The 144,179-nt window shown below is 24.8% G+C and overlaps 3 protein-coding genes and 1 pseudogene across 3 annotated transcripts; all 4 read right to left on the reverse strand.

Annotated features, from left to right (window-relative positions):
- Positions 1-14,478: 14,478 nt before the first annotated feature.
- Positions 14,479-15,888, reverse strand: LOC145828843 (E3 ubiquitin-protein ligase ariadne-1-like). Its single transcript, XM_082936591.1, has 2 exons — positions 15,327-15,888; positions 14,479-15,245 (listed from the first exon to the last, which is right to left on the reverse strand). Exons 1-2 carry the CDS (start codon positions 15,886-15,888, stop codon positions 14,479-14,481), a joined length of 1,329 nt encoding a protein of 442 aa, XP_082792717.1.
- An 18,854-nt stretch (positions 15,889-34,742) lies between these two features.
- LOC145828844 (polyubiquitin-B-like) lies at positions 34,743-67,913 on the reverse strand. The gene is made up of 7 exons (XM_082936592.1): positions 67,793-67,913; positions 53,890-54,065; positions 49,920-50,004; positions 48,624-48,845; positions 37,325-37,540; positions 34,991-35,212; positions 34,743-34,846 (listed from the first exon to the last, which is right to left on the reverse strand). Exons 1-7 carry the CDS (start codon positions 67,911-67,913, stop codon positions 34,743-34,745), a joined length of 1,146 nt encoding a protein of 381 aa, XP_082792718.1.
- A 22,794-nt stretch (positions 67,914-90,707) lies between these two features.
- On the reverse strand, positions 90,708-95,312 carry LOC145828848 (polyubiquitin-B-like). Its single transcript, XM_082936595.1, has 4 exons — positions 95,204-95,312; positions 92,738-92,953; positions 90,979-91,200; positions 90,708-90,832 (listed from the first exon to the last, which is right to left on the reverse strand). The coding sequence occupies exons 1-4, from the start codon at positions 95,310-95,312 to the stop codon at positions 90,708-90,710; spliced, it is 672 nt and encodes a 223-aa protein (XP_082792721.1).
- Positions 95,313-120,929: 25,617 nt separating this feature from the next.
- LOC145828850 (ATP-dependent RNA helicase DDX18 pseudogene) lies at positions 120,930-122,267 on the reverse strand (annotated as a pseudogene).
- Between the last annotated feature and the right edge of the window lie 21,912 nt (positions 122,268-144,179).

Genomic DNA, 144,179 nt, shown 5'->3' on the forward strand with positions numbered 1-144,179 from the left:
AGTTAATGGGTTGTCTAAACGGTTTTTAACGTGTTTAGTTATAAAAAACAAAAACTCACTCTTTAGGGTTGTAAAACTCTTCTTCCAAAAGCAAATTTACTTTCATAGAAGCGTTTTTGGACGCTTCCCTTTTTGGCCTACGATGTTTTGCTTCCATTTATGTGAATAATTTTCTAAAATAAGCAGAGAAATCATAGTAAAGCTTAAACAAATAGTTCAACACAAAATGAAAATGCAAATAAAAACTGAAATAAAAGATTTAACAAAGTTACTTAAAAGTATGTACCATAACACATTTTACTATTGTTTTAATTAAACTTTTGAAACAGTCTTAGTCGTTTATTACATTTCAAAGACTATACATAATGTTTTTGTTTTTCAATAAGTATAGAAGTTCAAATAGTGGAAAATTAAAAACAAAACACTCATTAAAAATACAATGAAAAATTTATAAATATTAAGATTAAAGTAATTTTTTTATAATTAGTACAAATAAATAAAACTATATCTTTTTTTTGTTTTATAAACTTAATCTAAGAACACAAACTGCTTAAAGAAACATAAAATTTTCTGAAAAATACATATAAATTTAATTAAAAAGTGTAGAAATAGTTTAGTTAGTTGTAATTATACTACGTACTAGAAATAAAATCAAAAATTTTAAACTGTATATTTTAATTAAGCTCAGTCAATGAACAAAATATTATACAAATGAGAAATTGTTTTTCACTTTAAATAATTACTTAGAATTATAGGCTAAGTGTTTTTAATTTCATTCAACAATTAAAACATTTCAACGGTTTAAAATACTAATTAGACTGTTTATAAACTTACATACTTAATAGCTTAACTTTATTATATAATTTTAAATCACATAAATTAGTTTCTAACTAATTTTTCTTTAGCAAAATAAACTAAATATATTTAAAAAAAAATTCTTTTTTTTTTATTATAAATCAATTTATTTAAAGTCAATAATCAAAATAAATAAATATATTCAAATTCAATTTTATAAATTCTTTTTATTTACTACCATTTTACACATAAAGAATAAAACGTAACTAAAATAGCTGTTTAAAACTATTTATCTTGTCTTTTTTTTTTTCACTTTAAGCAAAACATTAAAGTGAAATTTATGGCATGGTATCGTTAAACATAATATAAACAATTACAATTAATGTTAAGGTAATTAAACACAACTAAAAGTTTTGTTTACATTTAAACTTATATGTTTATACATAAAACAACTAGTATTTTCAACACAAACACATATACTTTTTGACTATGGTTATCAAAAAACAAAAAAATATTCGCTTTCTAACAAAAGTACTTGCAACAAATAGAATAATACATGAACAAGTTGCTTAGTATTTTCGATCAAAAATTTCTAATATAGTCTACGAACTACAACAGTTTTTAGCTAAAAAGATTTTGTAAACTAGGCACATTATTTTTAACAGTTGTATATTATAAATTGATAAACATATATAGGTTCAGTAAGTTGTCTTTCTAATTTTTTTTTGAAACAAATATGTAGTATATACTATAACAAATATTATTAATTCACTAAAAATAACTGACAGGAATAAATAAAAACATGTACACGCATCATACAAGAAAAAAACTCTATATAAACTTTTATCATCCATATAAAGTTTTATAATTGTACTTCTAAAATTACTTCAAGCTTATCACAAGTTTTGCGGTTTATAACTATTTTCATCAAAACATATGTTGATAACAAAAACGTTCAAAAAAGCTATAAACTTTTACAAAACATTTAATAACAGATGTGTGAGATAGTTTAATAGTTTAATGAGACTACTTTAAATGCCTTAAATATTGTTTTATTTTATTTTAAAATATATACACCTATTAAAAATATAAATTTAGAATATTCGAATATATCAAAATTTATATTTAAAAAACATAAATATATTCAAAAGAATTTATGAAAATAAATATTTAAACTATTTATTAACCTATGAACACAGCTAACATCTAAGTTTTGTGTTGAAAATAACATGCGCTTTAATTCCTTTCTAACTTTTAATTTTTTTCTATTCTTTATAGCAAAGCAGTGTCGAAATCTCTTCTTTTTTTTTGTTAATAGTTCTCTTCTCTTTTATATTCTCAAAACTTTATCTAAAACATAAATTCAATTTGCAAAATGTTTATTTATTTAAGCTAAATTGAAATAAAGTTAGATATAAAATCAAAAAACGTAGCTAAGATTTAAAAAAGTAAACTTACTACTTTAAAGTTTAATAGTTATTAAGTTAAAATATTTTCATTATATATAAAACTTCGAATTCAAGTTTTTGAATGTTGCTCAAACTGATAATATTTATTTTTTCTTAGATTAAAACAAAAATTAAACATAAACATGCAATTCTTTTTTAGTTATTTTTTTTAATTAACTTATTGTTTTAGTTTTATATATCAGCGGAATTTTTTAGAAGTCTATCTTTTACTGTTTATTAGTAATTCATGGTAATTAGCTAATTTAAACTTTTATATAGTATTGTTTTTAAGTTTTCAAAGTCATATGTTTATTCTAAACGTAATAAACATATTACTTTGGTTTTAAAATTAAACTTAACAACTTATAACTTTCATTTGTAAGATCTCTACTGTCTATTTCGTCTTAGTACCTAATAAAACGTGTATTTTTTAGAAAAACTTATACAATTTAATATATCTGGTAAAAACGAAAATACTAAAGTTTCATATAAAACTAAAAAAAGCTTTTGTGAAACCATTTTTATACTTTGAATAACATTTCTTTATAAAACTTACTTTAGTAATTTTATTCAGTTCAAAGTGCTTCAAAACAAAACTTTATTTAGAAATAAAAGGCACTAACTACTCAATAATAAAATTGTTTTTTATTTTAAATTACGATTTTTGTAGCATACAATTTGTATGTTTATACTAAAAAACTTTTTTGCTTCAACTAAAAAAAAGTAATAACTATTTGTAGCTACATTCAAAAACTGAATTCACAGTAGAATAAAATATTCACACACTAATGGTTAAAACTATTGTGTTTTTAATGAAATCGACTTAAAATGAAACAAAATCTCTACCAACAATATTTTATTATAACATTTAAAGTTCACGATTTTGCTTATTATGCTTTATTTTAGAGTACAAATAGAATAATAGTTACTAAAAAATTGTGTAATACAAACTTGTAATAGACAAGTGTCACAGCTTTTGTTGTAAACATAGAAATCAAAAAGTATAGGACATTTTTTAAAGTTTAAAAAATATCTCATTTGTCCTAATACGGTAGTAAAGTAAGCACTATGTGTTTAATACTTAGCGCTTGTACCGTATTTAAGACAAACAGTAAATAAAAAACTTTAAAAAAATGTTTATACCTTTTCATTTTAAATTAATAAATTTAAGCCTGTTGCTTCACTGTTTATAAGCTCTTTGAACATTTTAAAACACTTAAATGTTTTTTCTGATTATATTGCTTAAAAGCTTGAAACATAAGATTTAAACTTTTAATTTAGTACTGCATAATCTATAAAAGTTATAATAGCTAAACTTTATTGTTCTTTTAATTGAAGTAAAACGATGTAAGTTTTAAAATGGTATATGTATGATAAGTACTACTTTTTCATTTTATAAAATTTATTATAAATATTTAAACTACATTTTGTGATCTAATTGCATAACTTATCTACTTATAATATTGCACGACGTATTTTATTATAAAACAAACAACTAGCAAGTTTTCTAGAATCTAAGTACTTAGTTATATACAGCTAACAACATAAACAACTTACCATCTAATTATCTTTATTTAATATATAAAGTTTGTTAATATTAGACCAAACACTAACAACATTGTTAGAAAACCTAACGAATTTTCAACAACAAATAAGGGTTAACTTTACTTTTAAAAGTTCTAAAAGCAAAGATAAATGTACTAAAAAGTTTAACAATACCCATACCTTTAATGAACAGCTGTATTAGACTAAAAATTGTCACAAAAGTTAATAGGTAAATTATTAATTATCTAGAATACTTTTAACTTTATCACAAAATTTCATATATTTTTGCTTTATTTAGGAACTCCTCTTATTAAAAATAAAATTAGGTTGAAAAAATTTATTTCTGTTTAAATATGCTTTTAACTCAATAAAATTAATAAGGTAATGGGTCAGTATTTTTAGCTGTTTGTTATAAAAATATCATACAGCTAGAAAATTGTTCACTAACAAATTTAAAAAGTTTGTGTCAAGTAAAGTAAAATATTAATTATATATTGTGCATTTTAGTTTTAATAGAGTAGTAAGTAAAAAGGTGGAAATTAAAATTTAAAGTCTTTAATTTATAAAATAACGACATAGAATTATTTTAAGCAGACTAAATTAAACTTGAATTCAAGTTGTGTCGTAGAATATAGATTTTTTTAAACTTGGTAAAACAGTATTGCGCCAGGTGCAAAATAAAATTTAATAACTTAAATGAAAACGCTATGTCGTATTTATTTAAGTAACCGACAAAAGTAGTTAATTTAAACTTAATTAAAACTTTTATTTAAGACTTATTTTCTTTTAAGGTTTTTTGCGTAACTTTAATATGAGTATGAAGTTTTTATTGAATCAAACTTTGTTACAAAGTTATCAACAACGCTTGACTACAATCGAATGCAAATTTTTTCATCAATCCAAATTGAATTTATTTTTGTATTCTTGCAGTCTTGTCATTATTTGTGTTTAACAATACGCAATCGTTTAATTTTATAAATTTGACGTCATCAATATTATCTGAACTATTTGGTTGATTGCCAGATAACATGTCTGTTGTTTTTTTTTTTGTAATTTGTTTATTAAACGAAAAAAAAGCGCTCAGATACTTGGTCCAAGGACCTAGTGTACGAAAAAGTCTTTCGGTTATGGAGTCATACACCAGGATACAGTTTAAAGTCAGGTCCAAAACTATTGTTGGTACTTATCATCTTCCTTAAATACTAGTATAAATTAAAACTTTAATAATAGATTCATTAAGATGCATACTTTACTTTATATCAATCGAAACAAAGAAAGTTGGCTGCATGCTTTTCCTAAAACAATACAATTGTTAGTTCTATCAAGTAGATGTTTTTTTGATTCTGGTTTCTACTTAATGTCTAAACTATTAAACGTAACTTTTTCCTATTGGTGTTCAAAAGTTTACTCTCCTTATAATAGATATGTTGTTTACTATCAGTAGTCTAATAAATGTATACATAGAAGTAGTGAATGATTTAGTACATACTATTGTTTACTTTAAAAAGTTTATAGTCTAATACTGTTGCTTAAATGTTACTACTTACAGTTATTATCAGTAGTGTGCTCGCTTTAGAGTAATTTAATACATTTTTTTAAATATACTCTACTGACCTCTTAAGTTTTAAAAGTCATATCAACCAATTTATTTTTTACTTAATGTTTTTTTTTCGTTTTTACAAAGTAATTAAAATTATATTCTATTACCCTATTTAGTCAATAACTTAAACAAAACACTTACTTTGTAGTTTTGTGAACCACTTTTTACTTGTTCACTGCTTTGTAAATTTGCTTTTAAATAGTTTATAGTACGCATCTGTTTTATATTAAAAAAGTTTTTATTTAACGTTTAACTATTTTTTTTTAGCCAGACTATTAAATCGGTAAAACAAAGCAATTAAGTTATTTATTTTTTTTTATCTTTAGCTATAAGTCTATGTATTTAAAAAGTTAACAACTAGCTAGAAAACTCAATAGGGACAAATGTTAAAATTTTTTTTATCAAAAAAATTTGTTAACCATATTTTTTGTTGAATAAATACTTAAAAATTTTATATTTTAGCTCTTGATATATTTGCAAAATAATTAATAAGTAAAGTAAATTAGTAGAACTTTTCATTAACGCGTAAACTATACTTTTGTTTTTATCGCAAACATTGTTTTGTTTTATAAATTTTAGTTTTTAATAAGTTTTGTTTTTGTTTATTTTCGTGTTCAGTAAACAGCTCATTAAATTTTGAAGTTTGATCTTTTTGTTTGTGAGTATTTAATTAAATACGTAATTAAGCAAAACTTTTTTATGAAGTATAAGTTGTTTTTTAGTTTATTTTAACTTAAACACTTAATAAAACATCAATACTATTAAAATTCAATACCTATTTACACGTAATATCAAACTAATATGAGATGCTAAAAATATGATTCAAAAAGTTTAAAGTTTAAAGTAATCTACCGAATCCAAGTTTCAAAATAAGACTATAAGACTTAGACTCGGATTCGACCGAATCCGAAACTTTGGATTCAGTAGGATACTTTAACATTTTTTATTTTACAAAAGTTAAAAAAATAGTTTTTCACACAATATAAAAACTATGATATATTTAGACTGTCAAAAAAAATTAAACACATAGTTAAGTCATTTAGTCTCAGCATTTTGGATGACCGTTCTTTTCTTTATGTTCGCCCGTTGTAATGAACTGCTGCAAGCACGTATACTTATGTGCAAAAAAAAACTTGCTTTTATTACAGCTTAAAAAGACTCCACATTATACATTTAGCGCATTAAACATTTAATTTGTCGAAAATAGATTCTGATGGGAGCTGTAGCTTTTTCTTCAAAATTCAAACATACAGTTTTATGTATTTGCATAATTGATTTCATACTTCAACATTCCATTTTGAAGTATTTACATAACTGCATATAAAATATTTGTAATTTATTAGAAAATGTATTAAAAAAACTTGATCAACATACAATAGAAAAACTACAATTAAACTTAAAATTAAATTCTAAACTATTTTATAAAAAACATAAGGACAACAAAATTATGTTAACCAGAGTTTATATTGTAACACCACTAAATTAAGATATTTTTGACAATTATTTCAAAAATTAAATAAAAAATCGTTCTATTATCTTTAGATTTTTGAACATAGCTTACAAACTTGAGTTTATACTACTATTAGTTTTTTTTCAAAGTCTAAAATAAGTTTAGTTCAAACAGCTTCAAGGAAATTTATGAATTATTACGTAAAATAGTACGTTTTAGCTTAACTATATACAATAAAAAATTTAAATAAATGATTATATTAAAACCCTGTTAAACAAATACTTATGATGTTTAAATAACTTTATTGACGACGTTTCGACTTTACATTAATCATGTTTAACTTAAGTTACTTTATACTTACTTAATTTATTCAGTAAAATTAAAAACAAGTCTGATGTTTAAATTCTTGTAATTTTATTCTACAATAATTTATATTAAGTAGAGTAAATAAAAACACTAGCTAGATCTAACATGCTCATTTATATAACTTTTTTAGCTAGCATGTGTTTTTATCTTTAAATCTTAAACCTAATTTTTCTTTACGATAATGATAAGTATGTAAACATTTTAAAATGTGATGTACAATTTTCAAAAACAACGATATTTTGAAAAATAATTTAAAACTAATCTGAATATATTCTACATAATTTATGTTGTGCTAGAATTTGTTTGTTTTAACCGATTTCAAACATAATCGTTTATATCAGGAGTCGCCAAACTACGGATCGCAGGCCAATTGCTGCCCTCAATGGGTAAATCTGCGGCTCGCAAACAAGTTCTTTTTTTTTTGAATGAAAGCGGCTTGTGAAAAACATTCTGCGGCCTGCGAGCATGTAAATGTGGCCCGCTGAGCCAAAATATTATTTTTTCTGTAGTTTGGTTTATTTTGATTAACTCCCGTTTAAGTCCCTATTAACGTTTTAAAACAATTAAAAGACTTTACTGTTTTGACTGAAAAGTGTGAAAAGAACAGATTAGCGTTCAAGCAGTATTTTAAATTTCAGTTTTACAATATCTTTCATTTTACAATAGCAATTTATGATCTGAAAAATAGAGTAAGTAAAATATAGAGTATTAAAAAAGGTACTTGGATTCCGTTTGTTATCTATATAATACTTACTTAGTAAATAAACTTAATGCAAATGTTTTACGTTGTGTACAAATGTAATGCACAGTAATTGACTAAAATGTCATATTTTTAGAACTTAGGTATTTTGTTTAACATGTAATTTGTACCTGAGTCTTATAGATATTCTTCCACTATATCTGAGAGTATAAAAAATCATTTAAAAATCATTCTTGAAGATCTAAACAAAAAACTAAAACTAGAATGTTACGTATTCGAGTATGTAAAATTTTAGTTCTAATTCTTTGTTTAGACTTTCATGCATGAATAAGTTATTAATAAACATAGATAGCATTATAGATAATTTCAGAAGTATAATCTTAATTTAAAGCACAACACTCATCTTTTTGATAACTTAATGGTAATTCAAATACTTAATATATTTAATTTTAACATTAATATAAATTTTATCACATATAACTAAAAAATTGTAAAATTTAATTCAGGTAATTAATCATCTATAAACTATAAAATGCATTTTTTAATTTGGTATTCTAAAAAAACTAATTTCAGTAACATTCAGAATATGCTGTGAGCTGTTTTATATCCACATAATTATATATATGTCTAGTTTTTTTACAAAAATAAATAGGACGTGTGTTTTCAACTAATTTAACTGCTTTTAAATAATCTTTTTATTTTTCGTTACGTGATCTTTGCTAAATTCAAGTAATGAAAATCAGCTATTAGAATTTTCTATTGAATGAGATTGTTTCAATGCAAACGAATTTTCAAACTGTTACCTACTCAAATTTATAAAATATTACGAATTTTTTCAACTTTCAAGTTATTTGAAGCTTGGAATATAGAAATATTTATTTTATCACAATCAAGTTAAACTACGTTGATATGAATCACAAATAACTTACAAAACATATATATTTATATATACATATTACAAACTAACCAAAGTAAAAGGTCACTTTGCTGTTTGTAGACTGAGTCTACAATGTTTATAAGTTAAGACTATTACTATAAAAATTCAAATTATTAAAATACATAAAAATTAAACAAAATAGCAGGTGCGATATTTATTACAGTGATTGAAAACGAATTAAGTTTTATAATCGTAACAAAGTTTTTACATCAATAAACGCATTTTGAATACAACAGTAAAAGTACAACAAAAGTTTTAAACTTCACAAAATAAGAGAAGTAATTCACTCAAACTTAAGCTGAAGTGTACTTAATAAAACTTGAACGAGTCATATTACTGACAATGTCAATCTTCTTTCCGCCCAGCAGTCGTTAATAACATCATAAACAAATACTTTTGTTTCTTCAATTGATTTCCAGTTATAATAAATAGCCTTTAAAAAAACTATAATTTTATCACCAAGGCACAAAGCTACAGGGTTTAATTGACAACGAGTTTTTGTTGTAGCAGAACTAATACTAGTAAATTTTCTGGAAAAACATTCAAACACCTCACAACCTTCTCTGTCACTATAACTTCCAAAACTAATAACATACATTTTGTTACCCATACTAACTGAAGAATGATAACATCTCTTTTTAATCATATCAGGTAAAGAAGTCCATTTGTTTTCATAGTAATCATATGATTTTACTGATTTTAATTTATACCAGTTATCTCTACCTCCAGTAACAATAATTTTTCCTTCAAAAACTGTACAAGCTGCAAAATATCTAGTTTGATTCATTTTAGCCTTTTGAATCCAATAGTTAGTTTTCAAGTTGTATAAGTTAATACTTGTTCCAGTAATAACGAACAAGTTTTTTTTAAAGGAACACAAACAAAATTTATTGTCGTTTGAATCCATTTGTGTATTGCACGACCAAGTTTTATTTTTATCACAGAATTTTATAAAAGATTTGTCGTACGTGCGGTTTTCTGAACACCCACCTAAAACAAATAGTTCAGAATCAATAATTGCAGTTTTAAATTCTTTACGTCAATTTGGCATTATAGCATAATGTTTATATTCAAGTTTAAAACCATTAAGTTTGAAAACAATTTTCCAAATTTTATAGAGTTTATTCATTCTTCCACAAACTAATACACTGAAAAAACCTTGGTTGCAATACCTGTTTTCATACAGAACTTTTGGTGGAAAATCAAAGCTTTTTCTTTCTTGCATCATTTTTTATTCTTTTTAACTTGAAGAAAACCACTACATTTAACTTCAAATGTTTTTGGAAGTTTCAAAAGATTTGTTTGATAGTCAAATGTAAAAATAATATCTTAAAAATGTTTATTGATAGTTTGCAATGTTAAACTTACAAAACTGTATACTGATAAACAATATTATTACACAAAATATTTACTATTTAAGCTTAGTTTAGAACACACTAAATATTACAGGCTTTAATTATTTTTTTCTGATCAAAACTTAAAAACCTTTTGAAGACAGTAATATTATTAGTAGTATTACCTCAAAAACTAAAGTTTATTGGTCCTTTTAATTTTTTTAAAAATAATTCAATAATTTTTCTAATTTTATTGTTTTACAGGTTTGATTTATAAATTCAATAACATTTTGATATAGTTTTAAAGCATGGTGAGTTTATTATTATTTTAGTATTCAATTTTGTTTTATAACTATTTTAGAACACTAAAAATATAAATTAAAACTTTGAACGTTACAACTATAAATAACAATTTTTTCTCATCTTTTCATAACTATGTAAAAAATCAAATTTTCCCAGAAAAAGGAAACCTCAAAAAGAAGCTTCTTTAAGATACAAAGAAACGGTAAGCTATCTAAAACTAAGCTTTAGATTGGTTTACACTAAACTGCTAAATGTTTTTACAAATTCTAAGAAATAAAATAATTTGATTTTGCTATTTGTATTAAAATTTACACTATTAACTTTGTTTTTATTAAAAAGCAAAAAATTATAGTAGTAGAAGTAAAAATAAACAGCTGTAGACTATTTTTCTTAAATATTTGAATATTTATAGTTTGAAATTATTCACACTATATTTTATCGATGATTTTAAATAAATTAAACTGTATACAGTAAACTAATGTATCATATTGCATATGTACTAACTTAAATTTATTTTTATGTTTAAAGTTTAGCCTATAAGCTCTTATTTTTTAAACAACTGTTGAATAAGCTAAACTACTTTTGACTGTGTTATTAAGGTTTTCTTTTAATTTTTTTAAAATAAAAATATTACAAATGTTTTAAGTCAAATAACACATAAAAAAAAATTCCTAAATAACTGTATAGAGTACGTTTGCTAAAAGTTTGTTTTACATAAAAAAAACGAAAATTTAAAATAGATAATTTAACGAACTTAACGTTTGTAGCCAAGTATAAATTTTACTCGACGAAACCTTAAATAACAAAAGTTACGAAATAAAAATAAAAAACTTGCCTATAAAAGCAGTTTATTAAATAACATAATTTAATAACCATTTATATAATTAAAAGATAAGATTTAACAAATATCTTTAAATAATAAAAATGATTATCAGACAGTATTAAACTATATTTACTCGTTTTCATCTATATTAGCACAGAAGACGTTAATTTTATTACTTGAACAAAAGTAAAACCAAATAACAATTTGTAAAAATAAAATTGACAGCATCAAATTTTTCGGTTTGTTTATTTGTAGTTAAGAAAGCTATGAGCAAAAGCTAAGCATGTAAACATAAAATTAGTTTTATAAAAATCAAGTATATTCAAAGCTTCTTAGTAAATAATTGATAATTCTTAACATTTATGTTCTGTTTTTGTAAGTATGTTAAAGAACGTTAATTGAACAGTTCTACTATTTTTCTTTATATTTCAATTGTAACTTCAATTTACCTACCTTCTTAGGTGCTAAAAAAAAAACGTTTAAGAACCCAAATTCTAACTAACTCTGTATTACTCAAAATCAGCCAATATTCGTTGGCCCGTTATGTATTAATTGACTTTACTAATGATATATCTACAGTAATAAACTTGGTTTGTATTGCTGTAAAATATTTGAATTTCAAAATATTTGACAATTACCGAATGAGATTCGAAATTTGCAGTTTGAAAATTTTATCAGGTGTGACTGGTTTATCATTTGTCTCTAAATTTACAGCAAGAAATTAATAGTGGTTGTGCTTTTTTACTGCAATTTTGACTTAATGAGTTTATCAGTACAATTTTTTTTTTAATTATGGTACGTGGAATTCTTTTAAGTAAAAAGGGGTCCGATTTTTATTTTGATAGGCAAATAATTTTTGAATTATTTTTTTATGTTTTGAATACTTGTCTAAAATTGTAATAACATTAAGCAAACAACAATTTCGAAGAGAAAAAAAAAATCTTTGATTTCCCCAAAAAAAGAGATTTTTTAACATAAGTTTGCTTGAAACAGTTATTCCAGTTTACTATTTAAATACTTAATTATCTGCTAAAATATAGACATCTATAACTTTTTTTTTTACGTTTGCATGCTAAAAAAAGTTTGTAAGTCTTCTGAACTTATTTAAAATGTAATCTTGTAAAACCATATCTAAAGAATAACTAGATAGAAAATGCTACAAAATGGACTAAACCACTGCTATTGTAAACTAACAAGTCATATTCGAATTAAGATTAATAATAGTTGAAAGTAGGTAAAAACTTTGGGTAAAAATGACAAGTATTTACTTCTCCTTAAATTAATACTATTAACTCCTTAAACAAAAGTAAATATACGATTAGCAATAATCACTAATAACCTTAGGAATCACTATTTAAAAGATAACTTTAAAGCTCATCCTAGAACTTTCCAAAATGGCTTATGTTTTTTAAACATAATGGTAGCTTAATAAGTAATTTAAATCCTTGGTAAGATAGCGATTTATGACCTAATTTGCTGTTGAATCTAGGTAGGAAAAGGTTGTTCCCGAAGACCTCGTATAATAATTATAGACAGTTTTTACACTCTTACATTAATTTTTAAAGTTATTTGATAACAAACTAGTTATAATGTACTTAAAAAGAGCTAATATTAATATAAGCTTTGTGTAATAATAATAATAATAAAAATAATTGCTTAATAATAAGGTTTTTTCTTGTTAAATATTTGTTAAAAGAAGAAAAACAGCATTAAATTTTTATAAAAGACATTAAATTTTTGCTTGTTTATTTTTTAACTATCTCAATAGCAATTAGTTTAAAAGAACTTTGGTCTACTTTAAAAACCAGAATGCAAGTTAGACTGCATATACACGAAAATTAAAATAGGGTTTTAGAGAAAATGTTCATTAAGTAATTTTTAAATTTAACTTGTTGAGTGTTAAAAACTGAATTAAAATATTCTAATATGGCATTTCAATTAATTGATATAAACATTTTTTAAATTAATTTAGAAAATCTAAGGCAGATATACTATTTATTAGGATTTAATATACCTTTTTAAAGTTTATAATTCAATCTTTTAACACTAACCCTTGGTCTGTAAAAGATTAGCATGGATGGAAAATGATCGCGGTTTACAACTAAACCGTTCCCTTAAAAGTTGTATTACTAGTTTGAAATACTTTTATTTTGGTTAAAATTTAAAAAAAAAAAAATATTTCTTCAAGTTATATTAAAACTATTAAGTTTTGTACGAAAGGCAAAAATTAATAATGGTCTAAGTTTAATTTGATAGTGTTCTGAAAGAAATTTTTATAACCAAAAAGTTTTACTTGTTAAAAACTAATTCTTACGATCAAATATAAAACATTCCTTGTAAAATAGTGTACTAGCGTCAATATAAAACTAAAGTATGCTGTAAAACACCGAGAACGTAATAAAATATGAGGTAAAATCTGTTTCTAATCTTGAATTTTAATCAAAAAGTTGATTTTTATTCTGTCAACTTGCTATAGAATGAGGTTGAAATACGTACGGCTTGTTGCAAGTAAGCAAGACCAGGATTTCCTTACATACGCAATTTTGCGCGGTATTAAACTTCAAATACTTAATTTTTTTGTACTTAAAACGGTTTCTGCAAAATACAAAACTAATAGTTCAACTACGTTTTTTTTTTTGGATTCATTTAATAAAAATCTATATTGAAAATAGTGTATTGTCGAAATAAAATGAATAAAAAAACATTTTTTGCTTATCAACAGTTTTACAATTACATATTCTAATAGAAAAAGAATAAATTATAGCTTTTATGAAAAATTTTTGTGCTTCCAGAAATATATTATACAATAAATGCAAACAAAAGTATAATTTTTAATTAAAAAAATTAAAATTTACGAATACCAATACACTAAGAAACATACTAGAAATATTTTAAATACTAAAAAATTATTTACAAACAGTAAAACAAGGCGTCGTATTTGTAAAAATTCTTTATTTCGGTTACGAAGCAAATTTCAAAATAAAAAGTTCAAATATCTACATAATGCCACATGTTTTCAGCTTTCTGCTTCCTGACGTAACAAACCAGTTTCTTCGAATGACTCTCGCAAAACTTGATTTTAGCATTCATCTCCACCCAAAATTTATAATCGTTTAGTTTGTGAACCTCCCATTTCAAAGCAGCGCTCAGCCTTTCAACTTTAGCCTTCAAATATCCCTAAATGAGTTCGAAGATCATTTTGTTAGTTGTGTTGTCCTTGAGGTAGTAGGCGAACACGTATGAGTACATAAGAGTGTTACGACATTCACACATCACTTCACACGCTTTCTTTATGATATTTTTCTGGAAGAAGTGTGCGAGTTTATCATTGGCCTTTGGAACTTCTTTTTCGTCGTCTTCTTCAGTATCCTTTTCTACTTTTTTAATATTTTTCATTTTGCTTTTAATACCATTTTTCAACTGTTGCGGAGTTTGGTATCTGTCATATACCCTGTCTGTGTTAGTTTTGCTCTCAATTTCAAGGCTTTTTTTGTGTCTGCGGTAGAACTTGTGGTATTCCATGTAGCGTTTAGTTTCTTTCCCATTTTCCTGTACATTGTTACCTTCTATCTTTTGCTCGCAATTGTTATGCGATCCTGCCCATCCTTTCATGCACTTCCAGCACATCTCATACTTGCACTTGGAACAAATCATGTGGTTGCATCCGCCGTTCTTTTCAATTTTAGCGTGACACTTTGGGCACTCTTTTGTATTTGATGAAATCCAGTTACCGTTTTCTGTGTCTTCGAATTTCTTAAGCCATTTTTTAAGCATGTCGCAATCTAATGGGTCGTGCCAAGCCTCTTGGCAATTGAAGCAGCTTTTGTGTCCCTTGGAGCATTCTACGTTGTAGGTGTTGTGAAATTCTTTACACCTTAGTATTGTATTACAGTCGGTTCCGGGACACCAAACAGTGTCTTTGTTGTTGTCCACGTACGACTGACCTAACAAACGCAAAAACTTTGATTTAAGTTTTTCTTCTGCCAAGGTATCTAAGATAGTTTCTAAATCTACAAAATGTTAACAATTTTCTCCAGGGCATTCGATATCAACAATCCTGTTGTTTATGTTTTCATGGATGTGATCCTTCAAGCACTCTTTACAAAACACATGGCTGCATTCAAGGTTTGCTACATCACCTTGGCAGAGATCATCCATGCAAACTTCGCATTCGAAAGCGGAACAGCTTGTTTCAACACATTTGTGTTTAACCGAAGCCATTTTGTTTGTACTTTTTCGTTCTCTTTTCACTTCGTTATTCAGAGCAATAAGTGCTTTATCAACATTCCATTGGTTGTTTTGGAGCCGGCGCCTGGCATATGGCTCACTGAGATCACTTACAGTTGACTGGAGGATTTTAATTTTTGAACTAGCGCTTTCTAGAACGTCGCGTTGAGATATCTCTTCGAAGACTGAATCTAGAGGCTTCCTTTCAACAACTTGCATTTCATCTTCACTGTCACTGTAGTTGTTGTCAGAATCACTCGTTTCAAAGTATAACATTTCTGAATCTGAATCCATTTTGCGTTTCTTGCGGGGAGCTTCTCCTCCAGTTGATTTGCGGACTGTTTCTTTTGTGCGGGTCATGTTGTAATATATTAGGAAATGAAAAAATTAGGCTTTTTATACACTTTTCACGGTAACGAACTTAGGCGAAGTAAGTAGAACACTTGAGGAAGCAAAGCGTTTTTGTGAAATTTTAAACATTTTTTTACAAACTTATTTAGTTTTTTTAAATTGTACCTAAAAAATGTTTAAATGGTAACTTTAAAAAAATTTTAAGTTGTAAATTTAGAAAAAAAAGTAACTTAAACTTTTAATTTATGCTTTTTTCATCTCAATAATTAAAATTTAAACATTTGTAAAACAATTTATGTAACTAATTTATTTTTAACTTTAATTTTTATTATTTATCATAATTATAATTTTTGTTATTGTTTGAAAAGTGTTTTACTATTTAATTTTTTTTTCCTTAAAAATATTTGAGGTAAGTTAAACATTTAGTCTAACATAAAGGTGTTTTGAAAGCATACAAAAGTTTTAATGTAGTTTTTTATAATAAAGCTTATAGTTTTTATAATAATACCAATTAATTTTTACCACTTTAAATTTATACTATATTGATAAAAACAGTGTTTATTTAACTCTTTTCTAAAAATCAAATATTTTATGAAAACAACAAAAATCAAAACTAGAAATAACTTAAATAATTAAAAAAATACTATTTTTAATTACAGTCAATCTTTGCTTGTTAACTAAAGGTAATAATAGCATTAAATGACTGTATATTAACAAAAAAAAATTTTTAACTTATATGTTGAATAATAAAGTTATAATTCTTATAAATAAACAGTTATAACAATCTTTTTTTTTTTTTTGGTAAGTTTTGGATTGAAATCTAGTTCTATCACAACGTTAAGTTTATAAAGTATGTTTCATATCTTCTTCCTTTTAAATATATTTTATGTTTTAGAACGAGACAAAGCATTGCTACAAAACGTAACATAAAAAAAAAGGAAATGAGAGAATTCTAAAAATTCCACTAGTTGGCGTTATAATCAACCATTAGACGAGGTTCGTAACGATGCAATACAAATTAAAACTCTCTAGACAATTAACCAAGAACCTGGTAAAAATTTAAACCATGCCCTTTTAACAGCCACCCATATTTTAGATTTTTGTTATACTAAAGATTAATTAAGTTGTACCAAATAGTATGTAAAAACACGGAGTTATATAGTGAATTGTTTTTGAAATTAATTAAATAATACAGAAAATTATAGGTTAGTTCATAATTTGTATTTTTTTAAATTGCGCTTCATTGCAATATATAATTAAAACAAAATGTGTTTTAAAAAATCACTTGAGATTTAAAGTTGTTAGAAGCTCACAAACACAGTTTGATCACTTGTGGGCGATAAGCAATTGCATTAGCCGAAGTTCGTTACCACTAGTACATATAATCATATTTTAAAGTTTCTACAAATTTGTTTATAAGTATCAGTAGTTACGAACTTCGGCTAGTGTTCAATCAATCTATCATTTATCCTATCTAATTATTAATTTTATCAATCATCATAACATCATGTTAGGACGCGAAAAGAGATTAAAATCTAAATCGTTGTATAGGCATTGAACAGTCAAGGACGTACTTTGTTCGGATTCAGAGATTTATTTCTTTATATATTTTGGCTCTTTTAGAGCCTCTATAACTATGAATCTTAACAGAATAGAATGTTTAACGTAAAACACAATTTCAGATTAAAAAACTTTATCATCTATTTATTATCAATATTTATCTTTTATTTACATTTTTAGTTTATACTTCCTTAATTCATACATTTTTTTAATATTTTAAGAAAACTATAGTCATACTTAGTTGCCCAAAAGCCGAAAATTACTGTTTTTATGTCCTATAAATAGTTACATGATGCCTTTCGATTAAATTTAGTTTCATCAAACATAAAATGCTTAACTTAATTTAGTAAGTTTGTTCTCAAGACTATTTAAGACTATTTTATACAAATTAGGCAAGATAGTTTCAGTGATGTATTTAGTATACAAAATAACCAAACAACAATATTACAAAATTTTTTACTCAAGAAATATAAGCTGCTTTTAAAACTTTTATAAATCACTAGGCAAAAGTTTTTTGATGAAATGTTGCATCATAGATTTTAACCCTTATTTCTCATAACTCCAGCAAGCTCTAAATATTCTCCTAATGTTTAGAGTCCAATGATAAACAATGCAAGTATTTATAGCAATTATTTACAAATTTTTTAAAGTTTTGTTAATTTTTCAACTTTTTCCGCTATTTTTTTATAAGGAATATTTAGCTTTAAATTTTATAAGAAATATTGTAACACTTGAAAAGTGAACAACCGCTGTTTAAACTGTTTTTAAGCAAACTATATACATCTCCTTAATAACACATCTCTACTACAACGTAATTTTAACAGATTTCTAACAGTGCTCTAAAACTCGCTTCATAACAAATACATTTATTAGTTAATGCATTTGTTTGAAACTCAATATGAACTTGCTAATCTTAACGTTATCTTAACGAAACTTACCAGTCGAGCGGAACGAAATAAAGAAACTACTCAAGTAAAACGAACACTTTTTGAGTTTCATGAGATCAATCATACTAAAATTTATTAAAATAAAGGCGTTGATTTCTTTATGTTTTTTTAAACAGAAACAATAGATTATCAAAATTTGTTATGTAAAAACTTTTATGTTAATTAATTGATTAAAATTTAGTTTAGCGCCTTTTAATAGTTATAAAAGATTTCATTACAAGTTTTTTTAGTATTAAAAGCTAATGTTTAGTTTTATTCGTGAGCGTAAAAAAGATCGCATGTTTCAACCAAATAAAAAAAAAACTTAGTAGTATAAAAACACTTATTTAAATGTATTTTTTGATAGACTCTTCAGTTATTTCGACAAAGTTTCCATCAACAACAAGTTTTTCTTTAGCCTAAATAAATGGGGTTTCAAATGTCAAATTAAAGGAAAAGTATACTACTATATATAATAATTTTGGACCGGTGATACTTTTAAAACAATCATCGTCATCGCTTTTAACTAAAAAAACTAAACTTATCGTATACATTTGTGTTTTTCTAAGAACTTTTCTAAAAAATGTAGTGATATTTTAAAAATTACTCTTAGTATTTTATACAAAATTGTTAATTTTAGGTAAATGTTTAAGACTTTAACTAAAACTTAATGTAATTATCTTTTAATAACTCTTAAACTAATTTCGCAACGCTTACAATTAAAAAACTTTACAGTAATTAAAAACTTACATGTAAAACTAATTTTTCTGTTGCAAAAAAACCAATGAAGCAATGAAAAATTTTAAGGGCAAAGCTTGAGTGGGAAACATTTATATAAATAGTACAAATGTAATTATGACGTCATATACGTCATATAAATCTTGTACGTATGTGTTTACGATACATGTTGATTCAAATGCAAAAAAGTTGTTCCGGATAACTTGAACAACCTCTCTTATTGTTTTCGGAAGTTGAATAAAACTTTAAGTATTAGTTTTTATCAAAGTAATATTTTAGCTTCCAATTCGTTTTTCAATTACGTGATTGATAAAAAGGAGCTTTTTTTAACGGGCAAAAAAAAACCACAAGTTGAAAGCCAACTTGTCGTGTGAGTCAGGAATCATCAGCTGTTTATAAGGACTGTCTATAGATGACGTACAAGATTTTTAGAACTAATTAATTAGTATCTTTAAAGTTATATGATAGAAATCAGTCAGCAGTAACTTTTTAACAAAGAACAAGTTATAAAATAAATTCTTATACTATAAAATAAATAAAAATTAAAATATTTACTTTAAAAAATCGTGAATATTTACTGTTTCATATAGATTATTTATAAAATAAAACTACGCTTCCGGCCAGAAGCTTAAGATTTAATTTTATAGTTTGCTGATACTTGGTGTATTTCCTATCAAACTGGCATATAGATCTTTAATTTTTTTTCTAAATACTAAATGTGTAAAGACAATTGATTGATACTTTTAATAGGAGTTTTACCTATACTAAAAGTAAAAATGTAAAGCTTTAAATTTAATTCGAAATTACCTCTACCAAGAAACAAAAAAAAAACACTTATAAACTTCTTCTTATCTAAACTTTAATATGTTTAAAGACGTTAAAATTAAAAGTATATTGCTTCACGAGTGAATATCTAGTGTTAAAAGTTAGCTGGAAATTTCAAATGTATTTATTTTGCTAGAATAAACCTCACATTAAAATTTTTAGTTAACTGTCGTAAGTAAGAAATTAAACTTTACTGTTTACTGAAGTACTAAAGATCACTGAATATAGATTGTATTATACACTAAGTTTGCTTTTTGTCATAATCCTATAAAACATAGTTAAATATTTAAGATATAAGCTTTTGTATCTAATTCAGTTAAATGTGTAGTGTAAAAACGACAATTATTGATTTTCATATAACTTATGTAGTTTAATTTTTAAAATCAGAAAAAAAAACTTGAACTTTTAAAGTGGCAACAATTTACTAACGATAAAAATATAAAAACATAAATAACAATAAATTGTATACTTTTCGCAAAACCCTTTTTTAAAATTACACAAAATACACTTTTAAGTAATTAAAGAAAAAAAAATCTTTAAAATTGGAATAATTTTTTCTTAAGTAATGAAAACGAGCTGTAGTAAAAAAATAATAAAAAGTAGTAAAATAAAGTGTTTTTTTAGAATTGCGTTGAAAGCTTGATAGTGGATAATTTTAAACATGATGCAAACTATAAGTCTAATTGATTTAAAACAACTTATGTATTTTAAAAATGATGGTTTAAAAACTGAATAAAAATATAATTTAATATTTTAAATATATCAAACGATTAATATAATAATGATGTTTTTTATTTTGACTAATTTGGTAAGAAATTAACAATATGTAAACTTAATATCTTGTACATTGGTTTCAAGATATAGAGTGTTGTTGTTTTACATTATTACTACAATTTTCAAAAATATTCTAGAAATAAGCTTTTTCCCTTGTTACATCTAAATTCAGTATACAATACAACTACTTAAAGTAAATTGTGTTTTAAAATATATTTTATTTAAAAATCTGCTAAAACAAACTAGTATAAAAACTAAAGCAGAAAATTTAAAAATATAAACCGTACTTAAACTTCTAAAAGCTTCATTAATAATATATTTTTTAATCAAAATCTGCAAAATAGAATGTGATCCTTAATTGATAGGAAAAAAAAACTGTGAAATTAATTTTGCATTTAAATTAAGTTTTATATTACTGTTTAAAGTGAGTGAAAAACATTTTTTATTTGAGTTTATGTATCTTTTTATACAAAATAACGTACTAATTACGACTAAGAATTTAGATCTCAAATGAAATAAAGTATAAGAGTAGCTAATGAGTAGTTCACAAATCGCTAAAAATGTTATCGATGTTAGAAACACTTAAAGTAGTTACCTAATTATATGTAGAGCCACAAAATAAAAGCATAACATGTCTACATTGCATGGTTCAGTTCCAGATGCATTTTCAAATTCATTTCAGTGCCGAAATGTTGTAAAAGATTCACACACATTTGTTGGACTTGTCATGCCTCGCTCTTCTATGATAGGAAAGTCAACCGTGGGTCATGAATGTTTGGCAACAAATTTTACATTCAAACATTTTTTCATCCGAATTTTTTGTAGTTCCAAAACCTGGAAAAACAGTTTTGTTTTAAAAAGTAATTTAACTTTACGTGGTTATTATATCTTGAAAACGAGGCATTTTGAGAGTATTTTTTATCTAAATAGGTATGTAATTAAAAAACTTTTTATTTATTATAACACAAAATTTAATAAACTCTTTGTAATAAAAAAAAACCTGTACTTACCTACAACATTGTTATTTGAAACTTTTTATTTTAAAATCTTATAAAACTATGTTAAAACAATATTTTAACTATATTCAATACTATTCTATTTTACAACCATGAATAACTATTTTATTTTGTATGTTCTAACCACTTTCCTTTTAATTTTAATAACATTTAAGAGACATTCTAATCAAGATTAACTTAAAATAAGTAAAACTCTAAAGAAACTTAAAAAAGAGCTTAGTTTGATAAAACTATTTGTAAAACTTTTTGTATAACTTAAACATCAACTTTATAAAAATTTTAAATAAGACCAAAAGTTTAAGTAACAATATACTGACTTGCTTATATTGAAAGATATTAACTTTAAGTGTATCAGGTTTGCAACTTTTTCAAATAAAAACCATTTTAAGTAACTAAAAACTAGTCTGAATTTTTCAAAAACGTCATGAGTTTATGAGAATCTACTATGAGCCATAAAAATGTTAGCAAAGCTTAAATATACAAAAATACTGAAATTGTAAAAAAAAGAGTTGATAATTAAAAACCTAACTCCAAGAAAAAAAAATAATGTGAAAGGAGTAGCATAAACTTTAAGAAAAACGTGAAAGAAACGTAATTTTTGCCAAACAAGCCAAAGTGTGTTTATTCAAAATTTAAAGTAGACCAGAGTGTGCTGCTACCCGCTTAATTTACAAATGAATTTATAGTGAAAACAATATATATAACTATTATTCAACTAAATATAGTTAGAAGTAAACAAAGGCATTCAACTTACAAAAGGTGTTGCTATCAGACTTTTCCTTAGGAATTAAATTTTCATCAAACTTGTATTTTACTGTAGGGACTTTGTTGTCCTCATTAGTTTTCACTGCATTAAAATTATTGTTTCTTCTGTCATCTACTGAAATATATTTGTTATCAGCGAAACTTTCTTTTGGCAAAAGTTTGTTGTCTGTCTTATTCTTAACTTGAGTGAAATTGATGTCTTTATCATATTCCATTGAAATAAGAATGTTGTTACTGCTTCTATGTGAATCAATTGTATTCTTGTCATTACCATTTTTCATTGGAGTATCACTGACGTCTTTTGTGCTTGAGAATAATTGAGAATGAAACATTTCAACATGCGCTTTTAAACTCCATGCAGTGGCGAAAGGTTTGGAACAAACCACGCAATATTTCGCATTGACGTCTTTAAAATTTTTCACTGTTTTAATATTACTGTCATTAATTTTATTTGATGTTTTATAATTAATTTCCCTATTACTCTTCATAATATTGAGAATATTGCTACTTTCTTTTACTACTGCACTGACATTGTTGTTTTTTCTGCCTATAATTCTATCGTTGCTGTTGTCTCTTATTTTAAGGTCGTTGTCTGCGTTGTCAATTTCCGATGGAAAATCATAGATGTCTTTACTACTTTGTGTTGGATTTAAGTCGCTGTTATTGTTATTTTGTAAAGCAATAATATCCTTATCTCTAATATTTTCTGATGGTGCATCCTTGATGTCTCTTGTATTAACCACTGCACTCAAGCTATCACCTCCACCACTACTATGACAATGTGTTAGATGTTTACTCAAGCTGTAGAAAGTACGAAATGTATTGTGACACGTTTTGCATTGGTGTGTTTTGTGAACCTTATTTATATGCTGTTTCAAGTTTCCTTTAGTGCTGAAGTGTTTACTACAAATCTCACATACGTTTTTATTGGGCTTGTGCTTTATCATGCGATGGTAGTGAAGCTTATGTATGGTGTTAAATGTTTGGGAACAAAGTTTACACTTAAACTCTTCTGGCTTTGTCTTTTTTGTAGTCTGGAGACCTAGAAGCATGGTGTTATTAAAAAAAATATTTCAATTAAGTAGACTATATATATAAAAATAACAACAATTATATTTAAAGTTACTTTTATCTAAAATTTTACTTAAACATAACAAAATTGCTATAAATAAACTAATATAAAACATAAGATTTAATATAAAAAATAAAATTACTATAAACTAACACTTACTATACTTTAATTTTAACAAAAACATTATTGTTTATCTTTAACCTCGTTATCCAATATTAAGTATTTTCAAGGCTAAAAATTGTTATGTCTTTAACATAATTTTTTATGGCTAACTACATTAAACTTACTTTACCCTTACACTAGATATACTAGAAATGATGATGAAGAGCAAAAAAAAAGTAAAATAATAAGTAAAAAAGGTCTTAGGCGATTTTAATTAAGGGTAGGGAGTACAGCACATTTTTTTTGGTCATAATGTAATATTTATTCAAGTCATTAGGTTTTGGATGTGTTTTTGTTCCATTAAAAAGAATATGAAAAAAAATTAAAAAATTAAAAAAATAATAATTGCTGCCCAAAAATTAATTTCAACCCCAAAAATCACATACTTTTTGATTTTTTCACTCAAACAGTAATAAAATAACTTCTACATGTCCTAAACTTATAATTTATGTCTTAAATGAAAGCTTATAATTATTGACATATACTTAAAGACATATTAACTGCTTTTGATGTATTATAAAGTCATAATCACCCCTTAATTTGCAATTTCTGTCCATAAAATGTAGGGGTAGGGAGTACAGCAAATTCTTTAGTCATATTGTTAAACTAAAACAGGTATGATTCGGATGTGTTTTTGCTTTATTAAAAAGAGTTACTGCCCAAAAAACTGATTTCAACTAGTGATGTACCGGACCCGGATCCAGACTTTTTTTTCAAATTAGGATCCGGCCGGACCCAGTTCCAGACTTTTATTTTAAAATTAGGATCCGGCCGAAACCGGATCCGGACTTTTTTTTTCAAATTAGAATCCGGCTGGAACCGGATCCAGACTTTTTTTATATAAAGATCCGGCCGGATCCGGATTTCAGACAAAAATGGCAATATCCAGCCGGATGCGGACCCGGATAGTGAATCCGGTACATCACTAGTTTTCACATAAATAGTAGAGCTTACATCTGTAGTTTTAAAATTTCATTTCTTTAAAAGCTAAAAAAAAAACTATGAATAACTTTAAATTTAGCATAAGGAAAATTGTTAGTAAGATAAAGTACATTACAGAAACAATATCTGGTAGCTTAAATAAAAATCTATTAAATAAGATCAACTTGTAAAAATCAAGGAGGACCCCCCTATAGCCTTACCAATCTATAATCAATAAAAATCAAGTTTTCAACAAAGTTAACTAGAAAATCACAAAATATTGAAAACTGGATCAGCTTAAACTCATTCAAAATATAAAAGAAAACTAGTGCGAGTTTTTCAAAAAATCTTAAAACTAGCCTAACAATTTGGTAGTAAAGTTTTTAATTTTACAACATAGGTAAAGAGTTGCATTTCTGAAATGCTTATTTCATAGTTTAAACGTAAACAAATGTAAATTAGTCATGTGTTCAAAACGAGCCAATCACGGTAGGTGTTTAATTTTAACTGACGAAAATGACTCTTTTTAATTTAAAAAAGGTTTGTAATTGAAAAAATACTTTTCTGTATGTTCTTTTTTACTAACTAGATCCGAATCGGCAGGATCTCTATTAGGATCCGGCCGGAACCAGATCCAGACTTTTTTTTTCAAATTAGGATCCAGCCGAACCCGGATCCGGACTTTTTTTTCAAATTAGAATCTGGCCGGAACCGGATTTTTCTTTTCATATCAAGATCCGACCGGATCCGAATATCAGACAAAAATGGCAATATCCGGCCGGATAGTGATTCCGGTACATCACTAATTTCAACCCTAAAATCACAAATTTTTCAGATTTTTTGACTTGAACAGTAACAAAATTACTTATACATCACCTAGACTTATAATTAATATCTTAAATGAAGCTTATAATTATAGGCACAAATTAAAGATATTTCAACTGCTTTTGTTGTACTATGACGTCATTATTACTCAAATATGCAGATTTTGTCTGTAAAATTGTATTTTATTTTCTAATATAAAAAGCAAGTTCTTCTGCCATTTTATTTTAGTTTTTTGATTTCGAATATGAAATGTGTCAAGTCAGCTATGCATAAAGATATTACTGATGTTATGTCATTTCAATTACATGTTAATATATATATAAATACATTTTAAATCACTTCCCGTTATTAAAAAATTATGATCATTGAGAGCACCTGTCTAAGAATAAAATATCTAAACTTATATATCATAGAAAAATCATGTAAATTTATTAAAATTAGTGTAATTTTATAGTTTAAATTTAAGAATTTTTATTCATTTAAACAATAAATGTTTATCTGTATTATTTTTTCATTATCTTTGAGTATGTTATTGTTTAAAAAATATAAAGTATTGTACATCTATATAAAGAAAAATTTAAGTTGTTAGTATGTTTAAACGTTATAATTATCTATTTTTAAAGTTTTTATCAAATATTTTTTTGTTTTAAACTCATTGCAGTTAATTGTTATTGTATTTACTAATATAAAATGCTCGCAATAATCATAATTTCTAATAAACAATTATTTTAAACAAGAAAGTGATTTAAAATGTATTTTATGTATATAAATATATATAAACATGCAATTGAAATGACTTTACATCAATAACATCTTCCTGCCTAGCTGACTTGATACATTTTATACTCTACATCAAAACACTAAAAGTAAACAGCAGAAGAATTTGCTTTTTATATTAGAAAATAAAGTACAATTTTACAGACAAAATTTGAATATTTAGTGTATTAATGATGCCACAATACAACAAAAGCAGTTTCAATGTTTTTAATATATGCTTGTAATTAATTATTAGCTTTTAATTAAGATATTAATTATAATTTTATGACATTTATAAGTAATTTTATTACTCTTTATATCGAAAAATCTGAAAATCTGTGATTTTGGAGTTGAAATCAGTTTTTTGAGTAGCAATTGTTTTTTAATTTTTTTTTTCTAATTCTTTTTTTTAAAGAAAAAAAAAACACATCCAAATCATAATGACTCATAATTCCAGCAAACATCACCCAAGTACTCCTTACCCCTAATTTAATAGTAGTTTTGAATTTTTGATACTTATACAAGATATTCTAGAAAAATTTAGAAAATTTAGGGGGCCACAAGCCAAGGAGGAACCACAAAGCCCTAATTTGAAACTTACACTAGATATTCTAGAGTTGATGATAAAAAAAAATCTCAGGCTATTTTAATGGTAGTTTTTTGAGAAAACTAGTTAGAGGTGGCCATAACTTTTTATTATTTTTTGTAAGTTAACTGATTTTAGTTCAGTCTTTTAAAGTACAAACTTTCTTGTATCTTTTTCATCAAGATTTAAGAAATTGAAATGTTCATTTATAAGTTTATTAGGATGTTTTGTAAAAGTTGCAACGCGTAGAAAAATTACAATACTAGTGGAAAATATGTATTTAATACGTATATAGCAATGCTATATCAATTTATTTTATATTTGTTTAATATAAAGTTTCTAACTTGAAATAAAGTAAAAGCTTTGGCATTTATATGAAGTTTAGAATGATGTTAAAAAAAATATTTCTTTTATATATATACTTAATTTCTTAGTAATCAATTATGTATCAAGATTAGTTAACAATGTTTGACAAAAAAAAAATAAGGCAAATATTTCAGAATTAAAATTTTTTAATAAAATGTCAAAAGCTGAAGAGTTTTCCATATTTTGTGCAAATAAAAATAAATAAAAAATTGTTCATGCTATTTGTTTTTAAAATAAATTAAATTTCTATTTAGTTTTTTTTATAGCACCTTATCACAAACTTATAAAAACTTGAGTACTTTAATAATTTAAACTTTAAAACTGTAAAAGTTGTCAGATGTAAAAAAAAATAATAATAACTTTTTCAAATATACAAAAATAAAAAACTACTTATTATGGAAGAAAAACAACAAAATATAATTTATAAGTAAACAATACCAGAGTTGCTACTCTTTGAGACAAGAAACAACTGACTTGAACAAAAAAAAAGTATTAAAGCTTGTGCGTATCAAGCTAACAAAATAATAACAAAAAGAGCCGTTATTTTGACAAAGTTTAGTAGATGAAAATTCAGAGTGGCTTAGCCTGAGGTTTAGGAGGTATTTCTAAAAACTAACCAGAATTTAAAAAAACATAATAAAAACTTGAGTTTTTTCAATTATATTAAACTAGCCTTAGTGAGTGGAATCACTGGTGAAGGAGATCTTAAAATTATTTTATTAATTAGCTTTTAATAAAATGATATGGACAAATAACTACTATTTGACAAAATAAGGTTAAAAAAGTAGATAAGTCACTTACAAACAGTGTTGCTTTCAGAAATTTCCTCTGGTTTTGCATCTTTAGTGGGTTTTCCATCTACTATCATGGAAATGCTGTTCTCACTTGTTGCAAGTTGTATTGTATTGATGGAGCAACTGCTTTCAATTCTTTTGAAACTAGAGTTTGTTGTTATATCTCCACTACCTTTTATTGTGGTAGAAGTGTTGTCTTTTTTGTTTTTAAATGGAATGAAACTATTACAGACATTGTTTTGCGTGGGATTAAATTTATTTCCTAAATTAGTTTTCAATGGACTATAATCACTACCTACATAATTTTTTATTGGAATTAAAGAATTGCCTAGATTATTTTCCAATGGATTAAGAATGTTGCCTACAGCATCATTTACTAGACTTGATTTATTGCCTACATTATTTTTTATTTGAATAAGATTATTGTTTTTGTTATTCCTGATTGAATTTAAACTATTGCCTACACTGTTGCTTAAATTACTTCTCAACATGTTTAAATTATTGCCTGGAATATTTTCCATTGCAATGAGGTTACTGCTTACATTATTTTTGATAGGAATGAAATTATTGTCTTTATTATTTTGAACTGGATAAATATCACAGCATACATTACTTTTTTTTGGAGTAAAACAATTTCCTATATCATTTTGTACTAAATTAGAATTAGTGCCAAAATTATTTTCTGATGAAGTGATATAATTTTCTACAGTATTTTGTGTAAGGACAATATTTGTGTCTCTACAATCTTCCACTGAAAGTTGATTCTTGTCATCAATACCTTGTTCTAGAAAAAAAAATATTTTTCAAACTTTACTATACTTTGTTTTATAAACTTACAAATAGTTTGAAATAATAAATATTAAGTTACGTACTGTACATGTGTATTTCTTAAAAGATATATTTTTATTTTTGTAACATTTAAACTTACACATATATATGCTATATACTTATATTATACATATACAAAAGATGTTAAGTTCTAAAATTTATACATAAGATTGAAATGTATTACACTACCTTTTGATACAAAATCATTATAAAGTGAACTTATAGCTTCTAACAATGATGGATCCATGAATTCCTCTGATCCTGCTGTGCTTAATATAAAATCTCTTGCCACAGAAAATCCATCAGAATTATCCATGTTTTACACCTGTTGAGATCAACTTCATTTAAATATATATTTTAATTCAAACACTAAAGAATAATAAAATATATAAAAACTCTATAGATTATAGATGCGTAAGTATTAACTAAATGAAAATCTAAAACAAGCAAATAAAATATTTTTTACCTATGGTGAAGTGCAGTCTTTTGTTAATTGCTCAGGCTGTTCAAATAAACAAAGTAACACTAAGTAATCTAGTATAAAACTGTTTGTTAGTAAAGTTACAATTTGTATAATAAATTTATTTAAAGATAACAGTTATGTTCAAGCGAAAGGTTTAATTTCTTATTTTATAGATAATAATGCTGAATAACAACTTTATTTAGACAAAACAATTATGTATATACTTTCTTTTAACAATTTTTATGTATAAAATTTGTTAAAAGAAAGTATAAACATAATTGTTTTATATATTTATATATATATATATGTACAAATATACATATATATAAACAATACATATGTGCATATAAATATATATATATATATATATATTTATAATAAGGTTATTATTCAAACTTGAACACCTTCTACTGAGCCTACTTAAAGGGCTTTTAAATAATTTATTGGAATATACAATTTTAAAAATACTGGAACATATGTTTCATAAAGACAAAAAGATTGTCTTTATACTTCAGCCAGTTCAAATTTAAAATAAAAAGCACTTTGGGAAAAAAAGATGCAAAATTTTACAAAAAACAAAAACAATATGACGTAAGAATTGAACATTGTACATTACAAATATTTAGTACAAAATCGATCTACCATCCTACTAATTAGACAACTAAAATTTACAAAAACAACAGTTAAGTGACTATGCAATGCTTCAAAATTTGTTGTATTTTAAGAGGCACTTTTTCATATGTCGACAAGACGATATGAATTCACTCCTCTTATTTAAACAACCTTCCTTTTTTAAAGCATACATAACGGCTGTTGATTCTTTCAAGCACAGCCTACAAACAGGGTTGTTACCATTTGCTATTGGCTGTGCTCTTTTTATCACCTCGCAAATTAATTTAAAATCATACTTCGGCCGCAAACATACTTCGAAAGCTCAGTTTCATGTTCGTATACACCACTTTTAAAGGATTAAGTTTAGAAGAAAGTAAAATAAAATAACTTTATTAAAGTTAATCAAACCATTAAATACATTAAAAAAGTGCATTAGAACTTTCTTTTGATTAGTGTTACAGCCATGAGTTTTGATCTTGCACAACTAAGCCGTTTCTGAAGCCGTCAACCCCACACATATGCCAACAGATTACACTATTAGTATAAAAAATTGTTTGTTTAACAAGTTAAATGCAAACAAAAATGTGGAAACAGGTCAGTTTTGCACAAAAAAACTTTAAAAAAAAGATATCTTTTGCACTAAGGGTTGTTTTGTTTAAAGGATCAAATTTTGCAATATTGTAAATATTGCTTGAGATTAAAAACAATAAATAATTAACAGCCAAGGTAAGGGTATGGGGTGAAAATTGTAGTAAAAAAAAAGAAAATAAAAAAAATGGTAATATAACAATAAAAAGAAAAAAAAAACATTTTGACAAAGGGTTAAAGGTATAAATGATAGTCTACAAAAATAAATAAAAAAAAAGTTAATAAAATTTAAGCCTGGGAAAAAGTGTCTTGTGCAAAAGTGACCCTTAGACAATAGTGTTTTTAGTATTTTGGCACTTATCTCAAAAATATACATAATTTATTAAATGATCTGAAACATATTTTGCAAACTTATTTAGTTTTTAAAAGTATAACACTTTTAAAGAATAATGCAGCTCAATTATTATAATTTAAATTTTCACTTTAATTAACCTCCTACAAGAATTAATCACTAAAAATAATTATACAATACTTGGACACTATTAAAATGTATAAAACTACATCTATTTATTTTTAATAGTCTTTAAATACTCTTTTAGTCATTAATTGTAGCAACCACTGTTTACCATGCTTTATTTTTATGAATAAAATTTTATTTGGTTTCTAAAAGGGGGATTGTTTTTTTAAAAGTTTCAAAAACAAAAATAAAGCAATGTTGGTTCCAAGAAATCGGTTCGGCTGCAGTTATAAGGTTTTGTTTTCATTCATGACATTATGCAAGTGGGATAAAGTGGTAAAACAGCAGAATAATAAGAACAATCATACTAGTATTCCTTACCCACCTTAGCGAAATATATTAAAAATATACTGAGAAAAGGTTTTTTTGCTCAAAAATTATAAGTAAAATAAAAGCCAATCAGACGCGACCTAACATCAGCAGCCGAGGCCAATTAGGTCGCACGCAGGTTAAGGATGTTGGTTAAAATGTTTAAACTGCTGTAGTATTACTTAATCTCATTTTCGAAACAATATAATTTTAAAAGAATCGAAAGATTATTACTGCAGGTAACTAAATATAAATTAAAGTTTTTGTTCTTCTTGCATTTAAATTATTTTTATTGACTTAACTAACAAAGTTTTATAAATTTTTATTAAAATACTCAATACATAAGTAAAATTCTTTGATTATTAACGATTCAAAAATTATTGAGCTACATTTTTTGTTTTCTTCCTCTTACATCAACAACTAACAGAAAATTTTCAAAACTATCACTACTTATTTAACAGAAAATCATTTGTTTATAAAATAATAAAATTTATAAAATAATATTAAATAAGATATAATATAAAATAACATACAATAGATTATACAAAAATAATAAAATTGCGTATATTATATTTATCATAGTAAATACTCGTAGCATTTCAAAAAGATTAAGTGTACTTGATTTATGTGAAAAAATGCTTAGAGACAGTTTAAACCATTTTTAACGTTTTATTTTTGTTACCATAAAAATTAAAATAATTGCGCCCCTTAAAGCAAATATATGCTTATCGCAGTTTAATTTTTAGCTAAAAACATTATTTTAAATGCTTTAAAAAAAATTCTTTTGGTAGAAATTTAAATTAATGCAGTTAATCTAACAATCAACAATTATTAGTACATTATATATCGAAATTTACCAAACTTTTGGTTTAAATAGTGCTAATATTTTGATAATGATATTTTGTTTAATAATTAAGGCCCACGACCACAGTGCGGTCTGCGAGTAGTTTTGTCTAGAAAAAATTGTCCTAGACTTATAAAAGACGGAGCAACCCATTAATAAAAATATGAAAGTTTGTTTGAATAAAAATACTTGTAGTCATTTTGAAAACTTATCCTAGATTTCTAATAACAATAGTAACACTGGCTACATATAACAACTGTTTTTTTTTGGGTTAAAATTGAACGCTGTGAATTAAAAAATAATTAAAAGCTGAGTTCTAAGTCACGATATAACTAAGTCAACTGTTTAATAGTCAAACTGAAAAACAACGGTTCCTTTAGTACTCATTTTTTTGAGACATGCGACTTAATGATAAAAAAATAATTGTGTTTTAATTTTCCAATTGTTAAATTAATAAATAAAGTTAAAAAAAATATTTTTGAAGAATTCTATTATTAATAAAAAATCTGAAACCATTAGTTTTGTACATCATTTTTAAATTATCTAGAAAAATAAATAAAAGACTACTTCTATAAAGCTATTTCATAGAAACATTTAACTAATGTTTTAATTAAAAATACTTTATAATATTAAAAAATAATTGTTTTATAGTTTTAATATAAAACATGTTTTTAGTTTATGTGTTAATAATTATCAAATATTGTTGAATATCAGGGCAAATTATTTTTTATTGGTCTAAATGTACAAAAACTGTTTAATTATACTATTTTTGTCATTTTGTGTACGCTTGTAATTGATATTTCAAGCAAAAACGAAACTCGTTAATTTCTAAGATATTTGATCTATTTGTAAAAAAAATGTTTTATTCTTTTTAAATATTCAAATGAAAAAATTGTTTATTAACAAATATAGTTCTTAAAAGTTTTAACTTAGTACGATGATTTTGGAAGATTTTTGTCTGTTCAAAACTAATTTCAGTTTAGCAAGAAAATTTCCCTGCAAAATAAAATCATTTTACTATTTAAGTACTACAATTCTGAATTATTGTGATGTATATATAGACAATTTGATTTGTTTTTTTATCATTTTATAAATGTTTGTAATATATAAAAGTATTGTATGTACAAATACAAATATATGTATATATTGACTAGTTTAAGTATTTACTTTGACTGTTTAGCAGTATCAGAATTTAAATTTTTTTTTTAAAACATTAACAATTTTTTTTTTTTAGTTGCTTCATTTTGCAAAATAAGATTCAAAAATTATAACTCATTCTAGTAAAAAAAATCAAAAGTTACAACGCTGGAATAATTAATTTATTTCAAAACATTCTCATAAGTTTTCGTATAGTATAATCAAGTTATATACAACAAAATATTCATAGTTATCAGTTTTTTATTAAGAATCAAAAGTAGATACAGTGTTAAAATTCTAATGAATTGTCTAATAAAAAAAGATCATAAATAAATATCAGTACAAAAAAGACCAACTTTGTACTGTTGTATTTAAAAAATCTTTTAATTATGCAGAATAAATGATTTTCTTAAGTAAAAAAAGTTAAATTTTTAAACAACAAGACATTTAGAACAAGTTAGTTTTATGACAACGTTGATCTTTTTGATGAATTTTTGTTTAAAAACTCAAAGTATCGATTTTTATATACCAATGCTTTTGAATAAATTTTAAACTAATATACGATATTTGTTACTAAAACTTCATATGTATAAATATACAAAAAGTTATAAAAACAAATGTTTAGTAGTACTTACTTTTCTGTTGAGTAGTTACAATATGATTCAAGTTTATATGAATATTATTTAACTAGTCTTTTTTAATTACTCTTTTTAAAACATTTGTTCAGGTGTCCTTTGCAAAACTTTGTACTAAATTTATATATTTTTTTTTTAATTGTAACATGTCAATTTAATTACCTTTAGCTTTATTGTGTGTACTTGCTGTAAAAGTTCATTTTAATTATACAACAAAAAGTAACATAAAAATTTTTTAACTCTGTTACAAATTTAATATAAGAATGAAAACTTTACAAAATTTATATTGATACATCACAACAATCTCAAAAGTGTAGAAGTTTTTTAACTTATAAAACATTCAAAGCGTATACTTGTATATAGGGAGAAAAAGAACAATAACAATAATAATGCTAAACTTTATCAAAAACGCGCATCTTTTTCACAATTATTTAATATAAATTTCAAACAAATTTATATTGCTTTTTCGTAAAGAATTTACTAGTTTACATAAGATTAAGGTGTTTTAGCTAGAAATATTGAAGAAATGTTCTATTATTTTCTTAGTAACATAAAATAGAAACAAATAAAAGCATTTATATGATACATGCAAAAAAAAAACAGATGGTTAATACAAAAAAACATAACTTATGGATTTTAGCTTTTTATAAATATGGGGCTTATAGTTTTTAATATATTTTTGTTTATGATTGTATAACAAATTTTGTTTGAAATTAAACGTTTAGCATAACATAGTAAGAAATATTAAGCACACTTTAACACCTAACTTTATTGTTTTACTACAAATTACTTTTATAAACCTTGTTTTTCTCAATTTTAGTCATCACGCCCTTAGCGATAAAAATTAATCAATTGTTTCTTCATCTTCAATTTCGTAATCAGAAAAAGTCTTTTGATCTTCCATAAGTTTTCCATAGAAAATCATTTTCACATCCCCAGATATGAAACCTAAGATTAGAAGTTTATATTTTACTTTTTTTTTATTTAGAAAAATGCATATTAATTTATTTAAACTACATTGTTGAATTTTAATAGATTATCATACTTGATTGGAATAACAAAGTTTATAAGAAAGCAATAAAATGTTGGAACCTTCTGAATCTTTGATGAGGTCTTTTAGCCTTTCAATTCTCGTAGAAGCTTTAACAATAAATGTAGTAGTTTTTCCAGTATCTGAATTTACATATATTTTTAATTCCCCATGAAGCCTCATACATATAACTGATTCATTAACAATTTTGTAATCCTTTAGTGTTTTTCTACCATCCAACATTTTATTTTTGAAAGTCAAAGTTTGCCTTTCAAAAGCAACACCTGAAAAATTAAAATGTTTTTAAAACATAGATAATAAAAATCACTTTATTTTATAATTTTAATATTATGTCCTTAAAATAAAATTTTTTTATTTATTGAATTTGTAGTAACTTTGTAAATTTTATCAGTTTGCTTTTTTACAAAAAGTAAAACTTACTAAACATTTTCATACTCACTAAATAACAGGCAAACAGAAGTTAAACAAACAGAAAAATTTGGAAATAATAAATAAACTAAAACATTGTTTTTTGTAATGTAAAACATAGTTAAACTAAAGTAGTAATATATTAGTAAATAAAGTTTTAACAGTGGATTTTAAAGCAGTTATTAATTTAAAAGTTGTAGTTAAGTTCTTCACAGTTTTGCAGGTGGTGGTTATTTGTCATACATTATTTCATTTTATTTTTTTTTAATTTCAGTTCAGTCACTCGTTATTTCTAAATTTTTTCCAGGTTTTCCAAATTTCTTTCAGTTTTTTTAAAGTACACATTTTTATATATATTTTTAGTTTTAAGTAAAAAACTGTGTTAAGTAGTATAAAAACTTGGAAAATATACTGTAAAGCTACTCTAAATGTGTGTTTTAATAAAAAAATGTTTGATGATGTTTTTTTTTTATTTACATGATAGATTTTTTGAACAAAATCGAAGATTTACTACTAAAAATGTGAAAATTTTTAAAATTCCAATTTTTCTAGATTTTTTTTTGCTTAAATTGTCAAACTTTAGGTTTTTCAAGGTTTTTCCAGGTTTTCAGGTAAAGTGGCAACCCTGCTATTTATAAATAATAAAGATTCATCTACTTGCAAAAAGTAAAGAAGACGTTATAAGATCTTCACAGCAATTACCATAATTTTACTGCAAGATTGTATGTTGAATAGAAAAATGCAGTTGTGCTTAAACTGAGAGGAATATTGAATATGAAAATAAATACAAATGGAAATGTTTTCTCCTCTTTTTAGGTAATCCTCGCGTGTAACATATATATTTTGAAGATAAATTGTTAAAATAAGAAATTCAAATAAATACAAAAAAAAATCAAAATTTTAATAAAACTACAATATATTTTAAGTTATGAATGACCTAAATACAAACTTAACAACAGCTATAAATTAATAGTTTTAAAAAGTTGTAAACTGTATAAAGTAAAAATATTTTCAAAATCCTTAGTCAAAAAAAATTCAAACTTAAGCAAATAGCTCTCTTTCTTGAAACAAGAATTGTTAAAAAGAATCTAACAATAAATTTCTACTTACTTTTTGAATTTTTTCAAAGTTTTAGGAAAGAAATTTGTACTATTGTAAAACAATGTTTTAAATCTCATGTATGGTTAAATATCTAACAAATATTAATATTCAGAAACCAAAATTAATTAAATTTTATTAAAACAGGGCTGCCAAATTTTTTTAGCAAAGTTTCTCCTGGTTTTTTAAAGTACATATTTTTAGGTCTATTTTTAGTTTAAAGTAAAAATCTATTTAAATAGTATATAAACATTGAAAAGATACTGTTAAGCTACTTTAAATGTGTTTTTTAATAATAATAATTTTGACTTCGAAAAAATTTTATTTATAGGATATATCGTTTGTGTCAAAATGAAATTTTTTGACATGTTAAAATTGTTAAAAATTCCAAGTTTTTTAGTAATTTTTGTTCATAATTCCAGGTTTTTCCAGGTTTAAAAAGTTTTTGGTAACCCTGTTAAAAGATAAGTTGTTTCTATTTCAGAGAATTTATTACTTTTTGCTTCAAAATAAATTACAGGCTTCAAGATTTATATTTTGGCTATAGGTTTTCCAATAGTATGTCAATTCCTAATTATATATTGATACAGTAATTACTATCATAAACTGTTATAATTTTTAAACGTACGATAGAAAAATATTTAATACAGGAATCAACTAAAACTGAAATTTCTAATAATAAAGAGAATAATTATTACATTTCAATATTCTATTTGAATAAGATTTTCAGTTTAATAGTTTGTTAAGCAGTGAAGTTCAGTACTTTCTGATTTTGTAATAAATATTTTTTTTCAATATTGTAATTTGAGATATATGAACACAAACTTAGGTACTTTTTAAACTAAAACTTATATAATATATACACTTACCTTCTTGATCTTGAATTCTGGCTTTAAGAACTGAAATAGGATCCGAAGGGTCAACTTCAATTGTTAATTTTTCACCATTTAATCTTTCAACAAACACTTTTATTCTGAGTACTAGTTGAACAGTTAATTCATTTTGGATGTTGTTTTCAGACAAAGTTTTTCCATCTTCTAGTTGTTTTCCATTAAAGAATAAGTTCTGCATGTCAAAAGGTACACCTAAAATTTAAGTTATAAATGTTTTTATTGTTAAAAAAATAAATAAATTATTTTAACCTTATTTGTAATTTGTTAATTTTTGTACACTACAGTGTAACTTAATTTGAAAAGCCATTTGAAAATTGTATTTAAAACTGTTTTCATTGTTTTATTACAGTCCACAGTTTTTTTACTTCAAAAAGAAAAGGTTCATTGATAGAAGCTTTTGCAAGGTAAATGTAGCAAAGATACTTAAAGTTGTAATGAAACTAACATTTCATTTTAATATTTTAAAGCTCGTGAATAAATATATAATTTTTTGTAATAATAAAAATATTTTTCATTATTCTCAAAACAAGCTTTTCCAAATTTACTTAAAAGCGGATGTTGTAAACTGTTTTACGCAGATTTCGTGACGTACTTCCAGTATTGAAAACAAAAACATTTTTTATTGTTAGGAGTTACATTTGTTTCAGTTCTTATAAAACGGAATTTTACTTGCAGTAGCAGTTTCGGCAGAGAATTCGGCAAGTGTGCTTTAAGTTAAGATGCATTTTAAGCACGTTAGATTTAAGAACTAATGTTTTCTTGTGTGTTTAACTTTAGTTCTCGTATAGAGTGATGTAATTGTATCTTTGTGTTGTTTAGTTTATGTAAATAAAATATAAGTGTTGTTTTGATTGTTGTATTAATATAATATAATAATCTCTATTACCCCTTAAACATATCTGTGTATCGAGACATTGGAGACCATGTGTGGCCTGTATTTTAGGAATCTTCTGATTAGGAATTAGGTGCCTTATCAATTAAAAAACGCAGCGAAAAAAAAAAAACTTTAGTTTATTACTAAACAATTTTTTAACGAGTTTAAAGTTTTGACAGTATAATTTGCGATAATACTTTCTTTACTTTGCGACATTTCACTATGATAATAGTAAGAAAAATTGTGTGAATAAATTTCTACTTTGAAACGGCAAGTCTACAATTATAATACAAGTGTGTGGTAGTGGTTTATTTAGTTTTGTTAAAAGTGAGGCTTGATGTCAAGGATTTTTTGCTGGAAGGACTATATAATTTTTGCGGTTATTTCTTTGTATAGTTTTATATATGCTTTTTTAGTGCTTAGGTGCACATTTTATCTGCTAACGAGCATAATATTTCTTCTTCTTAGTGCACAATATATGTTGCAACTAACATAAGTCGCATGGGTGCGCAGTATTTCGATTCTAAAAAGCTTAATCTTTTTAGCTAAGGGCACAATATAAGTTGCAACTAACATAAGTCGCATGGGGGCGCAGTATTTCGATTATAAAAAGCACAGTGTTTTTACTCTAATGCACAATGTTCTTTTTAAGATGTTGCAATTTACATAAGTCGTCAAGGGACGCAGTATTTTAGTGCAAAATTGCATTTTATTAGTTGCCAAGAGAGCGCAGTTATTATATTTTTCTAAGCATAGAAATGCAAAGTAAGAACCGCAATAAAAATTAGAATTACAACAGCAGAATAGTTGTTCTTAATGAAGTCTGAGTTTTAGCTGATAAAACAAATTTTCCTATGTGTTTACTACTACTAGTTTATTGTTTCGATCTGCTGATTGATTGTTCTAAAGTATATATTATATTTATTTTAAATCAGAATGTTTCTTAAGTTTTAAAATATGTTTGAATGAGTTTTCATCTTTTTTAGTCGTAAAAAGGTTTGCCACATTTTATTACTCGTTTCAAGTTCAAGTATAAAGTTGTGTTAAATTTTTCCCTTTGAAAGAAATCAAAAATAAACTCCCCTTAAATTTAGCAGTGGTCGCTTGTTAAATAAATTGTTGCGTTTGTATCTTTTAAACGTTGTTTGAAGCAAATTGTCGTTTGATAACCACAGCTTTAAGCACACCTAACACCTTGCTACTGCATGAATCTTTAAAAGTTTTTTTTTGTTTATAAGTATGACATTAGACAAAATATAGAATGAAGATTTTGTGTTTATTCTATGAAGTCACGATCAAAATTCCTACTGTCATTGTTTCCAGGCCAATCGATGTGGTGTTTTGCTGATTCAACAAACCAGCTAGAAGACAGAAAGTCAAATGTTTCCTAAAAGAAACAAGACGTTGTCAATGATCCAATTGATGTTTCATAAGCCTCTATTAACCACCAGTGAAGTAAAAGCCCAAGGACAACAAGCCCGAGGATGACAAGCCCGAGGACAACAAGCCCAAGGACAGCAAGCCTGAGGACACAAGCCCAAGGACAAGAACCCCGAGGACAACAAGCCAGGAGCCAACTAAATGACTATCATTGTTACTTTGTTATGTTTTATCTAAGTTTTTGTAAATTGTGTAATTTTTGAGATAATAAGAAATACAGTTTCTTTTTCTTACTTTTTTTTAAACCGGACTTTTGATACTGTATAAAAAGTTTAAAGGATTTTAAGGATTTAAATTATTTAAAACCAGGCTTTTAATACTAATTTAAAAAAAAGTAATACAAGTAATGTAATGAAACTAACATTTCATTTTAATATTTTAAAGCTCGTGAATAAATATGTGATTTTTCGTAATAATAAAAATATTTTTCATTATTCTCAAAACAAGCTTTTCCAAATTTATTTAAAAGCGGATGTTGTAAACGATTTTACGCAGATTTCGTGACGTACTTCCAGTATTGAAAACAAAAACATTTTTTATTGTTAGGAGTTACATTTGTTTCAGTGCTTATAAAACGGAATTTTACTTGCAGTAGCAGTTTCGGCAGAGAATTCGGCAAGTGTGCTTTAAGTTAAGATGCATTTTAAGCACGTTAGATTTAAGAACTAATGTTTTCTTGTGTGTTTAACTTTAGTTCTCGTATAGAGTGATGTAATTGTATCTTTGTGTTGTTTAGTTTATGTAAATAAAATATAAGTGTTGTTTTGATTGTTGTACTAATCTACTTTACTAACCCTATTACCCCTTAAACAGCTGTAACGAGATAAAGTGATAAAATAGTAAAATACTTGAATATGATATAGTTTTATGGCATATAAGGTTAACAGTTTTTTTAATAGTTTTATGTTTTACATAACTGATTAAGCTACCAGTAAATTTTTACGGCCAAAGGGGGGGGGGTCCATCATTTTATTTTTATAAAAATTAACTTTGGCTTTTATATGAAAGCTTCAAGTACAAACTACAAGCCAGTTTTTATAGAATTCGAAAATATCATTTAACTTTTGAGATATTTATTTTTTTGTAAAAAATTTCCGATATAAACGTATGGACAGCAAATTTTTAAAGGTGAATTTTTTTAGAAATTTTAAATTTCACTAAAAATCTATCTTCATTTTTCAAATAATCTTCTTCAAATTTACAGGAAACGTTCCTTATAACAAAAAGAAAAAAACTTTACTTTAGAATTTTAGTAACTTAAAAAAATAAAAATTTTATCACAAAACTAAAAAAAAAAAAGTGTTTTTTTTTTCAAATAAAAATGTTTTTATAAATTTTTTTTTTATTCTAAAGTGACGTTTTTTTTGATTTTATATAAAGATTAGACTGTAAAAGTTTAAAGGGGATTGCTTAAAAAATGTAGGAGGATATAGATTTTAAATGAAATAGCTATTTTTTGCTGTTTTAGTTTTCCCTTTCCATAGGGATCCTATTATGCAGCCCGATTTTGACTGGTCATATCTCAAAAAATAATTCGAATTTTGAAAAACAATAAAAAGCATCTTGAAGCTTAGAAAAATGTTAAAGCTTGTATTTAAAAAATAGTAAAATAGTTTATTAATTATTAATACAATAAAAATAATTAGTTACTTAAATTTGTTGTGATAAGAAGAAATACACTTGGTAGATTAAAATATACTTATAAACATAACTGTAAAACATAACAACATAAATTGCATCAACTAAAAAAATACTTAAAATAAAATAAAATGTACTTTAATTATTTTAATAAGTTTCAATAAAAGGTAGTTTTTAACAGCAATCAAATTTAATATAAATTCTACCAACATTGTTTAAAAAGTTTATCTTTATTATATTTAAAAATTAAATCATACTTAAATAGTTTTATACTCTTTGAATTGCTAATATTTTAACATATTATACAACTAAACCTTCTTGATACTGAATCCTAGCTTTGATAGTAGCATTAGTGTCAATTGGATCAACTAAAAGTTTTATACATCTACCTTCATCCATCAATGTTTCGACATAAATATACACATTTTGTTCTATTATAAACCTGTTGAGTTAAAATCTATAGTTTATATTTCTTTTATAACTTATCTTGAAAACATGTTAATACTTACTAATATATATTTATCAAGTATATTCTAAGAAATTTAATGTCTTATACCAAACTAAAACTCTTTTACTAATCCTAAAATTGTTTACATAATTACATTTTATATTTGATGAATATTTTTAATTTTTTATGGTGATCTAATTCTTATAACTCTAAAGGTGGTTTATGCTATCTTAAGTATATTAAATTACAAAACTTAATGACGATTAGCGAGATCAAAAAATATATTTTTTAAAGTTGCTGTTGACACAATATTAAAAGATATGATTTACCAATTGCAACTTTTTTTATGTTTTAGGTATAACCAACTTTGTCACGTAAAAGTTTTTTTTTAACTTGCTTAGTTGAACTTTAAATCTATTTAGTCCTAAAACTAGGTTTTCTGTGATTAAAGTCTTTAAAATGTCAAAGAATTTTTTTACATGTATTTAAAAGAATCTATATTTGAGTGAAAAACGTTATCCTGAATTATCTTAACTGTAGTTAATCATCCTAAGTATTTTAATACCTAAAACAATTTTCTGTAAACTTTAAAAATTTTATTAAAATTTTTAACATCAGTAAATTTTAAGTCTTTGAACAAAACTTTAAATAAAATGATGAAATATAGAAGACTGAGAAAATAAAAACTATTCAAGATCAGGATAGAAAAAAAAATATCCTGAATTTATAATTGAAAAAAAAACTGATCTGAGTAATCTTGTGTGAGTCATCTTGTGTGAAAACTTCAAATAAGCTTCAGCTAAATTGAATTTTAAAAACATTTAAATGACCTGAAAATATGAAGAGGGTGTTGCAAGCCTGATTAAAATTGGCTGATAAAAAGATAAAAACTTCATTACCTTAAGTTATAAAACTTTAACTTGCTATCAAAAAAAAAAATATTAAACAAATACCTTAAATCTTTTGTTCTAATGGATGCCACTCTTTTAGTCAAAAATTGAAAAAATTTTTTGACTGATCAAAAACTGTCCTTACTTATTCAGAGCTTTTAAATTTCTTAAAAATAGTTACTTAAGTTTTCAAGCAAAATTAATAAACATTAAGTTTTTAACAAGAATTTTTATTTCAAAGTTTCAAAAAACTACATCTTCAACAAAAATGGTTATAAAATAGAAATATATTGCAAATTTATCTCATTACAAAGTTTATGAAAAACTTTTATGACGTTAAAGAAAAAATTCTTAAGTCAGCTTGAGTGTAAAAATAATTTCTAAATATCCGAGTTTTCCTAAGTGTTTGGCAACCCTTCAAGTTTCTAAATCTAAGACAATTAAATCTCATCTAAAATGTATACAAAAATACGATTTAAAACCTTTTATAATTTTGAAGAAATCTTGAGATTTTAATAATGAAACAAAAATCTTCCTGAGTCAGCCTGAGTTTAAAAATAATCAAATTTTCTGATTTATCCTAAGCGTTTGTCAGATTTTCAGAGTTTTTAAATTATTCCGAGTGTCACGGTGGTAACCGTTTGTTTATAGTTAATAAAAAAGTCTAAAATTGTTTAAAAACAGGTTAGTTAAAAGTTGTAATAGAAAACTTTTTTTAGTAAAAATATATTTTAATAAAATTTTTCATTACTTGTTCAAAAAAAGATTAATTTAACTTTCAACATTAATCAAATTTTTCATAAAGTCGTATGAAATTAACTTTAAGAAGCAATAATTACTTGCTTTTGCATCTACTTACAAACGCAGCAAAATTTTAACTTGAAGCCCCTATGGCATACATACAATTATAAACATATTAAATAAGTATTTCTTTCCTCAAAAACTTAACTAATTTTAAAAGTTTTTAGATAGTTTTTGACTTTTTATAGACTATTTTTTTTAAATTAATTACTTTTTAATTGCTTATTTTATTGTGAGTATACTAATCAAAATTAGTTTTGTTTTTTATCAGAACCTTTATATGGAAATATAAGCATTTTTAAAATATAGTTTTTTGTTAGTTTTATTTGCAGTCGGGTTAATACTAAAATAATTAAAAGGTATAAAAACATTCGAACTTTGTAAACAGCAATTTTTTATGACAATAATTCCACTGTAAGAGGAAAAAGCATGAACTTTGCACTAAAATTAGGGTTGGTGGATTGAAAACTCGTTTTTTTTATTGTGATCTTTTCAAACTAACTTCAAAGTAACGTTTTTCATATTAATATTCTGTACAAATTTTGCACCATGTCCAGACATCTACATACATAGGGTACTCGACTACTTAAATTCGAACAAAAAACTTACGTTTTTTTGAAAATTTATCAGTTATTTTTTTATTTACTTTATCTATGTTACCCCTAACCATTACTTTTATTAAACTACAAAAAAGACGCTCAAGCTATCATAAACACATATACTAGAAACTTAAAGACACTATTTTAAAATACATGGCGCTCTTTCAGCTTTATGACATAACTAAATATTTTATGTATACTGACATTACTAACTCTCCCCATTTATTCAACTTTGAGATATCTTTTGCATTTTTTGTGGTTGCTCTTTTAGAAAGGGCAACAAGAAAAATGTGAATGTACATGATCATAAAAATAGAAATCTAGGGGACGAGACGGGGTGTGAAGCCCATGGTAGGCTATGGTTTCCAATGTCAATATTGGCAGTAATGGGTTAAAAAAAGGTGCTTACCATTTTTAAACTTGAAAAAAAAAAGTTGTATATACAGTTACTTTCTAAGTTTTTGTTATTATTTTTTCATTATTGTTTTAAAGTTAACTCAAATAATTAGTTACAAGTAAATGGTGTGCAGCTCGATGACCGAAAGGTCTTTCTCCACACCAATCCATTGACCTTGGTTGTGAGCGTTCACATTTTTCTTTCTTTATTTCTTTCATTTTATTTGGTACAAGGACCTGGTGCTTAAAAAAACCTTTCGCTTATCGAGTCATATTCAATAAACGATAATATCAGTAAAACGTACATGGGTCATGTCTTTCAAAAAAACAGTCTAGATAAAAAAAGGTTGACCATTTAAATAGTCATAATTACGTTTATTATAATAAGCTTTTTATTCGCTTCAGTGATCGTTAGAAAATTGAAGATTTTTAAAGTTTACAGTCGGGTATATTTTTATATATTATTAAAACATAAAAGATCAGGAAAAAAAAACTATGGTCCTTGAGAACGCAGCAAAGTACGAATATCAAAAAATAATAATAATATAATAATTATATTTTTTGGCAAAAACATCGTAATAAAAATGTTCCAAAACAAATGCATTTTTTTCTAAGAGGTCCCACTTAAAAATTCAAACCCCAATCAAATGAATCTTTTTTATTTAAAGGTAATTCTTTAAAGACAGAAAGAATTTGTTTGACTGCAACATACAGAATGAAACAATCCTTCAACTCGTACTTAAAATAAATATTATTGTGCGTAAATGTTGCAGTGAGCTCTTTGAATTGATAGTTAGCCCGAGTCGGGCTGCCCGACATACACAATTACAGTTGACAGAGCCAGAATTCAAGACAATAATGGTGAAAAAGTAAGCTTGTTATGATATATATGTAAAAAAACTTGAATAAGTATTGTACAGTAAAGTAAAAAATTTTGAAAAAAAAAGTAAGGTTATGTACTTTTTTATTCTAAATTTGATAATAAATTTAATTTAATTTTTAATTTAATAAGTCTAAATATTGGATATTCTTTTAGTAAAACTATATTTCCTAGTTGAAAAACAAAACTTAAACAAAAGTTATTTACACTAAATCACAATTTATAATGGTAACTTTAAACATCTTAGGAAAAATTTTCTCAGAAAAAAAAATGTTACTTTAAAACTTTTACCAATTATCACGACACAATTAAAATTTTATTTGATAGTAGTCAAAATCACATAGACAATAAACAACGTTTTTAGTGATATTAGAAGAATCTTTTTTTCTTTTCTTTTTTTCAGGGGGTTCACAGGAAACAGGAAACCAGTCAAAACACGCCCCTGTTTTGCAGACTAAATATCTTTTTAGTATAAATACTAAATTTTTTTGAACACAACAAGACTTTTACGACCCAGTTAATTTTATAGGAACGTTGATTTGTCGACAAACTGATGTTTAAAAACTCAAAGTATATCACTTTCTAAATAACTAATTTTTTGCATAACTTTTAAACTAATACATGATATTTGATACTAAATTTTCAAATATAAAAATTAAAAATTATCAAAAAAAAAGTTTAGTAATATCAAACTTACTGTTAGGCACAGTTATACGTTTATATCAGGGTTCGGCAGTTGTTTGTAACTTGCGAGCCAATTATCTTTAGAAAGATTGCTCGCAAGCCGTACTTATAAGTAAATCTAAAGGGCCGTTTTTATTTTAAAATAATTCTAGAAATCAGTAGAAAAGTACTTTTTAGTCTAAAAATATGATTGAATAAGCAACAGTAGAGCACTCATAAAAAGTATTTATTGCCTAACTGTAATTTATTCTTTCAACTTTTATGGTATTTAAAAAGTATTTTTATAGCTATAAAATAGTTCGCAGGCCGAATACTTTGACTTTAAAGCCCACGGGCTGCAGTTTACTGACCCCTGGTTTAGATGATCGATTCTTATTTAATTAGTCTTTGAATTTTTCGTAGGTTTATACAAAACAAAAAGGAAAAATAAAAATATCATATCGTTTTTTTTAGACACAGAACCATTCAAAAATCTCTATTAAACTGAAAATATAAGTTACTTAGAAAATACTTTAAGCATTATTTTTGTAAAGTATGTTTATTATTCAAAACTTATTTAGCTAAATTGTTTCTGCTCAAACCGCTTGTCAGTGCACTAACTAAGAATTCACCGAAAGTAAATTGTTATTTATTGAATTTGTTAGACTAAGAACTAAATAATACAAATCTTACTTACAAATATTATAATTTCAATGCAAGACTGTATGTTAAATAAAAAACGAGGTTGTGCAAAAACTGAGAGGAATTTTAAAAATAATAGTTACTACATAAAAAAAATGGTAACTTTTTCTCCTCTTTTGAAGTAATCCTCGTATGTAACATAGAACGTTTGAAAATAAAGTAGTTAGACAATTAACTAAACAAATACAAAAAATTCAAAATTTTAATCTAACTACAATAAAACAAATGTTGCAAGTTGATCTTTAAAATTTCTAAAAGTATTTTAAAGTTTAAAAGATTAGGGCATTTTAGTTTAAAACCTAGATTAAAAAAAATAATAAGCCTAATACTTTGCTAGTATTACAAACTAACAATAACTAAAGCATGTGTATAGTAAGTAAAATGAAAATAAAAGTTTATAAAAAAAACTTAACTTCTAGTTTTAACTTAAAATATAAATATTTCTGAGAAAATATTGGCCTTATGATTTTAAATATTTCTTAATATACTAAATTTATTTGAAACAAAAAAAGTTAGACTAATAACTAGATAATACAAATCTAAATATACTTTTAAAACAAGTGTTGCAAGTTACTCTTTAAAATTTCTACAAGGTTTTTAAAGTTTAAAAAATTATAGCATTTTAGTTGAAAACCTAGAATAAGAAATAATAAGCCTAATAGTTGCAAGTATTACAAAATAATAATAACTAAAGCATGTATATACTAAGTAAAATGAAAATAAAAGTTTGTAAAAAAAACTTAACTCCTAGTTTTAACTTAAGAGATATATGTTGCTGAGAAAACATTTGGCCTTATAATTTTAAATATTTTTACTGTACTATAAATTTTTTTCAAATAAAAACTTGACATTAATACTAAGAAATCTTTAAAAATATTAAGCACACTTTAATGAATAATTTTACCACAAGTTAGTTTTATATAACTTGTTTAATCTCAATATTAGTTTTCACGCCCTAAGCGAAAAATGAAAAATAATTGTGTCCTCATCTTTAATATTGTAATCAGAAAATGTCTTTTGGTCTTTCATTGGTTTTCCGTCGAGATACAAGGTTACCGTACCAGCTGTGAAATCTAAAAATAAAAAATAAGCATATATTTTAAATTTAAATCATTTATAAAAGTGCATGTTTAATTTTATAATTAGATGTTTTTGTTTTTAAAGTTTAATATAAAAATTTTGATGTGTAAAATATTTTATTTTATATATGGTAAAGGACTAAAAACTCCACTATATCTAATATTTATACTTGTTTGAAACTAAACAAAATGACATTTATGAAATGTACATTATCATGTTCGTAATATCTACATTACAGAATACAGTAAGGGCATTGACTAGGTGCACATCTTGAACTTAGTTAAAACCTTATGCAAAGCTTGGAGATTAACTTTACCCGTGTGAACATTAAATAGTAGCCATTATATACTTATTTTAAAACAATTAAGAACAGTTTATATTCAATATAAAATTACATGATTAAAAAAAAGACCTGTACATTAATTATAAAACATCATGTAACATTAACATTAACATCATGTAACAATGTTTACTTGATTTCAATTTAAGTTGTTTAACGAAATGATTTTATTCTTTCTCTTTTTTGTTATTTAGTCCGTACGATCTATTAAATATCGTACCTTACGAATATCCTTATAGTACTCATTCTTATTAGCATCTTTTAAAAATTCAGAATTATGTTTTCGAAAAAAAAAATTAGTATCATCTCTGGCTAGTAAAAAAAATACAAAAGTGAGCAGACTAGCTTTTTTTTTAATTCGGAGCTACTGATTACAAAATTGAAAACAAAAACAATAATAATAAAAAATTAAAAAACTTAATAAAAACAAAGTGTTTTAAAGAATTTACATGGTTAAACCTCGAGTATATTAATATACTTAATTTAAACAACAAAGTTTCTAGAAAGCTTTAAAATGTATTTACCTTCTGATTCTTTGATCTTGGCTTTTAGCCTTTCAATTTTCGTAGATGCTTTAACAATAAATGTAAAAACTTTTGCATTTATTGATCTGACAAAAATTTTCAATCCTCCACCAAGCCTCAAACATATAACTGATTCATTATTAATTTTGTAATCTTTTAGTGTTTTTCCATCATCCAACTTTTTATTTTTGAAAGTCAAAGTTTGTCTTTCAAATGCAAAACCTGAAAAGTTGTAACATTTTGAAAACAGTTAAGTATATATGTCATTTTAATGTTACGTCATTAAGTAACACATAAAGGTTTTATTTTAATTATTGAATATGTAGAAACTCTGTAAATTTTATTAGTTTGATTTTTTATAAAAAGTCTTAAATCACAAAAAAAATGTATGGATACTACGTTTAACAAAAATGTCAATTTATTTATCTCTAGTAAAAAGCTTTTCATAATATCCAAAGAATTTATCTAAATTTTAGTATATAAAAATAAGAACGAACAAAAAATTCAAAAATAATAAATAAACTTCAACAACGGTAAACTAAACAAATACAAAAAAGTCAAAACTTTAGTATAATTACAATTAGTTTTAGGTTACGAATGACTAAAGTACAAACTTAAAAGCAAGTATAAATAAATAGCTGTTTAAAAGTTGTGAACTTTACAACGCAAAGTAGTTAAAAAATCTTTAGTTTATAATAAAATTAAACTTAACCAACGGCTGTGTCTTGAAACAAGAATTGTTAAAAAGAATTTAAAAATAAACTTCTATTTACTTTGTAATTTCTTCAAAGTTTTAATAAGACAGAAATTTATACTACTGTAAAAATAATGTTTCAAATCTCATGTGTGGTTAAATATCTAAAGAATCTTAATTTAAAGACGAAAAATTATACAAAATGTTCGAAAAAGATAACTCGTTTTATTTTTAGAAATGTATTACTTTCAGTTTAAAACTTAATTACAAGCTTCAAGATGTATGTGGTGGTCAACAGCTTTTTCTAAAGTATGTCAATTCCTAATTCTTAAAAATACTATTAATTACTGTCATAGAATGTTATAGTTTTCTAAACGTATGATAGAAACAGCTTTAATGCAGGAATCAACAATCTTATCATAAAAAAAAATCAATATGCCATCTTAATTCGAACTAAATTTTGAAAATTTAATCAGCATTGAAGCTCGGTAACTGTCTGACTTATTTGTACTTTAAGTATGTTTTTTAACATTGTAAGTTATGATATAAGAATATAATTATAAGTATTTTTTAATTGGCTCTCAGATAATATATGAAGTTACCTTTTTGATTTTGAATCCTTGCTTTAACAACTGAAATAGGGTCCGAAGGATCAACTTCAGTTATGAATTTTTCACCATTTAATCTCTGTACAAATATTTTTATTCTCAGTACTAGTTGAAGAGTAGATTCATTTTGGATTTTATAACCAGACAAATTATTGCCATCTTCTAATTGTTTTCCATCAAAGAATAAATTCTGTATGCCAAATGGTACTCCTACAATTTAGGTAACAAAATTTTTCAGACACAACATGTTTAAGTTTTAATAAAAAAACTTTAATTTAATCTTGTTTTAACTTGTATTTTTTGTACAGTGCTATGTAACTTTATTTAAAAAACCAGTTGGAAGTTATATTCAAAACTCTAGGTTTGTTTTTACTGTTTTTTACAGTCAACATTTTCTTTCTCATTAGAAAAGAAAAGGTTCATTAATAGAACCCATTGCTAGTTACATGTGACAAAGATATTAAAGTGATATAATAATAGAACTACTTAAAAATTATATAGTGTTATGACGTGGGGAGTGGACAGCTTTTTTTTTAAACATTCTTATGTTTTACATAACTAAATAAGCTATCAGTTAGTATTTACTAGTTGTTAAAAACATAAGCGGTCAAAGTTAAAGAGTTTAATAGCTTCTTAATAAGAGATTGAAACTAAAAATGCAAAAGTAGACGATTTTCTAAAAACATATTCTTTTCTTAAGTTTTTAAGGTATTAAAAAAATAGTTCAGAGTTAACTTCGATAAATCTTAACTAACTTGTACTTATTGTAAAATTTTTTATAAGTTTATAATTTTTTTATATAAAATAATTTTTAAACAGATTAGTTTTGTCTTTTTTTTCCACCTTCAAGTTTTTTATAGTATTGAAAACAAATTCTGAAGTTTATAGTCAGTATAAACAATGTAAACTATAAGGATATTAGCCATAAAAAATTTACATTATATAGGTTGTATGGATTTTTTATACAAAGTTATTTATATGTCAAAAAATAATATTTTTTTTTTAAAGAAGCATCCTTTAGTTGTTTCAAACAAGGGCCAAAGTTAACATTTGTAAAAAACTATGTCATTAATAACTAAACAAAATATTCAAATAAAACTATAATACAAACAAAAACATATTTAAAACAACTAATTAAAAATTAAAATTACATAAATTACGCATTTAAAAATACAAGTTAAATTTTAAAACAACTTAAAATATTTATTTTTGCTAAAAACTTAATATTAAATGTTTGAAGTATAACATATTGGTTAGTCAATTTATAGTAAACATATTACAAGGTTGCCACTAATTAAAAAGCCTATCTCGACTGATATAAAAACTGTAAATTAATCCTTTTAACGTTATTTTTTCTTCTAACAAAAATAAAAAGCCATTAATATTTATTTTTTAATCTGGTGTTTACAAAAATATGATAAATAACATATTAGTAAAGTTAGATAAACTAAATTTAATTTAAGTTCAGGAAAAAAAAAAATTTCTGACATTTTTAACAATTCTTAAGCTACCCTGCGCTTTTTATATATAACTGTTTTAAGTTTTACAAAGTAATTATTGTATCTTGAGATTTTTAAATGTTTAAAGTTATTCTTAATAATTCTGAGTACTTTCTAGTGTGTATCATTCCTAAAATAAGCTAGTAAATCTGTTTTTTTGTAAAATAAAAAGTAAGAAGATTTATTAACATCATAATTAATAAACAATGGAGGTTTTAATCAGAAGTCATGATAAAAGTTTTTTTTTTGTTTAAAAAAAAATTCAAATAGTTTATAAAATTATTGATGAAAAAAATATATTTCGTTCATTATTTTTTTAGAAAGAAACTTATAAACTTAATTGTACAACATAAAAACATTTAATGCATAAACTAACAAACTAATTAAAAGTAGTATAAAATTATTTTGTTACCTATCATCAAAAGGTAATTTTTAACAGCAAACTAGTTTAATATCAAATCTACCAACAATGTTTAAAATTTCATATTTTTTCTTGCATGAAAAAACTAAACAGTAGGAAAAAAGTTTTAGACTATTTTTACATGCCAAAATTTTAACTAATAAAGAACTGAACCTTCTTGATACAGTATCCTTGCCTTGATAGTTGCAATATTGTCATTTGGGTCAACTAAAATTTTGAATATCCTACCCTCATCCAACAATGTTTCAATATAAATATGCATGTTTTTTTCTGTTATCAATCTGTTTAATTAACATTTAAAGTTTTTCTGTTTATAAGTTATCATAAAAGCATGTTAATATTTAATGTTGAATATATTATCGGAACATAAGTGACCAGTAAAAATACAATAAGTTACACAAGACACACGATCTCAAAAACATTAAATATATTTCAAGCAATTCTCTTCAGTAGACTAGAAAGCTAACAAGTAATACGATTTTACAAAGTAATATGTTAAACAAGTAATCAAGTAATCATAAAGTAATCAAGAGATTAATAAAAGACAAAAGCAATTAGTAAAGTTAAAATCAAATAAGTCCATTTACGTTATAATTTAACAAAACTATTTTATTAACTCTAAAACTTCAATAAATTTACAAATGATATTGGTTTGTATACTTTCAATTTGTTACATTATTTTAATGTTTATAACTTTAAAGGTTGTTTATGCTATCTTAAACAATGACCGTTGGGGTCTGGGGAGATCAAATAAAATATCTTTTTTAAAGTAGCTGTTGACACAAAATAGAAATATATGAGCAAACATTTGTAAAACTTTATTTTGTGTTCTTTATTTTATTTATAGCCAGCTTTGTCATAAAAGAGTTTTTATTAACTCATTGGTAAAACTAAACTTCAGGTTTTTTTTTTTTAACTTAATTTTTCTATGATTAAAGTCTTAAAAATGTCAATAAGTTTATTTACATGTACTTTAAAAGACGGGTTGCTACTCTTTGGGTCGAAAAAAAAACTATTCTGAATTACAAAATTTTGTCTAAATTATTTTAAAATGTCGTGAATACTTCTGAGTTTTTCAATTCGTGAAAAAATTTTCAGTATATTACAGAAAATTAAATTAAAAGTTTTGCAAACTTTAACAAACAAGTTTTTGAATATAACTTGCTATAAAACGTAAAAATATTTTTAAGATCAGGATAGAAAAAAAATCCCGCATTTTTATTAAAAAAACTTACCTAAGAGATTATTGTTTTCCGAAAACCTCAAACAAGCTTGAGTTAAGTTTAAGTTTTAAATTTTTTTAATGACCTGAGTTATTCTGTAAGTGTGACAACTCTGATTTAAACTTCATTATTTAAATGATAAAGCTTTAACTAGTTATCAAAATAAAAACATCTTATTAAAGGAAAAATAACCCTAGTTTTTTTTTTTTGTTAAAAGAGATGCCACTCTTTTAGTCAAAAAAAAACTCTTTTGAGTGATCAAAAACTGTCATAACTCATTCTGAGTATTTTAATTTCTTATAATAGTTGCTTTTAATTTTTCAATCAAAATTGTAAAAAAATTAGTTTTTAACAAGACTTCTTATTTCAAAGATAATAAAAATCTAGATATTTAACAAAATTGATTGTAAAATAGAAAACTATTTCAACTTTATTTCATTATTATCTATAAAAAAACTTTTAAAAGATTAAAAATGTATTTTGAGTCAACTTGAGTTTGAAAATAATTTCAAAATATCCCGTGCTTTCCTGAGTGTGTGGCAACCCTGCAAGTTATTGAACTAAGACAACTAAATCTCATTCAAAATGTATACAAAATGTGTCTTAAAAATCTTTAATAAATTAAAACTGTTATAAGTTTTTCATAATAAAAGAAAAGTTTTCTTTAGTCACCCTGAGTTTTAATTATATTCAAAGCATCCTATGTTATATTAAGCATTCCTAAGATTTTTATAAGCTTCGAAATATCCTGAGTGTTATGGGTGTATGGCAATCCTTTGTTTATTTCAGTAAAAACGTCTAAAAATTAAAAAAAGACTTACTTTGTAGGCTAACGATGTTGGTGACCCAACATCTAAAGCCTCAGTTGGGTCAGGTTGACTTTCTGTGGGCAGATTGTCAACTTGACCTTTTTGTTCATACTTTTCCTGCAAGCGGAGTGACCTTCTAACAGGCTTATTTTCAGGACTCGCTGCAGGCAACTTATCATTAATATTATCTAAGATGGACATAGTACTATAACTAATTTATAAGTGCTAATTTGTAATTATCAGTTGACAATATATATAAAGCACTTAATGCTACTCTAGGCTACTTACTATAAATCAGACAGACAGTTTTAAGTGAAGAATCTTTTATATAAAACACAACAAGAAATACTAGCATATACAAAACTATAAATTACTATGACAAACTTTTTAGAAACTACAAGCTATTTAAAACTATCAAAAGACTTAAAACAATAAACTAAAAATTAATTAAAACTTTTAGTAAAGAAGAAACTGTAAAAGAATAAACTATTAACTATAAACCAGGCTTAAATATTTAAACAATTAAATACCAGTTGAAATATTCACTTTAAATACAATACTAACAATAAGCATTCACAAAACAAGTTCAATATGTTGTTGCTTCCCGCTGCACACCAAAATTTAACTCACTGCATACATGAAACTGTCTATCCCCCTTGACGCCCCGTTGCATCAGTGTTTAGTTTCAACATTACATCAGAAGATTCTCATTGGCTCGTGCAGTGAAGCGTATCTGACTCAAAATATTCTCCAAAACAATGACAACGCAGGGAATTTTGCACTTAAAAAGTTGTAATGGAAAAGTTTATATAGTAAAAGTATTCTTTAGTACAATTTTATTAATTCTTTAATGAAAAGTTAATTACATTTATCTAATTTTTTATTTAATTTTTTTTTAAGTTTTTTTTTTATATATTGTTTGAATTTTAGAAACAATAATTACTTGCCATTGCTTACAAAATCCTCAAAATGTGTATTTAAACTTCCTATAGCCTATGTATAGTTATAACAAATAGATGAAGTTTCTTTTGCCAATAACTCAATTACGTTTTAAAGTTTCCCCAAAATTTTTTGCCTATTTGATGACTATTTCCTTTAAATTAATCACTGTTGTGCGGCTTTTCATATTTTGTAGTATTTTAATTACTAATATAATTTGGTTTATTATCAGAAGCTTTATATAAAAATAATATTTTATATAAATAGATTATTTTTTTAATTTGAATATTTTGTTTGCAGTCAGGTTAATAATAAAATGTAACAAAGGTACAAAATTATATTAATTTCATAAAAAAAATTTTTTATAACAATCATTCTCGTGTAAGGGGAAAAAGTATAATTTTTCTTAAAGTTTAATTATACGAGTGTAAAGTTAGCTTGGTAACGTTTTTCAAGAATTTTTTAAAAATGTCCAAACTTTAGACCCAACTATATTCCTTATCTTAATAAGTAAATAAAAACTGTTTTATTTTATTTTAGAGAACGGTCGTTTGTCTTTAGTTTGAAATAAAAATCCATTGGATTGGGGTTTAAATTTTAGTGTGGGGCCCCTTAGAAAAAATGCTTTTTTTTATCAATTTTTATTTAGCTCGAATTTAAAAAACAACAATATTATTTTTTTTTAATATTCATACTTTTTAATAAAAAAATTCTGTACAACATTGTTTTTTCCTATTCTTAATATTTTGTACTATTTGGCCTTATTCAGGAATTAAGAATTCTAGGATTTTATAATAAGGATAATTTGAGTTACCAGTAAAATATTTTACCTCTTAGAAAAGTGTATTATACATAATTGGAATTTATAAATTAGGTTTTTATTATTATATCTTATTTTTATTTATTCTTTAAAATTTTTATTATAAAACCTAGTATGAGGGTTGCCACTCGTTTTTTCAAAAACTTTTCCAGGTTTTCCAAATTTCTTCTAGGTTTTTAAAAGTACACATTTTTGAGTTTATTTTTAATTTAAAGTTAACTTTAAGGTTAGAAACTGTGCTGAATTGTAAAAAAACATTGAAAAGATGCTGTAAAGTTACTTAAAATATGTTTTTTGACAAAAAATTTTTTTGATGATGACAATTTTTTTTATCTATATGATAGATTTTTTAATCAATAAAATTTTAAGTCATATCAAAATTTTTCTACTGAAAATGTGGAAAATATTCAATTTCTAGGTTTTTCCGGGTTATTTTTTTCAAAATTTACCAAATTCCAGAATTTTCCAGGATTCCAGGTAAAGTGGCAACCCTTTAGTTTTTCAATTAATAAAAAAACATGAAATTTTCATTGCTTAGTATATTACCTGGAGAATCTTATTCGAAAAATATTATAAACTGAACAAAAAGTTTTATTTGAAACCAATAATTAACTCATTTTCATCATAAAAGTTGTATATTTTAAAAAACTAACGATGTATGCTTACAAAATAAACTTGATATTTTAACAGGTTTTAAAATAATTTGTTCCAAAGTCAACTCTGTAGCAACCTTGATCTACTACAAAATTAAAAACAATTAAAAAATTCAAAAACCTTAATAATTTTGTTCAGTACTCAATATGTTCTTAGTCAAATACTTACACATTCATAACACAAATATATAACATTATTCAATAAATTATCTAAAATATATACTTGTATATGTTAAGTTCATAAAACTAACCACCTTTACATCTTAAGATGTTACTGCTTACTTTTATAATAACAACTTACTTTATTGAAACTTTTATGCTGAAATATTTTATTATTTTTTAACTGTTCTGGGTTAAAGTCCCAAAATAGTTTCAATTAATGAGTCAGTGAAAACCTGAAAATTCAAAAATTTAATAATTATTTTTATAATGTTTTATGAAAAATTATAAAATATAGTTTTAAGTTTGCAATCAAGCTTCAGTCATTTCAAACTGTTTAGTGCTACCTAAAAGATAACATATTATTAACCTTCATTTCTAAATAAAAATTATAGTTATAAAAAAAAAGATACAATGTCTGGATTATTAAAAGCATAGTTAAATTTAAAATAAAACTTTATAAGTATTTAATATAGCCTGAGCTTTACAAAAAATTTTCAAACAAGGGTGGAAAACATTCAAATTATCTGGAGTTAGTCAGTAGTTTGTTTGACCATGGTCCATGTCCATTGTTTGCAATGTTTAATCTAAAGAAAGAAATTTTGGAACCATGACTGGCTTCAATTTAGAAGCTTAAAAATTTTCATAAAGCCAAAAAAACTTGAAAAAGATATTACTGTATGGTTGTAGTTTAGTGTACAACCAAACCAAAAACCATAACTAAATTTAAACTAAACATTAAACTAGATAATAATTAAATGCATGCCATATTACTTATCAGAATTAAGCATGACTGGTAATAGTTATATTTTGTTTAAAAGAACTTGAAAGACTTTAAATTAAAAAACATCATACTTTGAAAAATATTTTAAGTATGGTTAAAAAATTTTACAAAATAATTAAATCGATTAGAATGTTTAATTAAACTAAGAAGTAACTACTTTTAATTTAAATAAAAAAAAAACAGTTATATGGTACAAACATTATTGAAAGAAATTATTTGTAAGAAACATATAATAAGAAAAAGTTTATTACTGGAACAGCATCTAGTAGGTGTTGACTAGACTATCAATGCAAACACATTGTGGCTGGTTTAAAGAGCTATATCTTTAAAATGTAAATCTGCTTCATAAGAAACTTTCCTTTAAGTTGACTGATTTTATAATATTTGATGTTAAACTAAATGGAACAGCAGTGAAACTGGTATTCCATTTAAGTATTTTGATTTTCTAAAATTTATATCACGTACAAACTTAGTTTGTTCAATAGATAAATTTTTAATTCAACTAATTAAGTACTAAAAGTTTTATGAATTATATATAAAAAAGTTATCAATAAAAGTCCTCAATAAAAAGTTCTTAATAAAAGAAAGATTTATTTTAGCACTGACGAGGTCTTTCACCATAATTTAGTTTGTAAAATATATTTTTGAAAGAATAAATCCATTATTTATCCTCTAGTACTTAAGATCTTATTGTTTTCTTAAATCCAAAACATTATATAGGATATAAAAAGTACCTAAAGAGTGATTAAGTTTTATCTTAAATTACATTAGATATCCAAAATAAACTAATAAAATGTTATTTAAATATTCTATGGATAAATTAAAGTATAGATAAATTATTTTTACTATAGGCGAATAACTAGTAAAAAAAACAATATGTAGGATTAATTTGAATATACAAATTCTTAAGACGTTGTTTTATAAAATGAAGTGAAGCAAACTTATTAAAATATAAACTTTAAGATAAACTACTGCTAAGAACTAACCTACATCACTTAAAAAACCTGTGAAAAATTATAACAACATCCTTTATTCCTTAAGATATCGTATTAATTACCTTTTATTGTCTATCATTAATTTTGATAAGTATTTTAACTTTTAGTAAAGGTTGGAAAATAGAAACTTGTCATGTTTGTAGTTAAAAAACCTAATTTACATGGTATACTATTGCAATTATACTAGTTTACATTTATTTTAATTTTAAGTAGCAATGTATGAAAAAACTTAAGTATTGTAAATTAAAATCAAAGTATGGGAAAAGAATATAGATTAAATAAGTATAAATTAAATAAGTGTTGTTCAAGCTATGTTTTAATACTATACTGTGACCGTTAAAAATTGTAGCTTTTTAAAATTTACAATCAGACATATTTCTATAATTTATTAAAACATTGCAAGTTAGGAAAAAAAACAACGACCCTTGAGAACACAGCAAAGTAGAAATATTTAAAGTAAAAAAATAAATTATTATTTTTGGTTGAAACATCCCTTACAGAAAAAGTTTCAAAGAAATACATTTTTTCTAAGGCGCCCCAGTCAAAAATTTAAATTCAGTTCAATGGATTTTCAAAATCAAAGGCAAATGAGCATTCTCTATAATAATAATAATAAAAAATATTTAAAGTTTAGGAAAATAATTGGACCTAACGTTTGGACATAAAAATAAAATCTAATAGAGCTTAGATAACGCTCGTTCGAAAAACAGTGAAAAACAAACAAACTACCTTTTAAAAATATTTTTGTGACATCATTAACAATTAAAAAAAAAATGCTATTTAACTTTTTTATTGTAGACGTACCATTTTTACTAATATTTCAGGCAATTTGTAAAACTAATTGAGATAGTGTAAAGCGAGTTTTTAAATTTTAAATTTTTTAGTGTTAATAACTATCAAAATACCTAACTTTATTTTATTAAAAATAAATTAGATTAATAATTAGTAAAAAAAAAACCTTTTATCACTTTAAAGTTTTCCAATTACAAAAACAATTATTACTGCAGACTTTTCAAACTTTGGCTTTTTTTTTAGATAAAATGTCATGCTTGAGTAATTTTGTGGCGGTTGTTTTATCAAAGTTTCGCAACTCTAATGTACTAAGGTTGTAGTTACGTTGGCTTGATTGTATGTTAGACTTGTAAAACTTTAGGGATTTATGCTTTATAAAAGAAAATTATAACGTATACAGATAATAACATTTCTCTTTATTAAACTTTATTTGTTAGTCTCTTTGTCATTACCTTAAACTTTTTTAAAGTTTGACGTAATATACTAAACTAAAATCTCTCTGGTTTGACTTGTTGTCACTTTTATACTTTTAATTAAATATCATTATATTTTGTTTTCTATTTAAGGATTTGTTAATAAAAAATAATACTAATATCTTTGTGATCTTTTACTTAGTTTTGTCACCATAATATAAACTAAATCACATAGTTTTTACCAATATCATACTTTTGTTTGTAAGAAAGATTTTAATAAGTTTTGACTTGGGGGTGTCTTAACTAAGTTACACTAAAGTTATGTGAAATTAGTAACTCTTTACAATGTTAAAGTATATTCTAGTATTTAATTTTTAAGTTTACTATTTTTATATAAAAATTTTTGATATTAAGATTGCTTGTAATATATTTTTACTAATACTTATTGTTGAGTTTTTAAGAATATGTTTTTATTTTAATGTTATTTTAAGTTGTTATATGTTTTGATTTCAAGAAAACAAATAGAGAGATCTTAACTATTGGAGAAGAAATAATGAGTTTATTCTTTAATGAATTTATTTTACAAACTAAGTTTCGGTCAAAGACCTCGTCAGTGCTTAAATAAACCTAAAAAGATATGTGTCAGTCATGGAAATAGAATTTGAACAATTAAATGAAAATAAAAACATTGTTTACTTTAAAAATTAACTAAAAGAAAAAAGAAAGCTACATACAGCTTTTATTATTATTATTGTTGTTATAATGATTTTAAAACTTAATTAAAATTTAAACTTACTTTAAACTCAATCTTAATAAAATTATTAATCACTATAAAATTTAATTTTTAAGTTTTTTTAGTAAAAGTTTTGTGTAAAAATTTGATAATTTTTTAATTTAATTGTTTAAATGCTACATTCTATGACTGTTACATATCTTTTTAGATTTATTCAAGCACTGATGAGGTCTTTGACCGAAACTTAGTTTTAAAAACAAATTCTCTAAATAATAAAGTCATTATTTTTAATTATAATAAAGTTCTCTTTTAGAGTGAGAAAAAAAATATTTAACAGTTAGTAGATTTTATTTTTTTAGATTTACTATTTTCTTAAATGATTTTATAAATCTATTCATGTTACAGTATAGTGTTTTAATTAATAAATGTTTTAATATAGAATGCACAGTTCAATTTAAAAATATACTCTTAAATTTATATCACTTAAAGAATTTACATGTTATTTGAGTTTTTGTTTTCAATTATAATTATCAACGAAAAAAACTTAAATTAAATTGAATATTTCTAATAATTTTAAATTATACCTTATATACCTACTTAATATTTTTCCATGATTATATTATTTTGTTATTTTTAGATTTCTATGAAAATAATAAATCTAAATTTTCAATATGTTTTGTATAAAAGTTATATTTGTTCCTAGAGGAAATTATTTAATACAAAATAAACATCAATAAAAACTACTTTAATTCTGTTTAAAAAAATCTAACTAATATTTTAAAAACCACTTAAATAAAGTAGACTAAAAGAAAAGAAATATGTTATTTAAAAGGATAAAAACAGTTAAAATTTATTTTTCATCTTAATTCAATCATAACTATAAACAAAAAAAGTAAAGTTTTTTTTAAACTTGCTATAGTTTATTGAAAAACAATATACACATGTAAAAATTTTTGATACAAGGACCTTTTCTTATAACAGTACCAAATATAATACTTTATAAGAGCATATCAAATATAAAAACAGTTGGAAAATTTTTCAAAAAGAAATGACCATTGAAAAAGGTGAAGTTAAAAAACCAATTTAAATAGATACATTTGTTTAAGGTATTTTTATTATCAAATAATCAAAAAATAAAACATTTTTAAGTAGCCAAAGTATTACTGTATATAAAAGTTTTAATTTAATTTTATTTTCATTTTTAAATTAATTTAAAAACTATATTTAAAATGTTCAAAACGACATAAATGACTATTAAAAATAAAAGTTAAACAACAAAAATATAGATTGTTACATTTGTTTGGATGAAAAAGAAGATAGTTATATTTCACCTTGTAAATGTTCTGGTTAGTTTTCCTTACTGTTTTCTAAAAAATTATTTTATAAGTAAAAATTAATTTAAAGTTGAGCAATTTCTAAAAAACTACATTAAATTTTTTAGTTAAAAAACAAACTGTACAAAAACCTTTACGTTTAAAGCAGTTTTGAAACAGATCTTCAATACAGCTAAGAAATATTAGTATAAGTAAGAACACATAAACTTATACAATAATTGTTTTTATTCAAATTTTTTATAGGTGGAACTAAGTATGTTCATGAAAGATGTTTGATTGAACTGATTAAAAGCAAAATGAAAAATAAAATCAGAAATCAACCTCAATGCGATATTTGCAAGACAAAGTTTGTTGTTTTTAGCTAGATTTCTATAATGTAGTTTAATATTAAAAAAATACTTGAAAATTTAGATCTTTTAACTTTTATTATCATTTATTGATTTTATTAATTCTGGAATTTAAGGAAATTATTTTGGTTTAGTTTAAAAGTTTTTTTAACCTTGAATATAAGTGTCAAACTTATCTTTAAAGCAAGTTTGATATTTTTTAATGAAACATATAAACTTTTAACTTTAAAATTTTGTTTTTTAACTAATCAAGGTAAGAATATAGAAGAAAAATAAAATGTTTTATTTATATAACTTTTTAGTCCTACTTTTTACAATTAAAACCAAATTACCAGAATTACCAGATTCTCGTAATCTTTTTAAAAATTACAGTTATTTATAGGTTTTAAATTCCTTTGTTAAAGTAGACTTGTTTAAAGCATAGGGGGTTTTGGGGTTTGCCATGTTTTTTACAAGTTGATCTTGTTTTATAGAAGTTTTTATAAGCTTCAAAATGCAGCTCACCTTTTCAAAAAACTCGAATTACTTTTTGAGATATGACCAGTTAAAGTCGGGCACATAATAGGTTCCATATTGAATGGAAAAACTAAAACAGCAAAAAAAAATATTTTATTTAACATCTATTCATTTCTACATTTTTCAAGCAATCTTCTTTAAACTTTTACAGTCTAATCTTTTTACAATAACAAAAAAAAAAAAATTTTTATGATACAATTTTCATATTTGTAAACTTTCAAAATTCATAAGTAGGGTTTTTTCTTTTAATATAAGGAATATTTTCTGAAAACTTGAAAAAGATTGCTTTAATAATGAAGGAAAAGATATATTTTTAGTTAATTTTAAAATTTCCAAAAAAATTGATCCCGAAAAATTTGCGGTATATACGTTTGTATCGAAAACTTTTTACAAACGAAAAAGATATCTCAAAAGTTAAATAAATTTTAAATCTATAAAAACTGATTTGTAGTTTGTACTAAAAGCTTTCATATAAAAGTAAAACTTAATTTTTGTAAAAATAAGTATTTTACACCTACCCCCTATGGCAGGGATCGGCAGCCTTATGTAACTCCCGGACCAACTTTCCTAAGAAAAGTTGCTCGCGGGCCGCACTATTTAGAAAACAACCTTGGAATGATGCAATTTTTAAAAAAATTTCTAGTAATCAGTAGAAAAATATTATTTAAGATCAAGAATATGCTATATATAGCAATTTTAGAGAACTAATATAGAGTCCTAAATTAAGAGCCTGACCGTAAGTTTTTATTACAAATCTTTAATTTTTATTGTATTTAAAATATATATTTCTGACTAAAAATGATTTCACGGGCGAGATTATAACTTTTACGGCCGCTTTTGGTCCGCGGACCGCAGTTTGCTTTAAATTTGTCAACAAGATAAAAAATGGAAACTATTGCTAAAGGTCAGTGTTAGCTTAAAAAAGCTGAGTTCAGATTTTTAAAAGTTTTGCTAAATTAATATTCACCCTTATCCATCACCCACTTCACCATACTTATTAAAAACCAATAAAAACAAAATTGTATATAACTAAAACTAAAAATTAAAAGAATAAACTTTCTTTTTTTTTCTGACTCAGCTTTTCAACTCAGTCTGAACTTCAAGTATAAAAGCAGTTAAAATTCAACACACCATTTTAAGATTTTTTCAAATACTACTAAAAGAAATAAATAAAGTTTTAAAATGAATATGTAAAACCAAAACTGCACATATTGTACGACAAAAATATTTTTTTATACAAATTATTTCTAATATTTTCTAAAATTGTTTATTATAATCATTATGAAACTTTTTACACCGAACCTTTTATACTTTTAAATTTGTTTTAATAGATAATTGGCTTAAATTAGATTTCATACTTAAGCTATAATATTTAGTTTTGTTGGAAACTGTTCTAACAGGTATCAAATAAGGCTTAAAGCTTTTTGCTCAAAAAAGTATTCAGTTTTTAGTAAAAAGTTTTGGTTTTCTCTAAAATATTGCAGTTTTAAGTTATGTGTTGGATAAATTTTACATAAAAAACATTTTTTCCTAACGTATAATTAATATGTTAAGTATAAATTAAAGAAAACTTGAACACAATGGTAACTTGTTTATTGATTTGCACAACACTTTAAAAGGTATTTATGGTGTGCGACTCGATAACCGAAAGGTTTTTCTCCTCTCGGTCCTAGAACCATACATTTTGGTTATTTTTGACGTCTTATTAATTAACAAGATTAAAATTTTTTTTTATGAAATGGCTATAATATTTTTTCTCTACCTACTAGATCTAAACACTCAAGATATATAAACACAAAATTTAACAAAAAAATTATTCAATTAACAGGTTTAACGTAGCTTACAAGGAGTCAAAGTTAGGATTTTTTAAAAGGTTTTGGTGTGAATTGACCATGGAGAGCTCCAAACTGAGTTTATGTATTCTCATCCTGGGCATCTTATGCAGCTTGTACTTTATTTTCCGAGAGTACATAAAAAATTTGCAAAAAGGATCGCCTACGTTGACAATTTTTGCAAAATTGGTTTGCTTGGGCGTGCGTGTTTTAGGCGCATTTTTGGAAGGTATTTACAAAGCTTACAAGAATGCAAGGTTTGTTTTTGAGTTTTAAAACAAAAAATAAACTACAAAAGAAAAACAAAATACTTTTCTATATCTAGTCGATGAAAAACAAAATAAAAACGTAATTTACTTTTTAAAGAACAGAAATGAAATAATTAAATATTAAAATGTTTTAGAGAACCCTCCTTCTACTCCGAAATTTTATCCGTGAAAAACTATGTGGATGAAAGTTCAAAACAGGATAAGAAAGCAGTTACTACTTAATGTTATAATTACCAGACTAAAAAAGTACAGAAAAATAAGTTTAATAATTTGTTGTTTAACAATACATATGTTTTGAAAAGTTTATGTTTTGCTTTAAAATTTAAAGAATAATATAATTTTTTTTAGGAATTTTTACATAAGAGTATTACCATATATTTTGAAAAAATAAAAGCGCCAATAAACTTAATTAAGTTAAAACATCTCGTTTTTTGTATGTTTCTAAAAATAAACAGTAGTAAAGTTGGTGTCTATTGTTAAAGTTATCTTAGTTTATAAACTTTTCAGTTGTTGGTTTTATAAGTAATCATGTAAAACCGCGATTAATTTTCTTAATGATTCTTGTAAAAAATTATAATTTTAAAACTTAACTTTTATCAATACTTGTGTAAATGATATAAAAATTTCAAACTAAAATACTGAATTAATTCAATAACTGCGTACTTGGATGCTTTAAACAGCTTTCTTATTATATGATTATGATTTATTAAACTTAAGTAAAAGAAATAAAATGTAGCATAATAAACTTAAATAAGCATTTGTAAGCAAGTTTTAAAATTTTACTTGTAACTAATATTGTTTCCAACAATAAAGTCAATGTAAAAAAAAAACTTACAAAACGAATAGTAAAAACTTTTATTTTAAACTAATAATGTTATTTAGTTTTTTTTAATTGAAAAATTTTATTGGTTTTCCACTACTTACGTTTTACTAAGTATGTAAAGTTGTTCTTTTCTTAGCAGCTTTTGAAATGACTAGCAGCTAAAATAGAAATATAAAAAACATATGAATTTTTAAAACTTTAAAACAAGCATATTAATATATACTTTATATACTTGTAATAAAAAGAATGAAAAACCTTGACATTCTTTGGTCTAGTTTTTACTTAAAATTAAATATTAAAAGTAAGAGCATTATAGTCATTATTTAAAAAATGTTTCGTGCAATGTATAATTTACAAGGTATACACAGATTTATGTTGTAAATGAAGGTTTAAAGATACATGTGAATTTAGAAAACAAAATTAAAAAAGATAGCTAAAAAAGTTTGAAAAAAAAAAGTTATGTAAGTTTATCGTTTAAATAAATAAATGCTAAGATAATGTCTAGCACTAGCTACATAAGTTTAGCAGTTATAAGTCGTCTGTAAACATTGTGTTTAATATATCGTTTTTAAGTTTATAATTTGTCTTTTAACACTAACCCTTGGTCGGTAAGAGATTTTTGGATTAGCAGGGATGAAAAATGATCGCGGTTTAGAACTAAACCGTTCCCTTGAAACTTGTATAACTAATTTCAAATACTTTTATTCTGAATTAAAACTTAAAAATTAAAATTCATGCTTTATTAAACTTATTAAGTTTTGTACAGGAAGGCAAAATTTAATGATGGTCTAAGTTTGATTTGGTAGTGTTGCAACGCCTCTGGCTTTAAATTAAATTCAGCAAAAGAGTTTTCTCTAATTAGGGGTTTTTTGTATTAATTTGTTAACTTTCTAAATTGCCGCCTTAGATTTGAATTATTAGATTTGTAAAAGCTCAAGCTGAACTTCCTATGTGCTAAATTGTGAGTATTGTCATTAATCTCTTATTTTCTAGTTCTGTCTCTTAAATTGAAATTTCTAATAAAGTTAAGTTGAAGTTAATTGTACTTTTGGTTTGCATAAATTTGAATAAATAAACTCTGCTGTTGATAAAATTAAATTGAAGTTAATTGTACTTTTGGTTTTACATAAATTTAAATAAATAAACTTTGGTGTTAATAGTTAATTATATTGAAATTATCTGTAATTTGGTTACATAAAATTGAATAAATAAGCTTTTTTGTGGATAATTAATTAAGAAGCAAGCTGCTTTTGGTGCTCTTAATAATCTCTGAAATTTACAAATCAAATTTAATTAATTTAAATGTTTAAATTTATCTAAATATCTAAATATCTAAATTTAATTAAATAACTAGTGGGCCACACCTAAATCTTGGTATAGCATAATGAGTAATAGATCCAAGCCCCCCAAAAAGGATAGTATGTTCTCTAAAGAGAACATACATCATACTTTAGACAAGGTCAACAACCCTGAAACTCGTTGTAGCCAACGTAACATTGACAGAGGGATCAACAAAAGGGGTGTTGACCCACACTCTTCGCGCCGTAGCCAACCTGGTCCATCAGACCAACCACAAGCAACGTGCGAAAGATAGTGTTATGAAAAAATTTATATAGCCAAAAAGTTTTACTTTTTTAAAACTAATTCTTACGATCAACTATAATACATTTCTTGTATAATAGTGTACTGGCGTCGATATAAAACTTAAGTATGATTAAAACATCAAGAACGTAATAAAATATGAGGTAAATTTTGATTCTAATCTTAAATATTAATTAATTTAATTACTTTTTATTCTGTCAACTTGCTATAGAATGAGGTTGAAATACGTACGGCTTGTTGCAAGTAAACAAGACCGGGGTTTCCTTACATACGCAATTTTGCGCGGTATTTAACTTAAAAATACTTAAATTTTTTGTACTTAAACAGCAGGGTTCCTCAGAATGTAGATAATACAAAACTAATAGTTCAACTACGTATAATTTTTTTTTTTGCATACATTTAATACAAATTTATGTTGAAAATAGTGTATTGTCGAAACAAAATAAATAAAAAAACATTTTTCGCTTTTTAACAGTTTTACAATTAAATATTCTAATAGAAAGAGAATAAATTATAGCTTTTATGAAAAATTTTTGTGCTTCCAGAAATTTATTATACAATAACTGCAAACAAAAGTATAATTTTCAATTAAAAAAATTAAAATTTAAGAATATCAATACACTAAGAAACATACTAGAAATATTTTAAATACAAAAAAATTATTTACAAACAGTAAAACAAGGCATCGTATTTGTAAAAATTCTTTATTTCAGTTACGAAGCAAACTGCAAAATAAAAAGTTCAAATACCTACATACTGCCACATGTTTTCAGTTTTCTGCTCCTTGACGTAACAAACCAGTTTCTTCGAATGATTCTCGCAAAACTTGATCGTAGCATTCATTTCCACCCAAAATTTATAATCGTTTAGTTTGTGAACCTCCCATTTCAAAGCAGCGCTCAACCTTTCACTTGAGCCTTCAAATATCCCTGAATGAGTTCGAAGATCATTTTGTTAGTTGTGTTGTCCTTAAGGTAGTAGGCGAACACGTAAGAGTACATGAGAGTGTTACGGCATTCACTCATCACTTCACTCGCTTACTTTATGATATTTTTCTGGAAGAAGTGTGCGAGTTTATCATTGGCCTTGGGAACTTCTTTTTCGTCATCTTCTTCAGTACCCTTTTCTAATTTTCTTTTTTTCTTTTTGTTTTTAATACCATTTTTCAGCTGTTGCGGAGTTTGGTATCTGTCATATACCCTCTCTGTGCTAGTTTTGCTCTCAATTTCAAGGCTATTTTTGTGTCTTCGGTAGAACTTGTGGTATTCCATGTAGCGTTTAATTTCTTTCCCATTTTCCTGAACGTTGTTACCTTCTGCCTTTTGCTCGCAATTGTGGTGCGATCCTGCCCATCCTTTCATGCACTTCCAGCACATCTCGTACTTGCACTTAGAACAAATCATGTGGTTGCATCCGCCGTTCTTCTCAATTTTGGCGTGACACTTTGGGCACTCTTTGGTGTTTGATGAAATCCAGTTACCGTTTTCTGTTTCTTCGAATTTCTTTAGCCATTTTTTAAGCATGTCGCAATCCAATGGGTCGTGCCAAGCCTCTTGGCAATTGAAGCAGCTTTTGTGTCCCTTGGAGCATTCTACGTTGTAGTTGTTTTGAAACTTCTTACATCTTAGTATTGTCTTACAGTCGGTACCGGGACACCAAACAGTGTCTTTGTTGTTGTCCACGTACGACTCACCTAACAAACGCAAGAACTTTGATTTAAGTTCTTCTTCTGCCAAGGTATCTAAGATAGTTTCTAAATCTACAAGATGTTCACAGTTTTCTCCAGGGCATTCGATATCAACAATCCTGTTGTTTATGTTTTCATGGATGTGATCCTTCAAGCAATCTTTACAAAACACATGGCTGCATTCAAGATTTGCTACATCACCTAGGCAGAGATCATCCATGCAAACTTCGCATTCGAAAGCGGAACAGCTTGTTTTAACACATTGGCGTTTAACCGAAGCCATTTTATTTGTACTTTTTCTTTCTCTTTTCCTTTCTTCATTCAGGGTAATAAGTGCTTTATCAACATTCCATTGGTTGTTTTGGAGCCGGCGCCTCGCATACGGTTCACTGAGATTACTTACAGTTGACTGAAAGATTTTAATTTTTGATTTAGCGCTTTCTAGAACTTCGCGTTGAGATAGCTCTTCAAAGACTGAAGCTAGAGGCTTCCTTTCAACAACTTGCAATTCATCTTCACTGTCACTGTAGTTGTTGTCAGAATCACTCGTTTCAAAGTATAACATTTCTGAATCTGAATCCATTTTGCATTTCTTGCGCGGAGCTTCTCCTCCAGTTGATTTGCGAACTGTTTCTTTTGTGCGGGTCATTTTGAATTATGTAAGGAAATCTAAAAATTAGGCTATTTATACACTTTTCACGGTAACGAACTTAGGCGAAGTAAGTAGAACACTAAAGGCAGCAAAGCGTTTTTGTGAAATTTTAGATTTTTTTTTACAAATTTATTTAGTTTTTATAAAATTGTACCTAAAAAACTTTTAAATGGTAACTTAAACAAATTTCTAACTTGTAAATTAAGAAAAAAAAATATTTAAAGTTTTAATTTATGCTTTTTTCATCTCAATAATTAAAATTTAAACATTTGGAAATTAATTAATGTAACAAATTTATTTTAATGTTAGTTTTTATTAATTATCATAATAATTATTTTAATTATTGTTTGAAAAGTGTTTTACTAGTAAAATATTTTTTTTTTATAAAAAATATTTGAAGTATGTTAAACATTTAGTCTAACATAAAGGTGTTTTGAAAATATAGAAAAGTTTTAATGTAGTTTTTTATAATTAAGCTTATAGTTTTTATAATAATATCAATTAATCTTTACCACTTTAAATGTATACTATAGTGATATAAACAGTATTTATTTAACTCTTTTCTAAAAATCAAATATTTTATCAAAACAACTAAAATCAAAACTAGAAAAAACTTAAATAAATAAAAATAAACTTGTTTTAATTACACTCAATCTTTGCTTCTTAACTAAAGCTAATACAAGCATTAAATGACGGTATTTTAACAAAAAAAAATTTTTAACTAATATGTTAAATAATAAAGTTAAAATGCTCTTAAATAAAACAGTTATAACAAGCTTTTTTTTTCTTTGGTAAGTTGTGGATTGAAATCTAATTCTATCACAACGTTAAGTTTATAAAGTAAGTTTCATTTCTTCTTTCTTTTAAATATTTTTTATGTTTTAGAACGAGAAAAAGCATTGCTTTAAAATATAACATAAAGAAAAAAGGAAATGAGAGAATTCTAAAAATTCCACTAGTGGGCGTTATAATTAACCATTAGACGAGGTTCGTAACGATGCAATTTAAATTAAAACTCTCTAGACAATGAACCAGGAACCTGGTAATAATTTAAACCAGGCCATTTTAACAGCCATCCATATTTTAGATTTTTATTATACTGATAATTATTTAAGTTGTACCAAATAGTATGTAAAAACACGGAGTTTTATAGTGAATTCTTTTTCAAAATTAAAAGAAATAATACAGCTGTTTATAGGTTTGTTCATAATTTGTATTTTTTTAATTCGTGCTTCATTGCAATATATATTTAAAACAAAATGTATTCGAAAAAAATTATTTGAGATTTAAAGTTTTTAGAAGCTCACAAACACAGTTTGACCACTTGTGGGCGATAAGCAATTACATTAGCCGAAGTTCGTAACAACTAGTACATAAAATCATATTTTAAAATTTCTTCAAATTTGTTTATAAGTAATAGTAGTTACGAACTTCGGCTAATGTTTAATCAATCTATCATCTATTCTATTTAATAACAATTATCATAACATCATGTAAGGACGAGAAAAGAAATTAAAATCTAAATCGTTGTATAGGAATTGAAGAGTGAAGGACGTACTTTGTTCAGATTCAGATATTAATTACTTTAAATACTTCGGCTCTTTTAGAGCCTCTATAACTATGAATCTTATCAGAATAGAATGTTTACTATGTAAAACACAATTTCAGATTTAAAAATTTTATTTTATATTTATTATAAATTTTTTATCTTTTATTTACAATTTTAGTTTTTACTACCTAAATTCATATATTTTTTTGTATTTAAAGATAACTATAGTCATACTTAGTTGCCCAAAAGCCGAAAATTACTGTATTTATATCTTATAAAAAGTTTCATGATGCCTTTTGATTACAATTTTGTTTAATCAAACATAAAATGCTTAACTTAATTTAATCAGTTTGTAATATATATTTAATATTTTTCAGTAAAAAGCTTTATTTTCAAAATATTTAAGTTTTAAGTATTGAGATGAAAAAACTTTAAAATAAAAGTTTTAGTTAGCTTTTCTTCTTAATTTACAAATTAAAAAAATATCTTCATACTAACTTGTTATAATGTATCAATGAATTTGATCTATATATACTGGAGACTATTCAAGACTATTTTATACGAATTAGGCAATATAGTTTTAGTGATGTATCTATTATACAAAAAAAAACCAAACAACAATATTACAAAATTTTATATTCAACAAATATAAGCTGCTTTTAAAACTTTTATAAATCACTAGGCAAAAGTTTTTTTATGAAATGTTGCATCATTGATCTTAACCCTTATTTCTCATAACTCCAGCAAGCTCTGAATATTCTCCTAATGTTAAGAGTTCAATGATAAACAATGCAAGTATTTATAGCAATTCTTTACAAATTAACTAAAGTTGTTGCTTTTTTCATCTTTATCCGCTATTTTTTATAAGGGATATTTTGCCTTAAATTTAATAAGAAACATTGTAACATTTGAAAAGTGAACAACCGCTGTTTAAACTGTTTTTAAGCAAACTACATACATCTCCTTAATAACACATCTCTACCACAACATATTTTTAACAAATTTCTAACAGTGCTCTAAAACTCGCTTCATAACAAAATTATTTATTAGTTAATGCATTTGTTTAAAACTCAATATGAACTTGCTAAATTGTGTGAAGTTATCTTAACGAAACTTACCAGTCGAGCAGAACGAAATAAAGAAACTACTCAAGTAAAACGAACATTTTTTGAGTTTCATGAGATCAATCATACTAAAATTTATTAAAATAAAAGTCTTTGATTTCTTTATGTTTGTTTAAACAGAAACAATAAAGTTATCAAAATTTGTTATGTAAAAACTTTTATGTTAATTAATTCATTAAAATTTAGTTTAGCGCTGCTTAGCAGTTATAAAAGATTTCATTACAAGTTTTTTTAATGTTAAAATCTCATGTTTAGTTTCGTACGAGAGCGTAAAAAAGATCGCATGTTTTAACAAAATTAATAAAAATACTTCGTTGTATCAAAACACTTATTTAAATGTATTTTTAGATAGACTCTTCAGTTATTTCGACAAAGTTTCCATCAACAACAAGCTTTTCTTTAGCCTAAAAAAATAGGGTTTGAAAAATTAAATTAAAGAAAAAGAATACTTCTACGTATAATAACTTTTGACGGGTGATACTTTTAAAACAATCATCGTAATCGCTTTTAACTAGAAAATTAAACTAATTGTATACATTTGTGTTTTTCTAAGAACTTTTATACAAAATGTAGTGATATTTTCAAAATTACTCTTAGTATTTTATACAAAATTGTTAACTTTCGGTAAATGTTTAAGATTTTAAATAAAACTTATTGTAATTATTTACTAATAACTCTTAAACTTATTTTGCAACGCTTACAATTAAAAACTTTACAGTAATTAAAAACTTACATGTAAAACTCGTTTTTCTGTTGCAGAAAAATCAATGAAGCAATGAAAAATTTTAAGGGCAGAGCTTGAGTGAGAAACATTTAAATAAATGGTACAAATGTAATTATGACGTCATATATGTCATATGAATCTTGTACTAGGCGTTTACGATACATATTGATTCAAATGTAAAAAAGTTGTTCCCGATAACTTGAACAACCTCTATTACCGTTTACGAAAATTGAATAAAACTCAAAGTATTAGTTTTTATCAAAGTAATGTTTTAGCTGCCAATTTGTTTTTAAATTACGTGATTGATAAAAGAAAAGCTTTTTTTAACGCGCAAAAAAAAAAACAAGTTGAAAACCAACTTGTTGTGTGAGTCAGGAATCAACAGCTGTTTATAAGGACTTTCCATAGATGACGTGCAAGATTTATAGAATTAATTTATTAGTATCTTTAAAGTTATGTGGTAGTAATCAGTTAGCAGTAACTTTTTAACAAAAAACTAGTTGTATAATAAATACTTTATACTATAAAATGAATAAAGATTAAACTGTTTACTTTAAAAAACCTGAGTTCTATTACATGTTTTATATGTATTATTTATAAAATAAAACTACGCTTCCGGCCAGAAACTTAAGATTTAATTTTATTAGTTCAATGATGCCTGGTGTATTTCTCATCAAACTGGCATGTTGCTCTTTAAAAAAGAAATTTACTTTTACTAAATATAAAACTTGTATAGATAATTGTTTGATGTTTTTTAGTTGGAGTTTTACCTATATTAAAAATAAAGCATATATTAAAAATGTAAAACATTATACATAAGCGAAACTGCCTCCGGTTAAAAGTATAAAAAATACTTAAACTTCTTTATACCTACACTTTACCATGTTTAAAGCTCTTACAATTCAAGTATAAAGTTTTACAAGTGACTTGTAGTGTTGGAATCTAGCTGAAAATTTCAAAAAGATTTATTTTACTAGGGCAAACCTCACATTTAAATTTTAAATTAGCTAAAAAAGAAGCTTCACTATTTAGTTAAATACTACTGAATATGAATCATAATAACATCAATAAGGTTGCTATTTTTCATAATACTATAAAATTAATTAACTATTTAAGAGATAAAATTTCGTATTCAACTCAGTTAAATGTGTAGAGTAAAAACTACAATTATTTATTTTCTTATGACTTGTGTAGTTCTATTGTTTTAATTAAAAAAAATAAACTTCAATTTTTAAAGTGGCAACAATTTACTAACGATAACAATATAAAAACACACAAAATAATAAATTTTATACTTTTCGATAATAATTTTTTATAATCACACAAAATCACTTTTAAACTTAAAGAAATAAAATTGAAAAATGTTATAAATCAAAATTAAAATGTTTGAAAGTAATTATAACAAGCTATAGGAAAAAAGTAATAAAAAATAGCGACATGAAGTGATAATGTTTTAAAATATTATGTTGAAAGTTTGATAGTGGATACTGTACTTTAATACGATGGAAGTTATAGTTCAAATTGATTAAAACAACAATCATATGTTAAAAATAACAGTTTAAAAACGTTATAATAGTTTTAGTTGATATAATAATGGTGCATTTTATTTTGACTTATTTTCGTAAAATAAAAAAGCTATCTGTTATCTTAAATATTGTGCTACAATGTGTTCGGACAGTTGTTAAGGTATAAAGTGTTGTTGTGTTGTATTATTACTACACTTATCATAAATCATTTGGAAATAAGCATTTTCACTTGCTAAATCCCAATTCAATATATATTAAAACTACTTAAAGTATAATATATTTTAAAGTATTTTTTTTTTAATTCTGTAGAATTAAAGTAGTATACAAAATGTAAAAGAAAACTTATAAGTACAAACGGTACTTAAATTTTGAAAAGTTTCATTAAAATAAAAATTCTTTCATCAAAAAGTGCAAAATAGATTAAGACCAAAAAATTTAAGTTAAAGAAAAATAACTTTAACCTCAATTTTTCACTTGGATTAAATTTTATTTTACTGTTTAAAGTGACTGAAATAAGAAATAATTTTAATTCAAACTAATGTGTTTTTTTAAACAAAAAAACGTACTGATTACGGCTACGAATGTTAGATCTCAAATGAAATAAAGTATAAGAGTAGCTCATGAGTGGTTCACAAATAGTTAAAAATTCTATCGATTTTAGAAACTCTTAAGTACGTTACCTATTTATATGTGGAGCCACAAAATAAATGCATAACGTGTCTACATTGCATGGTTCAGTTCCACATGCAGTTTCAAATTCATTTCAGTGCCGCAATGTTGCAATAGTTTCACACACATTTGTTGGACTTGTCATGCCTCGCTCTTCTGTGATAGGAAAGTCCACCGTTGGTCATGAATGTTTGGCAACAAATTTCACATTTCAACGCATTTTCCTCTGAGTTTTTTGAAGTTTCAAAACCTGGAAAAACAGTTTTGTTTTTTAAAGTTATTTCACTTTATGTGGTTGTTAAATCTTGAAAACAAGGCATTTTGAGAGTATTTTCTATTTATGTAGGAATGTAATGTATCAAGTTGTATGAATGATAATTAATAATAAAACAACATTTAATAAATTCTAAATATCAAAAAAAAAAACTTATGCTTACGTACAACGTTGTTATTTAAAACTTGTTATTTTAAAATCTATAAAAACAATATTTCAACTATATTGATTTTTATTCTATTTTACAACCATGAATAACAATTTTACTTTGTATGTTATAACCACTTTTCTTTTAACTTTAATAACATGTATGAGACATTACAATCGAAAATAAGGTAAAAATAAAAAAAATTCTAAATTAATTTAAAAAAAATAGCTTAGTTTGATAAATTTTTTTTTTTTAATTTTTGTGTAACTTAAACATTAACTTAAATAAAACTTTGAAATAAGAAAATAAAAAATTAAAGTAATGATATACCTATTTGCTTATATAAAATTATAGTAACTTCAAGTGTACAAGAGTTGCACCTTTTTCAAAAAAAATCCATCGCAAATGAATAAAAACTAGTCTGAATTTTTTTTAACGTCATAAGTTTATCAGAATACTAAACTACTGTAAGCTATTTAAATGTTAGTAAAGCTTAAATATATAAAAATACTGAAGTTGTAACAGAAGAAGTTGATAATTAAAAAACAAATTTCAAGAAAAAAATAAAAAATAAAGTGAAAAGTCTAGCATGAAATTTAATAAAAACGTCAAAAATCATACTTCTTGCCAAATAAGCCAAAGTGTGTTTATACAAAATTTAAAGTAGACCTGAGTAAGTTGCTACGTGCTTACTTTATTAACCAATTTATAGTTTAACCAATATATATAACTACTATTCAACTAAATATAGTTAGAAATAAATAAAGGCATTGAACTTACAAAAGGTGTTGCTATCAGACTTTTCCTGAGGAATTAATTTTTTATCAAACTTGTTTTTTATTGTAGGGACTTTGTTGTCCTCAATAATTTTCACTGCATTGAAAATATTGTGTCTTCTTTCATCTACTGTAATATAGTTATTATCAGCGCAACCTTCTTTCGGTATAAGTCTAGTGTCTGTTTTACTTTTAACTTGAGTGAAACTGATGTCTTTATCATTTTCAATTGAATTTAGACTGTTGTTACTGCTTTTATGTGAAGCAATTGTATTCTTGTCTTTACCATTTTTTACTGGAGCATCACTGACGTCTTTGGTGCTTGAGAATAATTGAGAATGAAACATTTCAACATGCGCTTTTAAACTCCATGCAGTGGCGAAAGGTTTAGAACAAACCTCGCAATATTTCATATTTGAATTGTCATGTTGCCCTTTTCGTTTGTAGTAATGTTTGTGGTATGTGTTGAATGTTTCAGAACAAAATTCATTTTTCAACCCTTTCACCTTCGTCTTTTTTGTAGTTTCAGAACCTTATAAATAGTTTCTTATGAAAAGCGATTTCATGTTAACTAGATGATATAACCTTTAAATTTTCTCTTAGTTTAAATTAGTACGTAACAATAACATAATTAACATTAAATAAATTTAATATTAAATTATAATTCAATAAAATAAGAAAAAATAACTTTACTATTGTTTATCTATAAAAATCTTATCCAAAACAAGTTAATGATATATATATTTTTATTTAATTATTTTTTAATATTACCTTATTTGAAAACAACTAAATGTATGTATTTTTAAAATCTAAAAACAATTCAAACAAAATTATTGTTAATCTATTTTTAACAACAGTCTATAGTGTTACAGAATTACGTATATATGAAGAATATTTTACAAAACAGCATACTTTTTTTCAATGAACGATAATTCAAAGACAATTCAAGGGGGCCATAAGCTGAAATGCGGAAGGATGGGTATAAGGCTTTAAATTAAAACTTACATTAGTTATCCAGGAGCTGATGATGATTAGCAAATAAAAAAAAATTGGCGTATTTAACATTAGTTTTATAAGAAATAGTGTTGTAGGGGGCCATAGTTTTTAAACACTTTAAAGAGGACACTAATAAAAAATTATTTAGTTAACTCTGTTTAAGGATTTTTTTTATGTCATTTTAATAATAACATATAGGTGTCTGTACATCAATATGTGTTAAATTAAATTATTTAATTAATTTACTTTAAATAACCGTACTGATAATTTTTTTTAACTTTGTAATGTTATTTATAGAATTTATAAAAACTTATGTCAATATGTTTGGTTTGAAGTATAAATATAAATCTACTTACTGGGTGGAAACTACCTTTTGAGCAATTTCTTCCAGGTTTTCGAATATATACGTTTTTGAGTCTACTTTTAAATAAAAATTAAGTTTTTAGGTAACATTTTTATTATTTAGTATAACAATGTTCAAAAGATAATGTGAAGCTATTTTAAATGTGTTTGTTATCAAATTGTTTTTAGATGAAAAAATTTTCTTATTTACATAATTAACTTTTTTTGTAAATTCAAAATTTTTAATTTTAACATGTATTGCTTTTAATTCCAAGATATTTTTAAAAGTTTCTTTAGCCCAAATTGTCAAATTCCAGGTATTTCTAGGATTCCAGGTTTAGTGGCCTAGCCACCATGTATTTATTTTGTTTTATAGCAGTATATCACAAAAATTTTACAGTTTTTCTCAAGAATATTGGATTTTCTAATGATTTAAATTTGTTAGATGTAACAAAATATTATTTTCTTTCAGACATTAACAAAATAGTAAAGAAAATAGTTTTGATTAGAAAGAAACATAAATTTTAATTCTGATGCAAACAAAAACAAACTTTAATTTACCACATACAGCCTGAAGTCTTTCAAGCTAACCTTTAAAGCAAGAAATAAACTTTAACCCACAAAATAACTTATATTTAACTACAAAAATGATTTCAAAACGACTTTTTAATAAAGATAAATTTTTCTTTGAGAAAAATATTAATTTGATATAGCCTGATGTCTAGAAGGTCTTTCTATGATAAACCTCATTAAAAAAATAGAAAAATCTGAACTTTTTCAAAATTTAAAAGAAACATGAGTAGATCTGAACCACCCTGAAATGTTAAAAGTAGACAAAGTGTGTGGCACTCTTGGACTCAGGGTTACCAAACGTGTTTAGCAAATTTTCTCAAGGTTTTTGAAAGTACACATTTTTGGGTCTAGTTTTAGTTTGAAGTTAATTTTAAGGTAAGAAAATGCACTAAATAGTACAGAAACAATGAAAAGGTACTGTAAAGGTACTTTAAATGTGTTTTTAATTTACCTATATAATATTTTATTTGTTTCAAATCAAGTTTTTTCTACTAAAAATGTTAAAATTGTTAAAAATTTTACGTTTTTCTAGTTATTTTTGTTTAAAGTTTCAAGTTTTTCAGGTTTTTTTTTCGAAATTTTTTGAATTACAAGTTTTGTTAGGTTTTTTAGCCTAAATTGTCAAATTTCAGGTTTTTCCAGGTTTAAGATTTTTTGGCAACCCTGCCCTGGTGAACAAGATACCAGAAAAAAAATTGATTAACTTTTAATAAAAATAACAGAGATAAAAACTATAAGCACAATGCAATAAGAATGGTATATAAAGGCATAACTTACAAGTAGTATTTCTGTTAGAGTTTTGCTGAGGGATTATGTTTTTAGTGGACTTGTCATCTACTGCCATTAAATTATTGACCCGAAACTTCTCAAATGGTATGTGATTGATAGAACAGCTGTTTTCAGTTTCAAAAGAATTAGTATTTGTGTTATTTCCTTTATCTTCTGTTGGGATAGATCTGTTGCCTTTTTTACTTTTAACTGAAATGAGATGGTTGTCTTCTTTGTTTTTTACTGAAATGTGGTTATCATCTACATTATATTTAAGTGGAAATATATTACTGCATTTACTGCTTTCAATTCCAATGATGTATTCGGCCCGTAAATTTTCTGTTGGTACGAGACTATTGTGTCTGCTATCATCTAATGAAACAAGTTTGTTATCAACACTACTTTTTATTGTAACAGGATTGGTGTCTATTTCACTTTCAGTATGAGTGAGATTGATGTTTCCATAATTTCTAGTTGAAATGAGGTTAATATTGCTTTCTAAAGCAATGATATCCTTTTCTCCATTATTTTTCAAATGATCATCATTGATGTCTTTAACATTTTTCACTGTTTGAACGCTACTGTCACAAGTTTTATTGACTGCATTAAGATTAATCTCTCTAATATTCTTTAAATTGTTGATAAAACTGCAACTTTTTTCTACCACTGCACTTACACTGTTATTTTTGCTGCCTTTTTTCACTAGTGTAATACTTTTATGTTTGCTGTTGTCCCTTACATTAAGATTGTTGTCTCTGTTGTCATTTTTTGGTGGAAAAGCATAGATGTCTTCACTATTTTCTATTGGAGTTAAGTTATTGTTACTGTTATTTTTTATAGCAATGATATCCTTATCTCTTAAATTTTCTAATGGTGCGTTCTTGATCTCTCTTTTATTAACCACTACACTTAAACTATCACCTACACCACTACTATGACAATTTTTAACATGTCGACTCAAGGTGATAAAAGAAAAAAATGTATTATGACACAATTTGCATTGAAGTTTGTGAAGTTTTTTGATATGTTGTTTCAAATTTCCTTTAGTGCTGAATTGTTTATTACAAATCTCACAAAATACATTTTTATTTAGCTTGTGTTGTTTCATGCGATGGTAGTAAAGTTTGTTATAGGTATTAAATGTTTGGGAACAAATTTCACACTTAAAATACTTTGGCTTCGCCTTTTTTGTAGTCTCAAGACCTGCAAGAATAGTATTGTTCAAAAAATTAGTTTCACTAAAGATGATAAAACAAGAACTTTATTTAAAGTTTCTTTTATCTAGACTAGTTAATTTAGTTTACAAAAACAATATAAGTTCAATTATTATAAAATGTAAAAATTTATATATAAAACAAATTTAATACAAATAAACACTTAAAGCATTTAAAGTTCAAAGAAATTTTTTTTAATCTTAACAATGGTATCAAAAATCAATGATTTTTAAGGCGATATTTTACTAATTCATTAATTTAAACTTTTTAACGCTGATTAAGTTGTAGTTACGATTAATTGAATTATTTTTTATTGTTGATTGAAAAATTACATATACTGTTACAGAATTATGTAACTATTAAGTTTTACCTTAAAAATATTACGTATTTATTCTATGTAATTAAAATTGAAAGATTGAATGTATTCATAATTTGTGAGAAATATATATGTTGTAAATATATTAGGATGGTCTATATCTTTTTGTGATTTTCAGTAAGAAAACTTATTTAAGTCCAACCTTTTAAGGTACAAAACTTCTTCTACCTTTTTCATATACGTTTAAGAAGTGAAAATGTTAAATTATTAGTTTACTATGATGTTTTGTAAAATTATTTACTCGTTGATAAACTACATTACAAGTGGTAAGTTACATGTATTCAACTATTACTGATAACATTAGTAATATAGTTTTTGAAATATTTAATACCTCCGTTACTTTGCAATATATATATTAATTCTTAGCAGTGTTAAATCAAATTGTTTTATGTATGTTTATATAATTGTTTTAACTCAAAATAAACTAAAATAAATATTGTAATTATGTAAACTTTATAATGTTGTTTTTAAAAGATATGTCTTTATTTTATTAGTAAATAGGTGTTGGATGTTCTTTAGATTAGTTAAAAACTTAACTTCATAGTTTCCAAATGTATAAAAAACTTAGTTAAGAATATTTAAAATATATAAATATATATATATAACAGATTTTTAAAATTTTAAAATTATTATTAAAAAGTGTCAAAAGTTTAAAAAGTTTTTAGGTCCTTTTTTTAGAAAAACTAATTCCATGATTTTCCAGGGTTTTAGCTGTAATTACTACACTGATATATTTGTAATTTTGTACAGTTACTAGTGAAACTAATTATAACATGTGTGTACACTTTAGGTTTTAATTGTAAAATAAATTTTATTTCATTTTTTTTTAAGCATTTATTACAAATATATCAAAGTATAAATATTAAAATAAGTTATATTTTGAAATGGTAAAAGTTGTTAGATATAAGAAACTATTGATTCCTTTTTTAAATACACAAAAAAAAAACTACTTATGATTATGAAGAAAAATAGTATAAGTATAAACTGAAATTATTCAATACCAGGGTTACAATTCTTTTAAGACAAGTAAAAACAGGATTTAAGTTACCGTAAATAGTCTTATTTCTTCAAGCTAGCCTGAGCTTGCCAGACTTAATGATAATATTGATTAAAAATAACTAAGAGTCAAAATCAAAACAAAATATTGAAGTTAAAGTGTATCAAGCTAACAAAATGATAATAAAAGTACGCTTTATTAAAAATAATTTTTTAGAAAAAAAATCAAAGTGACTTCGGCTGAGGATTAAGAAGTTTTTCAAAAAACTAATCAACAACTTTAGAAAAACATAAAAAAGGACAGATTTTTTCAATAACATCAACAAAGCCCGAGTGTGTGGCATTACTGATGAAGAAGATCTTAAAAATGTCTTACTGACTGCTTACAATAAAATGATATAAACAAATAACTACTACTGAACAAAACATATTTAAAAAGGTAAATAAAAGCTTTTAACTTACAAAAAGTGTTGCTATTAGAGTTTTCCTCTGGTTTTGCAGTTTCAGTAGATTTGCCATCTACTGTCATTGAAATGTTGTTCTCACTTGCTGCAAACTGTTTCGTATTGATACTACTGTTTTTAGTTCTAGTGAAATTATTTTTTGTGACACCTTCACTATCTTTTATTGGGAATGAACTTTTGTCTTTTTTATTTTTAATGGGAATGAAACTATTACTTACGTTGTTTTCTGTTTGTGTGATATTTTTGTCTCTACAACTTTCTATGGGAACGTGATTGTTGTCTTCAATACCTTGTTTAAAAACAAAAAAGGTAAATTTTAAACTATCATTTTTTAATGTATGATTATTTTTTAAAGAAAATCACAAAATTATTTTGATTAAAATTTGCTACTGAGTATAATCTTAGATGTTCGTATACTTTGTTTTATAAAGTTATTATTAGTTAGAAATATTAAATATTAAGTTATGCTACTATATATGTGTATTTCTTAATATGAATATTTCTATTTTTGATTCCTTTTAACTTATGCATTTAAATAAAGTTGTATTTAACAAATTATACATAAGATTGATATGTGTTACACTACCTTCTGATACAAAATCATTGTAAAGTGAACTTATAGCTTCTAACAATGATGGATCCATAAATTCCTCTGATCCTGCTGTGCTCAATATAAAATCTCTTGCCACAGAAAATCCATCAGAATAATCCATGTTTTACACCTGTTGAGATCAATTTCATTTTAAGATAAATTTTAACTCTATTACTACAGAATTTAAAACTTACTAAAATTCAATAGATTTTAGATGTGTTGGAAGTATTAACAAAAAATAAAAACTCAAATAAGCAAATAAAATATTTTTTACCTGTGGTGAAGTGTGGTCATTTTTAGCTGCTCAGGTTGTTTCAATAAACGAAGTAATACAAAATAATCTAGTATAAAACTGTTAGTTAGTAAAGTTACAATCAATTTTCATACTAAACAATTTTAAAGACAAAAATTATGTAATCAACCGTGAGGTTAAAGTTTCTTATGTTATGTATAATAATTCTGAAAAACAATTTAAATTAGACTAAACAATTATGTTTATACTGTCTTTTAACAATTTCTATGTATAAAAATAGTGTTATATATAGATACACAGTAAATATATTGGGCTAAAAAATATAAGTCATTTTAAAATATCTTTATCAAGTGCCAAATATTTGTTTGATTTATAAAAAAAGTAACTTATTATAATTATGCTTTAGTCTATAAGTGGGTTTTGTAAAACTTACTGCAAAACACATATAAATAAAACCTCAAGACTTAAAAGAAAAAACTTTTAACTCCAGCTGAAACTCTAGCAGTTACCAAATTTCTGTTGACAATCATCTTTAAGAGTTGACATCATCTCTAATTATACTTTTTACTTTTTTTCTGATAAGATTGGGTTCAAAAAATCATTGACTTTTTTTGTGAAACCAATCCAAGTGTAATACATAGGTGTATAAATAGGGGTAGAGAGTACAGCACATTTTTATTGGTCATATTGTATTATTTATTCATGTACAAATGATTTGGATGTGTTTTTGCTTAAGAAGAATCTTAAAAAAAGATTGAAAAAAGTTTGCCGGCCAAAAAACTAATTTTGACCCTAAAAATCACATATTTTCTGTTTTTTGAAATAAACAGTAAAAAAATTACTTATACATGTCCAAGACTTATAATTTATATCTTGAATAAAAGCTTATACTTATTGACATAGATTAAAAAACATATTAACTACTTTTGATGTATTATGACGTCATTATCACCCTAATGTGCAAAATTTGTCTGTAAAATGTAGGGGTAGGGAGTACAGGACATTTTTTTGGTCATACTGTAGAATTCAAATAAGTACATATGATTCGGGTGTCTTTTTGCTTAGTTAAAAAGAATCTAAAAAAAAATAATTTTGCAAAAAAAAAAAAGTTGCTGCCGAAAAAACTGATTTCAACCCTAAAAATCACATATTTTTAGATTTTTCGACTTAAACAGTAATATAACTATTTATACATGTCCTAGACTTATAATTTATATCTTAAATGAAAGCTTATAATTGTAGGCATAAATTAAAGACATTTAAACTGCTTCTGTTGTATTATGACGTCATTATTACACTAAATATGCAAACTTTGTCTGTAAAACCGTAGTAAATTTTTTATATAAAAAGCAAATTATAATTTTAAACTCATAGCAGTTAATTTTTATTATAACTATGCTCTCAATAATCATAATTTCTAATAATGAAAAGCAATTTAAAATGTTTTTGTTACATATATCAACATGCAATAGAAATGACATTACATTAGTAATATATTTTTCCCTAGCTGAGTCGACACAATTTATTTTGCAAATCAAAAAACTATAAGTAAAACAGCAGAAGAATTTGTTTTCTATATTAAAAAATAAAGTACAATTTTACAGGTAAGTTTGCATATTTAGTCTACTAATGACATAATAATACAACAAAGGCAGTTGAAATATCTTTAATTTATGCCTACAATTATAAGCTTTCAATTAAAATATAAACTTTAAGCTTAGGACATATATAAGTAATTTTATTATTGTCTAAGTCGAAAAAATATGTGATTTTTGGGGTTTGAATCAGTTTTCTATGGGAGCAACTTTTTTTTTATATTATAATTTTTTTTAGACTTTTTTTAACTAAGCAAAAACACACCCGAATAATATGTACATATTTGAATTTTACAATATGACCAAAAGAATGTGCTGTACTCCCTACCCCTACGTTTTACAGACAAATTTAGGGTGATTATGACGTCATAATACATCAAAAGCAGTTAATTTGATTTTAATTTATGTCAATAAGTACAAGCTTTCATTCAAGATATAAACTATAAGTGTAGGACATTTATAAGTGATTTTATTAATGTTTAAGTCAAAAAATTTAAAAATATGTGATTTTTGAGGTCAAAACTTTTATATAGCTACTATAGCTAAATTCCTGGTAGCATTTTGAGATATATGACCTTGGATAGCATAACCCAAAACTGCCTTGAAATATTTACTGAGTTTTAAAAATAGAATTCCAGTTTTAAGAAAAAACAAAGTAAATTTAAACATATAAAGTTTTATAATACCTTATAATAATGTAAACGTTTTTTTTTTTTACAAAATTTCAATGACTGCTAGGATTTTCACTGTCCTAACACTCATGTTACTCGAAAAAAATCAGGCTAATCTGAACTTATGAGGTCAAAATCTAGGAGTTAATCGTGTATAACAAATATTCAAAATTTGTATTTTCATAAATTTGAAAAAAAAAGACACAGTTTTACAAAAATAAATTTCACCATTTCGTACAACACTTGATTTTTCAGTAAGTAATACTGCTGGTAGCCAGTAACTTTAATTGAAATTATAAAAAATCAACAAAAAAACTAAACAATTGAAAATTGGCATTTAATCATTAATTGGACTTAATAAATACTATAAACAGTATTACCCTGGTATGAATCCGAAAAAAAATAAATGGTAACAAGCATTTCTAAAATGTTTTAATTGTTATTATCTGACTCTTTCTTGTGACATTAGACTTTTCAATTTGAAAACTGATTATGACATTTCAACTACTTAAGAAATATTAAACTTATACATTAACAAGACATTTTGTGAATAAAATCAAAAATTAATTAAAAGTTTCAATAATTATGCTTAAAAAATTAAAAAAAAAATGATTGAAATTTTAAAACCTGTATCATTATTTTAGCAGATAAAAAATATTTTTTTAATTTTTGAGAATAAATAGACATTTTTTTTGTTTAAATCAAAATTCTTAAATTGTTTTTGATTATTTATGAGCTAATATAAATAAAACTATGCTGGCTTATGAAATGCTAGCACCTAATAGTGAAAATTTTGTAATGATTACCTTACACAGTTTTAATGTTTATCTGAAAATTAGTGTCTCTTTTGGCTACAATTTCTGATAAAAAATTTTTGTTTGTTACTGTGATATGCTAATCAAAAATTAGTTTACATAAGAAGAAAGTATAATAAAATAACTTCATTAAAAATTATCAAACTATCTACTACAACAAAAAAAAGTTCATCGAAACTTTTTTTTTTAATTTATGTTACATCCATGAGTTTTGATATTGCACAACTAAGAATTTTCTGAAGCCGCCAATATCACACATATGGCAACAGGTTACACTGCCAGTATAAAAAAATTGTTTGTTTAATAAGTCAAATGGTATATTAAACAAAATTGTAGAGACAGGTCAGTTTTGCACAAATACTATTTTTCATAAAGGATCACTTTTACACAAAGACACTTTTCCAAAAAGGGTCTTAGTGTAAAAAGGGATGTATTTTGCACAAAGGGTTGTTTTGCTTAAAGGATAAGTTTTTGCTATATTGTAAGTTTTGCTTGAGATCAAAAATAATAAATAATTAAGAACCAAGGTAAAGATAAAGGGATAACAGTTGTAAAAAAAAATACAACAACAACAGTAAAAAGAAAAAAAAATCATATTGACAAAGGGTTAGAGGAAACAATGATAGTCTACAAAAAAATTAAAAAAATAAGTAAATAATATTTAAACATTGACAAAAGTTACCCTTTGAAAATAGTGTTCTTAGTACTTTTGGCACTTATCTCAAAACTATACATATAAAATTAAATGATCTAAAACGTTTTTGCAAACTTTATTTTTTTATTTTTTTGAAGTATATAACTTTTTTAAGAATAATGCAGCTCAGATAATATAATTAAAAATTTTACTTTAATTGCACTCCTACAAGAATTTTGACTTTATTTAATTTCGATATTTAATTTAAAATGTGTACAACTACATCTATTTTTTTCAATAGTAATTATAAAATACTCTTTTTAGTCATAAATTGTAGCAACCACTGATTACCATGCTTTATTTTTATGAATAAAAGTTTATTTGGTTTCTAAATAGGGAGTTGTTTTTCCAAAAATTTCTCAATAAAGCAATATTGATTCCAAGAATTCGAGTCGGCTGCAGTTGTAAGGTTTTGGTATTGTTTTTATTCATAACATTTTACAAATAAAGTAAAGTGGTAATACAGCAAAATACTAAAGAAAATTATACCATTAGCCCGAACCCATTTTACCCAAATATATAAAAAACAAACCGAAAAAAAGGCTTTTTACTTAAAAAAATAAACAACATGTTAACCAATCAGATGCGACCTTAGATCTGCAGCCGATGCTAGTTAGGTCGCAGATTAGGAATTTGGATTTAAATGCTTTAACTGCTGTAACATTAGCTTATTTCATTTACAAAACATTGTGATTTAAAAAAAATTAACCATATTACTGCAGTCGAATAAATATGAAATAATATTTTTGTTTTATAATAGTATTTATATAGATTAGGGGTGGGCAACGTACGGCCCGCGGGCCGGATCCAGCCCCCGGAGTCAAAATGACCGGCAAAACCTTTTTTAATTTAAATAGAATCCGGCCCGCGGACCAAATTTATCCGGCCCGCGAGTGGATGATCCGACCCGCTAGGTATTTTCAAAAGTTATATGAAATCCTAAAAGCCAATGTAAATATTACAAAATATGTACAAAACCTTTTGAGAATTATTTTCACAAAACAAACTGTAAAAATTTTAACTTAAAAAGTTTTTTTAAAATGGCTTTTAATTTTTGTAGTAATAAATACACATTTTTGTTATAGTACCTTGTTCTGTTTCAAGTCAGTTGAATTAATTCTTTATCAAATTATCCGAAAAATTGTTTGCTGAACTAACTTTGATAATCTTACCTATCATAATGATTTTCATAAAAAACGACATGTAAAAAATTGTTGTCTTTTCCAGATGTGTAGTGAGTTGTTAGTGTTCTTATAAATGTTAAGAAAAGTAGTTTTTAATAACATTGACACCTACTTTAAATAAAAATGCTCAACTTTACATGTTAATAGAATATTGTAAGTTGAGACTACAGTGTGCACTCTTTTCTGCTATTGATATTTTAATTAAGGAATTTTTGATTAATTAAATGGTTAAGTTTAATGACGACCAACTGATGACAATATTTCAAAATAATATCACATTAACTTTAAGTATGTATGATTTGTTTAGGAAATTTGTTTGTGCATGTTTGTAATATCAGTTTACAATCTAACAGAATTTTGAATGAAACTTCATAAATTATTTTAATTAAAAGATAGTAGTTTAATATTGTAATGTTAGTTAACTTCTGAATAATATTATTAATGTAGCCTCGAGCCAAGGATTACTAAAATTAGATAATTTCGAATATTTAACAAATTTAAATATTTTAGTTTGAAATCTTAGGCTCGAGTAAATTTTAGTAAGTAAATTATTGTTTTTATAAAACAAACTAGTATTAATTCGGTCCAGAGTTGTAAAAAATATAGAGTTATGAGTACTTAATAAAAATTAACTTAACGTTTTATACTTTATAAACTTAGTAATTAATAAATTGATTCAAAATTTTAAAACACCCTATAAAATTAGCATCCAGCCGGATCCAAGTCTTTTGAAATTAGTTCTATTCGGATACGAAACCTTGTCTAAAATTAATATTTAGCCTGTCCGGATAACATTTTTGAATAAAGATCCGGATCTTGAAAAGGATCCAACTGATTCCGGTAGATCACTTACTCGAAATGCTCCGGCCCGCTGAGGACTATTTTTTTTGGATCCGGCCCGTCAATTATTTACGTTGCCCATCCCTAATGTAGATAGACTAAATTGCCACAATTTTGTAAGCTAATTTTAAAATACTCAATACATAGATATAAATTGTTTGGGTTTTTAACAATTCTAAATTTATTGAGCTCCATTTTTGTTTTTCTTCCTCCTACAACAAGAATCAACAAGAAATTTTTAAAAATACTTCTTTATCATAAGAATATTTGACCTTAATAGAAAATAAAAAAAGTACACATAATGTATATAATATAGTTAATACTCGTACCACTTTAAAGACATTGAGTGTACTTTATTCACATGAAATATATTTTTATTTCAGAGACAATGAGATATAGTTTTTTAACGTGTTTTATTCTTAATACCATTAAAATTAAAACAATTTCGCCCCTTGAACATAATTTTAATTACATAAAAAATAAATTTTTGTGTCGGAACTTACATTAAGGTTGTTAATCTAACAATCAACAACTATTAGTATATTACATTTTCGAACTTTACCAAACTTTTGATTTAAATAGTGCTAATATTTTGATAATGATAATTATTTTTAACAATAAGGCTCACCATTTTTTTTATACAGTGCGATCCGCGAGTAGTTTTGTCTAGAACAAATTGCCCTAGACTTAAAAAAGGCTGTAGAGTCCTTAAATTAAGATCTAAATGTTTGTTGAACTAAAAATTATTTAAAGCTTTTCCTATGATTCTAAAATAATTGCGTACATGAACATAATTTTATTCTGTGAATTTTTTTAAGTTAATTAAAAACTGAGTCCGGGTAACTGTCAAAGTTGCACGAGCGTACAAAATTGCAAAAGTGCACAAAACTGCATGATACTTTTGCTCGAGGGGATAAAATTGCACGAAGAAACTTTTGCAGGGATTGAATATTTTTAATTATTTAAGTTAATTTGAGTTTTTTAATTTGTTTTATTTAGTTGTTTTTATAATAAATGTTACCACTAACCCTTACCACCGGTCAGTTACTTATTTTTGTTTTGTTTATCAAGTTATTTTTTAATTAATTTTTTTTTGTGTTTTATTTTACTCTCGTGCAAAATTAACCCTCCGTAAAAAATTTTCTTCGGGCAACTTTTTCCCTCGTGTAATTTTGTGCCATTAAGCGAATTTTTCTTCTGGAATTTTGACCTGTTCCCCTGGTCAAAAATTAAAATTATTTTTTTATAAAATAAAAGAATTATAAATATTTATCAGTACAAAAACGGAAAGCTTTGTAGTGTTACATAATGAAAAATAAAATGTTATATAAAGTTAGTTATGCAGACAAAATGAACTTTTAAGTATAAAAACTAAATTTTCTGACCAATAAGACTTTTAAAACCCAGTTGAATACGTTGATTTTTCGATAAACTTATGTTTAAAAACTCATCGTATAAAATATAAAGCAAAAAAAAAAAAGTGTTTAGTAGTACTAACTTAGCTGTTTATTACTTAGAAAATGACTTAAGTTTATAAAATATAACTTAACTTGTTTTTTTTAATTAGTTTTTTTAAAACATTATTACAGGTGTCTTTTGCAAAACTTTGTACTGAATTTATGAAAATACATTTTCTAATTGTATTCTATCAATCAAATCATTTTCAGCTTAATTGAGTGTAGTGGCTGTAAAAATTTATTTAAATCTTACAACAAAAAGCAACACAGATGTTTCTCAAGTGTATAAAAGTTTTAGTACAAGAATGAAAGCTTCACAGAATTTTACATTTATATGTTACAACAATCTTGAAAGTGTATAAGTATTTCAACTTATAAAATATTCAAAGCGTATATTTGTATTTAAATATTTTATAAGAAAAATATGAACTCTAAACTTAATTAAAAAAGCACATATTTTTACGACTATTAAACAAAACTTATGTTACTTTTTCGTAAAGAACTATTAAGTTAGATAAGATTAGTGTGTTTTAGTACATGTTGAAAACCATTGTTTTATTAGAAACATAAAATACAAATGAATAAAAGCATTTACATGATATATACTAAAATATAAGTTAGTATAATAGTTTTTTATAGAAAATAATTTAAACTTTTACCTTAAGAATATATGTTTATGAAAAACATTTGGCTTATGATTTTAAATACCTTTTTACTCTTCAACAAACATTGTTTGAAATTAAAGGTTTAGCATAAAATAATAAGAACATTTTAAATTATTAAGCACACTTCAACGACTAATAGTATTGTTTTACTACAAACTAGTAATAAAAACCTTGTTTTTTTCTCAATTTTAGTTATCACGCCTTTAGCGAAAAATTATAAATAATTCTATCTTCATCTTCAATTTCGTAATCAGAAAAAGTCTTTTGATCTTCCATAAGTTTTCCACAGAAAATCAACTTCACCTTCCCAGATGTGAAACCTAAGATCATAACTCTATATTTTACATTTTGTTTTCTTTACAAAAATACATATTAAATTATTTAAATTACATTGTTAAACTTTAAATAAATTTACATACTTAATTGAAACAACAAAGTTTACAAGAAAGCATTAAAATTTTTTAACCTTCTAATTCTTTGATCTTGTCTTTAAGCATTTCAACTTTTGTAGAAGCTTTAACAATACAAGAATGAGTTATTCCAGACATTGATCTGACAAAAATTTTCAATTCTCCATCAAGCCTCAAACATATAGTTGATTCATTAACAATTTTGTAATCGTTTAGTGTTTTTCTACCATCCAACTTTTTATTTTTGAAAGTTAAAGTTTGCTTTTCGAAAGCAAAACCTGAAAATAGTGTTACTAATTTTAAAACATATTAAACAAAAGTTAAAAAAAAAAAACTTTATTTTATATCTTTCTTCTTACTGTCTTAAGAAATACATAAGGATTTTTTTATTGTTCAATATGTAGCATTTTTGAACTTTTTTATTTTTGATTTATTATAAAAAGTCCTGAATCTCAAAATATAATAATAATGTTTTCAAAAAAGCAGACAATTAGCTTGTCTTCAGTAGTAAGAAGATTTGCTTACTAACTTAACAAATTATCCAAATTTTAGAAAATAAAATAATGACAAATCAAATAAATTTGGAAATAAAAATAATTGCTTTTATGTTTACTAAAAAGAAGTTACATCAAAAAAGTGATGGAATTGTAAATTAAGTTTTAAAAATTTATTTTAAAGCAATTATCATCTTAAAAAACATAATCAAATAAAAATCCTTGATTATTATGAACCAAATAGTGTATTTACTGTACAATATTGTATTTTAAAGTCTTTTGTTTCTAATTATTGAAATCTTATTTACAGTTTACATTCACAGAAGACGCGTGCTAACTTTATAGGATGTTCACAGCAACTATCACTATTTCAATGCTATGCTACTGAATTTTTAATAATGATGCAGTTGTGCTACAACGGAAAACAATATTAAAAATAAATATAGCTACAAAAATGGAAATGTTTGCTCCCTTTTAACGAAAATTTGCAATAACACATAACTTCTAAAGATAACATAATTAAGATGTTTAGTTAAAACAAATACAAAATATCCAAAAAACTAAACAAAACTATATTTTAATAACAGAATATTTTTTGAATTATAATTTTACGTATGTAAAAAATTAAAAACCAACTGTATACAAACAATTTAAAAAAAATTGTAACCTTTATAAAGTAAAAAAGTTATTTTTTTTTTAATGTAAGCTCAACTAAACAGATTAGTGTCTTGTAAAAAGCTATGATAAAATCAACGTAAAAAAAGACTTTTGTATAATTTTTTCAACTGTGTCAAAACTTTTATAAGACGGTAGCTTAATAGTACTATATAAATAATTTTTAAGATCTCATATGTAACTAAATGCTAAACAATCCTTAATTTAAAAGAAAAAAAAAAACATAAAACTTTATAAAAAGTTAAGTTATATATTTTTTTAATTTTTTTATTTTTAGCATCAAAATAAATTACAGACTTCAAGATTTTTTATTTTGTAAATAGATTTTCCTAATGTATGTCAATTTTTCATTTTATATATAGATACAGTAATTATCATGATAAACAATACTAACTTTTTTCATATATGATTAAAACTGACTTATTACAGGAATCAACTAAAATAAATCTCCCTAAAAAAATATTATTGAGTTCAATATTATAATTAAATAAGAATTACAGTTTGGTAATCTGTTCAGCGGCCAAACTGAGTAACTGTCTGATTTGGTATAGTCATGTTTTTCAATGTTGTACTTTATGACGCATGAGAAAGAAAAAAAAAATTTAATTTTAACTTCGATAATATATATAATAATCCTACAACAAACCTTCTTCATCTTGAATCCTAGCTTTAACAACTGAAATAGGATCCGAAGGGTCAACTTCAATTGTGAACTTTTCACCATTTAATCTTTCAACAAATATTTTAATTCTAAGTACTAGTTGAACAGTTGATTCATTTTGTATATTGTAATCAGACAACTTCTTTCCATCTTCCAATAGTTTTCCGTTAAAGAATAAATTCTGCATTTCAAAAGGTACACCTACAATTTTAGTAATATAACATTATCAGAAAAAATACACCTAAGTTTTTTTTAAACAAAAACTTTATTTTAACCTTGATTGAAATTTGTTAATTTTTTAAACACCGCAGTATAATTCTATTTAAAAAGCCAGTTTAAAGTTAGGTTTAAAATTGTAGGTTTGTTTTTACTGTTTTTTTACAGTCAACATTGTTTTTCATTTGTAAAGAAAGGGTTTATATATAAAGTTATAGAAGAGCAGAATAACTAATAAGTTATCTACATTTATGACATAGGGGGGTTAACACTTATTTTTTATTAGTCTTATGTTTAACATAATTTATTAAGCTACTAGTCAATTTTTATAAGTTGTTAAAAATTGTAGTAACTTTTAGAACATAAGCCATCGAAGTTAAAGAGTTCATTTACTTTTTAATAGGAGGTGCAAACTAATATTTCAAAGGTACACCATTTGACTAAAGACATATCATTTCTTTAAGTTTTTGAGGTATTCAAAGAAAAATCAGAGTAAATTTTGATAAATTTTGACAAGTTTGTTTTTTTATAAATAATTTAATTTTTTTTTTCAATAACTTTTTAGTAGTATTTAAAAACATCCTGAAAATTTGAAATTTACTTCTAGTGATATTTCTTATAATTCGATATTTTATCTATAATAAGTTTATGTTCCAGCGGTTGTGTAGATTTTTTTATAAGTTTATTTGCTATAAAAAATAAAAAATAATAATTAATGTTTGAGATATACCTAATTTCGAAGAAAAACCTTATACATCTGTTAGTATATACTCGAAGTTTCAAAGAACATTGTTAATTTTTGTAAAAACAATGCCCTTAATAACTAACAAATATTCAAATAAAACTATTTTAATTAATTATGCAATTGTATAGTTTAAAACTACTATTGAATAAATGCATTTGAAAGTTTTTAAATTATAAGTCAAATTTCAAATCTGTTTTTTTTTGCTAGAAACTAAATGTTAAACTTTTAAAGTATAATGTATTGGTTTGACAATTTACAGTAAATAAATTACAAGGTTGCAACTCTTTTAATCAAAAAGCCTATCCTGAGTGACCAAAAACTGTACATTTATTTATTTTTTGTTATTTTTTTTACAATAAAAAAAAAAATGCTGTTAAAATTTATTTATTAACTTTATTTTTAACATAAAAATTATACTAAAAAAAAAGTTAATAGAATTACATAAACTAAATATCACCTGAAGTATAGAAAAGGGATTTTTCTGATATTTTTAGCAAATCTTAAACTATCCTGAGTTCTTTACAAAAAAATAAATTTTTACTGAGTTCTGAAAAGATATGATAGTGTCTTGAGACTTGGAAAAGTTTTAAATTATTTCTAGTTATCTTGGAATCCTTAGTGTGTGGCAACCCTCAAATAAGTTGGAAAATCTTGAAATATTTTTGGAATAAAATATAAAGACAGGGTTGCCACTCTTTGAGTCAAAAAATCTTCCCTGAGTGACCAGAAACTTCCCTGAGTAACCTTAAACTTCCCTGAGTTTTTTTTTTCAAATCCTTAAATTTTTATTTTTATTAAAAAATTACCATGTTGATTCTAAAAATATTAAAGAACTTGCCGCAAGGCTAAAAATTTTCTAAATAAGCACTTAAGAATGAATAAAATTAACTTTTTTTTTGAACAAAACATTGAAACCGGATTAACCAAATCTCATTCTAGAACAAGAAAAAAAAATCCCTGAGATTTTTTAAAATTTCTAAAAATTTCCGTGAAATTTAAAAAAAAAAACTGCCCTGAGTTTTCCTAAATCAAAAAAGAGAACCAAATTTCCCTGAGTTTCCCTGAATTACCTGAGTGTGTGGTTACCCTTTAAGGAAGTTATTGTAATCATAACTAATGAACAATGGAAGTTTGTAACCAGAAGTCAATTTATTTATTTATTTTTAACTCAGTTAGTTTGTTAAATTAATGATACAAAAAACATATTTAGTTATTTATTTTATGTTGAAATATACTTAAACACAAAAATGTAAAATACAAAAACATTAAATAAAAAATTTAAAAAATACTTGAAAAAATAGTATGTTGTACCTTTCAATTATTCAAATACTTAGAAATAAAACGTGTTATTCAAAAGTTATATTAATTAATACCAAATCTACGAACAACATTCAAAAAACTTAATTTCCATATCAAAAAATTAATTAACCATATTAAAATAGTTTTAAACAATTTTTATTGATAAGATTTTCACTAATAAACAACCTAACCTTCTTGATACTGAATCCTAGCTTTGATAGTAGCACTAGTGTCAATGGGATCAACTAAAAGTTTTATACATCTACCTTCATCCATCAATGTTTCAACATAAATATACATGTTTTTTTAGTTATAAACCTGTTAATTAAAAATTCATAGTTTTTATAGTTATAAAATGTCAGAAAAAAATTTTTATTCTTAAAAACAAATAAATCAAAAACTATATTGAAAAAAGAATTTAATGTTTTATACGAACCAAAACTGTTTTACTTATCCTTAAACTTTATGAAAAATCACAAATTATTTTGTATATTTTTAATTTGTTATATTTTTTCAATGTTTATAACTATAAAGGTGGTTTATACTATCTTAATCTATCTGTCATCAAATCAAATAATTTGATTGATGACAATTGGGGAGACCAAATAACTTTTGCTGATAACTCCAGATTATAAGATACCATTTACAATACTTAATTTAATGTTTTAGATGTAATCAGCTTTACCAAAATAAGATTAGAGTTATCATAAAAAGTTTCTAAAAATTTTTTTTTAAACTATTCTGAGACAAAAAAACTATTCTGAGTGACAAAAATCTGCCTTGAGTTATATTAAACTGTCGTGAATCATCCTTAGTTTTTTAATCCTTGAAAAATTCTTCAGTAGATTATAGAAAATTTTTCAAAATCAGTAAAAATCATGTTTTTAAACAAAACTGGTTGTAAAATATAAAAAAACTGAGAACAGAGCAACTAAATATAATTAAAGATCAGGACAGGAAATTAAGAAAAAAATCCTGATTAAAAAATATAATCTGATTAATCCCTTGTTTTTTGAAAATTTCAAACAAGCTTGAGTTAGATTTAGGTTTTAAAACTTTTAATTGATTTGAGTTATTCTGAGGGTGTGACAACTCTGATTAAAAGGAGCTTTTAAAAAAGAAATAAAAACTAAAAACTTCATTACCAAAAGTTATAAAATTTTAAGTAGTTATCAACAAAAGTTCTTAAGTCAGCCTGAGTATATAAAAATAATAAAAATATCCTGCATTATCCAATGCTCTAAGCTTTCGTCAGATTTTTAGAATTTTCAAAATATTCTGAGTGTCATGGGTGTGTGGCAACCAATTATTTATTTTCAATATTTTTTTTCAAACCATGTTGAGGTTTTAATTTTTATTTTTAGTAAATTTTTTTATAAGTTCTACAAAAAAGATTTAATTTAAATAAATATTTAATTTAACTCTCAAACCTATTAACTTTTTTTTAAATTGTTTGGACTAAAGAAACAATAATTATTTTCTACTACCTACAAAACCAGCAAATTGTGAACTTAGACCCCCTATGGTTTATATATTATTATATATATATGTATATATATAATTGTATATTTATATGTATATATATATGTATAAAGTTTTTTTCGTCAATAAATCAGTTACTTTTTTAAAAAGATTTGTGACTATTATTTTTATACGTAGCAGCTATGCTGTTTATTGCAAAGCAAGACAGGTTGTTGTAATTACCAAGTTTAGTTTTGAAGTTTTATAGTAAGTATGTTTTTTAATTTATTGTTAATAGTTACTGTATGTCCTTCGGGGATTACCCTTAAACGATCTAGTTTAATTTTAAGCATCTGACCTAGTAGTAATATAATATTGTTCTGCTTCTGACCTAGGGTCATTATAACTAAAAGGTCTATAATGGTTACGAGGGGTAAATGACATGTTAGGGGAGCGCATAAGGAAATATAAATATAATAATTTTATTAATGCCTTACTAAAAACTAAGTAATTATATGAATGCAATTTAATTCATAACTTGTGAATCGGCTTATGATAAAATGTTATAAAGTCTTCTTGGCAAACATTTTATAAATTAAAATACCCTAAGAGTAAGTAATTAATATCTTTAATAGTATTAGGAAACCCGAAAACTAATAACGTTAGTTTTAGATCTAGTTGAAAAAATAATTTAACTTATACAAATATGTAACAATAACTTTCAAACAACAAATCATTTAACTGAAGTGATATTATTACTTTAGACCAGGGTTTCCTAAAGTGGGCCAAGTGGCCCATTACGGGCCATGACAGATACTCAGGGGGCCGTGAGCAGCAAAGGGGGAAGAGGGGGGCCATGAGGCCATTATTAATTAATTAAAACTTACACTAGATATTCTTTAGTTGCAGATGAAGAGCAAAAAAAAAGGTCTGATGTGTATTTATCGTAGTTTATGAGTAATCTATATGTTGTAGGTGGCCATTACTTTTTCAAACTCTTTAAAGGGGGCCATTAGCAACAAAGTTTGGGAAACCCTGCTTTAGACTTTAGAGCAAAATTTTAACAATTATAACACACTACGATTTATTTCTTCATAAAAAAGCTACAAACAAAAACTGGAAAGTATGTTACAGTTCAAAACATTTAAAACACGTACACAATAACTAATTACTATTATTTAAGCGACTAAGTAAAAATACAAGGAGAGAATAACAACTTGAAATTAGTCTGACAAAGAACACAACTCCCAAAGAATTTGAACTGGACAAAAAAATTGAGTTAAATCGTACTGAATTTAGAACTTACTGCAAAAGCGAGCAAGAGATGAACTTCAACTGGACTTTTATGTTAAAAGATGCTACAATTTGTAAAATAAAGAACTTGTAAAATATAACACGATGCTGGCTGCTTAGTCCAAGCTAGATTGTTGGAAGCGCATTGAATAGGCAACTCTTGCGTTTTATACCGAACTGATTCGAGTTTATTTTCTTTTCTTTCGTGAAAATTTTCATTCGCGCGGAAACTTCTTATAATTTAATCAAGTTTTTTTATAACACACTTTTTTAAGGTTGTAAAATCTCATTTTAAATATGATAGTATTTACTCAAAAAAATATGTGCTTATCAAAAGGACAGGTGTGGACACTGTCCTTACGTAATCATAAATAATAGCAAGTAAAGTAAAAAAGTTATATCCAAATAAAAAAAATTCTTTTAAGATCTTTTTTTGTTAACGATAAAGTTAAAGAAGATAATTTTAAGTTACTAAATGTGTAAAAGTAGAATATCGGTCATAAGTGATATTTTTTTATATTAAGTAAACCTGTGCCGCTTACGCGGTAATTGTCTCTTTTTTACTTTCTTCTTTTTTCTCAAGCGAGTATAAATTCAACAATCGCGAGTAATTTAGACTTCTTTTAGTTTCTACTGCATTGCAGCAGACTGAAGTCAGTGCAGCTTTTCGCTGCACTTAAGTTTTAATGGTTTCAATCTTGTTGTCGAGTTGATTTCGATTTTAGAACACTTTTTGAGTATGGTTTAAACATTTAGTTTTTAGTTTCTTTTATTCGAGTATTGTCGTCTTTTAAAAGAATTGATAATTTGGTTTATTAGTGTGTTGTTGTGCAGTATTTTATCATCTTTTCGTTTCGCAAATTCATTGTAAATATAATCATTATCACAGATTCGAACTAAGTTTAAATTAGTACAAGTAACTGATTTATTAAACCTTTAGTAAATAGTAAGTAATTCATATTAGTTTATTTAAGTCGACTATAATTTAAGCGTTATCTTGGGGCATCTACTATACAAGTTAGAGCGCACGTTGCGTTTTAAAACAGGCAAAAAATAGTGTATAAGTAGAAACCCGGGTTAGCGACAAACCGTTTAAAAAATTTAAGTGCTTATGTTATCGAAACAGGTGTAATAACAAATTATACTTAAAAATAGAATAATATTTAAGTTTATACAAAATAGAGAGTTTTGTTCTACACAAGTATGTTTTTTAGTATCATTTGCGTTCAAAATTAAAATGCATAATTATCCCTTTAACTTTTAAATCAAATTCTAAGTTTATAGATTTTATTGTTAAAAGCAGACTTTTTCTTTGAAATACATAGCTTATTTTTGAAAAATTAAAGTCCAATTTTTTTAAAATAAATTGTCTTAAATAAAGTATTGAATCTACAAACAAAAACTTTTTGCCGATTTATACAAAACAAACTTCAATTTATTGTGTCTTTTTTTAGTTGATTCTAACATGTAAAAATAAAAATTTGTTTAAAACAAATAAAAAAGCAAAAATTTGTTATTAAATTAAAAAAACATTGTTTATATAAGATTTAAATTAATTTTAGATAGTTTAGTACAAAACAAGTAAGCAAAATTTTCAAATAAAAACTGTTTATCCTATTTTTTCCATAAAGAAGTAAAAACACCCAAAAAGGTTTATAATTATTTTTTAGATCTCACAATATGTTTTGAAAAAAAATTTAAAATAAGCATTTTCCTTTATTACAAAATCTCAAACAAAAATATATTTCATAGTCAGTGAATTTAGACTTACTTAAAAATAGTTATTTAACTAAACAGGAAAACCATAGTTGAAGACCAAAACTGAAAAAAAACGAAATAGCGTATATCTCAGAACCTATAAACTATATATTTAAATATTGCTTACTAGTTTTTGAATAAATTGCTTAAAATTATTGTCCCAGAACCTGATGCAAAAAATATCGTTTGGTTATCGAGTCGCACACCACGGATACCTTTCAACGTCATGTCCAGGACATTTTATACTAAAAATTTATGTTAATAACAAAAACACTGACCAGTAAAAATAATTTACAGAAGAATATAACAAGAAATAGTTAAAAAACAGATGTAGTTTTTGAATTATGTTTCGAGAACTTTAACAGCCAAAATGTCCCACATTTTCTATGAAGTGTAGTACCAACCTAATTAAGAAAAACTCAAAGAAAAAATTAAATTTTTAGCTTTATCATTTACCTATAAAATTTTGAAAAAATAAACTTTAATAGCAAATAAGAAAGTAATTATTATCTCTTGAAATTTTTAGCATGTACAATTTTAGCACTATATGACTAGCTCTCTAATTTATGTTTTTGTTTGATTCTACTTTTAGATTTCATGATTTTTTTAGTTTATCAGTATATCTTGTATAGTAAAAAAGGTACTATAAACTTTTTATCTTTCTAATTTTAATACTTAAGCTAAACTTTTAAAGTTTTAAACTAGTAGAGTTTAAATCTTGAACTTAAAACAGTTTTTCAATCTTGCTGTAAAACAACTAAACCTCCTTAATTATTTTAAAAATGAGATTAAAAAAAAACCAAGAGTTTTTCTAATAAGTAAAAATATAGTTTTATTTAACTTATGGTTATTAGAAAAAATAAGTTTAGCCTTAATTAGAAAAATATCCTTACATTATCCAGATAACAGTAATCTTTGAAATGTTTGACACATTATTACTTCATAGATTTATTTTAATATCCAGTTTTTTAAATTGAAGTAGCCTAAATGATAACCGTACTTTTATAATCTAAAAATAGATCATTTATGCTTTTACAGTTCTAAACTTAATAAGCTTTTTTGAAAAAGATGATTTTCTCATTTTTGTTTTAAAGTATAACTTGTTCTTTTTAAAAAGGATAAATTTTGTGTTCTTAAATTAACTAGTTACTTACAATACCTAAAATTTGTTTTATCGTAGTTTTTTTTCGAACCTAGTTTTTTTAAATTAGTTATAATTTTTTAAACTTAGTATTTGACAATTAGTGTTACAGTTTTAAATTTTTTTTATTACAAATACCTTTCATTCAAAAAAAAAAAAAAGTTATTATAAGTTTATAGTAAATAGAACGAGATTGACCTGAAATTAATCAAAAGAAACAAAAATTTTGTAATAAATGTTTTGACTGACACTATTATTCTTGTGACTATCTGTGATAAAATCCAGTAAACATTTAAATGATATTAAACGAATCCAGCTAAACATACACCAAAGATAAAGTACTTGTGTTTCGAAATCTTACAAAATTGTTGCTATTTAAATTTTATTTAAGTAATAAATTAATTAATTATAAGTTCTGTGTAGGTTGAGAAATTAATTTCTGCTTTTTTTTTAAATTTAATTAAGTAGTGCTATATAGTAGTCTGTATGAAAATAGTAGTTATTTTTTCCATAGCAGTTGAAATTGTGAAAAAAAGCAGAAAAAAAGCTTTTTATCAGTTTTTGTAATGTGATTAAAGTATCTAAATAAAGATTAAATCAAAAATTTACACAAAACTTGAAAAAGTTTTTACTTTTAGGTAAAATTAAAAACGTTTTTTAACTTAAAAAAAAGGCAAAAGTTGGCTTAACTTTAATCTACCTAACTTCTCAAGGACATTTAGAATTTTTTTTTTCAAAATTATAAATTTGATTTTATTTAACCATGTATAACTTTTAGTTGAACTATAAATTAAAAACAATCTTTAACAGAGTAATCTCTCAAAAAAGGAGATTGAAAATTAAAATTTGATTATTTTAATAAACACAATTACACTGTTTCTCCACAAAGCGGATTTTTAAGTATTAATTTTTATTCAAATAAAATAAGATCATATTGAAATAAGATTTACAACTTGAAAATCTACATAGCAGTGAAACAGTGTAATTGAGTTTCTTAAAATAATTAAAATTATAACTTTTAGTTTGTTATAAAATTAGTTTATATTCGCTTATGTAAGCGCGATCTAAAAAGCTTGAATATAAGATATGATGAGTTGGAGTTGCTTGCAAACGACCGAGCCTAATGGAGATCTACTGTACACAGAAGACTTGAAGATAAGGAAAATAATACTTTAATAAACCGAAGAAGAACTAATTTTAATTATTTTTATTTTAATTTATTATCTGCTTGTATTATTTCCTGCTTTACTATGCTTTTTGATTTGTTATTATAATTTATCTTTATTCTCTAAGCACAATTACGCGTAGCCGATGCCGGTCAATAGCGAGATTTTTATTATTGTACCCACGCTAGCCAGCACATAATGTTTTTTTTGTCTAAATTGCTTAATTTGTAACCTTAGTCTCGGATTGCTAAAATTTTTTTATTTTATCAAGCTTAACATCTACCGATTTTGATTTAAAACTTGCTGTTTAATAAACTTTTTTATCCTATGTTTTTATTTTAATTTAATTCAAAAAACAAAAATCTTCATAGAAGCTTTAATTTTTTCTAAAACTTAAATAAGTTATTATAATCCATTGTCTTGATACACCAAATGACTAATTAAATAAAATAAGTAATAAGACTCTTGAACATTTTAACCATGTAGAATTAGTAAATGATGTTTTTTTTTCTTAAATAATAATATAAAATTTTTACTTATACTTATCATTACTAATATTTGAATACAACTGATGGAAAATAAGTTTTATTAAACTGCATATTTTGTAATCAAACAAAACAGTATAAATAAAACATAAAACAACAAAGTTTTATTGAAACAAAACGTATTGACAATTTTCATTAGTACAACTGTATAATTAAATAAAAAATATATCTTTTAGCATATATTATTTTTCTACATTCCAAAAACAATCAATTTTAAGTAAACAGTAACAAACCAATCAACATGGTAATAAAAAAAAAGTGTCAAAAAAAATCACTAAAATGGCTTGTTTTAAAAACTTGTAATCGAACATTATTGTTAAATTAACATTGGCTAATGGATATGATTTAGCAAAGCTTTCATATTAGCTAAACCAAACACATAAGTGCACTTTCTTATTTACTAAAACTGTTATACCTTGTATAGTTTAATATTACGTTTTTATATAGTACATTTATCTAAAGGAAAAAGTTTAAATTCATAATCATTATCTTCTAGTTTCCAATCCACGTTTGCAATCTCCTTAATCTACATTCAGTAGATTGAAAGCATTAGTAAACCTTTTTATTGAGCGAAAATCAAAAAAAAAATATCGGAAAACAAAGTTAGATATCTAAGTTGTCATCTTTTTAATTCCAATCCAAGTTTACGATCTCTTGTGCGTCTATTCTTAAACCAGGTCTGAAAAAAATGTATAGATATTAAATAACAGTTAAGGTAAAAATAAAGATTTAGTTAGTTAAACATCGCAATCTTCAGAGTAAATTAACTCATTAAACAGCAAAAACTCGTTAAATTCGGTTACTTTGAAACAAAATATAAGTATGAAAAAATCTATACAAAGGCATCATAGTAAATATGTAGTATAATACACCACTTAAAACAAATATTAATAAGAGAAATATGTCGAAGTTAGTTTTCATACAGAAACAAAAAACTGTAATTGATAATGTGCTTCGAAAGAACGCAAAATAAACGAAAGTTAATTGAACTGATTTATTCTAATAACTATTAAGATAATGCTAACCGTGAGTTCTATGAATGAAAGATGAGTTATTTGTGCAAATTCATTAGCTTTATACTGTGATGGATAAGCAGTTATGTTATAAAAGCAATTCTCCATATGATACAGTTGATCAGAGGTCATAGTTATTCTTTTTCTATACATATTTTTATTTTAGTTAAGACCTACAGTTTTAATGCTATAAAGTTACTAAAAATTTCTAAATATTTTATAACAAAAATAGGAAGAAGAAATTTTAATTAATTATTTAACTCACTTTCTTGGCTTAGAAAGTTTTCTAACTGATGGGAAATTATTTTGGTTCTCCATAGGCTTCTGAAATCGCTGAAAATATTTAGTGTTAGAGATTAGTTGATATTTTAAGTATTATAAAACAATACTCTGAACTTGCGACTAAATATACTAAAGTTTAGAAAGCATTTTCTACTTACATAATTTGTAGAATAATTTGTAGAGTGAACCACCGTGTTACTTCGTCCATTAGTATATCCTATCATATATATTAAAATTATTTTTGTTAAAAATCACATGTTTGTCATCAAAAAAATATATACCTGTTGGCCTGTAACTTTTATGTGAATCGTTGCAATAATAATTATTTGTATCTAATAATTGCTGGCGAATAAGCTTACTGCTATCAAGTTGTTGTGGATTTGAAAAACTATCTGAAGAAGTTTGTTGCTGGCGAATAAGTTTACTGCTATTAAGTTGCAGTGGATTATACAGCTGCTGGTCATGAATGTTGTAGTTGTCCTGGGAATATACATCTTGCTTGACACACTGACGGTTATTTTGAAGAGACGTATCATTTCTGCTATACAGATTATCATTTTGACAATAAGGATCTCGCCTGATAGACTCATACGATGGCTGTTTATATTTTGAACGACAGTCAGCTTTATTGTTATCAATCTGATCTGTGAATTGTGCATTGGTCGAGTAATGACCTGCTTGAAGCTGACTTGGTTGCACCTGGTCCATATAAGCTTGATGATGATCATAATGGTTTAAATCAGATTGTTGATTCATTACTAAACGGTTTGGGTGATTCATGGAGTTTTGTTACAAGTTGTCGTCACATATGACGTCATAATCATTAAGTTGACTCGGGTCAATGGTCGTAAGTGAGTTCATTTTCAGTAAATTATAAAATCCTCTGTAAAATTGATGTTTTCAATAAAACTGATAAAACTTAAATAAATATGTATAATTATTTTATTACTGTTATCTAATCATATATGTTACTAAAAAAAATACTTGTTCAAACGTTTTAAAGTTTAGCCTTTACATTCTTTTATATATAAACTTGTATCACCTTTTTATTAAATTAAACTAGATAAAATTGAGTTAAAAGAAACCAAAAAAATAGTAGCACAAATATTTCTTTTCTTGTAATATGTTTCCAAAACTAATGAGTACTATTTTTATTTTATTTTTTTTATAACAAAAAGCGATGATCATTTGAAACAATGCAAGTAGCTTAATTAACTTATACATCGTTTAATTTGAAGTAGACTAAGTTACAAAAACTAACTCAGTATTTTTAGCAAAAAAACCAACAAAAAATCTTTAATTCAAAATAAAAATCTTTAATTGAAAAAGGAAAACTATTAAGCTTTTGTATTAAAATGTGGATAAAGCAACTACTTATACAATAATATTTAACTGTTACTAAGCTGCAAAGTTGCCATCTGAAATCCGTTTGGTTTACAAAGCTGTTCATGAATAACAATTTTATGTTAAAATATGAAAAAAATTAAACACTGATTATTGAGATAAATTTGCTTCTGGAAACTCTTCAAGATCATAAATTTATTTATGACTATTTTTATCCTTATATGTTGCAACTTTATTTGTATATTTACATATAGTTGTGTACCGACATATTCTACGTCTAACACTGCAAGCATTTATAACCAAAAATGTACGAATTTGCACAAATACAAAAGAAACTGCAACTTGTGAATATGAGTCACTTAAAAAAGATGATTGAATAAAAATTTTAGCATAATAAATTCATTGAATTTAAACTATATTTCATTTTTTACACTGTTAAAAATTTTTAAGCTCTAGATCTGAGAATTGTAAATAACAGTTTTATGCTTTTTAATGTTTAAAAAATTCAATAAAATTGAAATTTTAATTAGTTTTATTATTAAAGTACATTTTAATCGAAACAATGCATCTTAAACTAAAATAAAAATTAAAATATGTCACATATCTATCTGACAAAATATAAATAACTAAAAACATTAAGAATTCAAAAACTATTGTTATAATCTTTTGATATACACATACTTTTAGTAAGGTATTTATGGTATACTTATTTGAAATATTTCTAGCTATATATATATAATTGCCACAAGGAAGTTTTAGCGTAAGGAAGTGCTTAAAATTAGTAATTATCTTAGTAAAAAGATGCTTGTTTCTTAACAAAGCTTACTAAAATTAGTATTTGTATCGAATTTCAGTATAACTTGATAAGATTAACAATAACTGATGTAATTGAAACTAAATAATTTGCTAAAGAATAGTTGGAACGTATTATCCCTTTTTTCATTTACTTGCAAAATTAGATTCTTTAAAGTATATCTAGCGATAAACAATTCACAACTTTATGTATTTTTTTATCCAAATCGGTTCTCAAAACGTTTCGTTTTTTAAACTTTAAAATATAGTTTTTAATCAAATTATATAAAAATATAGATTACACTGTTAAAATGGTAAGTACTGTGTTTGTTTAGTTACTTATACAAAAAAGATAATTCCTAAAAAAATATGTCGACAAACAAAAAACATTTGCTTGTCGACATAAAATTATAAGAATAAATAACGATTTTTTAAAAATAGTTTCAATATTTAACAAATTAAACAGAAACTATTACTAATTTGTCTTTACTTATGACCATGTAATTTTACACTTAATTTTAATAGAAAATAAACTATATTAAAAGTTTCTTTAAAAATTTGCTTAAAATCATACAGTAAACACTTATTTTAAGTATTTAAAGATTTATAACGTTTACTCGTCTTTATTTTTGTTAAAAGGCTACAAATAAAAGCTTATGTAAAATTTTGAATCTTTTAAATATTTTTTTAAACATTTTATACGTTTGTTAAACCAGTTGTTAATCAAATAAACCATTAAAAAAAATATGACGAAATATTAAAAATAAGCTATTAATTTCTATGGTTAAAACTAATACATTTTTTATAAATTATTTTTTTTGTTTGTTGTATGTAAATGTGACTTTAGTTTAGTTTAACTGTTTAAAATGTTTAGTATAAAATAATACATTTTAGTGTTGCTTTACACTTAGAAATTCTCAGAATTTGTCAAATTTTGTAAAAATCAAGCTAGCTTGTACTAGTTTGAAGTTTTCATTGAAAAATTCTTGCTGTTTTACTATTTTTACTTAAATGAACTTAACAAAATCAGTTTTTAAATGATTGGTTATCAGGAGTTTAAAACAAATCATGCTTATGTCTTTCTTTAGTTAATAAAGAATTAAACTTTGTCTTAAGGTTTCCACGTAGTATCAAATTTTACTAATATTAGTTCATTTAATATGTAAAATATAAAAAATATTTTTATGTATAGCTAAATATCATTTAAATTAATAAAGTCAATAAAAGAAATAAATTGAATAAAAATAAAGCAATGTTCTATTGTGATTAAAACTAAAAGGTTATTAAAACGTGACTAAATTGTGGCCCACGAATTTTTGAAACTTGGAAAGTTGCCTGCGAGCACATACTGCCTGCCACCCCTGGACTAGAGTATAGTTGTTTAAAGTAAAAGTACTTTGCTAGTGTAGAGATCAATCAAGACTTCAACTCTAGGCTGTTTAATAAGCAAAATACTAGACAGTTACCTTTAGATTAATTTAATCATTTTCAAGTTTTATTAAGGTCTAACTCAAAGGTCGGCAAACAGCATGCAATGAAGTGTGAACGTGCAAAGAGCGAGGGTGCCTATGTGGCCCACGAGGAATGAAATGTTAAGTTCACTAAGAAAATTTATATACTGTACATGACGCTTTATTTTATACTTTTGAAATATTTATAGCTGAAACGAGTAAAAATGTTTTCAATCATGTTGCTAAGCATTTTGTAAAATTATGAGATTTAAAGTTAATACAACTGTGAAAATGAATAAAAGTACTTAAAAACTTCTACTTTATAATTCAAAATTTTAATACTACATTTCTTGTAAAATTGTTTAAATATCTTTTATACTTATAAACTAAGACTAAAACGTCTCATTACTTTTACTTTTAAAATAACTTCTAAGAACATAACATGGTGCAGGCGTGATATTTATTACAGTGATTGAAAATAAGTAAAAAATTATACGGGTAACATAAGTTTTTAAAAAGTAAACACAATCTGAATACAACAGTAAAAATGCAACAAAAACTTCACAAATAAAGAAGCATTTTACTCAACTTTAAACTGAACTGTACTTGATAAAACTTGATCCAGTCAAATTGTTAACAATGTCAATTTTTCTTTCTAACCAGCAGTCATTAATAACATCATAAACAAATATTTTAGTATTTATTGATTTCCAAAAAGAAAACTTATAAAACACTATAATTTTATCACCAATACTAACAGCTTCAGAATTAAATTGATTTAGTGTTTTTATTGTAGCAGAACGAACATGATAAAATTTTCTGGAAAAACTGTCAAACACCTCACAACCTAATCCGTAAGTATAACCTCCACCAATAACAAACATTTTGTTACCCATGCTAACTAAAGAATGTTTATATCTTCTTTCAATCATATCAGGTAAATAAGTCCATTTGTTTTCATAATAATCATATGCTTCTACTGATTTTAATTTATACCAGTTTTCTGTACCTCCAGTAACAACAATTTTTCCTTCAAAAACTGTACAAGCTGCAAAATCTCTAGTTTGATTCATTTTCGCTTTTTGAATCCATTGGTCATTTTTCAAATTGTATAAGCAAAAACTAGTTCCATTAATAACATACAAGTTTTTCTTGAAAGAACACAAACAAAACTTATCGTCGTTTAGATACATTTGTGTATTGCACGACCAAGTTTTATTTTTATTACAGAATTTACTAATAGATTTGTCGTGTTTATTATTTTTTGAATATCCACCAAAAATAAGTAGTTCAGAATTAATAACTGCCGCTTTACATTCACTACGTGCGTATGGCATTAGAGCATAATGTTTATATTCAAGTTTAGAACCATTTAGTTTAAATACACTTTTCCAGTCTCTACAGAGTTTATTCTTTCCTCCACAAATTAGAACACTGAAATCATCTTGGTTGCAATATCTATTTTCATACAAATTTTTTGGTGGAAAATCAAAACTTTTTCTATCTTGCATTGCTTCTTTTGATTTTGAACTTGAAAAAAACAACCCCATTTAATTTCAAAGATTTTTCGAAGTTTTAAAAGTCTTGTTTGACAAGTAGACGTAAAAACAATATCTAAAAATTGTTAGTTGATATTTTCAACGTTGTATAAAGAAAAATAAAATGGTGCTTTTATAAAATGTACTTTAATAAATACAACAAAATTATAATTAAGTTAGTTTTGAACACACTCACTATTAAAGACTTTAATATTTTGTCTGATCAAAACTTAAAAACTTTTAAAAACTGCAATAATATTATTAGTTTTACGTAAATAATGCACAAATAATTAGGTTGTAAAAACATTAACTAATCTACTTAAGTAACAATAAAAGTTTCTTGAAGTTGAAAATATGCAAAAAAAAAAACAATTAAATAAACAATTAAAGAAGTAAAAATTGTTCTATATTTTTAATTTTTATTCTTAGTAGTTATTATTCTTTTAAATTAGTTTATCAAGCAGGAGGGTTTTAGTAATATTTAAGCATTTAGAAAATTTAAATATTTTTAAGAATCGTAAAATAAAATGTATTAAGACTTAGATGGTTACAAGCTTAAATAACATAAATTTTTAACATTTAATAATACAATTATATCTTAAAAAAGAAGAATACTCTTCATAACATAGAAAATTATCTAGCTAGTTAAAACATAATTTAAAATTATATTACACTAAAGTGATATTTTTTTTCAAAATCTAAGTGTTAAAATAGTTATCTACTAGTAAAATTTTTTTATTCTTAACTTTATTTCTATCTTAGTTTTAAAACTTTTTTTTGATTTAAAATCTATAATAAAAACTATCTGTACAAAAACCAACTTATATTAGCATGTTAGTTATTTAAAATTTAAACGTACTAAAAACAATAATATTAATTATCATAATCTCTATTTTAATCACGTTTAAAAGTATATTAGAAATGAGGAGACTACAGTAAGTAAAAGCGTAAATTACGCTAACACTCAGCATTTGATAAAGTCGGTAAAAATACGTTAAAGTACAGTTATGTTAATATGTATTATTTTCTTTAAAAAAAACATAAAAATCTACATTTTACTACTTTTTATAATATTTTTGATTGTTATAATTTAATAAATATAAACAAAAGTAAGTTTTTGTACATTATTATTAATATTTTTAGTTTTAAATGAAGTTTAAGATTTAAAGATTTATAAATGTTTTTGTTTTATACAAATAAGCAAAGTAAAAGTTCATAACGTATAATAACTTAAAGATTTTTATTTAATTTAGTTATTAAAGCTTGTTCACTTTAATTCAATAATATTGAAATTTAAAGTTTTAATATAATGTCAACTTTTTAACAATCCTTAAACAGGTATGATTTGTATTTTTATTAATAATCGAACACTGAAGCACCGTAATAATTTTGTTACATTAGAAACATATCTAAACTTATATAAATACAGGTTGAAGCAACTGTTAACCTACTTAGTTTTATTTTAGAGCTAGAAATGTTTGTAACTATTTACTTTCTCAGGTATTAATGTAATATCTACCTTTTAAGTAGAACTATTTTTTTTAAGTTTATTTATTATTTTTTATATTTTTTTGACTTGTTGTATTACATCTTTTTATTTTGTAATGACAAGGTTTGTTTTACCTAAACACTTAATATAAGATATAAAAGAGGTAGTAAAAGTTTTATTAGTTGAAGTAGATTTAACAGTTATGTACTATCTTGTTTAATTATTGTTACTAATAAATAACAATTTTCAAAGGATTTTCATTATTAAAGAAATTGAATCAAAAGCAAAAAGAAACATTTTTCAGAGATGTGCCGTAAATATAAGGCATTAAAAAGTCTCAAGACTACTTTAAAATATATATATATAAAAAGGCCATTAAAAGCTCTTACTGATTTAAAAGACACAAAATATTATTTACATTACCATCATTTATAATTGAAGAATTATTTAAAAATGTGTTTTGACGCCTATCTTACATTTTAAATTTTAAAACAAAATGATAAAATTGTGAATTTTTTTCTGAACTAGAAGGTTTAAAAAACACGTTTCTAATAGTGGCTTGTAACTTAAGTATGGAAGAATTTGTTGACAATATATGGCTTCAAAACATTTTAAAAGCCATTAAAAGCCAGATTTAACTTTCCACAATTCTTACTAACAGTAGCTTTCATTTCTACTTAATGTACTTTCATTTCCAAAACCAAAGACTTAATGAGTATACTCTATTAGTTCAACATCCTTAAGTACTTAAACAGAAAGAATTACTTAAATAGTTCATGTCTTGGAAGTATCTGTGTTTTTTTCTTTATAACATTATTGACTTTAACAATATTAAAATTAGCCGTTTTGTGAAAAAAATAGGTCACAGTTTCTTGGGCTGAACACACTTTTGAAATCCGGCTTTGTTTAACGCGTTATTTCCAGACAATAACTACTTTATGTAATTTTTTTAAGTTTATTTGTTGTTTTATTTTGTTTTATGCAAATAGATGTGTACTTAAACTAAATCAGAAAATTACAAACAAATTTTAAAAGCATTTTATATAGTAATTGTTATCAAAATTGACACATTTAAACTAAGTTGTGTTAGTTTAAAACAAGGTAAATTGCTTTTGTCAAAAAAGTTCAGTGAATCATTTAAAGAGACTTACAACGGTATCATTAATCTCAAAATCATTGAAATAAAATTCAAAGGAAAAGATTGTTTGTATGGGTGACATTTCTACACTTGTTTAAACGTTTTGTTTTTTATTATTTCATTGTAATAGACGAAATAAGATAATTAAAAAGTATTCATCCTTCAAAATAAAAAAAGATTAAATAAATATTTATTAAACGACAACTAAAAGTGCTAAAAAAGGTTTGTCTAAAGACCTATTGTACGTAAAGATCTACACTATTTGGATACAGCTTAACGTGCTGTTCAAAACAGTTGACGCTAATTATCATATCAAATTCAAATGTGTCAATTTTTATATTAACTTATTTAGAAAAAATCTTTTTGTTAGTAGTGTATTTTGATAATTTTATGTTATTTGATATTCATGATGAGATGGTGATAAGTATTAAATAATTAACTTAATATTTCAATTATAAGTTATTTTTGGATTTCAAAAATATATAAAAACGGTTTTAGATTGTAACATAACTTAATTTAGTTTGTGTTTAAAATTTCATAATATAATTTACTTCAAGTTATGTATAAAATTTTAAGAATAAAATTTAAGTTTATTTCAAACTTATACAGCTTTTTAATTTTTTTAATATCTTTTAAAATAATCAATTAAATGATAATAACTCAACAAAAAATAAAGTTTTTATGTTGAAAGGTTCTGCTAATTTTTTAAACATATTCTTACAAAAGTCAGTGAATATTATAACTTACATTTTCTTTTAAACTATTATTTTGATATACATGACATCTAACTTTTCATCAAATTAAACTTAACGCCTTTTTAACGTGATTTACATAAATTGTTTAAAAATTCATTCAAGTTATATGCTAAAGTCTGTAAATATTTAAGTTGCTGCACAATGGTTTATCACTGCAAAAAAAAAACATGTACAAAACTAACTGTTTAGCAACTTTGCCTTTTTTTTAGTATAAATAACTCAGAGTTTGATAAACTTATTAACATAATCGCTAACTTAGTAGAATTAAAGATAAAAACTTTTTAATGTGCAACATATTTCGCAGTTACTTTTCCACATCTACTTTGTCGTGCAACTACTGCTTATTATCCTCTGACAACCAAAATACTCCAATATGGCTACGTTTTGAAACTCAGGACTAAATGAATCAGCTACATGGTCGATTGCCACAAAGACGAAATTTGTTGTTTGAAAATTTGCTTTTTTACATATCAACAACATTTTATAAAATTTAGCAAACACATTCTGCCTTGATCTGTTTAAGTTACATTAAGTAGGTAGTTTTATTTGTGGAAACTTAGTACTTTTAATAATAAAATTAAAACTAAAACAAAAACAAAAGTTAGAATTATCCTTGAATACAACTAAGTAGCAAGCTGTGTGCGCTTTTAGTTTTTAATTACAAAATTTTAAATGATGAAGTTAAAAATTACGTAGATACTAACTATTTAAAATATCATTTTGTTTATTTTCCGCAATTTATGCTAAACCTTAAATTAAATTTCAGTTTCTTTTTTTTCAGTTTTTAAACTATTAAATATAGATTAATTTTCTGTACTCAAAAATTTTGTTCAAAAATTTACTAAAAAAAAATGTCTTTTATAGTAAAATAACTTGTGGTATTATGTCATAAAAAATAACCTTAAAACAAAAAGTTATCTCTTTTTCTAAAAACTTGCGCAAGGTTTTGGCTGTTAAAACATATAAATAACTGCTTCAAAACTCATAAACAATTGTTTTAATTATTTTATACTTTACTTTAAGTATAGTAAATTTTTGTCTGAAAAAATTGTTTTTCCGATTTAGCTAATTCCTTCAAATAATTTCAATAAAAACCAGTAGATATTTTTTTACTTTAGGCCAACATCCTTAAAATACTTAAAAATATATCTTTTTATAATATCATTTTTATACTTTTTTTTTTATTAACCCCTAAACCAATTAGGATTTTTGGTTGGTTATGTATTAAAGCGGGTGTGGCGGCTACTGACTATAACGCGCTAATATAATGAAATTCTTAGCTTAATACTTAAGCTTATGTTTAGACTAACTTATTTAATTTGATTGTAGGTTTACAAGTTTAATTAGTAAAACTACTGTTTAATGAAAGTATTTTTATAAAATTGTTATTAACTTAGATTGTTTATGTGACAAGTCTGTAATTAAAGTATATAAAATATAAAACTAAGCGTGTTCAACGCTTATAAGATATAATTTGAGAGAAGAGAATAAAGAAGGCCAATTTTTATTGCTTAAATGAAAAAATGTTATTCATATTACAGCATGTGTAGTATATTTATTGGGATTAATTGTTATCTTTTCAGTAAGTTGCAGTACAACAATAAAAATATTATCAATACCTAAAACTACAATTAAATATGTATGTTGCTGTAGAAAAGATGAAAAAGTTCAAACTACTAGTTAAATTTTTATAAAATTTAAGAAAACATATAAAAAAACACTGTTATAAAATTTACTTTATATAGAATTAATAAATGTTAGAAATTATTTTTTTCTAGATATAAATGTATTTAATTTAGTTTAAAGCACACTTTTTACTTAAAGGAGGAAATTTAAAAAACATCAAACAACTAAGCTTTATAAATATTTATATATGTTTTACCATTAATTCTATATCCTTTTTTGGTTCATATTTTGTTTTTCGTTAGTAAGTTTTATCAAAAAGCCTATTTTCTAACTATTGTCTTATCGTTTTTACGCTTTGACGCATGGCTCATAATGACGTCATTTTAATTTAGTTTTTAAGTGATGTCATCTTTCTTCGACAATGAATGATAGCTGCAACTTGATATACATAAATAAACCAAGATTGAGTTAATTTTTTTTTTCTACAATATGTATTGGAGTGCAATTTAAAGATACTTGAAACGGTCTCAAAAATCATCAAAACTAGGTTTAAATAAAAGCTTGTTTGCGTGGTTGAAATTTTTGAAACACCAAAAGCTTTAATGATGTACCAGTGATGTAAGATAAGGCTTCATATAAATTAATTTGTTTTAAAATAAGAATTTACAATAAATTTAATATCTAAAACAAACAAAACTTCTAATTTTACAATATTATTAGTTAAGTTTGAGTTAAATTGCGATAATCACAAAAAACAAACAAATGAAGTAGTTTAATAAAAATGTTATCAATTTATTTTTGAAAATATTTTACATTTGATTTAAAGACGTGCATTAACTTCATACAAACCCTTTAAACAATTGTTTATATAGAAAGTTTTTTATCAAATGACTAAAACTATTAAGACTTATTAATTAAATTCTCAACAAATACAAGTTAAAAAAAAAGTTTTAAATAAAAATTCAGCTTTTGATGTTAGTTGAAACATTCTTTGAGTACAAAACTTGAGTAAAAAAGATGAAAAATCTCTAAGTAAACAAAGATTTTAGTTAATAACATAAGCTTACACCCTTCTTAAGGGGATGTACAGGCCCAAAAAAAAAGTCATCACTAGCCCGTGTATTAGAACCGGGTGGGTGTCACTTTTGCACGCAGGTTCACTTTTGCCAAGTGAACAGTTTTGCACGAAGAAAGTTTTGTTTAATATATTTTGTTTACTTTAATTTTTTTATAACTATTATCCCTAACCCTTACCCTCGGTCAGTAAATTTTTATTTTATTTTTTGGTGATTTTAATTTTTTTTTTTTTTTTTTTGGTTTTTTCAATAACTTTTGACCGGTAATTTTTTTTATGTTAATTTTTTTTCTATCACGGTTACCCCTAACCCTTACCCTTGGTAGTTAACTTTTTTTCCTTTTCTTTTTTTTTTTTAATTACTTCAATTTTTTAATTTTTTTTATTACTTTATCTGTTATTACTAATGCTTACCCTCGGTTGGTCACCTTTTTAGTTTGTAATTTTTTTATATTTTTGTTGTTATTTTTTTACACTCGTAAAATTATGACCCTTCGTGAAAAAGTGACCCTTCATGCAAAAATTTCTCCTCGTGCTAAAGTGAAGCTGGTGCAAAAGAGTCGCCGTGCAAAATTGTCCACTCGTGAAAAAGTGTATCTTCGTGAAAAAGTAACCCTTCGTGCAAACGTGTCTTAATACGTAAATGTCACCTTGTGCAAAAGTGACCCGTTCCCATTAGAACCATATCACTAGTAGAAGCTTATGTTAATTTAACCTGTAATAAACCAAAACAACTATTAAATAGAAATTTTAAACTTAAATTTTACTTATTAATGTGATAAAAAACGTTGACTTCGGCTAAATATATAGTTGATAGAAGTAAATCATGAAAATTTAATCTATGAGTGCTTTGTTTGGTTAATTTGTAACTTAGTTGAAAACATTATAAAATAAAAGAGCGTATTAAATACATCATGATAAGTTTCTATAATAGTTTTGATAACATGCTGTTAATAAATCTATTTAAAAAGATTTTTGACAATCTGATAATCTTTTTTCTAAAAGAAATTTAACTGTATTCTTATTGCATATTGCACAGTTGTTATTCAAAGCAACATATTTTTACCAATAGTTAAGTTAATCAATTATGCTAACTTGAACCAAGTTTTTATTTGAATTTCAATCTTCTGCTAACTCAGTTCTTTTAAATATTCGGAAAACAACTTGATGTTAAAAAAATAAATTGAATTAGATAACATATAGTTGTGAGAATTTTGCAAATTTTATTTTTGTATAAACCCAAAACTAACAACATAATAAAAAAAAGACATAATTTAAAGTATTTTAAAGTGTGTGATAGAATAGTTAGTAAGCAGTGCCATAAAATAAATAAAAATGAAATATACAAAAATCGCCTCTGGCAGCTTAATTGTGAGTTTATCAAACAAAAACTAGCTTTAGTTCATATCAAAAGGTGTTACAACAAGTTTAACTTTTGTGCATGAGTAATTAATTTTTCAATCCGTTGTAAACTGCAGCTAGTAAATAACACTACTTAAAAATTAATTCTTTGAAATTTTTCAAATCCTATTTAACTATTTTTACGTCTTACTGGGTTTTAGAAGTACAAAATGGATAAAAAAACATCTTTAAAAAATAAAGGTATGAGTCAAAACTTTATCAAACTTCAAGAAAAGATTGTGTTCAATAAATTAACTATAAAAATTTTCTAATAATTTTAATAATACTTTATCAGCGATCTACTTTCAAAAAAAAACTTCCATAATATATTATAACCTACTTACAAAAACATAACATTATGTTTAAAACTGTCAAAAAAACTTATTTAGAAACTTTTACTATCGTTTATTTAAGTCATAAGACTAGTAAGCTCTAAAGTATAATCAATAAAATCATAATAAAATAGTTTTATATTGATTGATAACCGTTTACTTTTTTTATTTTAATTAAGATATTTCATATATATTCTATTAGATTCAAATCTTTTAAATAGTTTTTTTTTTATGCTGTTTTATAAATAGCTTTTATACTTAATTTTTCTGTGTAGATGTTAGGTTTAACTATATGAGGGCTTATTAAATAACATATTATATTTAGCTACAAACATTTAATGTTTGAAAAACTCTTAGTTTACTTTTTTTCTATAAAATATGCAATACTTCAAGCGTACTTCATATATCGTGTTAATCATGCACTTTTTTAAATTTTATATTTCTTAATACATGCAACAGTTTTTTATAATATTAATATACTTGGAAAAGCTTAACAAAATGATCAAAAGTAATTGAACAATTGTTTATCTAAAATGTAATTTTAAGGCTGAGCTTACAGTATAAAAAGTACAAGTGAGAGCATTAACTATACAGTAGTTTACTGTGCACAGTTTATATTTTATAGAACCATAGATTAAATGTAAAATGGGGTGCAATGTTACTATATAGCTTATTAATCTGTTAAACAGGAAAGTCTATAATTGTTAAGATCTACTTCAACTAATAATGTTTTTAGCTATTTTTGTTATTTCTTACTTAGTCTTTCAGTAAAACAAATCTCATCTTAACAAAATTAAAATGTAAAACAAAAAGATAAAAAAAATTATAGTACATGGAATAAACCTGAATAAACTAGTCTTACTTTTAAGGTAGATAATACTCTTCTAGTGCCTAAAAGAGTAAAAAGTTTCAAATATTCACAGCACTGAATCAAATCTAAATAAGTAAACAACAGCTTCAATCAGTATTTATAAACGTTTTAAAACAAGTTTCTAATGTAACAAAAACACTACGGTGCTTTAGTGTTCGATTATTAATAAAAATACAAATCATACCTCTTATATTGATTTTTTTGATAAACAATATATTAAACATTGCAGTTCAATTTAACAACGTTGAAATTAAAAATTGTAATATAATGTTTAATTTTAACATTGTTAAATTGAATCGTGTAAGCTTTAATAAATCTTTTTAATCAAATGAAAAATAAATATGTTATTAAACGTTATGAATATTTACCTAGCTTGTATATAAAAAACATTTAAAAAAAATTTAAAGTAAAGATTACTAAAAAACTAAATATACTTTAAATTAATGTACAATAACTAAAAAAAATAAACTATCTAAAAATATTATAAAAAGTAGTAAAATGTTGGTTTTAATGTTTTTTTTATCATAATAGTACATATTATTATAACTGTACTTTAAGGTATTTTACCATTTCTATTTTATGAGAACACTATAGTAAGTAAAAGCGTACTTAACACTAAAACTAAACCTCAGCATTTGCTAGATTAAGTAAAAACACCTTATAGTACAGTTCCTTTAATATGTATTATGTTTAAAAAAAAACATAAAAACATTTTACTACATTAAAAACAAATCTTAGGTATTAAAATCTAACAAATACATACTAAATTACTTTTTAATTAGTAAATGTATTTAAAGTATTAATGAAATAATTTATAAATTAAATTTAGTTTGTAAATAAATAAAAAGACTTAAAATAATTGTATTTTTTTGTTTTATACAGAAAAGCATGGTAAAAGTTCATGAAGTATAATAGTAGCTTTTTTTTTATTGAATTATTCCTTCTTTTTATTATTCCTTTGATAATTTCATAAGAACTTACAGTTAGATTAGTTTGTTGTAGTCGAAATCTTATAGTTTTTATTTAAGTTATATTCAATTTATTGTATATTTTCTACACTATTAGTATTTTAATACTTTTTGAGAGCTGGTTTAAGAATAGACGCACAAGAGACTGTAAATTTGGATTAGAAATAAAAAGATAATTCGTAATAAATTTCAAAGATATTTTAAGAAAATAATTTATATAAAATTTTTAAGCTAAATTTCATTATAAAAATAAGTATTTCAATGTTTTTGATTTTGAGTTTAAGCTTTATTATTCTTATCAACAAGCAAATTTTATGTATATGAAAAGAGTTAGAACAACAGTATCTGTTTTTAAATGAGATTTTACTCATACTTTTAAAACATTTCAAAATTTTTTTTTGCATATTCAATTTTACGCTTGATTTTATATTAACTATACAAGATTGTATTTAAAGGGTTTTTAAGTTCAAGAAATTTTCTTTAATTACGCAGTAATACACACAATGATTTTTTTTTGTATAAAAAACTTATTGGTGATATAAATTTAGCCAAAAGTTTTTTTAATCAGTTGTTCACAAAACTAACAACTATTTTTTAAATCCTTGGTATTTGTTTTAAAACATATGTAGTTTAAAGATTTTTTTTAAACATATATAAGTATTTTGTTTAATCAGTCAACTTTTACACGAATACTTTTTGCACGGCTTATTTTTGCATGAATGGTCAATTTTGCATGAAGACACTTTTGTACAAATAGCATTTTGATCTGGTTGTAATCCATTATATTTCATTTTTATTAATTACTTTTTTTCACTACGACTATTATCCTTAACACTTATTCATTAACAGTTTTTTTTTTGGTTATTATTTTTTGTTTTTACTTTTACTTTTTTTATTTTATGTTATTTATTTTTGATTCTTTTGATTAATTTTTTTATTTATTTACTATTACTCTCGTGCAAAAATAACCCTTCGTACAAAAGTGATAGTTTGTACAAAAGTGTCTTCTCGCAACTTTGATCCTTCGTGCAAATATATGACCCATCCCTATAGAATTAAGTAGAACCAGTTTAAATACATTATTTAGAGATGCTTTTATTTCAAATTTGTGCCCAGATAAAAATTTTTCAAAGCAAAAATGCTGAATTGAAGCTTCTTTATACCCATCGGTTCTGAAACGTTATAAGTTGTTAATTAAACTCGTTAAGGCTAGATCGAATTTGAAGAAAATAATAAATTGCTTTTTAGATTTAAGATAAATTTAGTTATGACACATCAAGTTTATATCACACTTTTAACCGAAAGTATTGTGTTATTTTAACAATCATAAAATATTAGTACAAAGTCAGTGGTTTTTTCAACAGTGTCTTTAAGGGCCTTACCTAAACGTTGCCGTTAAAGTAAAAAAAAAGTGAACATAATGGATCGTAAAAATCAAATTCTAAGAAAGAAAACAGTGTGGTTCCCATATTAGAAATATTGACGGAAATGGGTTTAAAAACGTTGCTTAACCTCTTTTTTAAATTTTAGTATATAGTTTTTAATAATCTTTATGTTAATTGTTATATTTTATTAAAACATAAAAAATAAGTTTTCTTTGTATATCTGTGCTTGTGGTTGTATTTGTTAACGAATAAAAACCACATAGAAAGTGTATTTCTTATAGGCAGAGACGCTTATTCTTGTGTTAATAATAATAAAGCTCCAAAAACAAGCAGTACGACTTTTAATGAAGCAATTTACTGTAGAATTGTTTAAATTTATTTCAGCGCGACGTATTTTTGTAACTTTTTTGTAGAAATTTTTCTAAATAAAAATTGTGGAAAAATATTAACATTTGCCAAATAAATTTTTTACCTGATACTTTTAAACTAACACAACTTAGTAAAAATTTTCTTTAAGGCTTTAATATCACTTAGATAAATAACTTAAAAAAATCCAGTTTTTTCAATCAACTTAAGACTCTATTAAAATAGCTCTAAATTAACAAATGTAAGTGACATATTTTAAGACATTATTTTAATAACGAAAAAAAAAACTTTTAATTGTTTTAATAGACTTATGAAAACTAGAGAAGTATATTAAACGTATAATTTGGTTTAATTTCAATTTATTACTTGTCACATTATTTTTTAAAATAGAGTATCAACTTTACAATTGAAAAATAAAATTATTTCAAGCTACGTTTTTTATATACTAGGTATTAAATGTTATTACTATACAAAATTTAACAATCAACTTAGAACGAAATGGAATGTTATAAGGAGGCAACAACGTTTTATTTAAACATCTCCAAAAGTTTCCTAATTCTTATAAACGTAACACATGGTAGAACCAAAAAGCATTAAGTAGTTTTCAATTTTTAAACTACTAACTATATTAACAACTCAATTATTTTACCTTTAAAACTAAAAACTCATTTATATTAAAAATACATGTAGATTATTTCTGATTTCTTCTATGTATTAAATACAATAACTAGTATTTGTTCCTTTTATGTTTAGGTCCACGAAAAGCGTTCTTAGCATCTTTTTTACTATGCACTCCTATATCCGTATAAGGTGCGGTTGCAAAACCAAAAGACTTACAAGATTTTCCAAGGTCAAGTTTTTCAACATTGAAAATAAATGTTAACGAGTGTGATGGTAAGCTCGAACAAAACTTTTGAACGCATCCTTTGCGGATTTTTCCTAGTGATAATTCGTATTAATCAAATTTTCCAGCTGATCTTGAACGTTGGAAATTTTGTTCAAGTCAAACTTTATTTCCTTAACAGGAACTTTTCTTTCGTTTAGAAAATTAAGAAATCCTATTTCTTCAGCTCTTAAGAACAAAAGCGCGTTTCCCTTGGTGTTTTTACCTCTTGCCGTTCTGCCAACGCAATGAAAGTACTCATTGGGTTGATCTGGAGGAGAATTTTGCACGATCCAGTCAACTGCGGGTATGTGTAAACCTCTTGCAGCCACATCAGTACAAAGTAAAATTCCTTTTTCTGAGTTGCAAAATTGAAAGAAAGTTTTCGTTCTCGTTTTTTGCTTTTGTTTGCCGTGCAAAGACATACACGGCCCATCTATATAATTAAGAAGCTTACAAAGGTATTTGACATTTAAACAAGATGAAAAAAATACCATATTTTTTTTTATCTTTATTTCTTTTAAGAAAAGTAAACAAAACTCTAAATCTCATATCATAGTCTATTACTGCATACCCTTGATTTAAACCATCTGCAATAGCAGTTGCCTTTTTGTCATCCACACCAACATACATGGGTGCTTTTTTCAATGAAATACGTGCAAGATCTTCTATTTTTCTAGTTTGAGTAGCAGAAAACAACATTGTTTGTCTTCTCTTAGGTATTAAGCGAATAATCTGCTTCATTTCTTCTTCAAACCCTTGGTCTAAAATTCTGTCTGCTTCATCAATCACTAAACATTGTAAATTTCTATATTGAAAATTTGCAGTGTTTTGAAGATGATCAAGCAGTCTGCCTGGTGTAGCTACAACAATATTGACACCTTTTGCTAACTTTTTTGATTCTTCTGATCTGTTAGATCCACCCATGACTAAACCGTATGTCTGACAATGGTATCCGTTCATGAGTTTTTGTAACTCCTGATATATTTGAACGGCAAGTTCACGTACAGGTGAAACAATAATCACACCCGTACCGTTTTTAGGCATAAATTTGCATTTGTAAAGCAGTACAACGGCAGGAGCTAAAAACGCCAAAGTTTTACCGCTTCCTGTTTTGGCAGCTGCTAGTAAATCTTTCCCATCCAACAAAAGCGGAATGGCTTTGTGCTGAATCTCCATCATCGTACTTGAGAGACGCAAAAGTTTTATCTCCAGGTGCCATTACTTTAGCTACAACTTCTTTACATTCATTTTCAGTTGATGGTACTTCTGAGGTTTTACTACCACTTGTTTTAGTAGATTTTTGCAAATTTACTTTTATGGTTGGACTGGAAACATTAGCTTTAACTATTTTAACACCAGTTTCTTCTGACAACTTGTTCGCGTCATCAACAGTTTTTACTTTATCTTTCAATACCTTTTTGATCTTTTTTTTTTTTTGTTTTTACTTTCCTAATTTTCTGACGTATCTTTCTCTCATCAATAGGCATGGTTAATTTTATAATTAAGATAACTGATAAGTAAAAAAAAATTGCATATTTAATGGATAAGTAGTAAGTTATTTTACAAAAAAAGTATATTTTTCTGTAAAACCTTTCTGATCTTGTATTTATTTTTCCCAATTTTCTGACGTATTTTTCTCTCATCAATAGGCATGATTAATTTTACAAACAAAATATCTGAAAAGTAAAAAATAGCATATTCAATGGATAGTAATAAGTTATTTTACAGAAAATATTGTTTTTAAGGATAATCTTCATCCTTATACCATAAATAATAGTCAGTTTTGAAAATTGTTATAATCAACTTCTCGAAGCTAACAAATTTTAAAAATAAAAACCTTTGTCGTATGTTTATAGTCATATAATAATTGAATATTAAAATTAAAGCTATATGAAGGGATCCAACATTATTTTACAAAAAATACCAGTGGATCTTAAATAAAAGCTTGAACAGTAAGTTAGTTTTATAAATACAAAATTTTAATCAAATATAAGATAAAGTCGTTTTCTGTATAAAGTTTCCAAAACTAACTAATTTAATCTATTAAACTTTAAACTGTATCAAAAATCTAAGAACTCAAACTTTTTTTTTTCTTGCTAAAGAAACTTAATGTTTTTGGTTATTTATTTTGCGGTGTTTTAAAAAATCTTTAAAACATTTATTTAATTAAGAAATATAAAATAATGAACAATAAAGGTAAATAAAACCATTTGTTTTTTAGAAAAATCAAGTAAAATATATTTGAGTTAGACCAAAAACTTTTAGATGCAAGTTTAGAAAAATAGCAAGAGAGTATAGATATATAGTAAATAGTCTTATTACCCCTGTTAGTTTCTATCTTCAATAAGAAACTTATCAAAACTTAGATTTGTTATATTTTATAAGATACTTTACATTTTTTAATTTTAAAATGCAACTAGTGGAACTATCATTGTAAAAATTAAGACTGACTTTTGAATAAGTGATTCATTTTTCTTCTAGTATTAATAGTTTTATATGTATTTATTTAATAACTTATAATAAAATAAATTTAAGAGTTTGCTAAGAAAGATCAAGCGAAACAAGTTTACTGGAACCTATAATGATAACAGATTTAAACATTATTCTTTCTTTATTACACTAACACATGTTTCTTTGTGTTAATGAGTTAACTCACTTCAACGTAGCTATGAATGTCAAGTATTTCTAAATGTATTTAAAGCAGTTGCTTTATACCACCTGTCACATCAATTAAAGTTTATTCACAATTTATAGCCTTTTGTTTAAAATTTATCCCTTAAGCTTAAATTATAACATATTATTTTAAAACTTATATTTATATAATGATACAATGAAAAATTTATACTTCAAACACCTTTAAAGTAGTATTAAAAATGTATAATAACTACGATTGCAATTTTTCGTTTTTTAATTTCAGATTTATCATTTTTGTTATATTTAATTTGGCATTTTGAAAGAAATAATATAAATAAACTGGTAATAATAGTAATATTAACTGGTAAAAATTGTAACGTTTGCCCTGTTTTTGAGAAATTACTTCCAGTTTTTTAAAACTACATGACTTAAGGTATCTTTTTAGTTTAAAATTTGTGTTAAATTGTATGACAACATTAAAAAGTTACTGTAAAGCTACTTTATATAAGTTTTTTAATAAAAATAAAATTTATAAAGACAAAACTTGTTTATCCATATCATAGAAGTTTTGTATCAAGTTAATATTTCACCACTAAACATGTAAATTTCGTTTAAAATTACAAGTTTTCAGGTGATTTTGTTTCAATTACTGGTTTTTCCAGGTTCCAGGTTTTGTAGCAACCCTGAATGGAGATAGGTAAGTATTACACCACAGGTCAAAATTACTTGGGGAAATAATGCACAAGAGTAAAAATATTAAGTTAAGTAAAAATAATTTTCTATAGGCATAGTGGGTCTACCTTGTATTTCACAAGTTAATCTTATTGTGTAGAGCTATCAGAATTTTTTAACCACCTTAATAAATTCAAAGCAAGGAACGCACAAACTAAAAACACAACAAATATTTCACTAAAAACCTATCTCCTCCTTCATTATACAACTTGACATCTTCAAATTTTCACAGGAAGTCCATTACTAGTATTTAAATCAATTTAATGCATGTTGTTTTTTAATTGTTAAACATTAGAAAATTATTAAAAAACCGGTTGTTTTTTTGTTTTTATTATCTAAGGTTTTTTTTTTTAATTGCAACATTTTAAGTATTTTAAACTATAAAAGGAATATTCCCTGAAAATTTGAGGTCCTTAGCTGAAAAAATAAAGATAATAGATTTTTAGTGATTTAATAAATTTCCAATAAATTTGACAAAATTCAAATTGCTGTACATACTATTGAATAAAAATCGTTAAACAAAAACATTTATGTCTCAAAAAAATAGTTAATACTTCTATATTCTATCAAAACTGATTTAAAGTTTATACCTATAGCTTTAATACAAGAATCAATGTTAAATTAAGTAAAAAAATGTTGGACCCCCTATTATGCCAATGCCTTTAATTACTGACCAATGGTTAGGTTTAGAGGTTTAGGGATGAAAGTTATAGTAAAAAAAGTAAATAAATAAAGAAACAAAAAATACTAATCAGAAAAAAATAAAGACAAACAGTAAGGGCTATGGTTAAAAGTTGTAGTAATAATATTAAAAAATAATAACCAAAATAAGAAAACATAAGGGTAACAGTGTTAGTAAAAATAAGCAAAAAAAACTATAAAAAATAAACAAAATAGTTTCCATCCATGCAAAAGTGACGCCTTGTGCAAAAATGATGCCTCATGCATTTTTAACACCTACCCAAGTAATAATTCAATCAGTATAAAAATGTAATAGGATAAGACTCATAGGCTTTCTGAAATAATTAGAACTATTAATCTTATTTATAGTAACTTAAAAAATTAAAATCAAAACTTAATGTGCAAAAATAACCCTTAAAGTATTTTTAACACCAACCTAGTAAAAATACCAATAGTATAACAATATGTTAGGATAAGACTCAAAATATTTCTGAAAGATTTAGAATTCTTAATCTTATTTATAGTAACTTAATAAAAAAATTTAAAATCAACAATTAAAATTACTCAAATTCCTGTAAAAACTACTTGTGAAGAAAATTTCAAATGACAGTTTGTTTTCTTTAAACTTTGTAAATCTTTACAAATTTGAATGTTTATAACTCATAAACCTTATTGAAAAAACTTGGTTTTATTCTTATCAATTAAGAACAACTTTTGTACACAGTTTTCTTAAGAATATTAAACAGAGCTGCCAAAGATTTTTTCTTTAAAATATTGACTTAATTAATTTTCGAACTTTAAATGTGTAAATAGTTAAAAATCCAGGTATTTCTAAATTTCTTAAATTTCAGGTTTTTCTAGGTTGTTTTTTCCTTAATCGTCAAATTCCGGGTTTTTAGGAAACACTAATTTAAGTTTTATTTTTTTTTACTTCTGAACTTATATACTTAATATTACTTTACATTATGAATAAAATATATTTGAATAATATTATACAAAAGTTGATCCACATGGTTTCCACTCTTAGAGTTAAAAAAGTTAGACTGAGTTACATCAAACTAGCATAGGTTGGCAAAACTTGGTAAAAAATTTAGCCAAAAACTAAAAATAATCTGTCAATCATGCTTAAATCCATAAAATGCTAAACTAATAACAAAGGGACTTAACAAAAACACATTTTAAAGCATTTTTTAAACTTGCTTAAGTTATTAAAAACGTTCAAACTAGCCTGAATCTGCTTGAGTTAGTCTGAATTTCTAAAAATCTAAAACTAGCTTAGTTTGTGACAACCCTTGATCAAGCACTAACCATTAAAAAAATATTTTTGTGATTTATAAAAGATACCAAAAGAGTTAGTCCATTTTCGTGTATAAAATAATTTCATATTGGAAAATACATTTGTCTTAAAAAAAATTGCAAATATTCAATCAAAATGTGTCAAGGTTTTCAGTAAAATTTCATAAAATAGTCATGGTAAAATCTTAAATTCGTTACTTTACTTGTAAAACTGTTCAACATTACGTTTCGAGGTTGTTTCTCCTTGTTTTTTAACTCAAGGACTCCAGATAAATTGGTCGTCCTGCACACTAGCTATTGAATCCTTGACTTACTTATACTGTAAGAAAAAAAACAATATTGCTTCCCTTAGGAAACCCTGCACCTAAATTTATAAGAATTTTGTAGAAACTTTGTTAAAGTTTTCAAATGGTTTAAAAGGCTTCAGAGCAATGACTTCAGAGCATTTTTATATAGTAGCTTTTTATATAACTTGATCTTGGATAACAGGTTTAAACTCAGCTACAAGTTGCTTTTTACAACTTTTGATATTTTAACAAACTTGCGAGATATAGCTGGTTTAAGTTGGAGAGAACAAAAAGTTTATAATAGACTAGTTTTCAAAATCTGTCTCTTTTTACACATTTTGAAACAAATACCTGAAATTTTTAGAAAGTTTTCCTTAAACATTTAGAAAAACCTCTTGTAATTAAAAAAACAACAAATAAAAATGTTTACCAATATACCAAATATATCTTTTTTCTCAAGGTTTTACATTTCCAGGTTTAAGAAAAAGTTTTTTGGTTAATTTTTAGCATGAAGTTAAACTTAAGATAAAAAACTGTCTCAAATAGAATAACAACCTTAAAAAGAAACTGTAAAGCTAGTTTTAATGTGTTTTTCAATGAAGAAAGTCTTTAATGACAGAAAAAGTTTTTATCTTCATCAAGACAATAATTAACATATATGGAAAACAACTCTTTAAGCATCCAAATAAGCCAATGAAAAACAAGGGTTAACTAATGTTGAAAGATTTCATAAAAACATTAATTAATATAAATTTAAACATTTATTTAAGTAGCTTTTCTTACTGATCAAACTAAACATTAGAAGTAGAATGCTTTTAAATATAAATTTAATTTATTATTTGTAATAAGTAAATAATAAACACAAGTTTCTTTAAGTTTAAATTTATAAGTCTGCTTCATACCAGCATACTGTCTGATCTGACAACCAAATTGCCAAAAATCTAATTGTTGCTGCAGCAATTGTGCACTGAATGTAAAACAAACTTGTATGTTTTGAACTAAAATCACACGCTCTGTTAATTAAACAAATTCATTTTCACAAGTATGCTGCAAACTATACTTTTTGCAACTCTGTTAACCATTAACCGATTTTAATGCTTCTATGTCATTTTCAACTTTTGCTTTTTGATAATATCTGCTGCTTGTTCAATTTGGACTCTTTCATTTTAAAGAGCAAAAAACTAGACTTCAAACTTATTTTAAAAGTGAAGTTTTTATTTTTGTATTGTATCTTATTTTTAGTTTGTTAACTTTTGTAGACTTAAAGTAGCTCTAGTGAGCTACAACAATGTTCTCAGCTTCAGTAAGTTGAAATTTGAAACTGAAAAGTTTTCCAAATATTAACTTAGCTTTTTTCTATGCTGTTATAAATTGAGTTTAGTAACAGAGTATCTATTTAATCTGGAAAAATTATGTGCTTTTTGATTGAACTTAGAAAAAACATGGAAATTGAATTAATATCATTAAAAAACCTACTAAATTTTCGAAGCTTATTCTGCGCAACCAGACTTTTATAGAGCTTTGATTTAAAACAGTTTTAGTTATTCAACAGATCAAAATTGTTTAATTCTTAAGTTCCTATGTTAAATACATAAAGTAAGTAGACATAAATTAATTATAATTTATTTTCTAAATTGTTAACCATTCTTTTTAAAATAATTAATGATTAATTTTTAGTAATAAAGACATATTTCAGATTTTTTGATAGATTTTTTATATGCAGGAATACCACAAAACCTGGAATCTTGGAAAAACCTAGAATTTGACAATTTAGGTTAAATAAACTTGGAATTTTAGAGAATTAGAAAAAATCCTGGAATTATAAATAATTTATCTAGTAAAGTAGTTAAACTTCGAATTGACACTAAACATCTGTCATAGAAATATTTTTTTTTGTCATCATAATTTTTTTTTAATTAAAAAACACCTCAAAGTAGCTTTACACTATCTTTTCATTCTTTTATACTATTAAATGCAGTTTTTACAGGGTTTCAAAAAAATTTAGAAACCTTGAATTATACAATTTAGGCTTTGAAACCTGTAAAATCCTTGTATTTGAGAAATTTAAAAAAACCTGGAAAACTAAAAAATTTAAACAATTTATACATATTAAGTATAAAAATTTTGATTTGACGCAATAAAGTTCTATCTATAGATGAATATTTTTGCTATCATTACAATTTTTTATGAAGAACCTAATGAAGTAGCTATTTTCATTGTTTTTATACTATTTAACACAGATTTTACCTTAAACTTAACTTTAAACTAAAAGTAGACCCTAAAATGTGTAATTTTAAAAACCTGGATGATATTTCAAAACCTGGAGGAAGTTTACCAAAAAATTATGGCAACCCTGCTTTAGATTAAAATATAATTCTTTTTGAAAGCTAAAATTTTCAATAACTATTTTTAGTTGCTGCGTACAGTTATGTATCTAATTTAGTGTTTATTAAAAACTATCTGCTCACACCTGCTGCACATCATTGTACAAACTCATTAAAAATACGTACACCACATTTAAATATGCTTTAATGTAAATGTATAGGTGTCAAATGTGCACGAAGGGTCAGTTTTGCATGGGATGAAAACATTGTTACTTAATTCGTTTTTGGTATTAATTTTATCTATATACTTTTTTTTAATATTACTGTTACTCCTTATCCTCTGCCGGTAACTTTTTCTTTATTTTGTCATAAATATTTAAATAATTTTTTTTTTAAGTTATTTATTTTTAGTTTATTTATGTTTGTTTTATACTATTACTATTACCACTAACCCTTACCCTCGACTGTAGTTTTTTTTTCTTTAGTATTTAGTTTTTTTTAGTCTTTAATTCTTATATTTATTGTTTATTTACTTTCACTGTTACCCCTGACCTAACACTTATCCTTGGTTAACAAATTTATATTATTTTTATTGATTATTTTAATTTATTTATTTTGGTATTATTAAATTTTGTTGAATATTATTAGATTATTTGTACTCTTGGGCAAAAATAACACTTTGTGCAAAAGTGTCTCTATGTGCAATATTTGAACCGTTCCTTAAGTAAATAGCTTATAAATTCTGTTTAAAATAATTTTAACTTATATAGTTAAGCCTTTTTTAAAGGTTTAGTAGCACTAATAGTTACATGAAGTACTTATACTTTTTAATATATGTGAGAAATAGTAAAAATATTTTTTAAGGTACACAACTGTAATTTTTTTATCTTAACACATCTTTGTTTATGCTAAAATATTATTAGTTTACCGTCAGGGTTGCCACTAACTCAGGGAATTCAGGGAATTTTCAAGTTATAGAAAATCTCAGGGAAACTCAGGGAGTTTTGATTCTTTTTTTTAAGCGTAGGGATACTCAGGACTATTTTGATTTTTTCTAAAAAATTTAGGAAAATTTAAGATTTTTTGAAGAATTTCATGGAATTTTTTTTCTAGATCTAGAATGAAATTTAGTTAAACTAGTTTCAAAATTTTGTTTAAAACATTAAATTTTATTTATTTTTAAGTGCTTATTTAGAAATATTTAAGCCTTGCGACTAGTTCTTTAATATTCTTAGAATTAACACAATATTTTATATAATTAAAAGAAGATTTAAGAATTTGAAAAAAAACTCAGGGAAACTCAGAGAAGTTTAAGGTTACTCAGAAAAGATTTTTTGACCCAAAAAAATGTAACCCTGTACTGTGCAAAATGCTTATTAACTTAAAGATTATTACCAAGATCTCTCATTAAAGTCAAACTGACAACTGAGACTAATTTTTATCTAGCAGACTAGCTTTTATCTCAAGAGTAAAAAAATGTACAAGTAGTCTGTTTTGTAAAATTTTGTATTAAGTAGTTCATCAGTTATTATACTAAGAAGTATGTTTTCTTTACTTGAGTCTTTCTTAATTTTACATATAAAATAATATTCTTGTAATTTTTTAAAGCCTCACTATAGGTTGTCCGTAGTTATTCAGAAAGATTATTTTGAAATATAATTGTCTACTAATATAACTTAGTTGCTTTTTATTGTGAGCAATAAATTGTGCTGCTCGAAAATCAATTTTAGTTTTCGCCACATTGTTGGAATTAGACGTTGCTAAACTGAAACAATCAAAAAATAACAAAACACAGAAAATATTGGATACAAGTGGTATAACTTAGAGCAGGGTTTCTCAAAGTGGGCCGCGATAGATATTCAGGGAGTCATGAGCAGCAAATTGGGGCTATAAGCAGTAAACAAGTAGCCACAGGGGTTCATGAGGTCATAATTTGAAACTTAATCTAGTTATTCGGGATATTCTGGAGTCGTAGATGAAGGGCAACAAAAGGTTTTAGGTGTTTTTAATTGGTAGCTGTCTAAACTGCGCGAGCGTATAAAATTACACGAGGGGACAAAATTGCACAAGTTCACAAAATTGCACGAAGTTACTTTTGAACTTAGATAGTTTCGCACGAGGGGATAAAATTGCACGAAGATAAAATTGCACAAAGATACTTTTGCACGAAAGACCACTTTTAAACGGAGACACTTTTGCACGGGTTAATTTTATTTTAGTTGTTTTTTATTCTTTTTTTATTTTTTTTTATTACTTATTTGCTATCACTGTTACCCCTAACTTTTACTATTATTTATTTGTTTATTTTTTTTTTAAGTTTTTTTTTTTTATTTTTTAGCTATTTTTAAGGTTTTATTATTTTTTTTTACTATTACTGTTACCCCTAACCCTCGGTCAGTAACTTTTTTTTTTGTTTTTCATATTTTTTATCTTAATTTTTTTTTTCTGTTTTTATTTTATTTTTATCTTTGTTCTATATTTTTTTACTTTCGTGCAAAAATGTAACTCGTGCAAAATTGACCATTGGTGCAGAATCATATTCGTGCAATTTTGTTCCATCGTGCAATTTTTGCCCTTGAGCAAATTTTGTTCGTGCAAATTTGGCTTCGTGCAATTTTGTGCATTCGTGCAGTTTTGTTCTCGTGCACTTTTGTAACCTCGTGCAATTTAGTAACCACGTGCAGTTTAGACCCGTTACCGTTTTTAATGGTAGTTTTTGAGTAGTTTTGAGTAGTGTAAGGGGCCACAGGGCACAGACTATTTATTTTTTTTTTAAGTGGGCCAATTGATATAAAGTTTGGGAAACCTTGACCTAGAAATCAACTCTCGTACCTGTTTTAATTTTTTGTAAAAATTTGAAAATATCACGTTACTTTGAAAAGTACAAAAATTCTTTGTTGGAACTTCAGTTTACAATCTTGATTCACATTTTGTTATTTAGTTAATCATATAGAGCAAAAATAAGTCTTAAGCAGTTTTAAGTGTAATTTTCTGAGAAATATTCTTGAAGATGCATTAATTTTTTTCTCTAAAGAGGGCCTTTAAAAAAAAAGGAAAACTCTGGTTTAAACAGTACTTACTTTTGTACTTTTATTAAACAAGATAAAACCATATTAAACTACTGACTACTTATATATTTGTATTTACATTTACATGAAACAATTAAAAACTTTTACCATGAATGTTCTGAAGTGAAAATGTACTACAGGAGTTCTACTAAATCAGTTGTTGCTGAGATAGCTAAAAGTAAATTCTTAGGAGCAGACATGGTAAACAGCTTCTTGTTTTATGTTTAGGAATACCTGGCAGTATGATTTAAATTTCTTAAATTACAACTTAAATCCTGTTTCCGGGATGTTAAAATGTTTACTTTTTAAAAAATCTGTTATGTCAAATAACTCTAAACATGCTGTTTTTAAAACTTTTTAAGGAAAGCAGTGTGTGAGTGTACTGAAAAGAGTTTATAAAGCTATACTGCTATAAATAGTTAAAAATTTTGTAAACATATTCTTCACTAAAACAGTTAATTATATAACATTTATGTTTCTACTAGACAAAACAAACAGCTAGAGGTAAATATATAAAAAGGTTTATTCAGATCTTAAAATGTTATATTATTTGTTGTAAAATTATTTTTTTTGCTTTGGTAGATTTGAAATTAAGTTTTTTTTTTCAAACTAAATGTTGTATCTTGTTGTTTTAAAACTTTACTTAATTTCAAGCTAACTAACACAAATTATTACCTTTGAGTTCTAAAAGAATAAGAAAGCTAAATATTATAAATAAGTATCACAACTTAATATAATTAAAGTTGATAACTAAATGAGATTGAAAACTAATAGTTAAATATTGTTGTGTTATAATAAATAAGTTATAGAAAACACTAACTTCATTTTACAAATGCTAAAAAAGAAAAAAAGTAAAGTCTCTTTACTAATCAATTGTATTATATTCTACCTTACTCTCAAAACCCTAAAACCTTAAAAAATGAGTAAGTGTATATAAAAGACTAAAATGTTAAGTATAGGTAATATAAAGATTAACTGTTTCAATGTTTTTGACAAAAATTTTACAACTTTATATGGAATAGTATTTTAATACATACTTAATTTTGTATTTTTTGTTTTAATTTTAAAATTAAGCAGTAAGTATTAAGTTACTAATTACTTGTTTGGTAGTATTTCAGTAAGTAAAATTTAAATGAAATAATATAATAAGTAACATTACAGAATTAATACAATATACTAAATTAAATATGGAAGAGTTTTTGAAGACATATCCTAGATTTAAAGAATTTGTTCAAAACTTCATTCAGATGGAAGAAGATAAAACTAGAAAAGAAATGGAAATGTTTAACATAGAATATTTACTTGAAAAAGCTAAAATTATTTTAGAAAATGAGTTTAAAGGTACCAACAAATGTTGTGATCCTGGTTTCAAATATAAACTTGAGAATTTGGATGGTAATGAACCTGACTATGCACTTTTAGAAAATTCGCTCAGAATAAACTTAAATGAAGTCAATAAAAACTTCTATAGAGTAGATGTGATGAAACGTGCAGACAGTTTAAAGATGTACAGGGTCGTTCCAATTGATAATGATTCAAAAGAGCCTTTTGATTCCCAACAAGTTCTTTTGCTTCATGGTACAAAAGCACCATGCGTAGAAGGTATCCTGAAAACTGGGTTCAAACCTTCACAAAAAGGTTCAAAAGGTCCAGGAGTTTATTTAAGTGATAGTATCAATGTAGCATATCATTATAGTTTGTCTTACGTGCAAAAAAACGATGTTGTTAAGTGTTTAAGATACATTTTTGTGAACAAAGTGAAACAAAGCGATATAAAAGTATCATCAAAGCAATTCGAAAAAGCAACTTTTCAGGATTATCTTTTAAATGAACCTTCGGTACAAGTTTTAAATATTTACGAGAATTATACAGTGAATATTGAAAACTCAAATAAGGACAAGTTTGACAGTATAAATAACAGAATTCTACGAGGTTCATTTCAAGAACAAATTTATTTAAAGTCGAAAATAGTATTGGCGCATCATGACTTAGCAGTTCCTGTATATTTGATTGAAGTAGAAGAAAAACCGAGTGTTATGAAAGTTGTAGATCTAATTTACGAAGACTTGCAACTAGAAACATATCATTATGAAGATGAAACTGAGGATGATAGTGAAGAAGAATACAATTCAGCCAATGCAGAAGAGTGCACTTTTGAATTAGTACTAAATAGATTAAAACCAGTGTTAGCTGCAAATAAAAAGGCGAAGTTTGAATATCTTAAATTGGTGATGGATGAAGAAATTAAGTCACTGATGCATCAACTGACATTTAAAATTAGCAGCACATTTGAAGCTGATTTGAATGCAAAATACAGGACAGAACTTTTGCACAATGACGATAATGATTACAAGTTTGTCTTAAAAACAATTGCAGACGACGAAGTAAAGAACAAAATTTTGCAAGTTTTTTAAATTAACCCAGGAAACAAAAACGAAATTTTAGATCTCAACGAAAAGTTTGTTCTTTTAAATGGAGTCAAATCAGACCAGCTCAATCATTTTCTTCTTAAGGGAAATCCTCCTATAGGGTCATTGCTTTACAGCAGTATAGCAACAGATAATATAAGAAAAGCATTGCAAGATGGTACTAACTACTGTGAAGTTGATGGCGTTTTAAAGAAGTTTTCCTTTATTCTTGTTGTCACTTCTAAACATAAAAAAAAGTTGAACTTCAAGGATGAAATTGAAAACAAAACAATAATAAAAGATAGCAGAGGAAGGAAATGTGTGGAAGGTTTATTTCGTCATAAAAACCATTATAACAAATTAGCTGCTTCGACCCCTGAATACTTAATAGTTTTCAACTCGAACTAACTGAATTGAAAATTTATCTTAATAGGCTTTGCTTAAAACACCGAATTTTTGTGTTTGTTTTGCGTACAGAACAAAAACTTACTTTTTTTTATTTTTTTTCGGATTTGCATGTTTTAGTTGATTAAATAATAAATAATATAGAAATAAACACATCATTGTATTTATGATGAATAATTATAAATTCATAAATAGTATAAATAAACTTTTGATAATCTTATAAATTTTATATATTAAAAATACAATAGAAAAGTAACATGTTTACGATTACAATTCAGCTGTTAACAGTTTTATGTGTCAGTATAAAATTTGGCCAGAACTGTTTTTTTTTTGGGATCCGGTAGGATATAAACGTGGCTTTCTGAAAACTTTACCAAGTGGCCCAATTTGGAGCCATTCGAGAAATTTAGGGTGCCACGAGAAGCAAACAGGCTACAGGGGGCCATGAGGACATATTGTGAAATTCATATGTCGATGGAGTCGATGATAAAGAGCTAAAAAGTTCTTATGCGGTTTTTGAAAAATCATGTTGGAGGGGGCCATAGTTTTTAGATTATCTAGGGGTGCTATTTTGAAAAAAAAATACATAAACCCTTATCTAAAACGACTTAATTTTTAAAAACAACAAATTTACTATAAAAATACATAAGTAAAACACTAAATCTACATTTAGTTTTATAATATTTCTACATTTTTTAATATTAAATAATTTGTATTATAGTTTTAGAACAGGTTTGATATTATCTGTAACTTTTATTGTTGGTTTAAAAGACATAGAAATGTTTTATAAATTTTTCAAAAATAAAATTTTTCAGGAAAAATGGCCCACGATTTGTAAAAAGCTATTCAACTCTGATCTTAAATTTTAAGCAGCACGTTTTATATTAAAACAAATAAATGAAATGGAGAAGGGTCATATATGCACGTAGACAATTTTCCACGAATAAATTAATGCATAAAGGGTCGGATATGTACGAAGGAACACTTTTGCACAAAAGGAAATGTTTGCACGATGACACTTTTGCACGAAGGGTCACTTTTGCACGAGGGGTCACTTTTGCACGAAGAATCACTGACAAAGAGTCATTTTTGCACGATAGTAGAACATATTAAAAAAAAAAACATAAAAATAAAAATAAATTAAAACAAAAACAATAAAAAAATGTTACCGACCAAGATTAGGGTAACTGTAATAGAATAACACAAATTAAAAATTCAAACAAAAAATATTATATAAATGTATTAAATAAATTAGAAAAAAAAATACCAACCGAAGGTTAAGGTTAGGAGTTACAGTGATGGTGAAAATTTTAATTATCTATAAATTATTAAAAGAAATTAAAAATAGAATAAAAAATTTAAATGTAGTTACAAAAGAAACTAAAAAAATTCCCGACCAAAGGTAAGGGTTAGAGGCATTTGTGATAGTAAAAGTTAAAAAAAATAATAATAAAAAGTATAATGTAAAAAAATTTCAACATGTGCAAAAATATCTTCGTACAAAAATGTTCCTTCTTGCAAAAGTGACCGTTTGTGCAAAAGTTTCTTAATTGTAAAACAGAGTTACGTACAAGTATTTCTTGCATACATAAAGTTGGTACTAAACTCAACCATAAATTTACTTTTGATATACAAAACTTTTGTTTAAAAACAAAACAAATAATAGACATCAGTTTTTTCTTTACAAAAAACAAAAAAAAAATAATTTTGATATTCTAAACCTCAATCAAAAAACTGTATAACTAATCAAAAATAGATATGTTAACTGATCAACTTAAGTACCTTTAAACATTACCATAATTATAAAGCAAATTTTTATAATCTGTATGAAAATTATTAAATCAAGCTGTTGTTTAAATTTGTAGTCATTAACCAAGGTTTTCCCTTTTATTTGCAGTTTTAGCTGTCAGGGAAAGTTGATTAGTAAATGTGTATTTTATAGGTGTTTACTTTTTAGACTTCCGCCAAGGCGGCTTTTATTTGAAATTTTGTTTAGGAGAACTTTTGCTAAATAACATTTTTAACAGAAACCTAAAAAAAAAGCTTAACTAAGTATTTTAGTTTGTTTTAAATGTTTGTAAACACAATATTAGTCTAGTATGCAACAGTTAAATAGTTGACAAAAATTTTTTATATCATTTAAATCACATCATTTTTGACATCAATTTCTACAACATATAATCAATATTAATAACGACTTTTGGCTGTCAGAAGACGTTGATTAGTTGTATTTAAGTATTTAAAAGGTGATTGCTTTTTTAGATATTGCCAAGGCGGCTTTTTTATGAGAATGAGTTTGTAAAACCTTTTTCTAAATAACTTCATAAACAAAAAAAAAACTAAAATCAGTATTTTAGTTTGTTTTAAATATTTGTAAACACAAGATTAGTCTAGTATGCAACAGTTAAATAGTTGAAAAACAATTTTTATAACAATAATCAATAAATTTAGTTCAATTATAAAATTAAAAAATTTTAGAAATTATTTAGTAAAACAGTTATTCTTTTTTGTAGAAAAAAAAAGTTTTTATGTTTATTGTTAACGTAACTTAAATTTACTTATAAAACTTAACTTACTGTATTTATTAATATACTTAAGTAGTTATTGCAAAAAAAAAACGTAGTAACTTTCAAAGTTAAAAAAACATTTTCTAAAATTTAAATGTTTTTTAAATGCAGTTTTAGCGTAATACCAATTTTAAAAGCACCTAAACCCTGAGTTACATTAGTTAAGAGTAAAAAAACTACAATGGCCCTTGGTGTATACTTAAAAAGTTTAAAATTAAAATAAAATTGCCGTGGTTACAAACAATTCAGCGCATTAGTTATTTTTATTAACGTTTATTAGTAAACTTATAGAAATAAAACTCCACGGCATTTAGTAGTACAAACGACTACAAATTGATTACTTACATTAAAGTAAATTTATATCTACTCAAATAAAAAAAAGAGTCTCTTAAATGTGAACAACATCATTTTAACTTCAATTGAAAAGAATTTTATGCTAAAATGTAATTGATTATAGCCGAAAAAATGAAACTACAAAAGATGCAATTATAATACAATTTAAAACTTATATGCTTAAATACTTTTAGTTAGAAGCTAAATGTATTTCAATTCAAAACATCGTTTTAATAAACAAATTACGAAGGAATAAATAAATAAGTAAGTTATCAAATAAATATTTTGTAAGATGATTAAATTTACCTTAGCCAAAATAAACTCATTTAGGTTATTAACTACTTATTGAAAAATTTGACGTTGCGCTTTCAGTGTTTTCAAAAAGTTTGATTTATGTATGAACAAAGTTAAATTTCATTAAAGTCTAAAACAAAAGAAGGGTATTAAGAGCTCAAAATGTTGATATATCTATCGTATAATGTACAAGTTTATTAACTTTATTAAAGCGAACTTAATATGTTACAAATTAAACTGTTGGATTGTATTTACTTCTTTTGAAAATTATTTAAATTTTTCATATTATAAGTAAATTTTTGATTTTTGCTGTTTTAACTCTTTGTTGAAATTTTATGTGAACTAATTATTAATATTTAGCTCAAATTTTATATTTATTTTAGTTTTAGATTGTCAAACTTATTTAAGAATTTTAAAGTAGTGTATATAAAGTATACTATTTATGTTTGAATTAAAAGTTAAGTAACATACAAACTGAATATTTAAGCAAGACTTCTAAAGAACTACTTTTCAAATAGTCTTTGCATAATTCAAATTCACTATAAAAATAAATATATTTTTTAAGTTGTTTAAGACAACTTAAATATTGGAACATAAGTGACCAGTAAATATACAGTACGTTACACAAGACACACAATTTCAAAAACACTAAATATATTTCGAGCAATTCTCTTCAGTAGAGTACAATGCTAACAAATAATAAGATTTTACACACTTATATAGTAAACAAGTAATCATAAAGTAATCAACAGATTAATAAAAGACATAAGCAATTAGTAACAGTTGAAATCAAATAAGTCTATTTACGTTATAATTTATCTACAGTAAAGCTAAAATGAAAACAATCCTTATAAAATGTTACGAAAATAAAGAAACAGTATAGTCAAAATCTTTTTGATTATATAAAACAGGTTTCCTTTGCAAAATACAAATGGCTTCTAATTTAATCAAATCGAACACATTACTACAAACTTTAATAATTTTAAATCTATCTATTATATAATAGTTTTCACAAGTTGGATTATTAACTAAGTGTTCTGAAATAGATGAACGTTTCGACGCGTTTAAAACCTTTACTGGTATATCATCTTTCTTACCTGACAGGCAAAAATTCTCTACACATTTTGGTATGTGTTCTTTTATTCTCTTTCTTAGATGTCTAATTTAAATCCAATGTAATTAACTGTACAACAGCAACTGTTCTGGTAGATTACCATACTTTTATTTAATTTTAATACTGGATCCTTATCACCTGGTTTTATTAATGGGTTAGAGGTAAAAAAATCCTAGGGTTCGCTGCATAATAAGTTTTTCTTACTAATTGTCTAATTTTCTTTTCTAACAACTCTGAGCTTTTATTAATAAATGGAATTTTTAAGTAACTACACGTTTTTCCGGTCCTATTGTCTTTATGCTATCCAAATTTTTCACATGTAATTGAATTTTTTTGTTAACTAACTCTTGTGGGTAACTGTTTTGTTTAATAGGGTCTTTATTTGTTTGGTTTCACTTAGTAGCAATTCTCGGGAACAAATTTTGTTTGCCCGATGACACAAAGTTCTTATTAAATTTACTTCTCTCTTTAAACTGCAGTTTGATTGAAAATTTAAATAACATCCTGTAAAAGTTTTCTTTCTGTACACCAAAGTTAAAATTCTATTTTTTTTGCATTTGATATGTACGTCTAAAAATGCAATTTCATCATTGTTTTCTTATCTATTGTGAAGTTTATAGAATTATGAGCATTATTCAAAACATTAAATTATTTATTTATAATTTTCTTGCTTGTAACTAAAATAAAACAATCATCCACATACCTTAGACATGATAAACTAAATTTGAACGCAGGAACGACTTTTAATTCAATTTAACCAATAAATATATTTGCTAATGTTAGTCCAAAGGGCGATCCCATGGCTATCCCGGTTTTTTTTTGTGAACAAATTAACGAAAATTTATTTTATAATCCAACTTGTGCAAACAATTCTAATATAGATAGATTTGAAATTATTAAAATTTGTAGTAATGTTTTAGATTTGATTAAATTAGAATCCATTTGTATTTTGTTAAGGAAACCTGTTTTATATTAGCAACAAGATTTTGTCTATACTCTTTCTTTATTTTCGTAACATTTTATAAGGATTTTTTTCATTTTAGTTTTACTTTATATAAGTTATAACGTGAATGGAATTATTTGATTTTAACTTTTACTAATTGCTTTTGTCTTTTATTAATCTCTTGACTACTTTATGATTATATTGATTACTCGGTTACAATACATGTTTGTAAAATCTTATTATTAGTTAGCATTGTTCACGACTGAAGATAATTGCTCGAAATATATTTAGTGTTTTTGAAATTGTGTGTCTTGTGTAACGCATTGAAACTTAAATATGTTTGCTTACTGTTTATACTTTAAATATATTTAAAAACTATTTCTTTTTATAAACCTAACGATAAGCAAAATTACAAAACAGAAACTAATTTAAAATTAACTTAAATCTTTTCTTCCAGCACAGTATTTTTCTCTATTGGAAAAAAAAGTAAACAAACCCGAAATAAAAACTAAATAACTAATCAGTTGACAGACAATATTTTCAAAGTCGTAAAAAGATCAATTTAAAGCTAAAATATTACAAAAAACAGTCAAATTTAACAAAAATAATTACTACGTTTGATACTTGTGTTACTTATTTACGCGAACCAGGCTATTAACTGACTTAACGCGCTATAAAAATATCGGTGACGGTTACTTAAATGTTTAGAATTGACTTAGCTAAGTTATTTAGTTAAGTCGACCAATTTAAATGAATTAACTTAGAATATAATTTGAGCTTAGCCTAATTAAGTAGTTAGATTGTTAGAATGCTTAAACTAGTTGTATATATAGAAATCGAGTCTTAGAAACAAAAAGCTGTATTACGATGAATAGAAAATGCGATAAACACAATAACAAACTGTACAAATATACTACTTTAATTCAAAAGTTCATATGAAAAACAGCCGCCATCGTACAAAAAGTACGATGTGAACACAACACTTACAGCAATAGCATTATCACTAACACACACAAACACTAACTCCAAAAACAAGCGCGTTACTGAATTTAAGCGGTTTGAATACTTTATGAGAAAAAAACAAGAAAATCGCTTTCGACTTGAGAAAAACAATGCTGAATTTTTACATTCTGTTCACTTATTTCGCCATTTAAGAATTTACACTTCTGGTTAAGAAAATTTTGTCTTTAATTAGTTTTGAATTTGTGAATAACACTAATATAGAAGCGTAAACGTAAAATGACCGCCGACTGTCGTCGACTTATATCTAGTTATTTGTATAAAAATATTACTTTACTTTGGAAATGCTTTAAAATCCGTAGATGACGTGCAGAATTAGTTAAACATTTTGAACAATTGACAAAATGACAAAAAAAAATTGAAAATTTTTTCAGAAATTCTTCACTGATAGTACTCGCGCTCCGTTGTTTCCCGTACACGTTAAGTCCTCGTGCATGCTTGGTCTCCTCATCTGTTCTCCACCTCACCACCGTACGCTGATGGTACATCAGATCTCTGCTTTACCTTCGCTGACTCGTTGACGACATTCGATTCTCGAGCCGTTTTCGTGCGAAAGTGCAAAAAGAGTGTAAACATGTAACAACAAAAAAACATGGTAATAAAGTTTGTTACAAGAAATTACTAAGGTTATTATAGTACAACTGTAAATAATATAGTTTAAAGTTTGAACATAAAATTGTTGCTAGAATCAAATTGAAGTTAAATATAACAAATTAAGGCAATTTTTTTAGTATTAGTAACAGCTCAGCATAAAATTTAAGTTAAAGATTAAACTTTAAAAATACTCCTTCAATTTCTTACTAATCGATTTCGTACTAAGCTTTGTTCAGAAAGCTTCTTAGACTAGTTGTCTAATATGATTAAATTAAAACAAATTACTCTTTTGGTGGTCTTAACTTTCCGTTCTAAGAGATAATTAACCGTAAAGTTTCAATAACATCTAATTTAATTCTCCAGCGGTGAAAATGAAAAATATGAGTAACAATTAGAACATCGTGTGATCGGCAAACTTGCGATAAAAAATCGAAGCTTCTAATTTTGGTCAAAGGAGCTTTCGGTTACGAGCTACATACCAACTTTGTTTTAGTTTTAACTTAAAACTTATTTTATATAGTAGTTATTATGTAAGAAGTAAACAAATACTTAAACTAATTATTAATTATTTAATATTAAGTGTTTATTTGAATACTTAATATTTAATAGTCAAGTTATTTTATGAAGTAATAATATTTTTAAATTAAATAATTTTACTATTTTAAACTTAGTTTACGTTTTTAAAGATTTTTTAAACAGATTCTACGTTTACATCTTTCTTAACTAGTTAAACTATTTAAACTTTTAGCATAATACCGTTTACCGTTTGTTTATTATTTGTATTGACAACTAACATTCATTTTAAGTAATTAAAAATAAAGTGCTAAACACTCTAAAAATTACATTATAATTTAGTTTAACTAGAAATTCTTAAAATCTTAGTTTGAATGAAAATAAACTAAAACTGTATAGCTTTTAAGTTATAAGTACTTTAAAATTTTGCAAATCACTTTAAATTAATGTTTTAATACCCAACACAGAACTACAGGTTAGGAATACAAAGATAATAAACTTATTCACTCTTTTTTAACAATTAAATGTTTTCGCAAATGTTTTAACATTTTTACATTGACTAAAAAATTTGTTAAAACAAAACGCTAACTAGATTAAAAGTAGTTTATAAAAGAAAACACTTTAAATGTATATTTATATGTAAATATAGTATTTAACATTAAAAACCTTAAGTTTGTAAATTTTAGTTGCTGAAAGTTATGTGCTATTAAAAAGTTGAAAAGTGTTTAGATTGAACCTTTTATTATAGACAGAAAAAACAAAAATAATAAAAAACATTAACTATCAACACTAATCAAACTTTTTTTTTCTACCAAACTAAAGTACTTTAAAACAATCAACAGTTTATGACATTTGGATCTTATTCGTATTTAATTACTGTTATGTACTGTTTTTAAAGCAGCTTTTTTGGAAAGTAAATACTTTATCAGACTGACAATCGCTAATAAAATATAAACAACTTAACATACATTATCCAAACTATTAAAACTCGAACAATTCATATTTTGATTCATTTTGAAATGGAACCCTTTATTTTGGTATATTATTATTTTTTTTACTTTAGTAATTTGATGTGGTTGACATAAACTTAAAATTAAGTTGCAGAAAAATCAATGAAGCAATGAAAAATTTTAAGGGAAAAGCTTGAGTGGGAAACATTTATATAAATGGTACAAATGTAATCATGACGTCATATACGTCATATGAATCTTGTACGTATGCGTTTACGATACATATTGGTTCAATTGTAAAAAAGTTTTCCCGATAACTTGAACAACCTCTCTAATTGTTCTCGGAAGTTTGAATAAAACTCAAATTATCAATTTTTTATTAAAGTAATATTGTAGCTGCCAATCCGTTTTTTAATTATGTGATTGATAAAAAAAGGAGCTTTATTTAACGCTCAAAAAAAAAACACAAATTGAAAGCTAACTTGTCGTGTGAGTCAGGAATCAACAACTGGTAATAAGGACTTTCTATAGATGACGTGCAATATTTATATAATTAATTTATTAGTATCTTTAAAGTTATGTGATAGAAATCAGTCAGCAGTAACTTTTTAACAAAGTACAAGTTATAAAATAAATTCTTATACTATAAAATAAATAAAAATTAAAATATTTACTTTAAAAAAGCCTGAATATATACTGTTTCATATCGATTATTTATAAAATAAACCTAGCTTTCGGCCAGAAACTTAAGATTTAATTTTATTAGTTTGCTGATGCCTGGTGTACTTCTCATCAAACTGGCATATTGATCTTTAAAATTTTTTTTTTTCCTAATACTAAATGTGTAAAGATAATTGATTGATACTTTTAATAGGAGTTTTACTTATATTAAAAAATAAAAGTGTAAAACATTAAATTTAATTCGAAA

This window comes from Thalia democratica, chromosome 2 (assembly GCF_965202585.1).
Source record: "Thalia democratica chromosome 2, ktThaDemo2.hap1.1, whole genome shotgun sequence".
Classification (NCBI taxonomy): Eukaryota; Metazoa; Chordata; class Thaliacea; order Salpida; family Salpidae; genus Thalia; species Thalia democratica.

Coding starts and splice junctions, on each gene's coding strand:
- LOC145828844 (XM_082936592.1), bottom strand. CDS start 67,913: ATGAGTGAATGCCGTAACACTCTCATGTACTCTTACGTGTTCGCCTAC. Junction 50,005..53,889: donor CAACATCGTTAGCCTACAAA/GTAAGTCTTTTT, acceptor ATATTTGTACAG/AGATTAAATGGTGAAAAATT. Junction 37,541..48,623: donor CAAGATCAAAGAATCAGAAG/GTAAATACATTT, acceptor CTTAAATTTTAG/GTGTACCTTTTGACATGCAG.
- LOC145828843 (XM_082936591.1), bottom strand. CDS start 15,888: ATGACCCGCACAAAAGAAACAGTCCGCAAATCAACTGGAGGAGAAGCT. Junction 15,246..15,326: donor CGAATGCCCTGGAGAAAATT/GTTAACATTTTG, acceptor TGCGTTTGTTAG/GTCAGTCGTACGTGGACAAC.
- LOC145828848 (XM_082936595.1), bottom strand. CDS start 95,312: ATGTATATTTATGTTGAAACATTGATGGATGAAGGTAGATGTATAAAA. Junction 91,201..92,737: donor TAGGATTCAAGATGAAGAAG/GTTTGTTGTAGG, acceptor CACTATTTTCAG/GTTTTGCTTTCGAAAAGCAA. Junction 90,833..90,978: donor CAAGATCAAAGAATTAGAAG/GTTAAAAAATTT, acceptor TTATGATCTTAG/GTTTCACATCTGGGAAGGTG.